This window comes from Pan troglodytes, chromosome 8 (genome assembly GCF_028858775.2).
Source record: "Pan troglodytes isolate AG18354 chromosome 8, NHGRI_mPanTro3-v2.0_pri, whole genome shotgun sequence".
Lineage (NCBI taxonomy): Eukaryota > Metazoa > Chordata > Mammalia > Primates > Hominidae > Pan > Pan troglodytes.
In genome coordinates, this window is record NC_072406.2 from 96318208 (window position 1) to 96450681 (window position 132474).

Consider the following 132474-nt stretch of genomic DNA (forward strand, 5'->3'; position numbering starts at 1 on the left):
ACGACCCAGAAAAGATTGGTACTTTGCACTGGATTCAGTGGTTATCAATCATATTTCTTCCGGTGGAAATTTTACTTTCCTTTTTTTTAAAGAAAAGGATTATTAATATGCCATGGTCCAAAAGGTATACTCTGTTGAGAAAGTTCATTTTAAGTGTGTAGAATCCTCATTCAAGCATATAATATTTGTGTATGTTTCAGATTAAGAATAAATCACCAACACATAGATGTTAATAAAAGCCTAGCTGTCCAAGAAGAATCCTTTAACTCACTGCTCACATAGGGCCTCAGGAGGGCAGTACTTTAATATATTGCCAGTTTGGTTCAGTTTGGATATCAACTTTGCAAGTTCAGAAACTAGATTGTTAATCATCCTAAAGCTATTCAAAGAATACCACTGCTCCTTAATAATCTTGCAAAATGTCTTTACAGTGGGAGACAGCCCTAATCAGTATCCTTCAGGTCATTTCTTTCTGATTTGACCCTAGAGACCAAATCATGCAAATTATGTAGTGACAGCCTAGTAATATTCTTAGTAAACGAATTAGACTAAAAGAATAAGATGCCCTTTATAAATACCTCTATTGAGTTAGAGTTGATTAGTTGCCTCTCAGTACCCTAAAACGGGAGCCTCCTCTCACTTGATTGTGCTGCATAAACACTGATTATATTTTCTTTCTCTTTTTTCTTGATTTCCATGTAAAGCATCATTTGTGTTAATACCATGCAGTATGGTATGACTGTTAACATTTCCTTCTCATTTTTTACTTTCCATGAATGTCATGTGAATATACTTCAACCTCTTAGTTAAATAATATGTATCACAGAAGTAGCTCCACGTCTACAGGTATACTGCTCCCTCAAATATTGTTGGAGGGAGGTTGAAGATTCACCAAGCCTGATCCTTTCTTTTTTGTACTGATTTTTACACCTTCGTTTCAGGAGTGTTTTTTTCTACTGGTTACCTAACATTGAGGCAATTTCTGTACCCCATATGCACTGATTATGGCTTCTATTAAATATGGTACATGATTTGATTCCCTTCATAAATATTTTAAAGGCTTTGTCCAGACGTGCCAGTACTAACCTGCATTTCCTTCTGTGTTCTGCAGTTGATCAGATGGGAAGATGGTTTGTTGCTGGAGGGGCTGCTGTTGGTCTTGGAGCATTGTGCTACTATGGCTTGGGACTGTCTAATGAGATTGGAGCTATTGAAAAGGCTGTGTAAGTAAATTGTTTTAAGTAAACTGTTCCTAAACAACTCCAGCCTTAAAACAAAAATTCCAATTTTCTTCTCATTCCTATCTTTAGTCACTTTGGAATGTTTTGTGTCTAGTCTTTGTGTATATACACAAATAGAGAATCTCTTTTTGCTTCTTTGACATTTATTTATTCAAATCTAAATAAAAATCTTTTAGCAAGGTTATATGTGTTTAAGCAAAGAGAAAATATGAAATATGTTTTTTGTTTGTTTGTTTGTTTGTTTTTTTGGAGAGAGAGTCTTGCTCTATCTCCCAGGCTGGGGTGCAGTGCCGCGATCTTGGCTCACTGCAACCTCCGCCTCCTGGGTTCAGGCAATTCTCCTGCCTCAGGCTCCTGAGTAGGTGGGATTACAGGCACATGCCACCATGCCCGGCTATTTTTTGTATTTTTAGTAGAGACGGGGTTTCACCATGTTGGCCAGACTGGTCTCGATCTCCTGACCTCAGGTGATCCACCCACCTCAGCCTCCCAAAGTGCTGGGATTACAGGCATGAGCCACCGCACCCAGCCAAAAATATGTTGTTTTTTATATGTGCTTGTATGTTTTATCTCATTTAGTCCTTACAGTAACTCCCAAGTATGCATAATTATCATAATTATTTCCATGATAAATGAAGTGAATAAGATTTAAAGTGTAAAATGATTTATCCCGAGGTCGCCCAGCTAGTGTGTGACTCAACCAGAAATCAAATCTGTAATTTCATAAATTAATCATGTCATGTTTCTTACAGAATTTGGCCTCAGTATGTCAAGGATAGAATTCATTCCACCTATATGTACTTAGCAGGGAGTATTGGTTTAACAGCTTTGTCTGCCATAGCAATCAGCAGAACGCCTGTTCTCCTGAACTTCATGATGAGAGGCTCTTGGGTGGTAAGTCAGCTGTTTTTGTTTTCCTTTTTCATCTAAAGATCAAAAGATTAGATAAAATATATTGGAGGGAAGGGTTATTAAATGGAAAGAATACTGTATTGAACAGGTTTTTGTTCAAATAATGTATGAATTATAGGTTGAGCATCCCTAATTTAAAATCCAGAAATGCTCCAAAATCCAAAACATTTGTAGTGTCAACATGATGCTCAAAGAAAATTGTAGCATTTCACATGTTGGGTTTTTGAATTAGGGATCCTGAACCCTAACAACAATGAAGTGTAATGATAAATAGTCCGAAATCTGAAGTCTGAAACACTTCTGGTCCCAGACATTTCTGATGAGGGTTACTCAACCTGTATTAGTGCAGCTGAGATAAAAGTAGGAAGTTCATTCTAGGTAGGTCAGCTATTATTCTTTATTAAACATGTATTCAAATAATACCAGAGGAGTTAGAAATCAAACTTACAGGGACAACATTTTTGTCTAGCAGCAGTTATCAGACAGCCTCTAATTTGTAGCAGTTTACTAAAAAAATAAAGCAAATGCAAAATCATCTTAGAAGTCAGAGGGAAATGCCTATGCAGTTAAGAGCAGAATAGTGCTGCTACTATTATTCCTAAGATTCTTGACCTTATAGAAGATTTTATATTTAATCGGTTTCTCTGGAGCCCTTGTTATTTTGCTAGATAAGAGAATTTGAATATGTGTGCCCTATTCTCCTGCTATTTGGTAGAAGAGATGAACTGGAATAAGTGGCACAGATACGCAATAAGAAAGTGCAAAGTCAGTTGAGAGTTTCTGTCTTGGACTGTTAGGCAAGTTCCGTGAAGGAGACATTTATTTCATCAGGGTTGTTGAAGGCTAACATGTCTCATTTATTTTAGAAGTAGACAAGAGGGCCAGGTGCAGTGGCTCACACCTGTAATCTCAGCGTTTTAGGAGGCTGAGGCAGGAAGATTGCTTGAGCCCAGGAATTTGAGACCAACCTGGGCAACATAGTGAGACACTGTCTGTAATTTTTAAAGAAATAGAAAATTTTAAAAATTAAAAAAATTTTTTTTTAAGTAGACAAGGGCAGTCCAATTTTACCAAACAGTTTAAGGGAAGAGGAGGTAGGAAAACCTAATTTCAGAGGTGACTTACAATCCCATTAGAGGGAAATTCAAGTGTTTGAGGTCTGGAGGGTAAAGAAGACGTGGTTAGAAAGGATACAGTTGTCAAGCTGAGGAGAGAACCTAAGCAGTCGGAGGCCATTGGAGATACTGGAACAACAAAAGCGTGATTTATATTTGAGTTTTTAGAACCAATGTGGAAGAGACATGGAGCAGGTGTACCAGCTGTGCCTTTGTAAGATCTGAAATGAGGGATGATAAGAACCTGAACTAGAGCAGAGTGTGATACTGGAGGGGAAGGAGAGTTCATGTAACACTGATTCCCCACATAGGCACGAAAACCATATTATTTTCACTGTGTTGTACTTTACTAAAGGATAACCATTTACAGTAGCAGCCATTTGGATATTTATATATTCTTAGGATCATGCTTTTTCACATAGACATCATGAATCTCCCAGCCCAGAGGTTCACAAAGGCACAGAATGTTTCACTGGGGATGTCAGTTTTAATCAGAAGCAAATAATTTAAAACAATACTTTTGTAATAAACATGACAATATTTACCTAAAATTTTAGGCCCTAAAATGAGGCTTCAAAGAAGTTTTGTGTTTGGGCCATATCCTCAGTCCCTTCTGGGCAAAAGATTACCCTCTTCCACTGTTAGTAATACAGAAAATAGGAAAGCCAAAGACAAGTGCTACAGAGATGAAGATGTAACCTTTTGGGTGTGACAGACATATATATACAAACACACACATAGACACACAGATAATGTCAAAGTTTGTCCCAAGTGCTTCTGAGGAGAGGTATCTGATCTTGCTCTTGGGCAGCCAGAGTACCTGCTAGAAAAAGCTTTTGAGATGAGGAGACAGTACCAGAGTAAGTCGACCAGATATGGAAGGAGATATTCTTAGGCATGATGGATTGAATTAAGGAGGCCTGAAATTTTGGGGCATGTTGGCAGCTGTGCCAGTTCGGTATAGTTGGAATGCAGAGTTTGGAGTGAGACTGGATCATAGAAGATCTTAAAAAAATTTAATTGCTGCTGTCCACAGAGGATGTGTGAAATAGTTTGTAGTAATTATTTCTCGTTAGAAAATGGTGGAGTGGAGCTCGATATGCTTTTCTTTTCTTTTTAATGTTTTTTAAAAATAGAGACTAGATCTCTATGTTTGCCTAGGCTTGGCTTGAATTCCCAGGCTCAAGTGGTCCTTTCACCTCAGCCACCCAAGTAACTGACATTACAGGTCCATACCACTGCACCCAGCTCAGTATGCTTTTTCATGTTAAGGTTTTCCCATTCTTGGCAAAACCAGCTATTTGGTTTACCTGTACTTTATATTAGAGGTTGAATATTTTGATGTTCATAGGTGAGACAGATAATACAGATGAGTGAGGAGGCCTAGTGTGTCACACAGGAGATTGTTGACATCTAGAGGTTACTGACATCTAGAGTAACCTTTTCAACTAAAACCATTCACCATGTTCTTTTTGTTTGTTTGTTTTTTTAAACATAATTTGCCAAACAAAACATCTGTGGCCTGATTCCAAGGGCTACAAGTTTGCAATCTCTGATTTAAATTTCTTGGAGATTAGCACCGTCTTATTTCCATTACACGTTAATACATTCTTCTTGTCATACACAAGCAATATTTAATTATAACACGAAATCTAAGATAGGCAAAGAAAAGGAATGAGTACCAAATTAGCCATAAACCTGGAAGGGTAGAAGTGTAGAATCTTATTTCTCATTTTTCTTTTCCATGTGCTGTGATAATCTACTTTCTATTTTTCAAGTCTTCATTTAGCAAATATGGAGTTCAAAGTGATGTGCTATATATATATTTTTTAAAAATTACTAATTTGTAAGCATCACTGATTTTAAAGAAAATGCTATTTGTGCTATACAAAAATATATTTTTTAATTAAGAGTTAATTATCTTGGGATCCCTAAAGGGTTTTTGTTTCACCTCTGTCCAACAAGAGTAAAATTGTTAAAAGATGTGTTGCCAGTTCAAGCTTAAGACATGCATTTGAAGCTGTCTGCAAAACCTCATATATGGCAGTAGGGGGCACTCATGCTAACTTAGCCAAAACTCTGAAATAAACCCAGAGCTTTTAATGTGCCAGAAAAATTAAAGTTTTTATTTTTTATTTTTTATTTTTTATTTTTTTATTTTGAGATGGAGTCTCGCTCTGTCGCCCAGGCTAGAGTGCAGTGGCACGATCTTGCCTCATTGCAACCTCCACCTCCCGGGTTCAGGTGATTTTCCCACCTCACTCAGCCTCCCAAGTAGCTGGGACTACAGGCGCGCACCACTGCGCCTGGCTAATTTTTGTATTTGTAGTAGAGACAGGGTTTCACCAGTTAGCCAGGCTGGTCTCAAACTTCTGACCTCAGGTGATCCACCTGCCCCAGCCTCCCAAAGTGCTGGGATTGCAGGCGTGAGCCACCACGCCTGGCCTTAAGCTTTGATTTATTATCTTTAATATTTTTACAACTAGTTTATTAGAAGTAACTAATTGTACTTCAAACCTGTGGGTTTCTGCTTTGTTTTCATATAAAGATCAGTTTTTCTTAATAGTACTTGTCTTTCAGACAATTGGTGTGACCTTTGCAGCCATGGTTGGAGCTGGAATGCTGGTACGATCAATACCATATGACCACAGCCCAGGCCCAAAGCATCTTGCTTGGTTGCTACATTCTGGTATGTTCTGTTTTAAATTGTTACGAGACAACCTTGACTACCACCTTTTTTGGGTGGCTCTTCACAGTTGTAAATGACCTACATGGAATTTAAACCTCATGTTTAGAAAACACCATTTTCTTCAGTCATTACTGGCTGCATTATTGCCAGACCTTTGCTTTGAAAAGTTGATTTTGCTAAGACCATGGACATCTTCAATACGAAACTTGTATCTTCTGACAGTCTAGTATATGCAGAGATTACTTTTGTGTATTTTGTTCAATACCAGGAGGGTTTTATATCTAGTACGCATCATTTGAGAGTTGTTTTTGTCTGGTATGTTTAGAAAAATTAAAAACTGAGGATAGAGAAAGTTGTGCTAAAAATGTTGCTGCGAAATAACAAAAAACTGAGAGGAGTCCTAATAGAAGTGTTCTGTGTAGAAATTTCACCCACTGTTTTGCCTACAGCAAAAAGTATTTTTAAATTGTTCATCATCATGAGATAGTATACCTTATTAACCATATAACTTGATCTAGCTAGTATTGAAAATTCAGTGTAAAGATAGCTTTGTGCCTAGTCTATGAGGTAAACGACATTTAAGAAAAAGGTAACTTATTCTGCTTAGCACTGAAATAATGCATTATCTAAGTTTTTTTTCAATTAAGGAGTTCCATTTACCTTTGTTGAATTACTGGTAAATTTTTTACTGTAATTTGTATGAAATTGTTTATAAATATCTGACAACTAAAATTACTTATTTATAAGCTGTTAGCAGTCCTTATTACATAAAGAAACAGCAGTGTCTGTCTTAGAAGTTCCCACATTTTAAGTTTATCATCATGTGCTTTCCCTTTTGACAGCAGTAGGTTTGACCTTGAGTTATTTGTTTTAAGCTTGTTTATCTCAATTATTATATGAATGTTGTAGAAACTAGTGGTAAGCTCAGATTCAAATAGCTACATGGAATTTGATGGTTACTAAATAAGTAGATTAGTGTTTGCTTGTGAGTGTGATTGATTAGGAATAGTGTTAATGTTGTGATATAGAATTTGAGTAGTCACCAGTTTGGGCTGTAGAATTTGGTGGGGGTAGTATTATCTAAAGGCAGAACTTTTTGAATCATAGTGCTTAAACAGTAAGGTATAATATAAAGTGGCATGTTAGCAGTGATATTTTCCTTTTGCTTGTTATTTAGTAAATACTTAATGAGCACTTGCTCTTTCTCCAGGTGTGATGGGTGCAGTGGTGGCTCCTCTGACAATATTAGGGGGTCCTCTTCTCATCAGAGCTGCATGGTACACAGCTGGCATTGTGGGAGGCCTCTCCACTGTGGCCATGTGTGCGCCCAGTGAAAAGTTTCTGAACATGGGTGCGCCCCTGGGAGTGGGCCTGGGTCTCGTCTTTGTGTCCTCACTGGGTAAGCTGCTGTGTTTTAACACTTAATTCTTGGTGCATAGTTTCCTGTAACCTGAAATACTCCAATATCCTAATTGATTGAGTCATTTATTTTTAAAGTTTTTTTAAAGATTTATGCTAATTTGACTGGATTTTACTACCTGACATCATATAAAAATCATGGCAACATGGTCAACCATTATTACTGGCTTTACCAAACACATCTAAAATGGGAAAGTTGGTCTGGAGAACATGAATATTGCTCTGATGCAAGAACCTTCCTGTGAAATGGGCAAGTGGCTCATTGGAGGAATGAGTATCATGGATTTTGAACTAATGTAAATAAGATTAGACAGTACATGTACCCAGATGTCGTCTTACCTACACAGTATACCAAGGAGATTTTTTCTTAAGTAATATAAATCATAAACTCAGTTATCGGAAATCCTTTTTTAAAAAAATCTTAATTGTTTTCGCATTTTGATTTCAGGATCTATGTTTCTTCCACCTACCACCGTGGCTGGTGCCACTCTTTACTCAGTGGCAATGTACGGTGGATTAGTTCTTTTCAGCATGTTCCTTCTGTATGATACCCAGAAAGTAATCAAGCGTGCAGAAGTATCACCAATGTATGGAGTTCAAAAATATGATCCCATTAACTCGTAAGTAATGCTTTTTATTTAACACTGTTACTCTGTCACGTAAGGATGCTTGTGTGTATTTGACCTGTTTTGGTTTATGGCTGTATTAGTTTTCTAGGGATACTGTTAACAAAGTATCGCAAACTGGGTGGCTTAAAACAAAACTGGATTCTCTTGTAGTTCTGGAGGCCAGAAATCTAAAATCAAGGTGTTAGCAGAGTTGTACTTCTGAGGGCCCTGAGGGAAAATCTGTTCCCTGCCTCTCAGCTTCTTGTTACTGCTGGCAGTCCTTGACATTCCTTGGCTTGTAGATGGATCATTCCAGTCTCTGTCTCCATCTTCACATGGTGCTCTTCCTGTGTACCAGGGATTAGGATTTCATCATATTTTGTTGGGGGGCAGAGGAGGGTCACAGCTTAAACCACACCAATGGCTTTGTCAGATTTCCTGTTTTACTTCTGTTGCAGTTTTGTCTGTTCTCTCTTTAGTAAACTATCCAAAAAAACCTCTTGATTTTATTGCAACTTAGTGTAATACTTAGGTATTCATTCCATTATCAGAATATTTTGTCTATTTTTGTGAGCCAGTGTCAGGGTGCAATAAATAATGTGCTCTTACTGCTCAGTTAATTTTTTTGGTAGTGTATTTTGCAGACTTTAGAACTGAATCAAGTATTATTTATTGGAAAATGTATATAATTGACATGGAATTTTTAATAGAAAAGCCTATTTTATACTTCTAGAAATTAGAAACTCTTCAGTATAAAGATTCTAGTTTCAGAGATATGCAACTTTAGTTGGTATTAATTGTTATTATGTTTTTTTCTTTTTTCTTGGAGTCGACCAAAGTGGGTTATTTAAACAATTTTCTTGAGTTTCATTGTGTTTGTCACATTTTTTTAAAGTAATTTGATTTTATCTAAAAATAAAACTTAATGTAATGGTTTAGGGGGAAGAAAAAGTTGCTGTACTGTAAAGCTTACAGATTTGTAGAAGTTTTCTTTAGAGGGGTGAAGTGGGTCTTTTATATTAAAAAATGCTAGACTTGTGTCTAACAGGTTTTCATAAAGGTGTTTCTTTGGTCTTGTTTTGATTATTTCATTGTCTGCCACCTAGTTTTCTTTGCAAGTTGATATATGCAGAGTGTCAGAGAATAAAATAATGATTTTTTTAAACTGCTCTTTAACATTTAAAAGATGAGTCTGCCAAAAGGAAGACCTTAACTATTTTCTAGTCTAGGACTTCATTAGTTGGCAGTTAAACATCTTATTTTTAATTTCCATTTTATATCACTAAGACAAATAGTATTTTTCTTCTTTTCTATATTAAGAATTCAACATCGCTATTAGAATTGCATCATATATAATGGGCATAATTTTCTTTTCTAGGATGCTGAGTATCTACATGGATACATTAAATATATTTATGCGAGTTGCAACTATGCTGGCAACTGGAGGCAACAGAAAGAAATGAAGTGACTCAGCTTCTGGCTTCTCTGCTACATCAAACATCTTACTTGTTTAATGGGGCAGATATGCATTAAATAGTTTGTACAAGCAGCTTTCGTTGAAGTTTAGAAGATAAGAAACATGTCATCATGTTTAAATGTTCCGGTAATGTGATGCCTCAGGTCTGCCTTTTTTTCTGGAGAATAAATGCAGTAATCCTCTCCCAAATAAGCACACACATTTTCAATTCTCATGTTTGAGTGATTTTAAAATGTTTTGGTGAATGTGAAAACTAAAGTTTGTGTCATGAGAATGTAAGTGTTTTTTCTACTTTAAAATTTAGTAGGTTCACTGAGTAAGTAAAATTTAGCAAACCTGTGTTTGCATATTTTTTTGGAGGGCAGAATATTGTAATTAATGTCATAAGTGATTTGGAGCTTTGGTAAAGGGACCAGAGAGAAGGAGTCACCTGCAGTCTTTTGTTTTTTTAAATACTTAGAACTTAGCACTTGTGTTATTGATTAGTGAGGAGCCAGTAAGAAACATCTGGGTATTTGGAAACAAGTGGTCATTGTTACATTCATCTGCTGAACTTAACAAAACTGTTCATCCTGAAACAGGCACAGGTGATGCATTCTCCTGCTGTTGCTTCTCAGTGCTCTCTTTCCAATATAGATGTGGTCATGTTTGACTTGTACAGAATGTTAATCATACAGAGAATCCGTGATGGAATTATATATGTGTGTTTTACTTTTGAATGTTACAAAAGGAAATAACTTTAAAACTATTCTCAAGAGAAAATATTCAAAGCATGAAATATGTTGCTTTTTCCAGAATACAAACAGTATACTCATGATTGCTAAGTGTTTTTTTATTTTTGCATATTTATTGAACTGTCTAATTGAATACAGCTTGCTCTTGTCACCTCTTCAAGCTTTCAATCCTTTATAGAAAAGCTTCTTTGTGGCTTACACTGGAAATTATGAAAGCAGTTTTTCTCCTAAGACTTTTGGTTTCTCGCACTGCCTCTCAGACTAAGCACTAAAAAGCAAAGCAAAACAGAACTAGTTCTGTCTTAATGAAATATATCAACCCAAAAGTGTAATGAGGAAAATGCTTCATTAGTTTCCCCTAGCAGACTTTTACTTCTCTTACACTGCTACACCATTACTTTCTTGAGACATTTGTAAGTTTTTTGATAACAGAAGAGTTATATTTAGAAGTCTTTAATGAAGGGAAAGAAGTCTGTATGATGTCTGAGGTGATTGCTCTTTTTGACAAATGTTTATTACAGTAATCCAGAAATACTGTTAATCATCTCAAAGTACATAGGAGGCTTATTTCTGAAACAAAGGTTTCAGCCAGATGTTGATTCGTCTAATTTTTCCAAGTGAATCATATGCATGCCATTTGAATAGGGATTTCTTCAAGAAAGCAACTTAGTTTCTTGCCAGTATAGTATAGTGCAGTGTGATAAGTACATGATACTTGTAGCTAGACTACCTCTATTTGAATCTCAACTCTTATTTCTTATGTGACCTTGGGCAAATTACTTAACCTCTGTGTGCCCTGTTTCCTCTCCTGTAAAATGAATATATTGGAACCTGTCTTACAGGTTTATGGTTAAACCTGCAGGCACTTAGTAAGCATTACATAAGTCTTAGCTATTGATGCTTTTTTTTTTATTAGTAAAAATGTAAATGCCAATTTTCTATTTTTCTTCTCCCCATCCTGATACCCATATCAGTGTGATCTTAAAGTGCCTGTTTTCCTTAGTCACCTTTTAGAACCCAAAGTTTATGTCTTTTTTAAATTAATATCACACACAAAATGATATCATTTCAGTGATGGTATCAGGCAGTTTATCTAGAAAACCAAGGATTTTTTTAATGTTTTACTTTTTTTTTAAATAGAGGGGTTCAGTTTGGTCTTAAATTGGGTTCAAACAATCCACTCACCTTGGCCTTCCTAAGTGTCGGCATTACTAGCTTGAGCCACCGCCCCCATCCTGGGTTGTTTTGTTGTTGTTGTTGTCATTGTTGTTGTTAATTTAATGACATTATGTTATTGGACTTCTTCTGACTTTGCTAAGACAATGAAGGCTATGCAAAATAATATATAAAATGTGGCCGGGTGCGGTGGCTCACGCCTGTAATCCCAGCACTTTGGGAGGCCGAGGCAGGCAGATCATGAGGTCAAGAGATGGAGACCATCCTGGCCAACATGGTGAAACCCTGTCTCTACTAAAAATACAAAAGTTAGCTGGGCATGGTGGTGTGCACCTGTAGTCCCAGGTACTTGAGAGGCTGAGGCGGGAGAATCGCTTGAGCCAAGGAGGCAGAGGTTGCTGTGAGCCAAGATCGCGCCACTGCACTCCAGCCTGGCAACAGAGCAAGACTCCGTCTCAAAAAGATAAATAAATAAATAACATATAAAAGGTAAGCTGATATATAAAATGTGATCATTTGTAAAATATACCAGTTGTAAATGGTAATAGAAAAAAATCACTAGTTTCTTGGCTCTTAACATACCACAGAGTTTTTGTTTTTGTTTTCGTCATTCACAGCGAAGAGTAATGACCTGCAAAGTGATAGGCTTTAGGTAAAAAAGTAAATGTCCATTTTTCATTTTCTGACATCGTCTGAAATACTAAAGGATAAATGAAACGTGTTTTAAAATAATCCCGAGAAAAAAGGCCCTTTGAGTTGTTGCTTAAAATGGCATCTACTGAACAGTCAGAAAACATGAATTTTTTATGTAACAGGTGCCATGCTAGCTGGGCCCAGGGGAGACAATGATGAATAAAAGTAATTGCCTTCTAAAGCATATCAAATCCGTGTAAACACGGCCATAGGCCATTGGATGAGTGTCACAGAAAGGTAAGCAAAATGGAAATGCAGACTGAATAATAAGTTTCTAAGGTGGCCCAGGAGGAAATTTTCAAGAGCAAGCATAGTAGGTAAAGCACACAGAAAAAGGTAGTATGGGCATTTCATACAATGGATGCTTGATGGGGGAGGGTTGCAGGGAGAGATGGACAAAGTGGAAAAAGATGGTAAGAAATGGAAATTCTCTTGAAGCTGGATTTCCCACTTGCTGCGGGTGTGTGCTTTGCTTAACATGTTAAAACCTCCAGGTGTGGTGGCTCATGCCTGTAATCCCAACACTTCGGGAGGCTGAGGCAGGAGGATTGCTTGAGCCCAGGAGTTCAAGACCACTCTGCACAACAAAAAAAAAAAACCATCTCTACCAAAAATTTAAAAATCAGCAGGGTGCAGTGGCGCATACCTGTAGTCCCAGCTACTCAGGAGGATTGCTTAAGTCTAGCATTTCGAAGCTGCGATTGTGCCACTGCACTCCTGCTGGGCAAAAAAAAAAAAAAAAAAACTAGGAAGACAGGCAGGCATGTTTACCTTGAAATTGTATCTGGGTAACGTGTCCAGGTTAAAGGTACTAAAACTGAGTGATACCCAAGACATATAATTCCAGTGGGGTAGGGTGGCCCAGCTACACTAGTAATAGCTGCTGTTTGAATTGAACTCTTTGCCCAAAGTTTGATCTTTGCACAAGGTCATATGGCTGGGAAGAATAATGAGACAAACTCCCTAACCAATTATGCCGGGAGGATAGATGATAGATCTAAAATCGTGTTTGACACAGCCATATAAAAGAAAGCAAGCTTGTCCTTATAGAGTTAGCTGGAGGCCATCATCCTGTTACAAACAACAAATTAACCCAGGAACAAAAAAACAAATGCCCCATGTTCTCACAAATGGGAACTAAACATTGGCTACTCATGGACATAAAGATGGTAATAATAGATACCTGGGATTCCTAGAGGAAGGAGTGGGGCAAGGGTTGAAAACCTATTGGACACTATGCTCAGTATCTGCGTGATGGGATCATTGGTACTCCAAACCTCAGCATCATGCAATATACACAAGTAACAACCTGCACATGTATTCCATGAATCCAAAGTAAAAGTTGAAGAAGTAGAATTTTGCTTGAGAATCACAAAAGCACTATACAAATTAAATAGGTTGAGATTGTATTAAAGTGTAAGTCACTTTTAAAATCTTGGGAATCAGTATTCTGAGTAAATTAAAGGAAATAGAACAGGAACATTTTAGTTTTTTGTGAAAAAAAATTGACCTCAGTGAAGGATACTGGAAATCATCGTGCCTTCCTCACATCTATTTCTTATGGTACAAAATAGTCCTTTTTTGTATTGCCCAGTTCACTCCGAGCTACAAATCAAACCATCTTTTAAGGTCAATTTCATCAATAAGATGAAATCCTAAATGCATTCCATTTTTAACTAGCACAAAATGGAAATGACTTTTCAGGAATAGATTAGAAAGCTATGACCTTGAGGACTTTCCACCTTTAAAGTAAGATTCTTTTGTGAAGCAATTCAGGAAGATGGACAGTGAACATTCAATTCACTAACATCTGAGAACCATGAAGAGAGTATTTTTTGCCACAAGCAAAAATGAACCTAAATAAAAGACTGGTGGGGGAGGAGAATCATAACGACCATTGTGGCCCGCATCTCATGGGCTGCTGCGCAGTTAGCATGAGGGGAGGCCTTGCACAAGCTCTTCCCCTCAGCCTCAGCATCCTGTTCTGCCTCATTTGTGGCTTGCGTCAGACTGAGTCACCCAGCGCAATGTCACTGTTCCTCAGGGGACTTCTCTGAACTTTCCACCTTCCACAGAGAGCTTGATGGATGGTGAGTTTGTTGCAACCTCACTGGATACAGATAGTAGAAGTGCGAGGATCCCCGTGGCTACACTCAAGAGATAAAATTAATGTGTTCTGGCAGGACTGAATGGACGTTTTTCCTCACAACCGTATACGCAAGTTTAGTAGTTTTTAAACATTCAATGTATGCTTTCCACTGGGCAATTTGTAAAAGCAGCATGATGACCCACAGGTATGGTGTCAGTGGGCCATCATTCCTCCAAGTTAACCCTCCATATGCCTGACATGGATTTTCTCACCTGTGTCCCCAGAGTGTTTTTACACAGTCAACAGAGAAAACAGGTCCATGGCCATCTCATTGGAGGAATGTTACAGGTTTATTTTATTTGCTTAGTAGTTGAATTATCTCATTTCTAAGATACAGCATTTTTTGCATTTCATTTCTGAAGTGCATATTCTATTTCAGGATTTTTTTTTTTTTTTTTTTTTTTTCAAAACTAGCATGTCTTAAAGTCAGTGGCATTTTAAAATGGAAAAAAATTTGCCGGTGGTTTTCTTTTTCCCATGATTTTCTAATACTTCACTGTCCTGTAAGAACAGATATCTAAAGCATTGTCTTTTGATAAATGACCTCAGTAACTAATTATTACTTATTTATGATTCAGAGGGGATCTTCTGAAGTACAAACAAGCTCACCCCACCCAGTTATGTACTTTTTTGAAGATTTTTTCTTTTTCTTTTTTTTTTTTTTTTTTTGCTTAAACAACAAAAATTTATTTTCTTACAGTTCTGGAGGCTAGAAATCCAAGTCCAAGGTTCCAGCATGTTCTGTTTTTGGTGAAGGATCACTTTTATTTTTCTGAGACCGAAGTGCTGGGATTACAGGCGTGAGCCACCACACTCAGTCAAGGATCACTTTCTAGCTTGTAGATGGCAGCCTTCTTGCTGTGTCCTCACATGGTGGGGTTGCGGGAGGAAGAGAGAAGGCCCAGTTACATACTTTTAAGTATGCAGGCTGAACGGACTGAGGTCAGCAACACAGAATGACTCCCAAACAGGAATATAAATGGAAGTTAAGAGAGGGCACGTTACTGGTTTGGTATGATCTGTTAGTAGAGTTAGGGATTTAATAGGTTCATTCCATTTGGTACACCTTGAGGGAATGAACTGTTAGCACCAGCTGTGGGGAAACACAAGGATGAATGGCTGGAAACCCATCATTCTAGAAGACAGCATCCAATGAGCAGTGGGAGTGGGTAGTTGCTAGGAGGATCTAATTCTAGTGAAAGAAGGCAGTGCTGGAGGCAGAAGCCTTTACTGTGGGTGGGGAATGTTAATCATTAGAAGCCACTGTTTTAAGAGATTAAATCAACATTTATTAGACACTCTAAAGTACGAGAGTAGTTAAATGATAAGAAATAGCAACACACACTTCAATGATTCAAGGTAATTATAAAATCATTATCCAGAAATTACAAGAGGTTTATTCAGACTAATTGCCACAGGAGTTCAGAGGACGGAAGCAAATATGAGGAGTGCATATAGGGACATTTGAGTCCAAACGCGCCAGCCCAGAAGGGTTGGTACTTTGTGGAAAGGGGAATGTCTGGCCTGGCTCGCATGTGTAGCATCATGGGGAGTTCCTGATCTCCTTTGCAGAGAACCTAACCTTCTCTGCCTGCAAGACCCTGACAAAAATGTGGGTATTCTTGAAAAGCTATAAAATGTCCTTCAGGACTCTGCTGTGTGACAATCAAATGACGCCACCCTTAACCACACTGTTTCTCAGAAGATGCAAGCATGATTGCCTTCCTCATTTAAATAGAACAGTTATTTAAAAAGAAGTTGGAGATATTATGACAAGACTTTCACTGTTATTAATTCTGAGTGGCAGAAAAAAATGGGCATTTGATAAGAAAATGGGGCTTTTGGTATCTTTTTTAGTACATTATAGCTGCCCTTAAGTAATTTTGTAAAAGGCAAAGGACACATGGGGAGAAAATGAAAATTATGGAAACACTTTACAAGGAGCTTTCCAGATCTTGGAACTAGTGGAATGGCCCAGGAAAGCAGTCTCTCCGCCCTGCGGAACTGAACCCAGGGCCTTCAGGGTCCTCCTGGCCTGGCTCCTTCTATGAGGTTGAAGTTTACCCCGGAGTACATGGCCCTAGCTGCACCTCCCACGTCCCTGCCCTTTCCTGGGGGTGCTAGGTGTGGGGTTGAAAATGCGGAGGCAAGGTGACACGTGTCTGCTGGGAAGCCTGCTGTCAAATTGCAAAGTACAGAACAGACGCTGACAAACAGGATCCATCCCAGCCCTACCTGCGGTTTTCCAGCTCTAAGCACCTGCAAAAGAGGAAAGCTTTGGCACTGCTAATCCTCCTTTCTACACAACCTCCCTCCCTCCTGCCCGAGTTCCTCCTCGCACTTGCTCTGTTTGTCCTCTCACCTTTCTCTGTCAAAATCTGCGCTTGGATATGGGCCTAGGATCAGTCATTTGGACCTAAATTTCAGTGTGTGTGCTTCCTTTGCCTCAAATTGTGGCAAGAAAAATAGTCGTTCCTCATTAAAGCAGTATCAGCTATCCTTGAGCACAAGTGGGAGGTTGGGTATTTTTTGGAGACAGATTGCTGTTGAAAAAGAAAGGAATATCAGCAGTCCCACTACTGGCTATATATTCTAGGGGAATTTAATCAGTATCTCGAAGAGATATCTGTACTCCTGTTTATCACAGCACTATTCATGATGGCCAAGATGTGGAATCAAGCTAACTGTCCATTAACAGATGAATAGATAAGGAAAATGTGCTATATATACACAATGGAATGCCACTCAAAAAATGCCTTTAAAAAGAATGAAATTCTGTTACTAGCAACAACAAGGATGAACCTGGAGGACCTTATGTTAAGAGAAATAAGCCAGGTACAGAAAGACAAAAAATGCACATTTTCATTTCCATGTGGGATCTAAATCAAACTCATAGAAGCGGAGAGTAGAGTGGTGGTTACCAGGGGCTGGTGGGTGGGGGGGAATGAGGAGATGTTATAAATGATGTGTATTTATGGTGATGGATATGGTAATTAGTTTGATTCCATGATTCCACACTGTGTACATATAACATCACTGTGTCTGCCATGATAATATATTATTATAATTTATCAAAAAATTAATTTTAAAATATACTTCATTATCATATTATAAATTAAAAATGAGAATTCTGCAGAAACTGGAAATCTAAGCCAGTGGTTACGACGTTAACCAAAAAGATCCAGAAGTTTAAAAAAAAAATTCCTGGGGAATAGTATTACATTTTGGATCAGTGTTAAGTTCAATTTCACTAGAATTTCAGGGTCAGAATGGCCTTGTTAGTTGAGTGTTCTAAACTCTTTTATCTGTAGTTAGGTACGATGGCATGTGCCTATAGTTCCAGCTGCCTGGGAGGCTAAGGTGGGAAGATCACTTGAGCCCAAGAGTTTGTTGATGAAAAGAATCCAACTCTGTAAAATATTTGAAGAGATTTATTCTAAGCCAACTATGCATGACGATGGCCCATGACAGAACCCAGGAGATCACGAGAACATGTGCTCAAGGTGGTTGGGCTATAGCTTGGTGTTGTACATTTTAGGGAGACTTAAGATTTCGATGAATGCAGGTAAGATGTATATTGGTTCAGTACGGAAAGGTGGGACTACTCAGAGGGCTGGGGGACTTCCAGATCATAGGTGGATTCAAAGATTTTCTGAATAGCAATTTGTTGAAAGTTTATCTAAAGATCTAGAATCAATTGAAGGGATTGTGTGGGTTAAGATAAGAGGTTGTGGAGACCAAGGTTCTTCTTATGCAGTTGAAGCCTCCAGGTGGCAGGCTTCAGAGAGAATCCATTATAAATGCTTCTTATCAGACTGGGTACTAGACTCTTAGTTAATTCTCTCCTGGATCTGGAAAAAGACCTGGAAAAGGATGAAAATCAACTCTACAGAATGTTGATTTTCCCCTCAAGACAGCTTTGCAGGGCCATTTCAGAATATGTCAAAGAAATACATTTTGGAGGTAAAATACGTATTTTTTTCAGGGCCTGCTAGCTGTAATATTGCTACAAAGAGTCTTTTGTCAGTCTTCAGGTCTCTATTTTAACGTTAATGCTGGTCAGCTGTGCCTGAATTCCAACGGGAGGAGGGGGTAATGAGGCCTGTCTTCCCACCCATTCCCATCATGCCTGAACTAGCGTTTTAGGTTTACTTTAGAGTGCCCTTGGCCCAGAGGAGGAGTCCACTCAATTGGTTGGGGGTGGGGCTTAGAATTTACTTTTGGTTTACAAGTTTGAGGCTGCAGGGCACATAATGTTATTGCACCTGTGAATAGGCACAGTACTGCAGCATGAGCAGCATAGCCAGAGGAGACCCTGTCTCAAAAAAGTAAAAGCCTTTTATCCTTAACTATTGTAATACTCAATTATAATAAACGTGGGGGGTAAGAAAAATTGAGAAAGGAAGGGAAAGCTATGTACCCCATTTCTGAAAATTGGCCACCTAAAATAATAAAAAATTATGTTCATATTGCATGGCACTTTTAACATTACACTCTCATCCAGTGAATCTGTTCCTCTCCAGCTGCATCTACTATTTTACATCGAAAATAACAAAGGCACAGAGAAGTTGAGCAACTTGTGCAGGTCACACAGCTAAAACATAGGAGAGCGCTGGTTAGAGCATGGATCATGTGGCTGTAGAGCCTGTGCTTTTTTAACAAGTGTAGTGGAGGTAGAAAGACACCAAATACAAGGGTCCTGAGTCCCCCACTTTAGGCTGAAACTTGGGCTGGGTATGAAGGGGTGGGGGCAAAAGACAGAAACTCCAGAGAGAGAGAGAGCAAGGCCAAACATGAAGGGGGTATGCTTATCAAGAGCTCAGGGACTGGTTTCACACATGCTTCAACACCAACCTAGAGTGGCCATGGGAGAATGAAAGACATTGCCTTCTAGTCTCATCTTTGTGGCATAGTGGAGATCATGACATTTCAGCACATTCCCTGCGGAGGAGTCTGCAGGCCTGCTAGCTGCTGCCATAGTGAGGCAGGGTAGCCCTACCACCAATGCTATGGTGGACAGATCAACCCAGGGTACAGGGAGACAATAAACAATGTAAACCCCAAATAATATTATAAGCCCCTCAACTGACTGATGGACTCCTTTGCTCTTGGCCAAGGGAATTCCAAAGTAAACCTGAAAAAACTAGTTCAGGCCATGATAAGAAGAGGAGGTCGGATATGCCTCATTATACTCTCCTCCTTTGGAATTCAGGCACAACTAAACAATATTAACCTTAAAACAAATCCCAGCATTTTGGGAGGCCGAGGCGGGCGGATCACAAGGTCAGGAGATCAAGACAATCCTGGCTAACACGGTGAAACCCCGTCTCTACTAAAAATAGAAAAATTAGCCGGGCGTGGTGGCAGGCGCCTGTAATCCCAGCTACTCAGGAGACTGAGGCAGGAGAATGGCGTGAACCCGGGAGGCGGAGCTTGCAGTGAGCCGAGATCGTGCCACTGCACTCCAGCCTGGGGGACAGCGTGAAACTCCCTCTTAAAAAAAAAAAAAAAATTAAAACAGAGATCTTAAGACAAATAAAACAGACTTTTTATAGCAATAAGATACCAAATTCCAGCCTGACTCTAGTGTAGTATCACATGACAGATAGTAAGCCCTGAAGGAAATTGAAATATTTTACCCCAACATATACTTCTTCGACGTATTTTGAAATGGTTCTGCAAAGCTGTCTCTTGTGTGGAAAATCTACCTTCTGTAGAGAATCCCCACCCTTTCCAGGTCTTCTCCCTGATCCAGGAGAAAATTAACTAAGAGTCTGGTGCCTTTAAAGGTCTGACAAGAGCTCCGAAGCCAGCTACCTAGAGACTTCATCTGCATAATAAGAACCTTGGTCTCCACAACCTCGTATCTTAACCCAGACATTCCTTTCGATTAATCCCAGGTCTCCACCTATGACCTGGAACCACCACCCCTTCGAATTGTCCCACCTTTCTGTACATAACTATTACTTGAAAGCGGTCCCAGTCCAGACTCCAAGAGAGGGTTCTTGGACATCGTGCAAGAAAGAATTCCAGGTGAGTCCACAGAGTAAAGTGAAAGCAAGTTTATTAAGAAAATAAAGGAATAAAGAATGGCACCACACCCTGGGCCTGGTAGTTAAAGATCGACCCCTGACCTAATCAGTTATTTGCATAAAAAAGCACTGTGAAGATCCCTGTCCTGTTCTGTTCCATTCCAATTACCTGTGTATGCATCCCACAGTCTTGTCCCCACTGCTTGCTCAATCGATCACCACCCTCTCACATGGACCTCCTTAGAGTTGTGAGCCCTTAAAAGGGACAGGAATTGTTTACTCGGGGAGCTCGGCTCTAGAGACAGGAGTCTTGCTGATACTCTCAGCCGAATAAACCGCTTCCTTCTTTAACTCAGTGTCTGAGGGGTTTTTTTCTGCGGCTCTTCCTGCTACATCCCTAAAATGTATAAAACCAAGCTGTAGCCCAACTACCCTGGGCACATGTTCTCAGGATTTCCTAGGGCTGTGTCATGTGCTGTTGGTCACTCATATTTGGCTCAGAATAAATCTTTTCAAATATACAGAGTTTTACTCTTTTTGTTGATAAACAGTGGGAACATTCACAGCACCCACAAGAGCCAAGGGTGTCCTCAAAAGGATCGGGGGTTGAGGGAACAGATACTGGACAGACATACCAGCTTTGACCTCAGCAGCAGGATGCCCAGAGGCGGTAGGCTGGAGACTTACAAGGAAGTTCGGACTAACTAAAAATAGAGGAAACTATTGGGTTTTTGTACAGGTTGTGGCGAGTGTGTGTACACTGAACATCAATGTTGTGAGTTATTCTCAATTGTGCATGAGCTCTCACGGAACTCTGGAAAGAAACTTTGGAGTCAGACAGATCTGGTTCCAGTTGAAAAATTCCCATAACCTTTTTTATGGAGTGAAGGGAAGGTTCCCTTTCCCTGTTGAGTAAGGTAACAAGTAAATGCCTGTCTCCCTGAAGTGGGGAGATAATTAAATGAGGGGACAAGCAAAGGATGGTGCCCAGGCCTGGTGCCTCCGTTCATTATAAGCTGAGCTGCAGTTTGCTAAGTAAATAAGGTGGGAGAGTCATTTCTGATCAATGTTGGGGTCTATAAAACACTTTTGAAAGAAGAGCATGGTGACTGGGAGTGAAGTGTGGGACTCATGCCCAGAGTGGTTTGCCAGTAAAGGGTGGAGATGCTCCAGGCAATTTCCTAACTGGCCTTAGAAATTACAAATTAAATTGAAAAAAAAAAAGTCTTCCTTACAAATTCCCCAGGGTGTCAGGTGTGTCTCTGGAGAACTTTTCTTCTCAGGAAGGGAGGCAAGTTTTCAAAATCACCTTTGGAAATCATCTAAAGCCTCAAATTTGAGTATTTTTTGTACCAAAACTGCTTATGCTCAAAACTAACAGGTGTTCCTGTTAACATGCCTCTCATTTTCACCTTTCTCAGCTCAACATGAGATTTTGAATTTTCTAAAGAGCCCGAGGTGTTTCTTCCTTTTTTAAAGCAAGAATTTGACAGCTCTCTTTGAAATGTTAAAAGCAGGTGAAAATCTGTGAACAGTGATTGTCCCTGGGGAGTGGAGTTGAGGCAGAACTTACACTTTACGCCCTGTGTTATTTAAATTAATGTGGCATGGATTGCTTCAGTCATTTTTCTGTAAGTGTTTTAAAAGCAGGTAGAATTTTTTGACATCTGAATCTTTTCTTCCTTAGAAATATATGGTCCTAGGAAAACCTGCAAATCTGTGAATTGTATGTGTGAGTAGCGAAGGAAGAGAGCCCCTGAGATAGGAAATTCTTCCTGCTCTTAGCAGAGACTAGTGCCCTTAGTCTCTGTTCTTCAGTGAGAAGAAGAGCTGTGTTGAGAACCTAAAGTCTTTCTGACTCCATGGCTGAGTGGTTGAGGGATCTTGAGAAAATGACCAAAGACCTGGTTCAGTTGATCAGTGGATCCAGATGAATCTTTCTCTTCACTAACCTCAGAGTCTGCCCCTAATTCCTGCACCACTGCTAAGCGATTACAGTGAGCTTTAAGAGTTGGCCTAGTCCGTAGCTGAACTCTGTCAGCTAGCTTGTTCTTTTCCCCTCTGATAATGGTTTGCCAAAAGCAGCAAGGAACTATTTCAACAAAAAACAGGTAACAGGTGAGTGTTAGCTGAAGATGTGATGCTGCCCAGAGAACTCATGACAACACCCTCAAATGAGCCCTGAGAAAAATAAAATTGTGGTGCTGATCCTTGATATGGAACATGGATGTAATTCTAACCTTAGGAAGCACCGTTAGGGAATGTTGCTGAGTTTATTAACCCTTACAGGCATTCCAAATAAGAGCAGTGTCCCAGCTAGCAATGCAGCCTCAAGAGGAACCCCACCTCTTCCTCGCCCGCAAGCCTCTCCTGGGCTCCAGCTCTGCAATTGTCCCTGGTAGACTCCTGGGGTCTTCCTGCCCCTATCCTCTGCTGTGGCTGCTGTCCACTTCGCACAGATATCAGGACTCAGAGCATAGCCTGCAAAGAGTCTCTCTGGGGCCAGTCAGGTAACTGACATAGCATGATGTGTAGTTCAAAGAAACCAGTTTATTTATGTGGATCAATTTTAGTTTTTGCAAATGCATAAAAGCATGAGGGCAGCCCATCAAAATGTCTCCTGCCATTGATTTGCCCACTGAGCAGCCTGAGCACGTGGTTTAAATTGCTTCTCTAATCTGTGACAAAAATAGAAGACCAATGAAGTGCACCATTGGCCAGTATCTGGCAGTGGGCAATGTCTGAATTGGCTTCCAGGAACCAGGGAGATCCTGAAGTGTTGAACCAGGTACTGGCATCTTCCCATATGTCCTTCAAGCTTGGAACAAGCATCAGATTTTTTGGTTAGAAGTTCATCCTTAGGCCGGGCGCTGTGACTCACACCTGTAATCTCAGCACTTTGGGAGGCCGAGGCGGGCGGACCACCTGAGGTCGGGAGTTTGAGACCAGCTTGACCAACATGGAGAAACTGTCTCTACTAAAAATACAAAATTAGCCAGGCATGGTGGCGCATGCCTGTAATCCCAGCTACTCAGGAGGCTGAGGCAGGAGAATCTCTTGAACCCGGAGGGCGAAGGTTGTGGTGAGCTAGGATCGTGCCATTGCATTCTAGCCTGGGTAACAAGAGTGAAACTCTGTCTCAAAAAAAAAAAGACGGTCATCGTTATTAAGGCAAAGGACAGGTGGGCACCACATTGCAAGGGCAAACGCAGTTCTGTGCATGACACAAAATTCACATTTTTTCTTTTTCTTTCTTTCTTTTTTTTTTTTTTTGAGATGGAGTCTCGCTCTGTCACCCAGGCTGGAGTGCAGTGGCATGATCTTGGCTTACTGCAAACTCTGCCTCCCGAGTTCAAACAATTCTCCTGCCTCAGCTTCCTGAGTAGCTGGGATTACAGGCACGCGCCACCATGTCTGGCTAATTTTTGTATTTTTAGTGGAGATGGGGTTTCACCATGTTGGTCAGGCTGGTCTCAAATTCCTGACCTCATGATCCACCCACCTCAGCCTCCCAAAGTGCTGGTATTACAGGCGTGAGCCACTGCACCCAGCCAAAATTCACATTCTTTCTTCAGCCAGGGGCAATCCCCAACCCATGCTCAACAACTTGGAAACAACCTCCCACACATCTTAGCATTGTCATTGCTGGAAGAGAATTTGCATGCTCCTCAATTCTTATATCCTCTAGGCATTGGGCTTGCTTTCCTCCTCTTGCTCAAGTCTGACCTTCCGGATGACAGCTTGCTGGGGCCAGGTGGGCAGGTGTCACAGTGGACCTTCAGCACACCCAAGACATTGCAGAGCTCTGCACTGCTCAGAGCTGACCAGAGAGGCCCGACCATGCATAAAGGTGCAACAGGCCCACATGGCCTGCCCCTACCCACAGGGATCCTGCCCATCATTTCTCCTGGGCTCAGGTCTTGAGTCTCCAGCAGCTCACTATCCAGTGGGAAACAACAGGCTGAGGTAAAGGTCATAGCATGCATTAACACTACCTGTACCAGGGGCCAGGGAAGGCTTCAAGGCAGGGAGATTCTTGAGCTGGGGCTGGAAGCATGAGCAGAGCTGGTTTTATAGCAGGATGAGCTGCAGACAAAACCTCTCAGACACCGAGTTGTGGAAGGAAGGGCTTTATTCAGCTGGGAGCATCAGCAAGCTACTGCCTTAAAATCCAAGCTCCCCAAATACTCAATTTCTGTCCCTTTTAAGGGTTCACAACACTAAAGATTTCACATGAAAGGGTCGTGATTGATTTGAGCAAGCAGGCGGTACATGACAGGGGCTGCATGCACCACCGGTGGTCAGAGAGAAACAGAACAGGGCAGGGAGTTTCACAGTGTTCTTCTATACAATGTCTGGAATCTATGAATAACATCAGTTTCTAAGTTATGAGTTGATTTTTAACTACTGGGTTTAGGCCAGACAGGCCCAGGCCTGGTTTCAGGCCTGGCACCAGGCTGCCTGTCTTTGGTTTTACTTCCTTGTTTTTTCTTAAAAGAGGTACTGAGTATAAAACAACATAAAACAATATGAGAGGGTCTCTCTCTCTTCCCTCATTTCCCCCCTTTGAGACTCTCAGTTTTTATTAGTGGGAGTTCTGAGTCTTATTTTTGCTACTTATGTCTTTTTGTGCAATAGATTGATAGTGATTTATATAGTATGCTTCTGCTAAAGCATTTTGGTGAACTAAGGTCGTGACGAAGTTTTTTATCATTTGGAGAAATACAGGTATCAGACAAAGGAGCAGTAAGCAGGTTTCTATTACTATTATTACTCTTATTATAAGAGTTTTAAATTCTTTCATTGCTGGGAACCAATTTGCAAACATGGCTCCCGGATTGAGCCCGTGCCACACTTGCATGGGTACATGTGCCAGTTTTGTTATATCTTTAACTATATTTTTAACTACTTGCCCTTGATCATTTATGTGTAGACAACAATTAGTAAGGTTAAATTTTTTACAAACTTCTCCTTCAGCTTCTAGCAAGTAGTCAAGAGCTAGTCTATTTTGATAGCATTTCTCATCAGAGTCTCTTGCCAGGCAAGAACAGTCAAGGCTTGACCGGTTTTATTAGTAATAATTTCTAAAACCACTTGTAACCATATGATTTGGTTGAGCATGTAGCTGGGGGTTCGATATCCTCATGAGCCATCTTGTGCCTAAGTGGCGGGTCTATAGTATTGTATGATTCTTTCAGGGGGCAATTCATTATTTTCTAATCACCTATGGCTATGCTTCATTTTTCATGGGAAGCATACACTAGGAAGCCTAGAAGTTCACCTGTTTTTATTGGCAGTAAGAAGAAAGATGGCTTAATGGTGCCAATTACACAGCTACCTGTCCAATTACACAGCTACCTGTCCACTGATCAGGCAGCTTAGCATAAGCTCTGTGTCCACATATCCAGTATAACCTGGTGGGGGCCGTCCAGTCCCAGTGGAATTCTGGGTGGGCCCAAACAGTCTGCAACTTTGGAAATTTACTGAATGGATTTCTTTCTGTGTAATTGGAACTCCACCATTAACTGTTTTTGTGGTACCATTATACAGCTTTTGCCTAAGACAACTAAGCTGCCTTATGGGATGAGTTAATCCTTTTCCTTCTGTAGCTATGCAATACTGTCCAATAATTGAGACTTTTAGAACCTAGAGATGATCAGGGTGATTTTTTTGGGCTGGAAATTCATCAGGAACTGGGTCTGTAGGCACTAATTCTTGGGCTTCTTATGGCCATTGATCTCTTATTACAGTTTCTCCACAAACATAACATGAGGTGACTTGCAGAGACTGGGCTACATGTTCGGCTAATTACAAAAACCAATTTTTAGTTTTTCCGGGAATCTCAGGTACTGGCACACTTAGTTCATCATAGAAAGTCTGAAATATTTGTTCTGGAGAGCGTTTTTGAACCTCTTCTTTTATTAGGATGCTTACACTAGGATCTAGTCCTTTTCCGTCAATGCCTAATGTTACATATTTTTCTTTATTCCACTTTGGGTCTGAGGGGTTTGTGATTATCAATTTTAAAAGGTTGCAGCTCCCACTCATGCAGGAGGGGCTGACTTTTCCTTTTTGGAGCCAAACAGGTTCTTTTTTATCTTCTTTTTAAGTAGCCTAAATGACACAAGACCAGTATTGACACATCTCACATAAATATGATTTTTGACAGATGTACTTATTTTCTGCTGTGTAACTTTTTTCCCAATCTAGAGAACCATATCCTATCCCATGCTGTTTACTATTAATAGTAGCACAGGCGTCAAATTTTAAAGTTACATTTTTGGGGACCCCTCTTTCTTCTGCTCTAGCTATTACTTTACTTGTGTCACCTAGAAAAGGACCAGTCCTTAATTTTATTTTAAAAACTGTGATCACGGGAGGCTTAAAGTGGGTCATAACATGCATCAGGTCGGTTATTTCCTGGGCTGCATACCTTGGATACAATAGCATTATACAAACAACTTTCTTTTAGAGTCCTGGCACACTTATAATAACCATAAAATAATAGGACTGTAGCAATCTTTTGTCCTACCTCAGTGACTTGATGTATACTGAAAATAGTTCTCAGTCTGAGGAAGGTCAGTTGAAGTCCTTACTGTACAAGTCCAAATTTTAAGGAAAATTATTCCCGCGATGAATTTCCTCATGCTTCGGCCATGCATGAACCAGTCAGCTTCCGGGTGTGACTGGAGCAGGGCTTGTCGTCTTCTTCAGAGTCACTTTGCAGGGGTTGGTGAAGCTGCTCCCATCCACGTACAGCTCCAAGTCTACTGATGTTTAAGGGTGGTCTCGGTGGTTGGGCCTACGAGAATAAACTGAGTCCAATACTTCTACACAGTTATGTTTAACTGGGCTCTCTGATACCGGGAGCAAGGTGGCAGAGTTTAGGGTGTTGCAAACTTCAATGGTTATGCGGGAATTTTCACAGAGCAAGCTTTGGTATCTAGTTAGTCTAGCATTCATTAGCTAATGGTGTCCTTTGGTATTTATTAAAATCACCACAGCATACGAGGACTTTAGGTTTTGCCTAAGAGTTAGCTTATTTGCTTCTTGTACTAACAGGGCCATTGCTGCCAGGGCCCTTGCACATGGGGGCCAGCCTTTGGAAACCCCATCAGTTGTTTTGAGAGATAGGCCACTGGCCTTGGCCAGGGCCCTACAGTCTGGGTTAAAACTCCAACTATCATTTTTTCTCTTTCTGACACATAGAGTGTAAAGAGTTTCGTCAGGTCAGGTAGCCTCAGAGCTGGGGCCAACACAAATTTTTCTTTTTAATTCATGAAAAGCTCATTGCTGTTGGTTGTAATAGATGTAGTTTATCTAATCTACATTTTTATTGACTGTCATCTACCAAGATATTGATTTAAATCTTGTAACTATTTGATTTCAAGCTTTAAATTGATCTGGTATTCCTTGCGGGGCTTCAATTGCATCTAAATAGATGTGAGAGTTGAAAGACCCATAAGGGGCTTCTCTCACTTTATGATGTTTTATTTTATTTTATTTTATTTTTTTCTTCCTCTGGTTGATGAAATGCCAGGGTGAAAGGGATAGCCAAATGGACTAAAGCACAAGTGCCACTCTAGTTATTCAGCAGAGTGCCCAGTAAAGGTCCACCACAATACCACCACACATCCACTCGGGGATGAACAAGGGCTGACTGATTGATAAGCTCTTGAAAATTCTTGAGCTCGCTGCATCCCTTCAGGTCTCCAAGGAATGCTAAGTCTCCTCCCTGCCACGAGAGACATGAAGTGAACTTAGTGTTGGGAGACGGAAGCTGGATGGCCCTCGGGGGCTGACCCACAGGGACTTCGGGATATAGCAGAGAGAGCTTGGCATGACTTATTACTCCAGGCTGTAGAATCCTGGAAAAGAGCTACCATGCCACCCACGCCTGGTCGACTGGAGGACCACCTTAGTGGAAGGGGGACAATCAGGGCCTCTGGTCTGCCATGTGCACAAGCATAACAATTGCTTTTGTTTAATGTGCAGATGGAATATTTGATCCATTTCAACCAGGCATTTGCATCTTGGTATGCTGTCTTAATTGCCAAAGTTTGTTTTAAGTCTTTAACGTCTATGATCCTCTAGTAAAAGGAATGTTTCCTTTAGTACCTATTTTTATTAGTTTTTAGACCAAAGAAAGTTAAACACCATTTTATATTTAATAATGCTTCTTGTATGATTTTTATACCAGATAAGCTAAATTTTACCCGTATATTAGTGTGTTATTAATGTTAAACTTAATTTTAATAAAACCTTGTAGACATATTTATCCAATTTTTCATGTTTGACCATAAGGTGAGATTTTATAGACTCTTTTTAACCTTTTATAATTTTTGTTAAAGAGCAGGTTGATGCTTTAACAAAAACCTGTTGCATTTTTACTTTAATGTCCAGTTCACAGAAAAGCTGGATGATACCTTTTTAACTTTAGCTAATATGTTTATACACAGAATTTTCTTTACAATTAATGTTTTAAAACTTGCTTAAACTTTCAAAACAATAATTTTTTAACCTTTTAATGTTGGTAAAAATCCACATTCTTATGCCTCCTTATAATCTTTTTACCAAAGGTATATTTTACTATTTTTATACACCTTGCACATAAACTGTTTCTTCAATAGTACTCAGGAGGCTTTTTTGCATAAATTTTTTTATAACATTTTTTCTTTCACGACTTTCGCCAACAATTCTTCAACATGTCTCAACTTTCTGACTTATTACAAACATTTTTTTTCTTTAAACAACCAGTTAATTTATTTCAGGACAAGAATTTACCATATAACACTCTTTTTACATAAATTCTGCCTCCCCCCCCCCCTTTTTTTTTTTTGAAGATAACCATTCCTTTTTTTAAAGCGAACTTTCTTTATGTCTTTGGACTAGACTGTCTAAGGCCACAAGATTAGAAGAAGTTACCACAATATATGTTATGCTGTTAACTTTTAGCAAACTTCACTTTTGTTGAAAACCTTGTAAGTTTGGGATTTCAATTATCCTTTGCTGTTAATAAGACCTTGTTTAGTCTAAATTAACTTAGAATTGGTATAGATGGCCTCTTTTTTTTTTTCTCTGCTGGTCTTTCCTTGCCTCTCCCAGCTGCTTATGCTGCTGTTCTTTTAACTACTGTGGAGGGGAAGGGGGTCTAAAACCAGCTGTAATTGTCTATGTATGGAAACTGGTCTGGGTGCCTTGGCTTACAGGTTGCCCTGTGTCATACCGTTGAAACAAGGGACCTGTCCAGGCTTCCTTCTGATGACCAACCCACCTCTAATGCTGGCCAGTCTATTTCACACAAAGTTCTAAGTTTTCCTGGTGTCACAGTAACATCGTAATCTCCCTTAAATTCTTTCTTGAAATTTTTATTTTTTTTAACATAGTTCCTAGTGGGGTGGGCTTATTTTTGCCTGACCCATGCTTCTTCAAGACAAAACACCATGCTCACACCACACACACACCACAAAACAAAAAACAGGTAAAAAGGGCACACACACAATTTTGCAGTTTACACCAAACCAAAATCAGAGTATCCAGAAATCCAAGCCAGGTCAAAACTAAAACCAAAGTATCACACAATCTAAGTCAAATCAAAACCAGAACAAAAGAGTCAATGCAGGCATGCCGTGGGTGATCAGGCCATGCTTCCACCCAGATGGAGTAGGGCAAGTTCCAAAGACTAGTCTTACCAACTCAAGCCAAGTCAAAACCAGAACAAAATGCCAATACAGGCACACCGTGGGTGATCAGGCCACGCTTCCACTCAGATGGAGTGGGGCAAGTTCCAAAGATTAGTCTTACCAAGTTTTAGATGTCCGGACTCCAAGTGCCAGTTCCTTCCTGGTGTTCAGCCACTGTGTTAATCTTCTGCGGGGTCCTGCTACACGCTGCTCTGGTGAGGTGTTCCACTGGGGCAATTGCCTACCCGGGAGCGCTCTTTGGATCACGTCACTCAGGCTGGCCGGAGTTCCCCTCACGGATGCTCCACAGGGCAGGCCTAAGCCGCCTAAGGGGCTGCCTCGGCCGTCCGTCAGTCACCTCGTTTCCCAGTCAGGGAACCAAGAAATGTAGCAGGGTGAGCCGCAGACAAAACCTCTCAGACACTGAGTTGTAGAAGGCAGGGCTTTATTCAGCTGGGAGCATCGGCAAGCTACTGCCTTCAAATCTGAGCTCCCTGAATACACAATTTCTGTTCCTTTTAAGGGCTCACAACACTAAAGATTTCACATGAAAGGGTCGTGATTGATTTGAGCAAGCAGGCGGTACATGACAGGGGCTGCATGCACCGGTGGTCAGAGAGAAACAGAACAGGGCAGGGAGTTTCACAATGTTCTTCTATACAATGTCTGGAATCTATGAATAACACTGGTTTTTAAGTTATGAGTTGATTTTTAACTACTGGGTTTAGTCCAGGCAGGCCCAGGCCTGGTTTCAGGCCTGGCGCTGGGCTGCCTGTCTTTGGTTTTACTTCCTTGTTTTTTCTTAAAAGAGGTACTGAGTATAAAACAATATAAAACAATATGAGAGAGTCTCTCTCTTCCCTCAGTTTGGGAGTGGAGGTTTGAGAGCAGCCCAGGCAGAGGCTCATCAGGGTGCATGGGAAACATCCTAGTTTCTTCCGAAAAATATTCCTCCTACCCACCATCTCTCATAGGCCCAGGGGCTCTGAACCCTCTGACACCATCTGAGGCCAGAGCCTAGCAAGTGTTCAGGCACCCGTGCACCATTATTAAAGGGAACTCAGACCCGCTCTGATGGAAAAGGAGCCCAAAGCATTCCTGTCATCAGTCTCTACCTGGCTAAAGGAACCCCGGCCTCCCTTTTGCCAGTCTGATTCCTCTGCTGGTCCAGGAAGCCCACCATGACCTGGCCTACCATGCCAGGCCATCTCCGACCCAATCTTAGTCCATCTCTGCAGAGTTTCCCCTCCCTCCCCCACCTTCTGACTGAGCAACCTACATCCCCTTCCTTCAGTATAGACAGCACTTACAATGCTGTGAGACAGTCACTTGTCTGCACAGCTTCCTCCACCAACAGGAGCTCCTTGAAGCGAGGCACAGTATCTTCTGTGTCCCTGGAGCCAAGCGCATGGCTCAACCCAGGTCACGTGTCCAGTGAATGGGTGGCATCTGAGCCTCCTGCACCTGTGGTCAGACTTTCCCCCATGCCTGCCCTGGGCAGAGGCTCCTCTCTTCCAGGCCTTGTTCAGGGTGACCCTGTACTTGAAGTGCCTTCTCATTTCATCACTGTCTTAAACATCAAAGTCCACCTGTGGCCTCACCTCCTTTAAGAGCTGTGTGAGCACCTTGGTGCAGATGGCTTCTCATACATGCCTCAATACAGGCTTGTGAGAGAGATAGTCCTGTGCCCATTTCACAGATGGGAAGCCGATTCAAAGACATTCAAGGACAAGTTTGATGTCACACTGCTAAGTGGCAGAGCCAGGACTCAACCCAGGTCATCTGACTCCAGGGCCTGTGCTCTCTACATCTCATTGGTTACTCAAGACTCATCCTTGGATCAGAACCTGCAAGGGTTTTATGATCCTTTTCCCAGACACAGCTGAGGAATGAGCAGGAAGAGCTGCATTTGATAGGATTATTACTGACACTAAAAGTTAACCTTCAACTCTAGACAGTGGCTCTTCCTGGGCAGTTGGTTCCTGCTCTCACCACTGAAGCCAGTTCTGAAACCTCTCTGGGCTGGGCATTTACAGCTTTCTGTGTTACAGGTTACTAAATGCATCTTGAAAGGCTGGTTTTCCTCTTGGGAGGGGCTGACTTTACCCTTTAGGAGAATTGCAAGGCTACTAGGGCCCTGCCCATTGGGAAACGCCTCTCTATGACTCTATAAATGTCCAAGGTGGCCCCAAGGGAGGACTTCTGCAGCACAGCTCCCTTCTCAGGACGTGAAAATCTGCCTTCTCACCATGAGGCTTCTAGTCCTTTCCAGCCTGCTCTGTATCCTGCTTCTCTGCTTCTCCATCTTCTCCACAGAAGGTAGGGCAGCCCCCAGGGTGCAGGTCCCTGAGCAGGATTTCAGCATCTGGGAAGACTCTGATCGGGATTTGTTGGAGGGCAGGCCTTGGCGGGCAGGCCTTGGCAGGCAGTCCTGAGCCCCGGAAAGACGGGCTCTTTCTCCTGAACCTATAGGTTTGGGGCTCAGGACTGCCTGCAGGTGGCTTGGGGGTTCCATTCACAGCCCCTGCACCCCCAAATACATACCCAGCCTAAGTAAAGTGATGTGTTCGCCATGCAAACACACATACAACCTCTCAGCTAGATTACTGTGCTTAAGTCCTACCTATCTAGAATTTCTGGAGCCATTCTCTTGTACTTGTGTCATGCTTGGAACAGAGTAAATTAGTGTTGGGCAAATGAATACATTAATTAGTAGACCATCTAAGTCTGAACATCCCAAAACCTCATGACCAGAAAATATCCATGAGCAGCTGAAATGAAGGTGTGTGTGGTGGGGAGGTGGGGTATGTTTATGCATGTTTAGAAGGGGACACCATCTTTTTACCTCTATAGATATGAATATTTAGCTCTCTTGCCCTTTTTCTTCTTTTCTTTTTCTTTTTTTTTGAGATGGAGTCTTGCTCTGTCACCCAGGCTGGAGTGCAGTGGCGCTATCTCAGCTCACTGCAATCTCTGCCTCCTGGGTTCAAGCAATTCTCTGCCTCAGCCTCCCAAGTAGCTGAGATTACGGGTGCCCACCACCAAGCCCAGCTAATTTTTGTATTTTTAGTACAGACAGGGTTTCGCCATCTTGGCCAGGCTGGTCTTGAACTCCTGACCTCGTAATCCGCCCACCTTGGCCTCCCAAGGTGCTGGGATTACAGGCGTGAGCCACCATGCCTGGCTGCCTTTCTTGATTCAGATAGCTGAGTGTTTCAATCCATTTTTCTCTTGTCTAACCCTCTAGAAACTGCCTACATTTATTTTTTGTTTTAGTGGTTATGGTTACTCAAACTTTTGGGTTGGGGGAGCTGGAGCTATAGAAATATATAAAGAGAAGAAAAACACTCAATTCCATGATTCAAGAGTAGCCATGTTCAACATTTTGTTTATTTCCTTGCATGTAGAATTTTTAAAAATTAATTGATGTACCTCTATATGTTCAGGGTTATATCTTTTTTATTTATCACTATATATATTGTTATAATCACCCAAAATGCTTATGATTGAAGATATTCTGGAAGCACTTACAACCCAGTGTCAGCAGCAGCCATCTCTGAGTAGTGGGATTATAACAAGTGTTTGTTTTACAAAGTTTCTGTGATGAAAATGTGCCACATATATAATAAGGAAAACAGTGATTAGAATTCCTCATAAACACAGCCCGTGACATGCAATTTATCAGACCTCTATTTTTGGACATGTTGGAGGTTGCCAGTGATACCCTAGTGACAATTAAATGAGGATAGATATCTTCCCCCATAAAGTTTCCTATCCATTTAGGACTATCTGCAGCAAACTCTTGAAGTAGCATTAATCAACTAATATTTTCAGGTATAACTTGCTACAAGTGAACGTACTATGATGAATTTACATGCTTAGACATTTAGATAGTTCACAATTGTATGCTTTTCCTTTTTTGAAGCAAGATCTTGCTCTGTTGCCCAGGTCGGAGTGCAGTGGCATGACCACGGCTCAGTGCAGCCTTGACTTCCAGGGCTCAAGCAATACTCCCACCTCAGGTTTTCCAGTAGCTGGGAAAACAGGTGCACACCACAATGCCCTGCTAATTTTTAAAATTTTTTGCAGAGACAAGGTCTCTCTATGTTGCCCAGGCTGGTCTTGAACTTCTGGACTCAAGCCATCCTCCCACCTTGGCCTCCCAGAGTGCTAGGATCACAGGCATGAGCCACCACACCTGGCCTACTTTGCACATTTTAATTATGTGGTAAAAGGTATATGTGTACATAAAGTATGTCCTTTATTCAGGCTTTTTTTCTTTTTTTCTTTTCTTTTTTTTTTTTTGAGACGAAGTTTTTGCTCTTGTTGTCCAGGCTGGAGTGTAATGGCATGCTCTTGGCTCACCACAACCTCCGCTTCCCGGGTTCAAGCGATTCTCCTGCCTCAACCTCCTGAGTAGCTGGGATTACAGGCATGCGCCAACATGCCAGGCTGATTTTGTATTTTTAGTAGAGATGGGGTTTCTCCATGTTAGTCAGGCTGGTCTCGAACACTCGACCTCAAGTGATCCACCCACCTCAGCCTCCCAAAGAGCTGGGATTACAGGCATGAGCCACCACACCCAGCTCAGGCTTATTTTCTTAGGCTAGATTGCCAAGGGGAGAATTATTATGTCAAAGAAACTACTTATTGGAAAGGAATCTGAAAAGGAGGTGTTTTGGGGCCATGTGTCTCCCAACATTGTTATTTCTGAAAAGTAAATCACAACAAGGCCCACTCTTTCCCTGGGACCTCTCGTAGCCTGGCTCATCCTGAGTTTCTCTGGATAAATATTCCTGAGCCCTGTGCCTTGGAAGGGGAAGCTCACTCACAGACAAGCCCACTAAAGACAGTCTCTCTTCCTTTGTGTCCACCCTCAGGGAAGAGGCATCCTGCCAAGGCCTGGTCAGGCAGGAGAACCAGGCTCTGCTGCCACCGAGTCCCTAGCCCCAACTCAACAAACCTGAAAGGTAAGTACCCCCACCTCGTCCAGACTGTGGGGCAGAAGTTCTACAGTGGCCATGGGACCAGCCACACATGCTGATCAGCCCCCACCCATGGCTGGCATCAGGCTCTGGCTGGGAGGACATCTTTGTTTTGTTGATTAATTTGTTGACTCCCCCCCAAAAGTCAACAAATTAATTATTTTAAACTGAATACATTCTGCCATGCAAAAAAAGCAGGATGCAATTAGAAGATGTTATGTGGAAACACACTTACTTTAGGTGGGAGGTGTCTGAGGAGGTGACATTTATGAGACCTGGCTCATTTATGAGCCAGGAGCCTGGCTGAGGACTGTGGAGGTGGGGGATGCAGGCAGAGGAGGCAGCAAGGGTGAAGGGCAAGAGTGGGGTATGGAAGACAGATGGAAGCAGGGCTTGAGAGGTGCTCCCAGAAGCTAAGGAACAAAGCTGCCTGTGAACCCTGTGGACCTGGGGCACAGATCAGCATGCAGGTCACCAGCAGGGGAGTGGGCCTGAGGGTCCAGAGAGCCACAGCTTGGCAGGAGATAAGGCAGCCCCAGAGATGCCAGCAGGCAGCATCCAGGCTGCATGACCAGAACGAGGCCCAGAAGAGCAAGGCTGCCCTCTCCCTGAGGCCTGGGGACACTGGGAGGCCTGTGGCGGACAGGCCCAAGCTCAGGAGGGCTGCGGGCACCCAGTTCCCTGCACAGGGGCTGCAGGCCCAGAGCAGATATTCACTGGAGTTGCCCAGCCCAGGTGGAAGGGTCAGGCTGCTGGAGCTTGGGTAGGGCAGGCAGATCCCCAAGGGGAGACTGTGGACCCTGAGTCAGACAGCCTGACACCAACCTGGGGCTCCTGCCTGGACTCTGCAGCCCCAGTGCCCACTCTCAAGAGGCTGAGGAGGTCCCGGCCCCACTTGCTCCTCTGCGGCCATGGCCCATGGGGTCCATGACCAGCGCCGGAGCCTCTGTGCCTTTCCCAGCTACCAAGGGGATGCTCAGCTGTGATGCAGGAGAGGGATAGAGGGAGGAAGCAAGACAGCATGACTCCAGCCGCAGACCTTCTCCCGGAGATGCTGACAGCCCCTTCTTCCAAACTGGCATCACACCCAGCCGGCCAGGATAAAAATAACCAGCTCTCACACACCTCTTGCTGAACCAGTGTGAGGTGCCAGCCCAGGCAGGATGCAGGGTGAGCGCAGGCTGTGGCTCTGCTCCCCCAGGCCCCTGGTTTTGTGAAAGAAGGTGAAAACCTTCCAGAGAGAGGTGGAGGCGAGCCCCAAGAGCTCACACCCTCCCCCTCCACTTCCCCTCTCCTGCACCAACTGCTCAGAGGCAGGAAGTTGAGGGGGTGTGTGAGCCCCCACCACAGACACACACACAACAAACCAAAACACACAAACACAAATACCTACACACATAAGTAGATACACACCACACAACCACACACACAGACACACACAAATACATGCGCACACAGACTCACACCACACACTACAGACACACAGACACATACACACTACACAACTACACACAGACACACAGCATATACACACAACACACAGTATAGTGATACACACCTAGACACATATATACAGCACAAACACACACCACACAACTACACACACAGACACATACTACATGCACTCTACACACACACACCACGCACTATACATACAGACACACAGACACATACACACTACACAACTACACAAACAGACACACACTATACACACAAACACACTACATGCACATACACACTACACACAACCATACACACATACATGCACACAGCACACACACGTATACCACACACAGACACATACACAAGTACATCTACACACAAACACATACCACACAACTATACACACAAACACACATAAATACATACACACAAATACACAACACTACACAACTATACACACAGACACACACACAAATACATGCACACACAGACACACACCACAATACACTCACAGACACTACACATGGACAAGCAATTACACACACACTACACAACTACACACACTACACTCCTATGCTACACACAGCACACACACACTACACACACAGATGGACAGATATACACCCAAGCACACACAGTGCATAGGAGACGTGGCCATATTAACTCCCGTACAAGTACACGTGCATCCGTTTTTTCAGTTTTGTTACTTCTGGAGAATAAATCTAGGTGTGTGGCTTCTGTGCTGAGACTGGATTTCTTTTTGTGTGTATATTTTTTAAATTCCATTGTTGAAATTTATGAACAACTTAGAACAAGAAGAGCAAAACAAACATATGTATTGGGTCCTTGCCATGTGATCTCATTTAAATCCTTGAGACCACCGTGGGGAGGTCTCGTCACCATTATATAGATTGGGAAACTGAGACTGAGAAAGAAACTGAGGCAGAGTCAGAAACTAGGATCTTTCCACCTCTTTCCACTACAACAAACTGCTTCCCCTGTAGACAGAAAGTTTTCTGTAGCCTGTGTATGAAGACATGCGCGTGCAAGCCAGACGGCTGACTTCCCAGAAGGAAACAGCCATCTGGGCTGGGATCTCAGCTCCACCACCCGCTGGCTGTGTGCCTTGGATCAAGTCACCCAGCACTGCTAAGCCTCAGTCTCCCCCTCTGTGAAGAGGGAGTTATAATAGAATCTGCCTCACTGGACCATGATGAGCCGTTGATGGGTTCATGTCTATACAGGACTTGGCATCAAGCTTGCCACATGGTGCCCCGTAAACATGTCCTGCTGTTGCTATGGAGACAGACCCAGCCCTGCCAGGGCTGCTGGCACAGGAGATGAGCAACTCCAACACCAACAACCAAAGCCTGCACGTTCTTGTCCAGGCTTGGTGGTTCCACCTTCTGTCTTATGGACTGATGCTGGGATTCAGCAAGGAGGGAGATGAATCAGTGTTCCCAGGGTGTTGTGTAAGCAATGCCAGGATTGCTGAGTGTGCCAGGCTCCAGAAATCTGGCCTCGTGTGCTCCAGTTCACTGACGTACGACAAAGCCCGTGCATCTGTCTGTAGAAATACAAATTAACTCAGAGTTGCCTAGAGGGTGTTCCTGAGCCAACAACACCAGCTATGACACACACTTGCTGAATACTGACTACTCCTCGTTCTATGGTGTCTTTCTTGAGTACTGCTTTATATCTCAGCACTGTGGTAGGCCCATGGGGATGACAATATGTGGAAGGCCCAGGACTCTGGGTCAATGTGACAAAACCATCTTCAAATATCAACATGCTAAATGGCTGATTTGCTGAATTTATTACATTTACCAATTTGCTTTAAAAAGGCTTTTTTTTTTTTTTAAGTATTTATTGATCATTCTTGGGTGTTTCTCGGAGAGGGGGATTTGGCAGGGTCATAAGACAATAGTGGAGGGAAGGTCAGCAGATAAACATGTGAACAAAGGTCTCTAGTTTTCCTAGGCAGAGGGCCCTGCCACCTTCCGCAGTGTTTGTGTCCCTGGGTACTTGAGATTAGGGAGTGGTGATGGCTCTTAACGAGCATGCTGCCTTCAAGCATCTGTTTAACAAAGCACATCTTGCACCGCCCTTAATCCATTTAACCCTGAGTGGACACAGCACATGTTTCAGAGAGCACGGGGTTGGGGGTAAGGTTATAGATTAACAGCATCCCAAGGCAGAAGAATTTTTCCTAGTACAGAACAAAATGGAGTCTCCTATGTCTACTTCTTTCTACACAGACACAATAACAATCTGATCTCTCTTTCTTTTCCCCACATTTCCCCCTTTCCTATTCGACAAAACCACCATTGTCATCATGGCCTGTTCTCAATGAGCTGTTGGGTACACCTCCCAGACGGGGTGGCGGCCGGGCAGAGGTGCCCCCCACCTCCCAGAAGGGGCAGTGGCCGGGCGGGGGCTGCCCCCCAACTCCCGGACGGGGCAGCTGCCAGGCGGAGATGCTCCTCACTTCTCAGATGGGGCGGCTGCCAGGCGGAGGGGCACCTCACTTCTCAGACGGGGCGGCCGGTCAGAGACGCTCCTCACCTCCCAGACGGGGTGGCGGCAGGGCAGAGACACTCCTCAGTTCCCAGATGGGGTCGTGGCCGGGCAGAAGCGCTCTTCACATCTCAGACGGGGCAGGGGGCAGAGGCGCTCCCCACATCCCAGACGATGGGCGGCCGGGCAGAGATGCTCCTCACTTCCTAGACGGGATGACGGCCGGGAAGAGGCACTCCTCACTTCCCAGACTGGGCGGCCGGGCAGAGGGGCTCCTCACATCCCAGACAATGGGCGGCCAGGCAGAGACGCTCCTCACTTCCTAGACGGGGTGGCGGCCAGGCAGAGGCTGCAATCTCAGCACTTTGGGAGGCCAAGGCAGGCGGCTGGGAGGTGGAGGTTGTAGTGAGCCGAGATCATGCCACCGCACTCCAGCCTGGGCAACATTGAGCACTGAGTGAGCGAGACTCCATCTGCAATCCCGGCACCTCGGGAGGCCGAGGCTGGCAGATCACTCGCGGTCAGGAGTTGGAGACCAGCCCGACCAACACAGTGAAACCCCATCTCCACCAAAAAATACGAAAACCAGTCAGGTGTGGCGGCACGCGCCTGCAATCCCAGGCACTCGGCAGGCTGAGGCAGGAGAATCAGGCAGGGAGGTTGCAGTGAGCCAAGACGGTGGCAGTACAGTCCAGCCTTGGCTCGGCATCAGAGGGAGACCGTGCAAAGAGGAGGGAGAGGGAGAGGCCTTGGCTGGGCATCAGAGGGAGACCATGCAAAGAGGAGGGAGCGGGAGCAGGAGCGGGAGAGGGAGAGGGAGAAAGGCTTTTTTTAAAAATTAATTTTTTTTTTTTTTTAGTAGAGGCAGGGTTTCACCATGTTGACCAGATTGGTCTCTATCTCTTGACCTCGTGATCCACCCACCTCAGCCTCCCAAAGTGCTGGGATTACAGGCGTCAGCCACCACGCCCAGCCTAAAAGAGTATTTAGAAAATTTATAGCAATCTGTATAGCAGCAAGTCTTTTTGTTGTTGTTTTTTAAGAAACAGGATCTTGCTCAGTCACCCAGGCTGGAGTGCAGTGGCACAATCATAGCTCACTGCAGCCTCAAACTCCTGGGCTCAAGTGATCCGCTTCAGCCTCCCCAGTAACTGGGACTACAGATGCATGCCATCACACTCAGCTAACTTTTCTATTTTTGTAAAGACAGCGTCTTACTATGATGCCCAGACTGGTCTTGAACTCCTGGCCTCAAGCAACCCTCCTGCCTTGGCCTCCCAAAGTGCTAAAGTGCTGGGATTACAGGCGTGAGCCACTGCATCTGGCCCAGTTCTTTTAAAGGAAGTTTCAATGTGCTGACTCTATTGGCTCTTTACGGGCGTCAAGCACTATCCCCAAGCCCAGGGGCTGCCCAGGCTTAAGCTGGGGTCAGACTGATGGCTGTGAAGGCCCCACCAGCCAGGAAGTACTGTGGTCCTGAAGCTTCATTCAGGCCACCTTCCTTCTACGCATCCTGGGGCCACGGTGAAGCTATCTGGGAAGACTGGGGAGGTCCTGTGGGAAGTCTGGAGCCTGAGAGGCTGCCCAGGTCCTGAGAGCTCCTTGCCCCCTCACTGTTTTTGAAACCCGGCAAAATGGCTGAGCCCATAGTGGGAGACTCAGGCTGGAAGGGGCACAGAGAGATTCCTCCCTCGCCATAGGGTTGTCTCTGCCTTCAGGAAGGAGCTCGGACTGCATGAACAAATGTTACCCATTGAGGATATGAGGTTTTCAGCAACGATGATACCAGGATGGACATGAGGGCCCAGAAAATAGACCCTGGAAAGGAGGAGGTGAAGAGGGCTGGCAGCCCATCCTTCCCAGTGGCTCAGTGAAAGGGGCCTCAGACCCACGGTCTTGCTCCTTGTGATTATATCTGTTAGCCATAGCTGCAGAACAACCCACTCCCAATTTTAGTGACCCAAAGCAGTGTTTATTCTTTTCAATGAGTCTACAGGTCAGCTGGATATTTCTTCTAGTCTTGGCTGGACTCATTCTTCTAAGATTTGGATACGCAGCTCTGCTGATCTTGGCTGGGGTCTCTCATATTTTTGATGTCTGTGAGTCTAGAATGGTCTTGGTTGGAACAACTAGCCTCTCCTCCATGTGGTCTTTCATGCTCTCCGCAGGAGAGCCCAGACTGTTCACGTGGTGTCTGCAGAGTTCCACTTATGTAAATGGAAACACGTAAGGCCTCTTGAGGTACAGGCTCTGAGCTTCCCTCCTTCATCTCTACCACATTCATTCTGGCCAAAACAAGTTGCAAGTCCAGTCCAGATTTTAGGAGCAGGCAAATAGACTCCATATCATGATGGGAGAAACTGTAAAGGAGAGAGGGAGAATTGCAACCATATTTGCAACCAGTCAACCACAAAATTTATTGTAGGAGCCAGAGAAGATAGTCTTGGGATCTGAGGTGAGGAAAGGAGGTGGAGGAGGATCAGGGGTCAGGAAATCATGTGTCTCCACCAGAAATGCTGGTGGAAAATGCTCATGAAATGGTAAGTTATGGAATGGAAAAGAGTAAGTTACGCTATATATTACTAGGATTATCACTATGGGAAGATCAAAGCACTTACCAATAGAAAAAAAAACAGAAAAACACACCAATATTATCACTTATTTGTGGTTAAGACATGAGTGGATGGATGAATTATAATTAAATTTATTTCTTTGTATAGCTAGTGCTTATATAGCAATTACTAGGTGTGGGTGGCACTTACATCTGCTAACTCATTTGATCCTTACAATAATCCTAAAAGTTAGATACTATTACTATTCTCACTTCTACAAATGAGGCACCAAGCACAGAAAGGTTAAGTAACTTGTTGAAGGTCCCACAGCTACTAAGTAAGTGATAGATTCAGGCTTTGAATTTAAATAATCTGGCTCGCTCCAGATTTCATGATCTTAATTACCACACCACATTTCATATAGTAATAATCTGAAAACAGAAGGAGAAAGAATAATCTCATGACCATAACTTAGTAACCCTTCTCATTCATTTGTGTGTCCTTTGTTTTTCGTACAAACGTGTTTACCTGGTTTTATTTTTAATTAATTATATCTCATTTTTTAATTTTTAAACTTAAGTCAGAATCATTTTTCTTCTTGTTGCTGTGCAGTGTTCATAACCACAGGGTTTTGTCCCCATGAAACATTTCCATCATCATGAATTATCATTAATTTTTTATTTTATTATTTATTATTTTTTTTTTTGAGACAAGGTTTCACTTTGTCACCCAGGCTGGAGTGCGGTGGCTCAATCATGGCTCACCACAGCCTCACCTCCCAGGCTCAGGTGATCCTCCCACCTCAGCCTCCTGAGTAACTAGGACCACAGGCGTGCACCACCATGCCCGGCAAATTTTTGTATTTTTGGTAAAGACGGCATTTCATCATGTTGCGCAGGCTGTTCTTGAACCCCTGGGCTTAAGTGATCCGCCCATTTTAGCCTCCCAAACCGCTAGGATTACAGGTGTGAGCCACTACACCCGGCCAAATTATCATTACTAATTAACAATTTCTCTATTATAGGATATTCAGATTGTTTCCAGACACTTTTTTTTCTGCAATTAAAAACAAAACTATGGGCCAGGCATGGTGGCTCATGCCTGTAATCCCAGTACTTTGGGAGGCTGAGGCAGGAGGATAGCTTGAGGCCAGGAGTTCGTGACTAGCCTAGGCGACATAAGGAGACTCCCATCTTTCTTGAAAAAAAAAAAAACTATAAAAATAGTTTAATGCATGCAGCTTTTTCTTTCTTGTGGATGATTCCTCCCATAAATGGGACTGGTTTGTCAAAAGATGCAAATGTAGTTTTGGGACACATTGCCTGGCATGTGCCATCTGGAAGGAGACAGCCAGAGGGCCCAAGGGCACACATCCACGTGCAGACCCTCCTACCAGAGTCATTAGAAACAGGCCTCCCAGACTTAAGGCAGCTTAGGTGGGCTCCACTTAGGATCAGCCACCTTCTCTTCCTCTTCTACCAATCAATTAGGTTCCCTCTGATGGGACTGAAATAATCTGGGCTGGTCTTGTTTGCCATGAAAAGCCCCTTCTGGGCCTCCAGGGAAAAGGATAAGATCTAATTCTTGCTTTGAATTTTTTTTTTTAAATGTGTTTGAAAATGCAACTTAATTGTGTTTTCCTCTCTCTCCCCACAACCTGGCTCTGACCTCGCCATCTTCCTGTCCTTGTCCCTCTTGTCTACTCATTGCTCCTCCCAGGACATCATGTGAGGCTCTGTAAACCATGCAAGCTTGAGCCAGAGCCCCGCCTTTGGGTGGTGCCTGGGGCACTCCCACAGGTGTAGCACTCCCAAAGCAAGACTCCAGACAGCGGAGAACCTCAATGCCTGGCACCTGAGGTACCCAGCAGCCTCCTGTCTCCCCTTTCAGCCTTCACAGCAGTGAGCTGCAATGTTGGAGGGCTTCATCTCGGGCTGCAAGGACCCTGGGAAAGTTCCAGAACTCCACGTCCTTGTCTCAATTGTGCCATCAACTTTCAGAGCTATCATGAGCCAACCTCACCCCACAGGGCCTCAGTCGCCACCATGTGGGCCTCTCCAGTGCAAACCACCGAGCATTCCACCATGACCGGTCACAGCTACAAATCCAGAGACCATCAATCCTGCTAGGGTGCAGGGTGGCAAGCACCCAAGGGTGGCTGACCAAGACTGCAGAGTCTCCTCCATCTTCAGATCCATTCAGCCTCCTGGCATTTAACTACCAGCATCCAGTGGTCCCCAAGGAATCCCTTCCTAGCCTCCTGACATGAGTCTGCTGAAAGAGCATCCAAACAAACAAGTAATAAATAAACAAATAAACTCAATGCAGACACATCCTTGTTTGACAAGGTCAGTGATAGAGCCTGAGGCACAACTTTCTGCTAGAAGAAACCTGTCCCTAAAGCCTTCCCTGCAGGCCACTCTTTGTCACAACACTATGTAACTGTGTGAGGAGCAGGGACGGAGTTCCTGGGTCCGGCACAACAGGGCTCGAAGCCCTGCCCTGCTAAGGGTGTTCTATGTGAGCTGGGCATGTTGGGTCTCTTCTGGAAAACTGAGATTACAGGACCTACTCAGAGGGCAAATAGCCAGGTGTGAAGTGCCCACAAAGGGCCTGGCACACAGAGGGACTTGGTTCGGGGAAATCCTTGCCTCTCCTTCCTCATCCTGGGGGAGGGTGTTTATGCCCACGGTGAACACAATGCTGCAGGGCTGAGGCTCAGAGGGCACAGATGGCTCAGGTCTGAGCAGCTTATCTCTCAACAAAGCTCCCTTCTAATCCGATTCTCACAGCAAGGTGAGAAGCCCCACCGCTGCAGCCTCCACAGCTGCGTAGGAGAACGCCAGGCCCCCTCTGGGCTGATGGGCATAGGAGAACGCCAGGCCCCCTCTGGGCTGATGGACGTAGGAGAACGCCAGGCCCCCTCTGAGCTGACAGGCAGAGATTCCCTGGCCCAGGGCTCTGGGGACAGTGGTACCCAGGGCAAGTCAGAGTCTTTTTCTTGTCACAGGCCAGACTTTTCACATCTCTTCCATATGTTCCACTCCCAGGCTCACTCACTCGTTCCCAGGCTCTGCAGTGTTCTGTTCACCACGGGCATAAATACCCCTTCCGAGTGGGGCAGGGGAGGCGGGGACTTCCCTGAACCCAGCCCCTCTGTGCACCAGGCCCTTTGCTGCACTTCACACCTGACTATTTGCCCTCTGAGCAGGTCCTTTAATCTCCATGTTCATCTATCCCGGGGTAGTAGTTGTCAGGCCCTGAGCTGTGTTCTGAGGCTCAGAGATGAACAAATATGGTCCCCTGATGTCTGAGAGGCAATCATTTCTCCACAAAGCTGTGGGCACCCAGGTAAGAACAGAGGGCTGGGACTGCAGGAGAAAGAGTGGAAGACGAGGAAGGAATGAAAAGACTGCTCAAACTCAGCAGAAGACGCCAGCCAGAGAAGGGGCGCAGGATGTGTGTGTGTGTGTGGTGTGCAGAGGGGTGTGGAGGACATGGGAGGTGGGGGGGGGGGTTGTGTGGTGTATGTGGTGAATGGTGTGTGTGTACGGTGTGTAATGTGTGTGTGTGATGTGTATGTGAGGGTACAGGATTTGTGCATGTGTATATGTGGAGTGTGTGTGATGTGTGGTGTGTGTGTGAGGGTATGGACTTTGTCTGCGGTGTGTGTGCCATATGTATGTCTGTAGCATGTGTGTAGTTTATACAGTGTGTGTGATGTGTGTTGTCGATGTGTGGTGGATGGCGGATGTGTGGTTTGTGGTATGTATGGTGTGTGTGTGGCATGTGTGATGTGTGGTGTGTGTGGTGTATGTGTGTAATGTATGTGTTGTGTGTGGTGTGTGTGATATGTGGTGTGTGGTTGTATGTGTGGTGTGTGTGATGTGTATGGCATGTGGTGTGACTGATGCACTTGTATGGTACGTGGTTTGTGTGTGTGGTATGTGTGTGTATGCATAGGGTGTGTGGTGTGTGATGTATGTGTGTGTTGGGGCATGTGGTTTGTGTGTGTGTGGTGTGTGTGTGGTGTATGTGTGGTGTATGGTGGATGTGTGGTTTGTGGATATTGTTTGTGGTATGTATGATGTGTGTGTGGCATGTGTGATGTGTGGTGTGTGTGGTGTATGTGTGTAATGTGGTGTGTGGTGTGTTATGTGCAGTGTGTGATGTGTTGTGTGGTATGATGTGTGATGTGGTATGTGGTTGTGTGTGTGATGCATTTGTGTGGTGTGTGGTTTGTGTGTGTGGTGTCTGTGTGATTGTGTGTGTGTGTTGGAGTGTGTGGTGAGGGATGTGTGTGTGGTGTGTGTGTGTGTGTGTGTGTGTGTGTGTGTGTGTGTGTGTGTTGGGGTGAAGTAAGGATGCAGCAAGGGCCAGGCAGGAAGCTTGAGTGTTGAAGGAGAAGTCAGCAACTGGACAGCAGCATCAGGACAAAAGGGAAGCAGAGGGTTCAGCCGGGGCCTATGGAAGGGCCTGGAAAGTCCTCAGTGTTTGGGGTTTATCTTGAGAGCAATGAAGAACCAGAGATTCAGTAAGCAGGAGAGAATGCCATGAGAGAGGGCCATTAAGAGACAGAAGGAAGGGAGCTGAAGCAGGGGTGGCAAGTGCAGCACCAAGGGCCAGGGTTGGGGCATTCAGAACAGCAGTGGAGAGGCTTTGGAGATGTGTTAGCTGCGGGGCTAACACGTCCACAGTGGCGGCTCCGTGCTGTGTCAGACCCTCACCAGGAACTCCTTTGGCAAAGTGAATCACCTAGCAGCAATGCAAGAGCTGGCCATTTCTGTGTCCTTCTCCTCTCCCTTGTCTCTTCTCCACCCCAAGCCCCAAAAAAGGTAAAGAAAAAAGCCACACACACAAAAATTAAACATGCGTGCTGAAGAGTCAACCAAAAGGAAGACTCAAAGGCCGTGTGCCCCACTGATAAGCTGACTTGCTTCTGGGAACCATGGAAAGGAAGGGGAGCAAGAGTTCTGGAAGCCTCAGCCTCTGTGAGGGCTGTGAGGAAGACCAGATATTTAATACACACAAATAAGAGGAAGACACAGCCTGGCCTGTGGGAAAGAAGGAGCACCTTCTCTGAGGGCCAGGATTGCAGGGTCACAGCTGTGAGCCACAGCTATGAGGACACGAGGCCCTCAAGGGACACCAGCCCCTCAAAACAGCCTAGGTCAAAGATGAGAACATAAAAGGAGCAGAGGACCCTGCACTTGCTCCGCCCTAGCCTGTCCTATCTGTCCTTCTGAGGAGGGAGGGAAAGCCTGTGGCGGGTTCCCAGGCCAACAGAGACGCTCACACAAAGCTAGAGGTCCGTGGCTCCTTGGGAGCAGGTGCTGCTTCCCTCAGAGATACCAAAAACTTTCCTTCCCACTCTCACTGACCACCTTCAAAACTTGCAACATGCACTTTTAAACTTTCTCAGCAATCGCTTGAACCGGGGAGGCAGAGGTTGCAGTGAGCTGAGATCACACCATTGCACCCCAGCCTGGGCAACAGAGCAAGACTCCGTCTCAAAATAAATAAATAACTTTTTCAGCAGTGGAAGAATTTCGCTCTCAAAGGGAGGTTGAGACTAAAGGGAAACTCTTGTGAATAACACTTTTCCAGTTTGGGGAGAAAACCCAAACATCTGGAAGTGACTTTAAAATAATAAAACTGGAATTCTTATGTTGCCCTAATTGAGTCTTGAAGAATCTAGACCAGTTTGCAGGTTACAGTAGCATCAATAGAGGAAGTGTACAGTCTCCATGGCAACTAAAGGGGTCGATACTCCCTGAAAGGGTGGGACCCCACTGTAATTGATAGCTTCAAAATCAGATTTGGGCTCACATGATGGCTTTGTCATACACCCACTTTGTGACATTGGGGAGGTCAGATAACCTCTCAGAACTTCTCCCCGTCCGTAAAATGAGGCTGAAACTGCCTATCACACCTCCCAGCTCATCTCTGGGCAAATAGCCCATGGTAAACCACCTTCTGGAGCCCTGCGGGGGCCATACCCTGGCCGGTTAATGCTCACACAGTGACTCCCGTTACAGACTCTGCAGCATTTTTCCTGCTTTGGGAGCATAGGTGTGTCCAGGGCTCAAGTCTGATCTCCCCAGTGGTGGCTGGAACTTGCCCATTTACTAGGAGCCTGGCAACATGTAGGTAGCTCTAGAAGCAATAAGCAGACTCAGGTTATCAACAGCTCCATCTCAGGAAGAGGTCTTTGGCACCCATCTGCTTTTTAACCTCAGTTAAACTACACTGCCCCTCAGGACATGCAAAGTATCAACCAGAATGGGGGGGAGGGTGTCAAATTATAAGATGTCCACTCTGAGAAGTCCCTTTCCACATTAAATGCAAGAATTTCAACTCAATGTTTAAATATGCTGTGCATGTAAACATTTATATATGTGCCATAGTCTCCACCACTCCCTATTGCCTTTCACCCAGCCATTTCACACATTTCCATTTCCTGCCTGGTTCAGCATGGATTTTCAGTGTATACCCCTGGCTTCTCCACTCTGCCAATTTATGGATGGATGGATAAGGAGCATGACAAAGGCCATGACCAGGAATCAAGGCTTATGACCTTGTCAGATGCCTCTTCATTCATTCATTCAATATTCCTCTATTTGGCCGGGCGCAGTGGCTCACCCGTTTAATCCCAGCACTTTGGGAGGCTGAGGCAGGCGGATCACCTGAGGTCAGGAGTTCAAGACCAGCCTGGCCAACATGGCAAAACCCCATCTCTACTAAAAATACAAAAAAATTAGCCAGGCATGGTGGCACACAGTTACTCAGGAGGCAGAGGCAGGAGAATCACTTGAACTTGGGAGGCGGAGGTTGCAGTGAGCAGAGATCATGCCACTGCACTCCTGCCTGGGTGCAGAGCCAGACTTCGTCTCAAAACAAACAAACAAACAAACAAACAAAAAAATATATATATTCCTCTATTCCTTCAGCCAGTCAATAATTACCCATTGAGGACCTATTTTGTGCCAGACCCTATGCTAATGCTGAAGCAAACTATGAATGAAACTCAGCCTCTTCCCTGATGCACAGCCTTCTAGGGGAGACACAAAAGCAGACTGCACAAAAGACTTTTTTTTTTAGACAAGGTCTCACTGCGCTCACTCTGGAGTGCAGTGGTGCAATCATGGCTCACTGCAGCTTCAACCTCTCAGATTCAAGCAATCCTCTCACCTCAGCCTCCCAAGTAGCTGGGACTACAGGTGTATGCCATCACACCCAGCTAATTTTTTTTTTTTTTTGGTAGAGACAGGTTTTCACGGTGTTTCCCAGGCTGGTCTTAAACTCCTGGGCTCAAGTGATCTGCCCACCTCGGCCTCCTAAAGTGTTTGGATTTTAGGCATGAGCCACCGAGTCTGGCCTACTAAAGTCTTTTAAAGGCTCTGTTGAGGTTCCAAATAGGGAGCAGTTCTGCTTGGAGGCAGAGGTATGCTGGGAAAAAGAATCTTCTGGGAAGAGAGAGATCCTTTGATGTGTTCTTCTACTCAGTCTCAGCCATGTGGCAGGCTGAGAAAGCAAAGGAGACTACTGTAGGCAAAGTCAGGGTTAGAGGAGGCTCTGCCCACCCGTATGAATGCCCATACAAGCCAGAAGTCAGAATGAGTGGGCAAAATGGTTACTGGAGCCACTAACCTATTAGATGGGTACAAGGAAACAGGTGGCACCACAGAGTCCCTCAGTTAAAGAGATAGGCAAGGTCTCAGATAGGAAAGGGACCCCATCCTCATGTCAGAGGAAACTGAGATAGCCACTCTACACCTGGCCTGGGCACAGCAAGGGGACAGGGGAAGCCACATGTCACAGTAGATGGGTATCCAGGCTCCCCAGGCACACTGAGCCCACAGCTGAACTACTAACCTCAGAGCTCACTGCGTGGGACGGGACTCCCAGTTTCCAGCCAGGGGAGGACATCCTGGCCCAGACCTGCAGAGGAGAGTCTTCAGGACCTTACCTGGACTGGGACAGTACCTGACGGAATTGTATCCAGAGACGGTATGTCCAGTACACAGTTGATACATCCAGGCCTATTCAGATCCCCTGACCCTATTCCATCAGACTCAGTACCAAACTCTGCCTTGGGCCAGGACTTTCCTATCATGAGCAATCATTTTGTTGAAACTTTGGACAGAGCAGCTCAGGATGCCAACACACCAGGACAGAGGTCAGTCTGTCAAATGGTCTCACCCTCACTGTCTCAGACTGCTGGGGCAGAAGCAGGGCACTAGAAACCTATTGCGACTGTCTACCCGACCTGGCTCCCCCCTCATATTGTCAGGAAATGAGCCTGAATCGCAGGCACCTGCTGCTCACCACATCCTCACTACCAGATGGAGCCTGGAAGGCACCTGGCCCAACTGCTGTCAGTGCAGGTATGCACGTGTGTCTATGCGTGGAGATAAGATGTGAGTGGATTCACACATTGTTGGATATGTGTGTATGTGTGTACAAATGGGACTATGACTCTTGTGTATGTTTGTGGGCAGCTGTGTGAATTTGTGTCTATGCACATGGGCAAGGGACTGTGGGTTGGCACACTCAGGTAGATCAGATAAAGGCAAAGACATGGATGTGCACGTGAGCCTGAGTTGGCATATTGGCAGACTTACAACACATGCATGCCCAGGCTAACAGCTGACATGCCAATTCTCACTTATCAATAGCTGGAGCAGCTGCCATAAATCCACCAGAAGAAGAGCTGTCAGAAGCTGACTTTAAGATGAACTATGTGGTACTGCACTGCAGGTACCATGGCAAGGAGGCCCCAGGAGACACGGAGCTCACCACCCTTCAGGGGTGACGGGCATTTGGAAGACAGTGTGACTGGTGTGCCTGAGGCTGCCCAGGCTCTGTAAGTGAGGGCCAGGTCCCATGTCTCATGGCAGATGAGTCCTACTGAGCCTTGACAAGCCAAGACCTTCCATACTGCAAGGTCAAGATCAGGGTCCATGGTGAGAACCACCATGAAGAGCTGCTGTTTTCCCAGGTCCTTAGGTGATTTGAGGACAGGATTGTATCTAGGGTGACCACCAAATACCAGGTTACCCTAGGCTTTGCTGGTTTTAGCATTGAAAGTCCTGCATCCCTGGAAACCCCTCAGTCCCAGGCAAACTTGGGCAGCTGGTTACACTAGCAGATCTGAACCTAAAACAGCTGAAGAAAGCAGCAGGAGTTGGAGTGGGGGGTGTGGAGGGTCTTTCTCAGACCCTTCTACATCAGAATAGAAGTCAGATGTAATGGTGCTGCCTGTATTCTCAGCTGCTCAGGAGGCTGAGGCAGGAGAGTCTTTTGATCCCTAGAGTTCAGGGCTAGCCTGGGCAACATAATAACACCCTATCTCTAAAAAGAAAGAAGAAGAAAATACAAAGTAAAATACAAAACTGGGGCTCTGGAAGGAATGTGTGATGTGTGAGTGAGAGGCCCAGAAGCTGAAGCTTCAGTAGATTCAAGATCATCTACTTCTGCCATGAAAAGGGTTTGAACCAGGCGGGCACAGTGGCTCATGCCTGTAATCCCAGCACTTTGGGAGGCCAAGGTGGGTGGATCACCTGAGGTCAGGAGTTCAAGACCAGCCTGGCCAACGTGGTGAAACCCCGTCTCTACCAAAAAAAAAACAGAAAAAAAATTTGCTGGGCATGGTGGCATGCACCTGTAATGCCAATATTTGAGAGGCTGAGGCAGGAGAATCACTTGAACCTAGGAGATGGAGGTTGCAGTGAGCTGAGATCCGCCATTGCACTCCAGCCTGGGTGACCGAGTGAGACTCCAGCTCAAAACAAAAAAGAGTTTGAACCTTCTTTGGAGCCAACCAAAACTGTATGTGAATCCAAACTCTGCACCTCAGAGAGAATAAGTCACTTGCTTGGTCGTACACAGCCAATGAGGAAATCTCCTTCCTCTGCAAAGCAGAGAAAATCACATTGGGAGAGCAGTGCAGGTCAAATAAGATAATATGGGCAAATATACATAAGCACACATACAGCACATGGCATGTAGGCTACTCCTTCCCCTTCCCTCTCCAGTGCATGGCTGTTGACTGAGGGAACTGAGGAGAGAGAAATTAACGGCCCTAGATTGGTGAGGAGCAGGGCTAACAGGACCCAGGGAGAGCTGGCTTTTCTCAGCACACCAAGACATCTGCTCCAGGAAACCTTGGCTCTGCCTCTGGCTCCTGGGAAATCCACGGCAAGCCTCAGTCTCCACATCCCTATATGGGACTTGCAGAATATTTGCCTTAGCTTTGTCCCAGCACTTTGGGAAGCAGATTCAGAAACGTCTGTGCAATTTAAAGTGTGTCTTTTCAGCAAAAGAGCCAAGCCTAAGGAGACTCAACAAGGGTTTCAACCAATTAGGCCTGAAAACTGCTGCACATTCTGAGACCATTGATTCATCTTCCTTCTTCTCTGCAAATCCCTGACCCTTGCTCACAGTAGATCATGTAGGGCTAGACCAAGGGATGGGGGGTGCTCTGTTCCCTCAAAGGCCCCTGGCAGGGGGAGGGGGGGAATGCTGAGTCCTCAGCTGTGGAGACCTCTCCCAGGAGCACACAGAGGAGGGATCTCCTCTATCTGAGAACACATCCACCCAAGGGCATCCTGGGAAGTGGCCTGGCTTGGGCTTGAAGTGACCACCCTGTACCCCCATAAATGGCCCAACCAGGAGAAGGAAAACAGTTTGCATTTCCAAGCACCCTCCAGTGTCAGATCAGGAGAACGAGGAAGCCCAAGGAGCTTTACCAGCAGCCAAAAAGGTTCCTGGGCTTACCTGTGTCTTCAAGTTATCAGCATCCAGGACCCCAATAGCAGTGCCTTGCTTTGTGTAAATACCCTCTAGGAATGAGATCTCGTGCCTCTCGGGCAGTTCAGATCTATCTTGGCCAGCTCCGTGCAAGTCTGTCCTAAGATGGGGCTTAACTCTGCCTTCAGGCCCTTCACTCTTCCTTGGAAGGTTTGAAGAGTGGGTCAGCTGCCCCTTCATGGTCCCAGACTGGGCACTGACTGGGGATGGGGAGCAGAACTGCCTCTCACCCTGGTGGACACCTGAGGGTCCTCCCTGCTGCCCACCACGCAGATCAGACCCTTTGGGAGAGGTGGTCCAGCCTGGGGAACAGGGCAGGAATGGGTTGAGATCACAGAGAGGGGGTCCTGATAACCCCTTACCATCTGCTGCCCATCCATCACCCTTTCTCTTTGCCTTTGGTCTCACGCAGCTTATAGAACCTGCTTAGACTGCTAAGGCAAGGCCCTCTCGGCCGCTCCACTAATTTTTCTTCTGGAATGCTTAGCTCAGAGAAGACGGCTAAGCCCCTGAAAGTCACAGAGGAAGTTGATGAGAAGAGAAAACTCCTGCGAAGCCCAAGCCCCACCAGGACTTAGGTGCCCTGGCAAAGCCTCAGGACAACTTGGGGGAAAGACACTCCTGTCCCCCATGGTGTCCTCCTGTCCAGGACCCGGGGCCGCCGGCAAAGGGGGCGTGGTGGGCGGGGAGTCCTCTTGTCACGCCCTCCTGCCCCCGCCCGCGGCTGGGAGCCTGTCGCTCCGCTCTGCGCCGCTAATTGGTCTCGTCAGGCGGCCGGCAGGAGCAGATCCGAGCCGTGTCATCCTCTTAGCGCCCTCACGCCACCCGCCGCTCCCGCCCCGTGCCCCCTCCCGCCGCGGCTGCAGTCGCCGCTACCCCCATTGTGGTCTCTGCCCTCCCCGCGGGCCCAGGGCATGCTCCGTGCCCCTGCGCCCGGTCTCGGCGGCAGCAGGCGACACTCCGCGCCGGCAGAGACATGAGGCGCTGCCGGTGGGCCGCCCTGGCCCTGGGGCTGCTGCGCCTCTGCTTGGGTGAGTGGCCGCTGGGCCGCGCTGGCCGCGTGGATGGCGAGGGAGGTGGGCGCTGGCGTCACCCAGGTGGCCAGAGGAACATGGTCCTGGACCACTTCCAGAGTGGGACTCGGGCGGGTGGACGGGAGCGGAGAAGTCCTTCCATCTTCCTGGCCCATTCGGTAGTGGGGAGTGGGGTAGCGGAGTAGTGGGGAGCTCCGGGGCGCTTCTCCAGAGCTGGCATCCTAGAGCCCTAGGGTTTGGCGTCCGGACCCCCGCTGCTCTCCGCTTGCTGGGAACCAGAGCTGTAGGCTTGGTGGCAGCTCCGATGCTGCGTGGGGCAGGAGATAGTGCCCCGACTCGCGGCGTGACCTTGGCTGGGGCACTGCCCCTCTCTGAGCGCGGGTGCAATCTGCCCATTGATGAAGGAGGGGTTGGATTGCTACCTGGGTTCTAAGCGCCCACATGCTACATGTCCCTGACAAGCCCGAGCCCACCAGGGGCGGAGTGGGGGTCAGGGGCATCCTCTGGGCGGCGCCCCAGTGGGGTCCCTCGGTGCACTTGGGTTGGGGAGGCGGAGCGCCCTCCTGCCCAGTAGCTGGGCCTGACGCGAGACCGCGCTGGTGCGAAGCTCCCTCCTGGTGTCTGGGTGTCCTTTGCCTGGGTGTCCGTCTGTTCTGTGTCCTTTTTCCAGCTCAGGCCAACTTCGCCCCGCACTTCTTCGACAACGGGGTCGGCAGCACCAACGGAAACATGGCTCTGTTCAGCCTCCCAGAGGACACCCCTGTAGGTGAGTAGCCCTGGCACTTGCTCCCGATAGGTCTCCCTGAGGGGTGCAGGCAGACTTAGAATACAAAGTGCCCCAGGCATCACCCAAGTTGCTGCGCGCGCCCGGGGCTCCTTGTTTGCTCTCCGAATTCCCCTGGGCAATGGCAGGAAAGAAGGTCATTGCTGCCATGGCGACTTAAGTCTGGCCAGTCCTGGAGAGCAGGGCTCCCCCCCACAGACAGGGTCGCCCCGCGAGGCAGGCAGCTACAGCGGCCCCTTATGGCTGTGTGACCTTGAACAAATGTATTTACCTCCCTGAGCCCCAGGTCTCTAGGCTTTAAAACGGCCTAAGAACATCCAACTTGCTGAGATATGCAGAGAGAGGGGAGGAGAAAGGGGAGATTTCACACTCCCTCTCCCTCACTTTGTGGGCAGTGGGAACCTGGGGAAAAGGGAGAGCAGAGCAAAGCAGGCACCTGGCTCAGAAATCCCTGCAGAACCAGGTCCAGGCATCGGGGACAGTGTGCACTGTGGGTCACCCCTCCTGCCTTAATGGCTGCTCCCATTTCCCCTTCCCTGTACCCAGGAGCCCCTCAATCTTGGATCCTGAGAGAGGAGTTATTACCAGGCTAAGCAAAACATAGGCACTACAGTTAGGCACGGCAGACCTGCACCTGCTCTGTAACCCGTGTTATAGATTACAATCTGGAAAGTGGCTGATCATCACATCCACCCGCTGTGAAGAATAAACATACAAAGAGGGAAGCAGCCAGCAGGGGTGAGGCCAGCAATGAGCACCAAGTTCAGGGCGGTACCTTTGGCACTGAGTTGAATAGTCACTTTATAAACAGCTGAATCGTTGGTCCTGAGCATCTGCCACTTTTAGGAAAAGTTGGGTCTCAGATTCTATGTCTCTCCACTGTGTTTCCTTCCAGGCTCTCACGTATACACCCTGAATGGGACAGACCCTGAGGGAGATCCCATCTCCTACCACATCAGCTTTGACCCCAGCGCTAGAAGCGTCTTTTCTGTTGACCCCACTTTTGGAAACATCACCCTGGTTGAAGAGCTGGACAGAGAGGTATGGGGAGGTGTGGGGAGTGCTGCAGGGCCGCTGCCTGTAGACAGACCTCGGTGGGCTGAAGTTCCCCTGGAGCACATTGGTTAGAACCTCTCCGCAGAGTAGGGGATGAGGGGGCACACCCCAGGCACATCCACTCTGTGAGATCTCTGGGCCACTTCCCATCAGCAGAGTGGGCTTTACTTTCATGCTCCTCCTTCACACAGAGCGAAGAGTGGGCTCCTTTAATGAGCACCTGCCAGCCCTGCTAATCTTTTAAGCATGTTCCATTAAAAATAAATCCATTTGCACTTTGAGGTTTCTGAAAGAAACCTCACAAAGTGATTTTTCAAGCCTGTCCTGGGAGAGGCACAGGAACTCAGAGCAGGTCAAGGCTGGAAAGGGTGGTTGGGAGTGAGTCTGAGTTTGGCAGACCTCCTCCGCTCTACACACTTGAGAACTTGCAGGCAACAGGGCATGGGCTTTTTCAGACCGCATAGCAGCCTGGTGTGTGGCTAACTGGACCTCAGCTGTGGGGATGCTGCCAGCTCGTGACAGCCTCCACTAGCTGCAGGACAGGGTAGAGAAAGGAAAGGGAGGTCTCAGGGACTGCTGCGGGGACACAGCAGTGGAGCCTGACTGTGCTGCCAGTAACCCACTCCCTGGCACCTGCGGGATCTGGCAACATCCGATACCCTTCCCCATTGAGGTCTCACCATATCCTGGGAGCACTGAGACACCATGAATGTGAGCCTCTGCAGAGCCCTGGAATGTGGAGAGGTGTGGAGAGAGAAGGGGAGAAAAGGGAAAACAAAGAGGGAAAGTCTTTATGGGACCTTGAGCACACTAAGGTTGACATCTCGCCTCACTGTGGCAGGAGAGTATTTTCTGTTGGAGCCCCAACTGACCCTCTGGGTCTCTGAGTTTATAAGAACACCGGACACAAAAGTCCCAAAATAAGGTCTCAAGCATGGGGGGAGGCAGCTTTCTACTCTGCCAGGCATGCTGTCACCACCACTCACCCTGCTCCAGGGATCTATTGGCACGCCCAGACCTCCTCTGATGGGTGCGTGGGGCAGGGAGAGCTCCATCCAGCCACGGGGGTCCTATGGTGTGTCAGACTCCTGGACACTCACTCAGTCCCTGTGCTTCACAGAGGGAAGATGAGATTGAAGCCATCATCAGCATTTCTGATGGCCTGAATCTGGTGAGTGCACGTCCAAGGCAGTCCCTGGCAGCCTGCAGTATTTGGGCCTGAGAAGGGTGAGGCTGGCACGATTCCTCCCCAAGCCTTCATGGGGGCTTTTCTGCAAGTTTAAGCTAGGGCCCAGCAAGACCTGCCCAAAGTGCCCACAGGAGAGGGCTGCAGCAAGGCCAGGGGGAAGGAAGGAAAAGAAGGAATGGAGAGATCAGGCTCTCTGAGCTGAGCTTCTAATGGGTCTAACCCACATTCCACAGCATCTCCTCAAACTTGCCCTCCCCATCTGCCTCCCCCACCCAGGTCTTGCCCTCCTGCTCAGTCACCTGAGCTGAACACCCCACAGCAACCACTTTCTCTCAGCGATCATCAGTGCTCCCTGGATAACTCAACAAACCCCAGGGGCTCACTGGCCTCCAGACTCCCCGACCCCAACTGCCTCTGAAGTTGTCACTATGGAACAGAGTCAGATCTGCCCACTCTGAGGCTCGGAAAGCACTAACAGCTGGCCTCCACCACTGGCGGGATGAAAATTAAGCTTCTGTCTGGTGTTCCAGGACTCCTCGTTGGGCACCATCTGCCTCGCTGCCTTTTCTCTCACATCCACCCCACCCAGGCCATAATCTAGCCATAAATCTACTTCCATCCTCAGCTCACCATGCATTTCACTCCTCTTTGCCTTTGCACATACAACCCCTTCTTCTTGGCACACCTTTCTACCTCTTTCCTTCTGGCAAACTGCCTCATGGATTAATTCTCACTCCTCTAAGAAGCCCACCTGCTCTCCACCACCACAGCCCAGAACTCTCAACCCCATCGGATGCATTTACACAGGCCATGTGTGTGCACTGGTGCAGTGCAGGGGCCCCGCCCTCAGTGCCTGGCATACTGCTGCTATCACCTTGAGGAGATCATAAAGTGTTTTTTAATATGCTGATCTTTGCCCTGATATCCCAGCCACCCTGACTACTGCAAAATAACACATCATCAGACAGTCTTCTGCCTCCAGGATGAAACACAGTGTTTGGCACTAAGAGGCTGCTTAATGTTTATTGCATTAATGAATAAAAGAAGGAAGAGAGGGAGAGAGAGAGAGGAGGGATGGGCAGAGACATGTACATTGGAGTGATAGAGGTCACTATCCATTCATCCTTCAGAAGGTCTCATTGCACTGGCTCTTGACCCCTCTGCCCCTTCTCAGGTGGCCGAAAAAGTCGTGATCCTGGTGACCGATGCCAATGATGAGGCGCCCAGGTTCATCCAGGAGCCTTATGTTGCCCTGGTTCCCGAGGTAAGTGAGGAGCCGCTAGAGGGGCTGATTTTCCCACCCAGGCCCATAGCCTACCCCTGGGGCTGCCCTGTGGCCTGGCCATGGCTCACTGCCCTGTGGAGAACCTCTCTGTCACCACCTGCTCCCTCCAACATTCGCTTTTATTCCAAAGGAATGTTCATTTGCTTTTTTCCATTATACATGTTCAGTGTAGAATTGTGAAATGTGTAGAAAAGTAAGAGAAATTAGAGTCTTCAAAATCACCCTCGCTGTCTCCAACTTGAGACATTGTTAAATTTTGGTGTATTTCCTTCTAGTCCTTTTTGTCATTATAGAGTTTTGTTTTGTTTTTTCTGTTTGTTTGGCATAGTTGTGATTATACTAAATATATGCTTTCTATATCCTATTTGCACTTAAGTTATAACATAAGCATTTTCCTCATTAATTGTAAAGTTTGGGTAACTATCGTTTTAATAGCTTCCATAAGTGAACAGTCTATCATTTACAGAATCATTGCCTGATGTTTGGATATTTAAGGTGCTCTAAATTTTGCTATCATGAGACACATCAACTTCTGAGCATCAATTTGTTTTTCGTTAATTAGGATTCTTTCCTTAAGATACAGTTCAGGATTTGAAATTACTGCATCAAAAGCACACATGCCCACAGGGTGTTGCCAGATTGCTTTTCCAGAAGGCACCTGTTTGCTCCCTCCCTGCAACAGGAGGATTTTTCTCCTCTGCCCCTTGACAATACTGAATTCTCAAAGTTTAAAATGTTTGCTAATTCAGGCTGGGCACGGTGGCTCACACCTGTAATCCCAGCACTTTGGGAGGCCGAGACGGACAGATCACCTGAGGTCAGGAGTTCGAGACCAGCCTGACCAACATGGTGAAACAGTCTCTACTAAAAATACAAAATTAGCCTGGCATGGTGGTGGGCACCTGTAATCCAAGCTACTCGAGAGGCTGAGGCAGGAGAATCGCTTGAACCCAGGAGGCAGAGGTTGCAGTGAGCCAAGATCACGCCATTGCACTCCAACCTGGATAACAAGGGCAAAGCTCCATCTCAAAAAAAAAAAAAAAGTTTGCTAAGTCACTAGGAAAAAGATGTCTCATTCTTGCTCTAAAATGTAGGTATATGGTCCCTGGTGATCCTAAATATGTCTGTGGTTATGAACCATCTCCTCCTTTTTGAATTGCTGTTTCATAGGTAGACCTTTTATCTGTTTGGGGTCTTGGTTTTTTCTTCTCCCTCTCTCCTTGAGCGCATCCCCCAGCCCCTCACCACGTCTTTTTGCTCCAATTTCCCTTTCCCTCTTTCCTGCACCCTCTCTGAGCCCAGCCCCCACTGGGTGCTCACACATTTTATCCTCAGTTGTTCACCTCTTTTTGACACTTCACTCCCCGACCCCACTGCTGCATGCCCCTATGCCTCTGTCCCCCTGAGAATGCTGTCACTGTCTCTGACCCTCCCCTGTGGCTGTGACCTCCTCAGGACATACCTGCTGGGAGCATCATCTTTAAGGTCCATGCGGTGGACAGGGACACGGGCTCTGGAGGGAGTGTCACCTACTTCCTGCAGGTAAGGCGGGACACGCAGGACCTAACCTGGGGCTGGGCCGGAGGGGACACCTAGATGGCCCCTACCTCCATCGCCCAGGCCCTTAGGTCGGTGCCTCTTTGATTCCCGAGAAGTACATGAAGGGTTGGGATGGGCAGGAGGGGATGTGAGAGGGACAGAAGCCTTCTTCCCCTGATGGGCCCATCCTGGCATCCTCTAAGTCAGCCTGTCCCCTCCCTCTTCCGACGTCCCCAGGACCCTCAGCCCTCCACATCCCCAGCCCTTTCCCCAGGGGCTGCCACATGGATGGAGAACCCCGTGTAGGCCCAGAATGGTCAATAGAAAAAAGAGCAGAAGAGACAACACTCAAAAGAAGCAGAGCTCTGATTCCCCTAACAACACAGGCCCAGAAGTCCCCTGGACTGCACGGGTGCTGGAGAAACCCCACCCCTCACCACTCCCGTGACCTTCAGCGCGTTATCTAACTTTCCCAGCTCAGTTTCCTCATGTATCACATGGGAGTGACAAAAACACATCCTTGTTGCATTGTTGTGAAAACTACATATGTGTAAAGTCCCCAATAACAGCACCTGGCACAAGCGCCTGACACTACCCAGCCAGAAGGGCCCTCAAGGACCCTACCAGAGGCCGGTGCTCCCTGCCTGCCTCCTTCAGGCTGCACACCCTCTCCCCCGATGCCAGGCTGCCTGGGACTGGCCCGCAGTCACTTGCTTGGTGTAGGGTTTGAAGGTCCCAACGTTTCTCTCCTTCACTGTGACTTTTAACCCCTGGCTCCCTCCGGGTTAGATTACTCCACAGACATTGCCATCTGCTGGACCCTCCAGGCCAGAACTAAGCCCAAAGCTGAGCCCAAGAAAATTTGCTTTCCAGCTGAGCAGGAGGAAAAACAAAGGCCCAAAAGGGAACCTTGTGTTTTTCACTGAGGGTGTGGGAGGGAAAGCCCCAAGTCATATGAAGGAGAACCTGGGACCAGAAAAGCTGAGTGCTCTGAAGGAGGAATCTCAGCCCTGAGGCCCTGTGTTGAGGGGCAGTGAGGACCCCCTTCAGAAAGCAGAGCGGGCATTCCTGGGGCTGGCCTGCATTCTTGCTGAGGTCCAGCTGCCCCCTAATTCTTATAGAACCTGCACTCCCCATTTGCCGTGGACCGCCACAGCGGTGTGCTGCGCCTCCAGGCTGGGGCCACTCTGGACTACGAGAGGTCCCGGACCCACTACATCACCGTGGTCGCCAAGGTAACACATCAGGACAGGGGAGCATCCAGTGTCTCCTCAGCCCTTGGGTTGGAACCAAGTTAGGTTCTACAGGGGAGTGGGGGCAGTTTGGAGAGCAGGAGATACGATGGGCGTGGGGAAATAGGGAGCAGCTGCTCGGAACTTTTCCTGCCTGGACATATTCTCCAGGGAGGCTGGGGTCTGTGGGCTGCGGGAGGGCATATGCCTCCTCGAAACTAATGGGCCAGGATCCCCTGGGTAAGACCAGGTGGGATCGCCAAGAGAATGGCGTCCCCCTCAGATCCTCAACAGCATGGCCTCCAGGCACCTCCCTCTCGCTGGCCAGGCTTGCTCACCCACCTCCTCCTCTCTGTGTGCCCAATCACCCCTTCTGAGCCTCAGTTTCCTCATCTGCCCACCCCTGAAGCTCAACTAAGTTCCTCATATTTCAGAAGTGTGTGGTGTGGGAAACATTGGAAACCAGCAGGTGCCCACCAAAGCTTCTTCCCCCACAAAGAGCGCAAAACCCTAGCAGTCCCTCTAGGCCCAGCACTTTCTTTTGCAGGCAAGCCCCTGCTGGTCACAGCCTGGCTTACAGGCCATCCCACTGCAGCCTGTACCAGGAGGCCCGAGTCAGCCTCGCCTGCCCATAGCTGCACGGGCTGGGCTGGTTGCACATCTCCATTATGATGCTCAGTGCGGGGCCCAAGTCCTGCTGTTGTGGGTCCCTGACACTCAGCACAGGCCAAGCACAGAGTAGATCCTCAGGAGGTGCTTGAGGCTTGGTTTCTGGCTGGGAGGGGGAATTTAGCTCTGAATGCCCCCTCTCCTGCCACTCATCTGATATGATTTCTCTGAAGAGAGAACTAACCCCACTTGCAAAGGAATGGTGGCACTTTAACATTCCCAACACTCCTGTGAGAGAAGAATTATCTCCGGGTGACACAGAAGCAAACAGAAACTTGGAGAGGACAGCTGGCCTCACAGCCATAGGGGGCAGAAGCCAGGTTCTCACGGATTCTGTCCAATTCCACATCTCAACTTGTCTTCACTCTCCCGTGGCCCCCGATTCTTCTGCAGGATGGCGGTGGGAGGCTTCATGGGGCTGATGTGGTGTTCTCAGCCACCACCACGGTCACGGTCAATGTGGAGGATGTTCAGGACATGGCCCCTGTCTTCGTGGGCACACCCTACTATGGCTATGTGTACGAGGACACCCTTCCGGTGGGTGGCTGTCCCCCTCAGCCAGCGTCCCCTCCAAATGCCTCCTGCCCTGACCCTTGTGATTTTAGGGACCCCCTGCTGGAGATGGCTGGGCTGGCCCCGGTTGCCCTCCTCACACAGAGGCCAGCTCTGGACTCACCCAGCCTCAGGCCATGAACTGGCCCTTTTGCCCCCAACTAGACCATGAGCTCCCCGTGGGCAGAGACCAGGCTGGAGCCAGGCCTCGCTAGGCTACAGCTTAAGAACTCTGTGCAATTGAATTGCTTTCTCAATTTGCGTTTGTCTGATTATTCTTGACTTTTTTTTTGGAAACGGAGTCTCGCTCTGTCGCCAGGCTGGAGTGCAATGGTGCGATCTGGGCTCACTGCAACCTCTACCTCCTGGGTTCAAGCAATTCTCCTGCCTCAGCTTCCTGAGTAGTTGGGACTACAGGTGCACACCACCATGCCCAGCTAATTTTTTGTATTTTTAGTGGAGAAGGGGTTTCACCATGTTGGCCAGGCTGTTTTGGAACTCCTGACCTCAGGTGATCCACCCGCCTTGGCCTCCGAAAGTGCTGAGATTACAGGTGTGAGCCACCGTGCCCGGCCTATTATTGACTTTACAAAGCAAAATGAAACACTTTTTGAGGACCCAGTGGTGGAGACGGGCTCAGAGTGAGGGAGAGAGATGCCGGACTGCTCTGGATGGGGGCTGCAGGGTGGGCCAGGGTAGGCCCAGGCCATCCCACTGAGGAGCTAAGGGGAGGAGGTGGTGCTGAGGGACAGGGCTCAGGGTAGGCTCCAAGGGAGGAGGCAGCACCTGGGCTGGGTTAAGAAGTAGCCTGGAGTTGACCAGAGAGAAAGGCTTGTGTAGGGGGGCTTAAGAGGGGACAACAGGCAGAAGTCAAGCAAGACTTATATAGTTGGGGCAGCCCTACGCCCTAACCCTTCCAGCAGCACCAAAGGCCCACAGGATAAAATCTTAATTCTGGGACCTCGCATTTGAGGCCTGGCCTCTCTCCCACCTCTCCCTTCATGCACCTCTGGGGTGGGATGAAAGCAAAAGATGGAGAGGGCAGTGAAAGTAAGGCTAGAGGTTAGGGAGCAGTAGAGGCAAGGGCTGAGTGTGGTGTGTGGGCCAGAAGTTGGTGCAAGAGGCCTGAGAATCCCTGGGAAGCTCAGGTACTGACCCCTACCAGCGAGGAAGAAGCAGGGGCTCAGGCTATCCCTCCAGCCCTGGAGGCCAGTGGGTGCTTCGAGCCCCCTGCAGAGGAGAGCAGGGCTATGCTCCATGGCCACATAGAGGCCTGACACTTTCCTAGGTGGGGGTAGCACCTCCTTTTCATCATGGGGACATTGTTTGGGGAGGGGAGGGCCCCCATATTGTCCACCAGGCAGCGGCTGTTCCTGTTTCCCCGAGGGCTCGGAGGTACTGAAGGTGGTTGCCATGGATGGAGACCGGGGCAAACCCAATCGAATTCTCTACAGCCTTGTAAATGGTGAGTCTGAGCAGCTTTGGGGGCTGCAGCTTTGACTCTCTAGGTGACCAGAGCAAGGTTCCTCAACCTCTCTAGATTCCAGCTCCCTCACCTGTAGGACCAGGATTACAAGATGTATGGAGAGGAAGGGCTGTGCCCAACACAAGCAAGTCTCTGGGTTGTGTGCTTCGGTCCCTGCCTGTCATGATATCCAACAGCCAAGAGAGCATGGGGCAGGGGTGCTGAGAGCAACACGGAGGTGCTAACCCATGCTCCTCTCCCCCTGGGTATTTGCTCCTTGATGGGAATGCGTGGCAACATTTCTCACACTTTTTAAGTGGCTATGTATTTTCCTCATTCTTTTTAATTGTTATCCCACAGCATATAGATGAATTAAATGAATCAAATGCAGTGGTGATATGGCATCTCCCTAGTGCTAGCCCTATATATGGACAAGAAAACTGAAGTTCAGAGAAGCTAAGTAGGCATCCCAAGTTTCCATCATTGTATTTGAACCTGAGCCTGCTAGCTCCACAGTCTGTGCTCTTCCCACAGCTGGGCAGCAACTGAGCCAGATGAGCTGTCCCTGGGCCAGGCCAGGGCATCGCATCTGGTGCCTGGTACCAGAAGTGTGCAGGTCTATATGCCCCGGCCTTTCTCTAGGACATGCCTGTGCATACTCACTTTCCAGCAGCTCACATGTGGGCTGCCAGCCTCCTTTCCCCAGCCTCACAGGACCTCAGCTGCCTTCCCTCCCATCACCACTGCAAACCTTTACCCAGTCCTTGAGCACCCACCCCATCTCCTGCCTGTCCCACTCCACACCCTCCCTCTCCTGTCTTTATTCCCTCCCTCCTGTCCCTTCTTTCCCCCCTCCCCTTCCATGTCCGTCTCTCTCTGTATGTCCTCCTGCTTCCTTTCTCTTTTCTTCACACACACACACACACACACACACACACACACACACACACGAGCACACATGCACATATAGTATTATGCATAAGAAAAGGGACACAGTATGGAACGTGGGAGCTGGACAGAAGTGAGTTCAAGTCCCAGATCTGCACTAGCTGTGTAGCCTTAGACAAGTTACTTAGCCCCTCTGAGACTGTTTCCATGTTGACAAGACACAGATGACAGGATTCCATTCTATGAAGACTTCCCTAGGCAATGCAGGAGTATCCTGTGGCACGACTCCCCTGCGCCTCCCTGTGGTCCTGTGCAGAACTTCAGGGTGCATCTCTCTTGACAGGGAGCGATGGAGCCTTTGAAATTAATGAGACATCTGGAGCCATCTCCATCACTCAGAGCCCGGCCCAGCTCCAGAGAGAGGTGTATGAGCTGCATGTACAGGTACCCTCCCTCTAGCTTTGTCTTCCCTGCCCACCTTTGGCCCTGGAAGGCTATAAAGACACCCAGGCCCTTTTTCCTGGGGCCCATAGTCTGGGGAGGGGGCTAGATGTTGTTCTAAAGAGCACCTGCGCCAGACGTGAATCCACAAACAGGGAGTCACAGAAAGGCAAGAGGAGATGCAACTGAAGCAGCAATGCCTGAGCATGGGTGGGATCCTGCAGGTGCATGCTGCCAGAGGCGGGCATTGGGTGGGTGGGGATGGAGTGAAAGCATTCCAAGACAGGAAAGTGCAGCAAGCCCAGGCTGGAGGGGAGAGAACTGATATATTGGGGGAACAACAAGGAGTCAGGTGAGGCCAGAGCAGAGAAAGATGGGCAGCCTGGAGAAGGAGGAAAGGTGGACTCCCAGGCTGGGGCCAGAGGAGCAAAGGTCCTGAATGGGAGGTATGGATCTGTCGCTAGAGCCGGGCATGTGACCTGTGAAGTCACACAAGGACTATACTTAGGAGGATCCCACACTAAGCTTAATGCTTGCTGTTTGCTGTCTTGGAATTCTTAATAATTTCACCAAGGGATCCCATATTTTTATTTTTCACTGGGCCTGCAAATTATGTAGCTGGTCCTACCCAAGAGCAGTAAGGAGCCATTGGAAGGTTTTCAGCAGGATTACAGCCACTTGAAAAGTTCACCTGGCTGCTCACCAGACCAGTGGAGTTCCCAAATTTGGAGAGTTGGGCCAACCAAGATTTTCAGGATCCACTCCCAGGCATAGGAATTCAGTGTGTTTGGGGCAAACCCAGGAATCTGCGTATTATAAGCACCCAGGTAATTCTGGTACCAGTCCCAGCCAGAATTTGAGAACTCTGGTCTCAACTTGGGTTCAGAGGGAACTAGATGAGAGGTAGAGCCATCGGCCAAAGTAACAGAGGAAGACAGCCTGTGGGGCTGAGGGTAGGTGGGATGGAAGAAAGGGACAAATTGAAAAGTATGCATGAGGCAGATTGCACAGAATGAGGAAATTGGCTGATCTTGAGGGAAAGGGATGGGAGAGGGATAGATGAAGCCCAGGTGGTCCCGTGCCGTCAGGAGTACAGGACAGCAGGCAAGTGAAGTAAGTGAGGAAGGATGCATTTGAAGGCTTGAGGGACATGCAAGTTCAAACATCAAAACTTGGGCATACAGGTTTGGAATTGTGGGAGAGAATGTCAACCTACAGGTAGCTGTGGAAGGCATGAGAGGGAATAAAGGCACCCAGAGGAAGAAGAAAAGAGAGGACAATTGGCCAAGCACAGCTGTGGGAGCTGTGTGAAGAGGCTGAGAGTGAGGAGGAGGAGAGGGGCAGGTAAAGGAAACCCAGGAGGGATCAGAGAGGTTGAGGAGAAGACGTAGAGAGCAGAGTCACATTGCCGTGGGAATAGAGCACTTGGGAAGGAGAAAGAGTAGCAGTGCCACATACAGTGTGGAAGTCAGGGTGAAGAATCTGAATGAGGGGTGGGATGAGAATCAAGAGGGATAGCAGTGAAAGTGTCAAGGAGTGGAGTCCAGGTAGGGTTATTTTAGGATACATAAGACCAGAGCATGCTTACAGAACAAGGGAAAGGTGGTCTTGAAGAGGTTCATAGGATATCTGCCACATGGTTCACAAGGTACCTATGGGCTCTTTGCCCTGGCTTTGTCAGCTGTATTAGTTATCAGCTGCAAAACTAATTACCCCAAACTTAGTGGCTTAAAACAATACACATTCATATCTCATAGTTTCTGTGGTTCAGGACTCCAGGCTCAGCTTGGCTGGGTCTTTGGTCTCCAGGTCCCTCACATGGTTGCAATCAGATTGTCAGCCAGGACTGGGGTCTCATCTGCAGGCTTGACTGGGAAAGGGTTGGTTTCCATGCCCACCCAATTACTGGCAAGACTCAGTTCTCTGTGAGCTGTTGGACTAAGAGGTTCAGCTCCTTGCTGGCTGTTGGCCAGAGGTCACCATTAGTCTCTGTTAACTGTAGCTTCCTGCTTCATCAAAATCGGCAAGAGAGAGAGTTCACAAGACAGACGTTACAATCTCTTGTCATGTAATCATGAAGTGATAGCTTGCCATCTTTGCCATATATTATCAGTTAGAACCAAGTTGCTAAGCCAGGACACACTCAAACGGAGGGGATTATACATTCTGCAGGGGAGGTAGGAGCTGGACCATATGAAGGGTCCACCTGCCACACAGCCATAGCCACTTGTCCCCATCCCAGGTGACCGAAATGAGCCCTACGGGGAGCCCAGCTGCCCAGGCCACCGTCCCAGTCACCATCAGGATTGTGGACCTCAACAACCACCCGCCAACATTCTATGGAGAGAGCGGACCCCAAAACAGGTTTGAGCTGTCCATGAATGAGCACCCACCCCAGGGAGAGATCCTGCGGGGCCTCAAGATCACCGTCAATGACTCCGACCAGGTGTGTGGTCCTGCCCTCCGCTCTGCCTTCTCACAAACGGTATGAAGCCAAGGTCCCAAAGCTAAGTGGGTCTGCATCAACCTGCTCTGCGTATGTAGCCGGGGCCAGGTGGGCCACAAAATGAATGAAACAAGAAGTTGTAACCAAGGGGGAGAGGAGGGAGAGTAACCAATCAAAGACTATCTGCTTAGCCTAAAGGCACTCACAGTCCATTCACAAGGAAAAGTCAGATGCAGAAACTCTCTTAATAATATCTCCCAGGGTTAAGGGCACGTGAAGACTTCTATATAGTATGATTATGAATTTCTATCATCATTCATCTTCCTTGTTTCCACTCTCCAAATTCTCTAGGGAGCCAATGCCAAATTCAACTTGCAGCTGGTGGGACCCAGGGGCATCTTCCGAGTGGTTCCACAGACAGTCCTGAATGAAGCCCAAGTCACGATCATTGTGGAGAACTCAGCTGCCATTGACTTTGAAAAGTCCAAAGTATTAACCTTCAAGGTAGGTGGTGCCCTGAATTCACTGCCCTGAATGGGAGGGTCCCAGGAATTCATACCAGCATCTTGGTTCATTCCTGAGGGGTCTCTTGTCACTCTCTGCCCTTCCTGGCCCTACTCTTTTCTTCTCCAGCCCTCTGCCCCTCCTGCAGATTGCTCACAGATCCAGCCTCACTGAGCTTCCTGGCTTCCACACCACAACCAGCCCCAGGAATGCAGGTGGTGGTGTGGGATCAAAGGAAAACTACCAATATAATTTGCCATGTTAATAGATTGAATAAACTATTTTATTATCAAGATAGATGTTTTATCATATGCCTTGACATTTGTCATCTCTTCTGATAACAATCTTAGCTGAAGAGGAAAAAAATACTTCTGTGATATCATTTGTAATTATGTAAAATCATAAATGTATTATAAAATGCATATCATATATGAACATATATAATATGTTAATAGGAAAAGTAAATACTTCATTGACACTATTAAAATTATCTTATTTATAATTATACACATATACACATACTCTCCTATAGCCTGCATCATGCTTAAAAGTGAAATACTATTATAAAAGCAATCCATGAAATTAGGAACAAAGCATGGATGCCTGCTATCACCACTACTATTTAACACAATTCCTGAAATAACATTGTTCCTGGATAAGGAAAGGAAGTAAGAAGTTCAAACTTTAGAAAGGAGGAAAAAAGACAGTCATTATTTGCAGGTGATGATTGTTTGCTTAGAGAATCTGAGAGAAAAGACAAAAAAAAAAAGAAACTCTTAGAAACTCAGCAAAATTGCCAACATGGCTGATTACAAAGTTAATGCACAAAATCCAGTAGTTTTCCTACATACAAAAAATAATAAGAAAATATGGGATAGAAATTATCTTTTACAATAACAACCAACACATAAAATTTGTAGGAATTACCATAAGAAATATGGATCATGCAAATGATGAAAAATGCTAAATTTCACAAAGAGACATAAAGAAAGAGATGTAAAGGCATACCTTGTTTAAAAAGTTCAAACTCTCCTTAAGTTAATAAAGAATTTGGTTGGGCGTGGTGGCTCACGCCTGTAATTCCAGCACTTTGGGAGGCCGAGGGGGACAGATCGCTTGAGCCCAAGAGTTTGAGATCAGCCTGGGCAACACGGCAAAAGCCCATCTTTACAAAAACTACAAAAATTAGCCAGGCGTTGTGGTGCACGCCTGTAGTCTCAGCTACTTGGAAGGCTGAGATGGGAGGATGGCTTGAGCCTGGGAGGCAGAGGTTGCAGTGAGCTGAGATAGTACCACTGCACTCCTGCCTGGACAATAGAGCCAAGACTCGTTTTTTTTGTTTTTTTTTGTTTTTGTTTTTGTTTTGTTTTTGTTTTTTGGTTTTGTTCATTTGTTTGTTTTGAGACAAGAGTCTCACTCTTTCCCCCAGGTTGGAGTGCAGTGGCGCAATATTGGCTCACTGCAAACTCCGCCTCCCAGGTTCAAGTGATTCTCGTGCCTCAGCCTCCCAAGTAGCTGGGATTACAGACACACACCATCACACCCGGCTAATTTTTGTATTTTTAGTAGAAATGGGGTTTCACCATGTTGGCCAGGCTGGTCTCGAACTCCCGACCTCAGGTGATCCACCCGCCTTGGCCTCCCAGAGTGTTAGGATTACAGGTGTGAGCCACTGCGCCTGATCTATTTTTTTGTTTGTTTGTTTGTTTTTTTAAAAAGAATTTAATGCCCCCAATTAACTCTTCCCTAGAATGTCCTTTGGACAGGTGGCAACAAGGCTTGACAAAATTAAACTGGTTTTTATATGGGCTAATAAACTTATAAGAATAGCTAAGACAATTGGAACTGGAAAGGATATGCAGCTCAGTGGAACGAAATAAACTGACCCCAATACAGATGGGAATGATAAGAAAGCTGGCATTACAAGCCAATTGATGGGTTAGGGGAAGATGCCAGGCCTTAGAGGTGACCCTTACAGGAATAGCTGGTTGGCAGCTGCAAGGAAGATCGGGAGACATGGCAGATGAATGCCACATCAGTCCTGGGGAGATGAGGTGGGAAGGCTCTCCGCAGCGTGAGTGCCTACCCAGACAAGTCCCCATTTCCCCCCCTTCCCAGCTCCTGGCTGTTGAAGTGAACACCCCAGAGAAGTTCAGTTCCACAGCGGATGTTGTGATCCAGCTCCTGGACACCAATGACAATGTCCCCAAGTTCGACTCCCTCTACTACGTTGCCAGGATTCCTGAGAACGCCCCAGGGGGCTCCAGCGTGGTGGCTGTCACAGTGGGTTGGGCACTGGCCCAGGGACTGGGTGGGATAGGAGGCCTTGTGAAGCCAGACAAATCTGGAAGATCATTGCAGTTTGAGTGGCAGAACCCACACTCATTAGCTGTCCTTGGACAAGCTACTTGCCCTCTCTTAGCCTCAGTTTCTTCATCCATATGATGGGTATTACAACACCTCACAGGACTGTAATGAGGATATATGTGTAAACAACAATCACAGGGCATGGGACCCATCCCCTCTTCCTCATTTATAAAGGAGGGATGAGTGTTTTCCAGATCTAAATCTCTTGGCTGTTTCAATACTTAAAACTTCTTGGAGGAAAACTAGGGATCCCGGGCAGGTCTCTCCACCAATTTCTCCCCAGTTGGGCAAACCCCAAATCCCCTTGCTTTGTGGTTGAAAGCAACCCTCAGGGCATGGGAGCTGCCAACATACCCTGACAAAGAGGCACGTGCCACCCAGGGCTCTTTCTCTTCCAGGCTGTGGATCCAGATACAGGACCCTGGGGTGAAGTGAAATATTCCATCTATGGGACTGGGGCAGACCTGTAAGTAGATCCAGAATCCAGGACAGGGCCTTGGGCAAGGGGATTGGAAGGCTGAGGGTGGAGGAGGTCTGTGGCAGAGGCAGGAGGGGCCTGGGAGGGACAGGAGCCTGGGTGAAGAGAAGTGGAGAGAGGCAGTGGAAAGCTGAAGCAGAGGGTGAGGAAGTTCAGGGCCCAGGACCTCAGGAGCCAGGCAAGCAGGGCTGGCTGGGGAGGGGGCAGGCCATAGGAAGAGAGAAAGACTATAACTGGAGTTGCTAAGCTGGATAGTGATAGATGGGTGAGTCCACATGTGGATCTACCTCACTTAGATTGCAAGGATAGGAGGGAGCAGGTAGGACACTTTGGAGGAGCTGCATGACACCTCACTGCTGCTTCAGGAGGCAGCTCATTATTGCAGGCATGTGTATGTATGCACATATGTGTGTATGCGTGCACACCCATGCCTATGTGCTCTGCCTGGCAGCTTCCTGATCCACCCATCCACTGGGCTTATCTACACCCAGCCCTGGGCTAGCCTGGACGCTGAGGCCACTGCCAGGTACAACTTCTATGTGAAGGCAGAGGACATGGAGGGCAAGTACAGCGTAGCTGAGGTGTTTATCACACTGCTGGATGTCAATGACCACCCCCCTCAGTTTGGAAAGAGCGTTCAGAAGAAGACGATGGTGCTAGGGACCCCAGTGAAAATTGAGGTGAGTTTTGGAGGCAGCTGAGCTCCCCTAAAAGCCTGGGTCCAGCAGCTGCAAGAGATACTGGGGCATAAGAATTTCATTGAAGATAAAATTTTTTGGCTTCCCACCATGGACAAAGGACTTTAAGACATTTTGTGTATCCCCATCCCCACCTCAACAGAGAATTAAACTCTGAGAAAGAAGACATTGCTATTCAACAAATGAAAAAAACAGGCCAGGTGGGTTAAGTGTTTGGCTTGCCTTCACATAGCTGGTCTGCCTGCTTTCAAAAGAGTGGTTTTCTCACTGCACTTTGTCATTTTGCCAATGTGGCAAAAAGGATGAACTCTGAAACCCAGCAGACTTGACTTTGAATCCTGACTCCTTTTCTTATACCTCTGCATCCATGGGAAAGCCACTTTGCATCTAAGCTTTCGTTTCTGCATCTGTAATATGGATTCACCAATACTTGCTTCCTAGACTTGTTCTGAGAATGGAACCGGCTAACCAATGTGTAAGACCTACATAGACCCTGGCTTATAGGAGGGCATGCATTCTGTTCCTTTCCCAACTCAATCCTCTCAAAATAGGATCAGGACCATTTCCCATCAACCCAGCAAGCCCCATATGACGTGCTGATTTAGCCAGTGTACACAAGGATTGTCCCCAAAGCCCAGCTCTGTCTGTCTCTCCCTGTGCACAGGCCATAGACGAGGATGCAGAGGAACCCAACAACCTGGTGGACTATTCCATCACCCATGCAGAGCCCGCCAACGTGTTCGACATCAATTCCCACACGGGGGAGATCTGGCTCAAGAATTCCATCCGCTCCCTGGATGCCCTACACAACATCACACCTGGAAGGGACTGCCTATGGTCCCTAGAGGTGCAGGCCAAGGACCGGGGCTCCCCATCCTTCAGCACCACAGCCTTACTCAAGATTGACATCACAGATGCTGAGGTGAGTACAAAGCCATGGTCAGGAAAAAGGGGTCAGCAGGCCGGCTCAGACCTCTCTGCAACGTGGGCAGAGCGAGAAGGACCATCTCCAGGCTTCCTCCAAAAGACACTCAACGTTATCAAAGGCAGCCTGTGCCATCAAACACACAGTCTTTGGAAGCAGGTTGAGTTTCTAGTTCAATACTTATTAATGGTGTGACTTTGGGCTTTGCTAAGCCTCTGTTACCTTTCCTGTAAGATGGGATAAGGATGCCTCCTTCACACGGGTGTTGAAAAGCAGAGTGAAGTCATTATGTGTAGCTCTTAGCTCAGTGTCTGGCAGAAAACTAGTCACTTAAGAGATTCCTGATACATCTGGGCAGATGGACCCCCTCCCCCACTTGCCACAATCAAAGGCAAGTGATCTCCTCCATCTCAAGGACAGACTCCAGCTAAAGCAGGAGTTCTGAATCCAAAAGAGGTTGCTCGCATTGCGTTCTGTCTGAGCATATTGTACCAGAGAGTGGTCTGCACCATGCTGGGTCTGCGTGCATTTTTCTGGAGAGCTGCATGCATCATGCTCTCTCTGTGTGCATTTTCCTGGACAAAAGCCCATAGTGCCTATCAGATTCTCAAAGGGACTCCTGACTCCAGAAAGTTTAAAAACTATTAGCCTTAAGGAAGCACATGCCTACTCTGTACTCCAGGGACCAGGTGGGAACAGCTGAGTGCAGGGAGTGGCTTTCTCTTTCAGACCCTCTCCCGGAGCCCCATGGCTGCCTTCCTGATACAGACCAAGGACAACCCCATGAAGGCCGTGGGTGTGCTGGCCGGCACCATGGCCACCGTCGTGGCCATCACTGTCCTAATCTCCACCGCCACCTTCTGGCGCAACAAGAAGTCTAACAAGGTCCTGCCAGTGCGGCGGGTGCTCCGCAAGCGGCCCAGCCCTGCGCCCCGCACCATCCGCATTGAGTGGCTCAAGTCCAAGAGCACCAAAGCCGCTACCAAGTTCATGCTCAAAGAGAAACCTCCCAATGAGAACTGTAACAACAACAGCCCAGAAAGCTCTCTGCTCCCGAGAGCTCCGGCTCTCCCTCCACCACCCAGCGTGGCGCCCAGCACTGGCGCAGCCCAGTGGACCGTGCCTACAGTCTCTGGCTCTCTCACTCCGCAGCCGACCCAACCCCCACCAAAACCCAAAACTATGGGAAGCCCCGTCCAGTCAACTCTGATCTCTGAGCTCAAGCAAAAGTTTGAGAAGAAGAGTGTGCACAACAAGGCTTACTTCTAGTGTGTGCCCTATGACCCCCCATCTTTCCTCCGCCCCTGACCCCCACCACCCTGCTGCTCGGACTATGCTCCCCTTCCTCTGCTCCTTAAGGTCACTGACCCCTGTTTTGCACAATGGTATAATCCCCACTGTCCTCATCTCTACCGCCACCTTCTGGCGCAACAAGAAGTTGCGCTCTGACAGGGCTCTAGTCAGGGCCTTGGGCAAGACATTGGGCTATAGGATGCAATTGGCAAATACGTCCCCGTTACTCAAATCCTTGGCACTACTACAATGCCCTCCATTCTTCAGGGCTGAGAATTGACGAGAAGCCAGCTCTATGTGTCTTCTACTCACCCATCCCAGACCTCACAGTCCCTCAGGTTCTACTGGGATCTCATCATCATCCTTAGTCAAGCAGCAGGGCCCTGGCCACGTGGAGCAACACTGACTAGAATCTGGATCCTGACGCCTGCAGCTGAGAGCAGGAGCAGGAAAAGGAGGCTCAGCACTGTCTCAGGCTGGAGGTCAGCGAACCTCGTGGGCTGTAGGAAAGCAAATGTAGGTAAGGGGAGAGCAAGGATGCACAGAAAACACACTGACTGTGGGACTGTGCCAGGATGCATTTGGAAAGATAGAGCATTCTGTCTGGGCAGAGACTGTGGACCCTGGTATGCCCACGTGGGACAAGGGACACAGAGGTGGAAGATGAGCCTTGCCAAGAGTGAGGGCAGATGTCTCCAGCCAGGACTGCCCTGAGCCCCAAAATGTCAAAGCTGGAGCTATAGAGGTAGCCCTAAAGGCAACTAGAAGAGCATCAGGGCTGCTCTCTGAGGAGCTGCCCCACCAGCCATCCTTGAAGAGACAATTCAGGGCAGTTGATGAATATCAGGGCTGAGATGTGGGGAGACTTCCGTTTTTATCCAGCTCTTCTGCTCACATCGCCTAACCTTGGGAAAGCTGTTTAAAGTCGCTGATCATCCTCTTCCTCATTTGTAAATGAAGAAAGTAGGCCCTGTCTACCTCACATGCAGGTCTAGGGTGAGGATTGAAGAAAATAGTGGTGATGAGGGCTTTAACCAAGTGCAAGGTGGCATGAATGCAAAGTATTTTTCTGCAGCCCAGTTCTGTGGGTGCAGCTCTTCCAGAAAGTATTAGGAGCCTCACAGCTACTCTGCCAAGCGCCCCAGCAGGCACTGTGCTGGGCTTAGGGGCTACCACTGGATGATGGCATTGCCGTGACTCACACACCTCTCCTTCTGTTCTTCCCTCACTCCATTCCCGCTACCGTCCTGGCCAGCTACCATCAGAGAGAACCAGAGCTCCAAGTCTTTAATTTGCCAAGATGAAGAAAATGAGTTCCCAAGGAGGGAATGCTTTGCCTGAGGCCACACAGCAGGTTGGTGGCAAGGATCTTGTCTAGCCAGGGCAGCCCTCATCAGCTTGTGACAACCTTCCCCAGGACAGAAGTCATACAAGGCCTCTGGGGTTAATACAAATAGGTTGTGCCCTGCTTTAAGGAACCTGCTATCAGGAAATCTACATGTGTGCACAGAGAGAGAAAAGTAGAACAGTTCTTTGCATTTGGCTCTACTTACTAACAACCCCTCTAGAATACATTGGTGATTTCATTTAAAGAGATTGTATGCACTTGTGGCTTTCCTGATTTCTGAGTCTGTGTTTGGAGGTGTTACTGAGATGTGCCAGTGTGCAGAATCCTTGCTGGGGTTTCTACAGTCCCCAACGTGAACAGTATTAAGCAAGAGGTGGACTCGAGCAATCCAGGAGCCCAGACTGAGCAAATAAGTACTTTCCAGCCTGTGTTTCAGGAGAGGACTGCTGGATCATGCTTGCCCTCCATAGGGAATACAGCATCCTTACAGCTTGCATGCAATCAACCTCTTTTGTAAATGGAAAATAAAGTCTGTTACCCAAAGGCCATGCGGATCCCCTGCTCCCTGCTTTCATTTATGTTTGCTGACCTGTGGAGACCAGTCTTTCTGACACACAGTGAAGCTCAACTTGCCTCCTGGCTGCTTCAGCAGGTGGATCCATTCTTCGACCCCCAGATCTGACTCTAAAGAAGGCTGAAAATTTTTGTCCAAATTGCTATGCAGATATCTTGAACAGCAGAACATTTGCAGGCCTTGTCTACTGGACTTTTCTCCCAGACAGGACAAGCCCAGGCAGGGCTGCATGGAGAGGAATGGAACCTGGAGCTAGAATTAATTGCCCACTCTCCCACCCTACCAGTGCAGCCCGGCAAGGGCAGGAATTGGGAGGCCTAGGGTGGGCATGAAAGCTTGGGAAGCACTGTCGTCTCTCAGACAGGCGTCCTAAGACCTCTAGGCTGGAAGCTCAGGCTTGCAAATGGATCCGGGACCGAGGGTGGTCTCTTGGACAACCCCAGGAACTTGGACCAAGGGAGAGCCAATCTTGCAAACTGGCCATGGATGGGGAAGTGCCCAGTAGCCAGCATGAGCCACACTAGGAAAGAGGAGGAGGGTGCAGCCAAACTTAAGGCACCGGCAAGTGTTGTCAGCACTGGAGGAGACCCCGCCAGTGGGGTGAGGCCAGCCAAGTCCCTGTGTTACGAATGGTGGGCCAAGGGGCTGTCTGCTCGGTCCCAGTAGGACAGGCAGAGCTCCAGGCTAGTACCATGGTAGGCCTCCAGGGAAAGAGCTGGGAGACAAGAATGGCACACTGGGCAGGCTTGCCCATTCCTGGCCCTGAGAATGGAGCTGTAGCCTCATGGACAATAAATGGATGTGACACCAAATACTCTGCAGAGTCATTTTCCTCCTGCGGCTGAGCTCAGATCTTCCAATCACATGAAATAACAAAGTCCTTTACAGTTTGACAGCCCTAGGTCTGAATTCTGGTTCTGCCATTAATTGTGACTTTGGGCAAGAGGTCAAGTCTCTCTGGGCCTCACTTTCCTCATTAACACAGGGTGCAAAGTATGGTTGCAGAGAGGATGAAAAGAGCTAATATATGTAAAGTGCCTAGCACCGGCTTTGTATCTACTTACACAAGCTCAGTAGACACTTGCCGTGACTGTGGCCCACATACTAGAACACCATGTCCTGAAAGAGAGGACCCCCTCCATGCATCCTCACCCCCCAGGATGTTTCCACCCACCTGTAGGTCCAGAAGCTTTTACTTCATGCTAGAAAAAGAGAAGAGAGTGGATCCAGAGGGGAGTGGAGGACAGGGCAGATGCCACAGCATCTGTGGCCGGTGCAGCCAGCAGCCTGCGTTTGGGCGTTGACATTCCAGGGGAGTTAGGAACAATGAGAGGTCCCTAAGAACTTGTGGAACTCTGTCCTCAAGCAGCTGTCCCTCAGAATCCTGCTGGAAAAGTGTGATCAGAGCTGGGAAGGAGCCACCATGCTCTGCTTCTCTAAGGATTTCGGTGATTCTATTTTTAGGGACTGAAGGCGTTGAGGGAATCCAAGGCCAGTCCACCTGCCAGGGGTGTTGGCATCTGTCGACAGGCAGTGGCACATCCTGACAGTCTTCAAGGGCCTTGGCCACCAAGGGATGGAGAGGGAGAATGGAGAAGATGCCACATGAGGAATGAGGCAGGAGACTGGCATGTGCCACATGGAGGACCCCTTAGGAAACTCACAAACAACCTAGGGAGGGGTTCTCTGAAGGGCCTAGTTTCCAGAATGAGGCGGTCATGGCTTAAGCGACCATCATTTGATCAATAAAGCAGAGTAGCAACAGGCTGATGTTGGGGACATCGGTTTGATGTTATAAAATCGTGCACATGTACCCCTTTTGAGGCCTGAATGAGGTTTGGTTATTTATTCATTTCTCGATAATTTACTCAGCCATTCCTAGGGTGACAAGTTTGGAGTATATCTTCTGTGCCAAGCTCTCTTCTAGGTGTTAGGTGTATGTCTCTAACAAGATAGAAGGAAAGAAGAAAAGAAAAAGAACAACATTCCTCTCTTTAATTGCTAATCGCCCGGGCCTAGGGAGTCTTCATTTTAAAAGCAAGTAGCCCTGCTTACAAACGTCTCCTCAATCAAAGGCATTTGCCTTAAACTTGTATGGTCTAAACTCTAAATAAATAAGCTTCTCAAGGGCATGACAACTATATCAGAAACTGTAGCATCTTTTCAACATGAATTAAACAGAACATGTGAAGGATATTAGCCTAGATATCATGTTATTACATATATATATTTATAAGTATACACACATATGTAGTCTTAATAAGATCTGATATTCCATATGGCCCTATGTGCTGAGTCACATTCAAAGAAAGCACAAACTGATGTAGATGCCTGAAATGATGGTAACATTTATTATTGTGACATTTACTGAGGGTTTACTATGTGCCAGGTATTGTTCTGAGAACTTTATATGTTAAAAAAAAAAAAGCCTCGTATAATTACCAGAATAACCCTATGAGGTAAGGACTGTTATTATCCCCATTTTACAGGTGAGAACACTAAGGTACTATTATTATTCTATTTTATAAGTGAGAAGACTAAGGTACATGAAAAAATAGTAACTTCCCTGGTACAACAAAGTCAGTAAGAAGACCAAAATTTAAGCCCAAGAAACCACATTCCAGCCAGGGTCTATTCTTGCATCCCCACTGCGAAATTGCCTTATTCAATCTGAGTAATGTGAATCTTTACTCTAGGGTTTTTCAAGGGGCAGCCCAAGCATCTTAAAAAGTATCAGATTCTCAGAAATCCTCCCTAGACCATTTTCCCTCTCCCTAAATTTCTATGTTTACAGAAGCGACTGAATACTTCCCTACCCACCAACATGCTCCTGGCTTTCCCCTGCACTGCTTGCCGCTCTTCCACAGCCCTTCTCTCGTCCTGACCCCTCTGTCTCATGTGCACCACCAAGCTTCTTTTGCTTGGCGTGAAGGTCTGAACATCCACTCTCACCTTCATGGTAGCCCAGGCTATTTCATGATGGTGGCACCCTCAAGATCCGTAGACCACTGTATTAGTTCGTTCTCATGCTGCTAATAAAGACATACCCGAGACTGGGTAATTTATAGAGGAAACAGGTTTAATTGACTCATAGTTCTGCATGACTGGGGAGGACTCAGGGTGGAAGGGGAAGCAAACATGTCCTTCTTCATATGGCGACAGGAGAGAGAAGAATGAGAGCTGAGTGAAGGGGGAAGCCCCTTATAAAATCATCAAATCTTTTGAGAACTTACTCACTATCATGAGAATGGCATGGGAGAAACTACCCCCATGATTCAATTACCTCCTATTGGGTCCCTCCCATGACATGTGGGGATTATGGAAACTATGATTGAAGATGAGATTTGGGCGGGGACATAGCCAAACCATATCAATCCCCCTTGATGCTATGGAAGGAAGTACAGAGAGGCCACGAGAAGTACAAGTTCTTTTCTTGCTCCAATCACTTTTCTTCAAAAATTTATCATAGGAAATTACACATTAATAAATTATCTACTACATTACATGTATGTGTGTGTTTTACACATGTGCATATCTAAATATATATATATGTCCATCTAATTTTAAAATATATGCTCTTAGGAGTGGCAATAACATTGTGTTTATGTTTTTTAAAACTTCATCTGTTACACCTCAAACTAAAACATTTACAGTTAAATTGGTGTGAAGCTTTGTATTTGTTTTAAAACGCTCCAGTTAAAAAAAAATGTTGAGGGCAAGGACAAGATGAAATAAGCTTGGGAAATGTTAAAACTTGCTGAAGGTGACAGAAGAGGAGGAATGAGATTCTCTCTACTTTTGTCGTGACTAAAAATTTTCATTTAAAAGTTATTTTTGCCAGGTGTAATCCCAGTACTTGGGAGACTTTGAGATGGGAGGATAGCTTGAGGCCAGGAGTTTGGGACCAGCCCAGGCAACATAGTGATCCGTGTCCCAATTTTTTTTTTAATTTAGAGTTTTTTTTCTAATGCCCAGAAGAAAACAAATGAGTAGAACCTGAAGAAATGAGTGGGCAATTAGTCTGAAAACGAGAGCCATCTTCAATTTTTTAAAATTTATTGTTAACTAACATTGATTATGAACACAATCCAGGTATTAGACAAGTGCAGTGGCCATCGTGAGGAAGGTCAGTCTTTGCCTGCAAATGTCTCACAACCAATGGACACAATGTGCATACTGTCCTTTTCCCCAGAGGTGTGAAGTCAAGGAAAGCTCTGTGGAAGACGTAATGTACACTCTTGAGAGAGGCCTAAAAGGATGATTAGGAATGGGTAAAAAAGGTGGGAAGGAGGAAATGTGTGGAGATGTCACAATGAGGCTAGTTCATGTTTACACTCTTAGAAAGGTTTGCATGTGGCCAGTGAGGGAAACGGCAGGGAGACAGATGTGAATTAAATCCTGGGAATGGTCTCCCCTAGAAGGGCTGTTCAGTGGGACGATGAGCTGATGTTGGGATTCTTGGGGCCCCTCCATTCCACATGGGTCCGGCTAAGAGGAAATGACCACCTCTCATGGATTTCATAGGAGGGCTTTAGACATTGACTAGGGGAAAGCAGCGGACGTATGGGTGCTCTTCCTTCTGGGTATGGCCCTGCAGAGTCTGCTCTCTGCCAGACCCAGGGCTGCAGCCAATCCCCTGCTCTTCCTTGGTGCTGATGGCTCCAGCCTGCCCAGCAGCACCAAGGGCTGTGCTCACAGGGGAACAGACACCTACAAAAAGAGACTCACATTACCCAACAGCTCTCATCACCCTGATGGGCAGCTCTTTGGAACATCACATTTATGTGATCTCATTAGGAGTTTGTCATGAAGAGAGAGGGTCACACTTTATAAACAATGAAAGACACAAGAATACTGCAAAACAGGCATTCAAGGAAACGATGGAACTGGAACCTCTTTTGAATGGGGCTTCTGCCTCCTGCCAGATGTGGACTCTGGGTGTATCATTGAACTGTCCAGGCTGCAGTTTTTCACCTATAAAAAGTGGGTAGAAGTCTACCTTCGTTTACAGGATAATATATGTAAAATATTATACGTAGACATTACGTATAAGCATGTAAATGTTATAAGGCTAAGTATATGCAAAGAGTAATATTTAGTGATTTCTAATCACCATGTATATTAAAATGATTAATTTGATGGACAAATCTTCATTGACTTTAACTTTACGAAGATAATGACTATGTCCCCTTCATCATGAAGATAAAGACTCTGTTTCCCTTTTTACTCTTGAACCCCCTGTGTCAAGTTCAGTGCTTGGAACACAGTGGGTGCTCAATACATACTTGCTGGATAAATGGATGGAGCTGCTGCAGAGGGTTGGCTTCAGAGGCTTGAAGCCCAAGCCGTTTCCACCCCATGGCCTGGGTTGTTCAGCTGTTGTCTTCCGTTCCTCCTTTCTCCTTGTCCCCCTCAGTGTCTATGTGCCCTTCACCATCATCACAGACAGCTGGATGTTCTCTAAAGGAGCCATCCTTGGACTGCGGGGCTGCAGGGGGGCAGCTGGGGGCTTTCCTGCGATGAAGACAGCAGCGCAGGACCCACTTGCTGCAGCTGCAGGGGCCCTGGGCTGCCCAGGCATAGGCACCCACAGGCACTGCAAGCAGCACCACACACAGGACCACTGTGACATGCAGGAGGCGCTCACGTGCCTCTAGCCCACCAGCATCTCTGCCTGTTACAAAAGCTACACACTGGCCCTGGTGTGGAGGCTGGCCCTCTAGGCTGAGGCAGGCCTCATATTTTGTGCCAGGAAGGAGGTCATCCACAGCATAAGTATTGATTCCAGGGCCAATGTGAACCACCTCCTTCCTGAAGGCTTCATCCGATGCAATGTAGAGGGTGAACCACTCCTCCTTAGAGGTGTCGGCCACTGCAAGCCACTCCAGCAAAATCCCATGCACTGTCTGCTTGACAACCCGCAGGTCAATGTAGGCATTGCTCTCCGAGGAGATGGAAAGAGAATCAGGTGCATGTAGGGCCTGGGCAGGCTGGACATGGAGAGAGATTACAAGGCTGCTCTTGCCAATGGAGTTGGAGGCCATGCAGGTGTAATTACCACTGTCTACCAGGTGGGCAGCAGGTATGGCCAGCTCCGACAGAGCAGTGTCTTCTCCAGTAGAAGATGTCAACACTGAGTGGAAAGAAAAACAAAACAGCTGTGCATTTATCTGATAGACTGCTGGAAAGTGTCTAGCAATGCCAGTTTTGTTTTGTTTTGCTTTGTTTTTTGTTATTGTTGTTGTTAGAAGATGGTGGTAACCTCTTATGAACCTCGTACCTGGTGTCAGGTGTTTGCCTCCCAGCAATCCTGTAAGATAAATAACTGATCTTTACACATAGGATATTGAGGATTGGAGCAATCCATCAACTTTCCCGTAGTGAGAGTTGTTCAGAAGCAACAATTGATATGGGACCTGGCTCTTCAATCTATGAAGACCATACTCTTTCAGCTTCACTAACTGCACCCACCAAACCACATTCGCCTTGCTGAGCCATGGCTTTCAGGAGAGTTCTTGCAACTATGTGATTGTACGATATTATGAGCTTCAGGAAGTGCCTTCTTACCTTCCAGATGCACAGTTCCTCAGAGCCTGGAGCCACATGCCTGGGCTGCTATCCCTAATGGAGCTCCTATCCAGTGTGGTACTGGGCAAGTTGCTTAAATTCTCTTGACAATTTTCTTGTCAATAAAATCGGATGATAAGCAATCACCTACCTCATTAGTTTGAAAGTAAGTGTTCAGTGCTTATATTTTTACTGAGAGATTATATAACACGTTGCCAAACAGTGATTATAGAACACCACGAAAGACAACACCTGTATGCATTTCTTGGTTTTCAAAGAGGCTACAACAATAAATCCTATATTTTTCTTTCATTGATATTGAATGCCAAACCAATAAGGTATTATCAAAACAATACAGAATGTGAAAATTCAGTTAATTGGGTATTTTTAAACCATCCAGAGTTTTGTCATAATGTATAACAAATACCTGGGCAAATGACTATATTTCCCAAGTTTTACCCAGCTATTCCTAGTTGTCTTCTAGACAGAGAACAGAAGACAGGACACGAGGAATGTACGAAGATTTTTCTTTTCAGCTTTGGGATACCCCCAGGGAGGCCATCCCCGGCTTTGTGATATGCCCAACCCTACAGAGTAGCATTAAAGGTAATCCCAGTTGAGGTATGAAAACAGAGCAGAGGGTTCCAGGAAGGAAGAGGCAGGTTTGAATTCCAGCCCCAGGACCCACGGAGGTCACTTCCTTTCCCTGGGTCCCAGTATTACAAATTCAAGCCAATAAGGTCTGAACAATTTTATGTCAGTGTTATTTCAAACAAGCAGCCCAGGTGATTCTGCTCAGACAAGTTAAGGAAATAACTAATAGATCATCTCTAAAATCAATCCTAGTCAAAAATTCTAGAATTCTAAAATACATAGTCCAGTGTTTTGCATCTAGAAGATTCCCAAAGACTATATCTGCTCATATAAAATTTTATAATATTTGCGTAAGATATTAAATTAGCCCTGAAATATGTGTTTATATATGTGTATATGTTCTGTATGCAAAGAGATCTGTATGCAAACATTTAAAATAATGCCAATAGTGGAACACTACCTTGAAATCTTTTCTGTTCTAGTGAGCATAATTCAGGGCTATCCCAATCTTACTTGCACCCACCCTTCATGATTGACCCAGCTTTGAACCTCTCTAATGAGGATGGGTTTGCTACAGACCTCTCCATTCCCTCCAGATACACTGAGAGGGTGCATGTGGCTTACCATCAAATTCTCTCCACATACTCAGGGGATAAGTCCATGCAATGGATGGTGAGGGGCTGGCCTGTGCCAAGCATCGCAGGGTCACATTCTGTCCCACCCGGATGGTGATATTGGCACTGGGGGTTGAGATCTGTGGCTTCATGCAAGCACTAAGCTCAGTTTCATGAAAAAGCTGCCCTGCCTTGGACAGAGGGCCCTGGCATATCAGGTAGGAATTCACCAGGATGACTGGGAGGGTAATGGACTTGACAAACTGGACAAGCCCCCTTAGGCGACAGTCACATACCCAGGGGTTGTCATGCAGGGCCACCACCAGGCTGGAGAGAATCTCAGCCCCACAGTCAGGCTGCCGGCCTTTCTGGTAGGCTGGCCAGTTCAGGAAGACACTCTTGGATACAACTGTAAGCCTATTGGAGGATAGGTCAAGGTAGGTCAGGCTGACCAAGAATTGAAGAGCCAGCTCAGGGAGTGCATCAATCTTGTTGCGTTTGAGATCCAAGACCCTCAGGAGAGGGGTGGCACGGAACGCTGTCCATGGTACTGAGCAGAGCTTGTTCCCCTCCAGTCTCAGCTCCCTCAGTTCTGGCAAGTGTTCCAGGGCTCCTAGGTGGATCACACTGATATTGTTAAAATTGAGCCAGAGGTATTCCAAGGTGCTCATGTTGATGAAAGACCCTTGGGGCATCTCAAATAAGGGTGAGTTTTCAATTCTCACTTGCTTGAACTCTTCAGAAAGGTTCCCAGGGATCTTTCCCAAGGAGACAGATGTGCACTGCAGAGTCCTGTACAAGAAACCAGAACAGCTTTAAGATAAACAACAGGGGACTGGAAAGTGGGGTCAGGCTGATCCTGGCATTAGACATTGAATCAGAACAAAAATATTATTATTCATTGAAATAAAAGAGTTAGACTCATTTTGGTAAAAATGCACAGTTCAGCAAAGTTCAGTCCCAACTAGAATGAGTCTCATAGAGTTTTGTTGATTTCCTGCCAATTCTAAGCCTGCTTCCACTCCACATCATCCCCAAAGAAAACCCATTCCCCATAACCCTCTAACATCTGGCCAGCAGAGCGCACCTGCCAAAACTCTCCTCTGAGCAAGTGCATCCTGGCAGACAGAAAGGCTGAGCTGCGTGTGTATCCAGAAAGACCAGAACTAACAGGAAGTAATGAAAAACTGAAGCCATATTTCTCTGTAAGAAAATACGTTGTGAGTTTTGAATAAGTATCGCCCCAGCTTCCGAGTGGCAAATCCTATTATTGGTAATCCATGATGATGTAAGTCACACAGCAGCAGGAAAGCCCATGGGAGCTCTGAGGTCTGTTACAGCCCAGACCACAAGTTCAGTCAGAACACACGAAGGGGGATCAATGTCTCTTAACTAGGGTCAGGAAATTCAACATTTGTGTAATTCTTGAGTCTGAAAAGCAAACTCCAAGTCAGATGTCCAATTCCATACAGATTCTACATTTCTTAGAGTCTTAAATAGAAGTCTGAGAAACAAGCAGGCAGTGCTATTCCGAGCACCACTGTTCAGGGGATGTGGCCAGAATCCATCTAATGCTTCATCATTTGCAGTTGATTCCTGAAACCTAGAATTTCCAATCATTTTCTCAAAGTGAAAATAGGTGATGAGTAACAAAGTAATTCTGTGTTCATTCCTATCATTTGTTCTCTTCCCAACACCACGGGTGGTGTAGTCATGCTCCTACTGCATCAAGACAGCTGCTTCTGCAGCTTGGGTCACCAGTTTCAAATACAAGATGGTATTTTCTGATTAAACCAAAAGATTGTTTTCTTGGACTTCACAACCTTTCCTTAATACTGTGTATTTCACTTCATCAAAATGGGCAACCTACATTTTAAAAAGAGATGTATACAATTTTATATGCTTGCTCTTTCACTCTTCATTTATTCCACAAATATTTACTGGTCATTTGCTTTAAGCTATACTCTTGCCCAATAAAAGGAACAGGGTCAAGGGCAAACCTATTATAGACCCTGTCCCAAGGAGTCTTCTCTCTTGTTTGTGCTTCTGAATCTTGAGATCTTTGGAATGTAATTTAATCTCTGTGAGTCTTTTCTGTATCGTGAGAATATTAACAAATACCTCATAGTATTTCCAGGAATTTATTTCTCATTATTTTTTAATTTTTGTATTTTTTCAGAGACAGGGTCTCACTCTGTTGCCCAGGCTGGTCTGAAACTTCTCAGCCTCCCAAGTAACTGGGATTACAGGTGCAAGCCATTGCATCCAGCCATATTTTTAGAAAAGTTTGAGATTATGTTAAATACAACACCTAGCACACAGTTGGTGCCCATTAATCCTCCTCCCACTGACAAACTCTTTAAGATCCGAAAAGTCTACATCCCTATTAACTAGGGCACTTCCAGTTGAATATTGAAATTCCATGAGTTCCTTTAAGACTCATGATATACATTGTACCCTACAAAAGGCCTCAGCAAAGAAAATCCGCTTAGCTAACCAGTGAGGGGGGAAATGGGTCACCAGCTAAGCTGATTACACTCCAGGCTTTCCATCCAAGCCAGAAATATTTGCAGGAGTTTCCAAACAGTCTAACTCTAAAACCTGGGGGGACCACTGGGTTTGTCTAAAGGTAAAAATCCAAAACAAAGAGAGAGCTATCGGCACAAAGTTTGTCATACATATGGCTATGTGCTTCCTAGATCCCCCTTCAAGGTATAAGTGGATGTTCAGCTGCAAGGAGTGCTTGCATGAGGTCATGTCCTTCCCAAAGCAGCCACATCCCACATTCAGTGACTGAGGGTGGTGAGGGCCTGGCCAGTTTGCCCTGATGGGGGAAAACTCTGATGAGCAATTATCACTCCAGAGTCCCCTACCAGCTTTGCTAAGGGTTTGTCAGGCTTGTTTCATGGAAATATGTGATTTAATTCATGACTATTCCAAACCACTAGTGGATTCCTTTCTCTCCCCTTACCCCAAAGGATAAAGATCTTAAGAGTCCTCCATTCCCCCACAATTTCCTCTCTGTCCATCTCATGCCAGCCTTTTCAAATGAATCCAGCTCCATCCAACTTTCAAGAAGTTTGCAGGAAGCTTGTGAAGCACACCCACTGGCATGCTATCTCTAGAATCATCTAGGCCACTTCTCTACTGCCCCCCACTCCTTTCCTGACCCCCTCATTCTCTGGTTTCCTTATTTGGCATATGAACAGAGGGAGTGGCTCTCTTGGAAATTGAGGCAGGAGACCAGGATAATTGAAGTTAGCATGGGTCAAGTTATTTATGTTAAACAACCTGTGGTTCAGTGTAGTCCCTAAACTCAAGAGACCCTAACAACAATGGCAAGAGGGTCTGGAAATATTACAACCCATCTTCCCTCTTGCAGGATGCTTTTCAGAACTAGGGTCTTAAAATTCTCCATAGAGACAGAGTCATGGGGGAGGAATTACTCTGTGCTTGTGAAATGCTTAGATATAAATGGCTGCAGGGAGGCAGCTCCCTGGCTTGTCTTAATAGAATCTTAATAGGAGAGTGTCCTATCTATTCAATTGGAAAATGCCACTCACCTTCCCAATATTAGTAAAACACTGGGATACCTCAGACAGAGAACAGGGCATCCTATCAGGGAGCAGACACGCTGTACTCCGTTTCTCTGAAGCTAGGACTCTTTCCCACCCCCATCGTCTGCTGCCAGCATGTCTGAGATGCTGCCTCAGCTACCCACGCTCTGAGGTATGCCTGTGGCAGACACACAAAAGACCTTTTCAAGCCTCCTTGAAATAGGTGGGCTACAAGACTCTTGATCTAGCTAACGAAATGTTACAAGAAATGAGGTTTGAAAAGCCCTAACATGATCTTCCAATTTATCTTTTTCCTTGTTGTGGCAACCACTGACATTCCAAATGGTGGAGTCTTCCCAGCCATGTCCTTGAGTAAATTAGTGAAGCAGAGCCCTCCCTCCTTCTGTATTTCCCAAACTTAAGTAGAGTCTGTGGAACAGGAATACATTTTTCTGTGTTAAGCCATGGAAATTTGGGAATGGTTGCCTAAGCATAAATCTAACCTATCCTAACTACAATGCCCTTGTGAATAAATATGCTCAGATACTTGTATGTTGATTTTTGCCTTTGTTAGATTATATGATAATTAAGACAAAAATTTCCAGCTCTTGTCCTCTAGACAAACTGCTCACTGAATCCCTCGATTGATAGCCTAGGTTTGATAGCCCACATCCACTTTCCAGAGCACAATTTCTGTATTTGCCTTTTTGTACCCAGCAACTTCAATGGGCAAGTGACCTTGGACATATTCTCTGCTTAATCATGAGGAATAAAACCATGTTGCAGTCATCAAAAGACATCATGAAGATGCTATGATTCCAACCAACCTACAAACCAGGCTTCCAAGGCCAGCTATGCTGCAGCCTCGCCATGGCCCAAATTGGTCTTCAGCATTGGAAGGCCAGAAATTCTTTTGCCAGGATACTCAGAGGGCATTCAATTTTCAGGGACTAACTCATACTCATCAGACTCACATACTAAAAGACTAAGGTAAGCCAGACATCATTTTATTTTTTACAATAAGAATGTGTTTCTTCCCATGACTTGAATATTCATGAGCGTAATCCAGGATGATTCTTCTCTACAAGGGCAAACCAGGGAAGACAGGATACACAAAGGAAGGTTGACAGATGAGTTTTGGGAGGCTTATCATCTTGGAGGCTGTATTAGTCCATTTTCACACTGCTGGTAAACACATACCCAAGACTGGGTAATTTATAAAGAAAAAGAGGTTTAGTGGACTCACAGTTCCACATGGCTGGGCAGACCTCACAATCATGGCAGAAGGCAAGGAGGAGCGAAGGCATGTCTTACATGACATCAGGCAAAAGGATTTGTGCAGGGGTACTTCCATTTATAAAACCATCAAATCTCATGCGACTTATTCATTACCACGAGAACAGTATGGGGGAAACTGCCCCCGTGATTCAATGATCTCCACCTGGCCCCACCCTTGATTCATGGGGATTATTACAATTCAAGGTGAGATTTGGGTGGGGACACAGTCAAACCATATCAGAGGCCTTTCCATCCAGACCATGAAAATAGGTCCCAATAAACCATTGGATCATTGGCAAGATTGAATTCTCTCTCTCTTTCTGTCTCTGTTAACATCAGATAAATACTACAGATTTCTTGCTTTTAAGTTCCTGATTTTTCTTCAAACAAGACTCAATAAAACTGGCTAAATGTTACTTGTCTTTAGGTCAATAACTGTCCCATCATGATTGGTTCAGACAATCATTTAAAGGCAACATCCTGATCACTTCAACAGATGACTGCTTTCATCTACTGCATTTACATTTGTCCTAATTTTGGGGGTGTCTATCACTCTCATTTATCAAAGAGTCAGAATTGAGTCTTGGGTCTCCAAAACTCACCAGAAATATCTTTCTAAATTTTCATAAGGGGTAAACAAACTACAATCTCAGGGTCAAACCCAGCCTGTCACCTGTTTTTGTAAAAAGTGTCTTATTGGAAGACATCCATACCCACTAATTTACATATTGTCTATGGCTGCTTTTGCATCCCATCGGCAGAGTTAAGTAGTAGCAACAGAGCCTAAAATATTTACTATTTGCCTTTCTTTACAGGAAAAAAGTTTGCTGGCTCCCAATGTACACAGTGTCTTTGTCATCTTACAACAAAACAGCCTCTCTTACCAATGTCTATGGTCCACAAGTTATAGTCAGGTGCACCCTCCAGGTGGTGGCAGAAGATATCCAAGAATGGAAATTCCACACTCATGTGCATGGGTGCTCTCATGGTTCTGATCCCAGGTTTCAGTGATTTTTAAAAAGTTAATTTCTATAGTGAACCTGCTGTAGACCACATTGCAGGGATGGATACTGAATAAAGACCCTCAGCCTGATGAGAAAGTTGTGAAAGAACTAGATTCTGAAAGAGAATTCATCACTTCCTTGTATAAATCATTCACCTCTTTGGTCCTCTTCTGTAAAATCAAACAGCCCAGCCTCCATAGTGGGTTGTCATGAATATCAAATGTGAGAAAACTGAGTGAAATATGTTGTAAGGTCTTTTGTAAATGTGAGGGGAGTACAGTAACTTTAGGAAGCACTGCATCACACTGGCTTATGTCTAATAAATCACATGACATAATACAAATACTTGGAGTCTCTTGCATAATACTAGCAAAACAATTTTCTTGGATCACTTGCTGTCCCAAAATTTCTTCAGTTGTTACCCAAAGGACTTGGCACAGGTACCCTGGATGCTCCTCATGCCAGAGATCGGCTCTATAAATAAGGAACAAATTGAGCCTTCTGCTGGGAACATTCACTTTCCCCAGTGCACAGAGACAACATCTCAGTGGTTTCCTAGCTCCAAGAAAAAGCAAACAGCAATTTTCCTTTGAAGTAACTTGATGAGCAACCAGGAAGGCTCCGAGACACCCTCAAGAACCCAGGTAGGTTTTGGTAAGAATCACAAAGGCTGCTGCATGGGGCAGAGGTGAATGTGCCAGACAGCATAGAGTGTAATGAGGTCTCTTGGATCCCTCCAGCCTGACATTCTGAAAGCAAATGAGCAATGTTCTCTTGGGCATTGTCTCAAACTCTAGCATTTATCGAAAAATCAAATGATTGTCTCTAGGCAGAATAGCACCCAGAGAATAAATATTAGAATTCACTGAGGGCACAGTGGGTTATGAGTGTAGTGTGTGTGTTAGTGAGGATGGGTAACTACCAATATGGCTAATGCATAGAGAGATGGTGTGTGTGAGTGCCTATGAATTAGCATAAATGTAATCAAGGTGCAGTATAGGAGGATGGTAAGGACTTTTAACCGTGGATCCCAACTATGTGGTCCAAATCTCAGAGCCACCTAAATTTGCCTAGCTGTGTAATCCTGGGCAATGCAGATTAAATCACTGTTCAGCACATATTCCTTGCTCTACCATCACCTCCAGGGGAGAAGTGTCCTTACTTGCCCCATCAAACTTGGGTTTGGCCATGAGACTTGCTTTGGCAGATAGAATATGGACAGAAGTGGCAGTATACCAATTCTGAACTAAGAACTTAACAGGCATTGCATGAACAATCATTCCTCTATTATCATTCAACCTCACCACGAGAGAAATCTGCCCCAGGTACCCACTGCTACTCTCCAGCCCAGGCTCCAAATGAAACACACAGAGCAGAGCCACCCTAATCAACCCACAGGCCTGTGAGTGTGAAAATAAGTGTTCACTGCTATACATCACCAAGATTTTGCTTTCATTTGTTATACAGCAAAAGCTGACTGATACAGGCAAGTTTCTTAACCCCCCACCCCAGGGAAATGGAGAGAATAGTGATGCCTGCTGCAAATGATTGTTACAAGAATTTAGCACTTAGAACACTTTCTAGCCTGTAGTAAGTGCTTAACAAGTGTTAGCGGTTGTTGCAGTAGCAGCTGCTGCTGCTGTTGTGTGTAAGTATCTGAGTAAGCAGGTACCCGAGCAGGTAAGAGTGGGTGATCATGTACTCAGGTGTCAGAGCTAAAGAAGGAGCGTGGGCGGGCAGGTGTGTGAGTTGCGCAGGCATATCCCTCAGCAGAAGTACTCATTGATTCTCCTGCCCCCTTTGACTCCAAAGGCCTGAAAGTCCACACTGGAACGAGCTGAGAGAAGCCTGTCAGCCTCGCTGACACTGTGCCGGGACAGCTCCTCCAAGCCGTCCTCGCTGTGGCCCAGTCTCTCTAGGTTGACGTAGGTAACTGTGGCCTCAGTGGAGTCCCTGTTGAAGCACTTTCGGCAGCGCTTCTGAAGAGCACCGCAGCAGACAAGCAGCGTGAGAGGCAGGGCAATGACGATGGCCACACTGATCACCACCACATTGATGAGCTGCTGAGTGTTCTCAGCATCCACCACTTCATTGGTGGAGAAGATAACACACTGCTCCTTCCGGGGCACCAGGCCCTGCACGCAGACACACGCCACATACTTGGTCTTGGGCAACAGCCCAGTGATGGTCACTCTGGTCTTCCCAGGCTGCACAATCACCCGCCGCATGCTGTGCTGCCCAAAGACCGCATAGAGGACACTGAAGGCAGTTGTGTTCTTAGCCTGGGGTGCCTTCCACACCAAGGACACGCTGTGGTAAGTGTCCCCCACCACCTTCACAGACCTCACCATTCGTGCCTCTGAGGGTCCTGCCCGCCCATCAGAGAGCTCTCCCAGGGCATCCATCTGGAAGTGCTCGAGGGTCAGCTCCTCCTTTGTGCTGGGCACAGAGGGTCCAGTGGCCAGGACAGCGGGTTTGGGAATCTGGGGGACATGCCTGGCCACCAGCTTGTTGTTGTAAACTGCGGCTTCCCCTCCGCCGCCTGTCCTTGCCCATAGTGCCCCTGGGCTCCCACTGTGTTCTGTGGAAGTCGGCGGCTCAGTGACAATCAGGGAGATAACAGTTTCAGAGGCTCCCAGGAAGTTCTTGGCTTGGCAGATGTAGTCTCCGGAGTCAAGGTGGGACACTGCAGGCAGCCCCAGCAGAGTCCAGCTCGTGCCGTCACTGGAGACTTCCTGGTGCACTAGGAGGAAAACAGGCATGCGTGGGAGAACGAATGGGCCCATCTGCCCCAAGCTGCCTTTCAGGGCCAAGTTCACAGCCCCAGGTGGTACACACTCAGGTGTCATCGTAAGAAAACACTGGCAGTCACTCAACGTTTCTTAGACCAGCCAAGGGGATCAACATTACCTTGGACTCAAATGTGGTGAGCCTCTGGAGCCCCAGGCTGAGGCAGAGCCTAAGAATGATGCCTTCCAAATCTGACAAGTTCACACTATGGGTTTTTTTGTTATTGTTTGCTTTTTTCAGACAGTGTCTTGCTCTGTCACCCAGGCTGGAGTGCAGCGGTGTGACCATGGCTTACTCCAGCCTGGAACTCCCAGGCTCAAGTGATCCTCCCACCTCAGCTCCTGAGTAGCTGGGACCACAGGCACATGCCACCATGCCCAGGAATATATATATATATATTTTTTGCGACAAGGTCTCACTATGGTGCCCATGCTGGTAACTCCTAGACTCCAGCAATCCTCCTGCCTCAGCCTCCCAAAGTGCTAGGATTGGGTGTGAGCCCCCAGCCAACCCACTATGTTCTTAAGGAATTTTGCAAAGGTGATCAGCTAGATTGTGCTGGAACCCCAGCTCCTCCATGTATGAGCTGTGTAATGTAGCATTTAGCCTCTCAGAGCCTCAGTTTACTTATATGCAAAATAAGAAGGAAAATCGGGTTGCTCTTTGAAGTTCAATGTCATTATGTGCATAATACACTTAGCACTGTGCTAGACCCACATGAAGAGCTCGATAGATGGTAGCTCACATCATTAATTACTCCAGGTAATTCTGGTTTAATATTTACAACTGGGAAATTTATTATAAATATTAACACACTAAAAGAGGGTCTTCCACCAAAAAGTCAGCTTTTTGTTCTCTCAGGGTGGGCCCCAAGTCTCTATAGAGTGTCTGGTGGGATATGATAGGACAGGTCAAGAGCCACTGTCATTGTTGAATCTGTTGTCACAGTGATTTGCCTCACCTCTGGGAAGCCCCTGTCAAACTCAACTCAGACAGGTGGAAGCCCAGCTTTGCTTAGACAACTTCCCTCTGGCCCTGCCAAATCCCCATTTGGGGAGCTGCTTTGCCCTCCCCAGTCTAGGTTCTCAGTGCAGCATCCCTGTAGCTCACATACCTGTACCGTTAAGGGGCCTGCCATTGGCCCTCCTCCAGCTCATCTCGGGCCCAGGGACTCCAGTAGCTCCACAGCGTAGCAATGCTGTGCCACCCAAAAGGGACCTGATGCTGGCCACTCCTGGATGGAGCTCTGGGCCCTGGCACTTCCTCAGTTCAAGCTGGCTGAAGGCCACTCCGGCCAGGCTACGTGGGCTGGCACATCTCAGTTCAGTCTCAATGAAGGCCAAGTTTGGGGCCCAGCCATCCAAAAGATGAACCAGGTCATAGAGTCGGCAGTCACATGCCCAGGGGTTGTCCTGTAGCCCTGCAGGGGTAAAAAAGAAGACAAGATATTCAGATAGATATTCAACGTCCTCAGGCCCAGCACCCCTTCCCCTCTGGAAGGACAGGCAGGTCCTCATTCAGAGTCAGCAGAACTGGCCTCTGGACCCAGCTCCTTGCCTTGCTAGTAGTATGACCTGAAATTTGATTTTTTTGTGTTAAATAGTAGCATTACTTTCTTTTCAGGGTTGCTTTAAGCATAATCAAAAATAAATCATATTAAGTACCGAGTAGATATACAGCATACTGACAAAACCGGCAATTACTGTTGCCATTCTCGGACTGATCCTTTCAGGCCACTGGCCAGGCAGTATTTCCACAATAATTGCAATATGACAAAATCCATTTCTAGAAATGCATCACTGACCCCTGATCCTTGATGCCAGTTCTCCCAGTATAAATGGTATTTTCAGCATCATCCCGGCAATGAAGGTGGCTGCTCTGAGCCATGGTCCCTTTGACATAGGCTTAAATGGGCGTAAACAGCAGGGTGACAGGGCCAGAAAATCAAATCCTAGGCTATATCCCCTACTGTCTTTACTCTAAAATTGAACATTCTTACAGAGCCGAAAGCAGATCACTGTACCCACTCTGTCAAAGAACATTATAGAGATGGAGGGGTACCATGTGCATATAAATGAGGGGTACTATGTGTCCTCAACTCTAAGGCACAATTCCTTCTTATAGGGTTGCATTACTGAAATGCAAGATAAATACACTTGATATGATGTCCTTTTAGTCTCCAAAGACTTATTGAATTTAATAGTGTATCTAATAATCAATGATATCTTATACATTCACACAGATATATTTAATACATGCGTCAAAGGGTTGGGGTGGGTGCATTCAGATCTGATTGTATATTCATGTCTCTCAGGTCTCTTTGAGCACAACCCACGGGTGCCAGTTCCTTTTCCCACCTCCCCCTCACCCCATCTCACCAGTGGTTGCTGCCTTGTGTCATTGGTTAAACGCACTTAATGATACATCTGCAACCCAAGATTCATCAATGCCTGGCTCCAGTGGTGAGCTACCTGGCTTTCGTTTTATCACAATAGGGCCAGAAAGAATGAATGTAAAAGGCAAAGTTAAACAACAGTGAAACTTTCACTTGCCAGACTGACAAAAGTTAAACATTTTGGCCATTTTAATTGTTAGTTCCATGAGTGTATACGTTTTCATCTTTTTTGTTCTCTGCTGTATTCCCAGCACCTAGAATTGGAAGGCATTCAAAAGTATGGAGTCTCACTCATTGCCCAGGCTGGAGTGCAGTGGAGCAACCTTGGCTCACTGCAACCTCCGCCTTCTGGGTTCAAGTGATTCTCCTGCCTCAGCCGCCCAAGTAAGTGGGATTACAGGTGCCCACCACCACATCCAGCTAATTTTTGTATTTTTGGTAGAGACAGAGTTTCACCATATTGGCCAGACTGGTCTCAAACTCCTGACTGCAAGTTATCCACCCGTCTCGGCCTCCCAAAGTGCTGGGATTACAGGTGTGAGCCCCCGTACCCGGCCCAGATGGGTTTTTAAATGTCTAATATGCACACTCTGTGACCTGATAACTCCACTTCTCAGTTCCTATCCTAGAGAAACATTGATGTGCACAAGAACGTATTGCCGGCCCTGTGCGGTGGCTCACGCCTGTAATCCCAGCACTTTGGGAGGCCGAGGTGGGCAGATCACGAGGTCAGGAGATCGAGAACATCCTGGCTAACATGGTGAAACCCCGTCTCTACTAAATAAACAAAAAATTAGCCAGGCGTGGTGGCGGGCGCCTGTAGTCCCAGCTACTCGGGAGGCTGAGGCAGGAGAATGGTGTGAACCCGGGAGGCAGAGCTTGCAGTGAGCCGAGATCGCGCCACTGGACTCCATCCTGGGCGACAGAGCGAGACTCCGTCTCAAAAAAAAAAAAGGAATGTATTGCCAAGAATGTTCTCTGTTGCATCATAGGTGTTACCAAATAATGGAAACAATGTAAAAGTCCATTAAAGGGGGAATGGCTAAATAAACTATAGTATAAATATGTTTATAACATAGTGCAGATATAGTATACTATAGAATATTTTGCAGTAGTTTTAAAAATAAACTTGATCCATTTGTAGTAATTTAGAAAGATCTACAAGATATAGTGTTGGGTCAAAAAGTTAGCGTTGGTTAGTATGTATGACAAAATTTTATGTAAAACATACACATAACTTTTCTGAATCCATGTATGTATGTGTATATATGTATATACATATGCATATGAAATGTATCGGAACAGATAGGGAGCTTGCATATAAATATGATAATAGTAACTACTTTTGGGAAGGGGTTGGAATAGGGAGAGAGGACAGAAGGGTCTTTAACCTCTTCTGCAATATTTTAAACATTTGTATTTATTCATGTATGAGTTGTATAATTCAAATCAATTTTCCAGAATGAATTATGCCCCTTCTGTCATTCTCAGGACCAGGCAGGTGCCTTGGGCAGGAAAGATCTGGTTCACATGGTAAGCTGTTGGTTTGTTAAGAACAGGAAGGAACCGAAGAAATAGCAGGTCCAGCTGGTGTAGTGTACTAACCCATTCAGCTCTGAGTTGGGAAATTGAGTCTCGGGGGCCTTCTCCTGGTTGTGTGACCTGGAAAGACCTCTCTTATGACTGCGATATGAACTGCCACAGTCTGGCTTGTGGATTGAGCTCCTAAACCCGCCGCTCTTGTGGATCTCACTGTCTTTGCTCAAACCTGGAAGGAAGGTATGATTTCAATTTTCCAAATAAAGAATCGAAACTCAGGGAAGCGTGGTAACTTGCCTAAGACCCCAGGTGAAGGTTGCCGCCTCTTACCTAGGACCAGCCTGGGGTGGTGGCCGGGAGGAAAGATACCGGTCTTCAGGTGAGCCCAGGAGACCATCAGCTCCTGCGGGAGCCTCATCAGCTGGTTGCTGGAGAGGTCGAGGAAGGTGAGGTTCTCCAGGAAGCGCGCGGCCTCAGCGGGCACAGCTGAGAGGCGGTTGGCCTGCAGGTCCAGCAGCCGCAGCTTGGGGGCGTCCCTGAGCGCCGCCCAGGGGAAGGCGGCCAGGCGGTTCCCGGGCAGCCGCAGCTCCCGCAGGCGTGGCAGGCCCCGCAGCATGAGGGCGTTGAGCTCGCTGAGGGCGTTGTAAGGCAGCCACAGCTGCTCCAGGCGGCCCAGGGGCCTGAAGGCCTCGCCAGGAACCCTGCGTATGGCCGTCCGCTCCAGGCGCAGTCTGGAGGTGTCCGGGGGGATGGACGCCGGGGGCAGGGTCATGTCGGGGTCGTTGCACACTACTGTCCTGCTGGCAGAAATGAGGGATAGTTGAGCAAGGATCCTGCCGGGTCTGGGATCTCCCACCGCTACCTCCCTTCGCGAGGCCTCCAGTTCTGCCTGTTATCACCGGACACCCACACCAGAGTCCAAGGCATGACGGGGACCTGGAGAGGGGCCCGGAGCAAGCAGACCTACTTTTCCCTTTGCAGAGGTCTTGCTCTCAGAGCCTTTCACAATGGTCCCAGGAAGGTGATTTGGTCTTCACGGTCCTGCAAGACCCCACCCTTACACTGTTACGACCCATAACAGCCCGCAGCACCCACAGTGCACTAAGAATGAACAGCATTAATAAACCCCATGATCGCGTTGTGCACTGTTGCTTTGCAAATATGTGTTAGAAGTGTTCGTTTGGTCGGGCACAGTGGCTCACGCCTGTAATCCCAGCACTTTGGGAGGTGGAGGCGGGTGGATCACCTGAGGTCAAGAGTTCAAGATTAGCCTGGCCAACATGGTGAAACCTTGTCTCTACTAAAAAATACAAAAATTAGCCAGGCATTGTGGTGCACCCCTGTAGTCCCAGCTACTCGGGAGGCTGAGGCGGGACAATCGCTTGAACCTGGGAGGCAGAGGTTGCAGTGAGCCGAGATCACCCCACTGCACTCCAGCCTGGGTGACACAGCAAGACTGTCTCAAAAAAAAAAAAAAAAAAAAGTGTTCGTTTGTTAAATTATACCTCAATTTCTGTAACTGTTTTGGTTTATCATTTAACAAAAAACATACCAAGGACATCAAAAATGAAACCACCTCAAGTCTCTCCCACCTCTGCGGAGCCATGCGATGATCAAAGTGTTTAAGAGCCAGGACTTGGCAGCCCCACAGCTGGATTCACACCTGGGCTCTTTGCTTGCTGGCTGTGTGTCCTTGAGTACATTAGGTAACCTCTCTTTTCCTCAGTTTTGCCATCAAATAGACTCCACAAGGTGGTTATGGGGTTTAAATGAGGTAATGCATGTGGAAGCCCAGCACATTGCCTGCCACCCTTCATGAGCCCAAGGGTATGGATCACTGTCATCAATGTTTGCATCTCAGCACTGCAAGTAGATCGGGTCAGTCTTATCAGCTCTTCTACCCAAACCACGACTTCTTAAACCTTATTCCATTAAGTTTGAGACTAAAGCAGAGGATAGAGAGATAATAGGAGGCAGTCCCTGCCCTCAAGGAGCCTACATTTCAGGGCTATGTTTTATACTACGTAAACTGAAAATAAAATCCTAAGCCCCCCAGCCACTGAACAGGCCTGTCTAAGGGAGGTTGTTCTCTTGTAATAGCATAACCTACTGGTCATATCAGGCTTTCCTGGAGGTGCACACACATATCACCAGCATCCCTCAGCATAACTCTATGCTCCACTTAAAGGCAGCTGGGCTGGGCTTGTTTTTTCTTGTAAACAGTGTCCACAAACAGCACGGATATTCTTACTCCTTTTGAGCAAATATACATGGAACTCCTACTAAGTGATGGGCAATTCAGAAGAGAATCAGCCTCATAGCCCCTGTCTCCATACAGTGTGTAATCTAGCTCAGGAAGAAAGAGCATTTACAGCAATGATATTTCCAGATACTAAAATAGGTTTGGGCAGGTGTGATAGCTCATGCTTGTAGTCCCAGCTACTCAGAAGGCTGAGGTGGGAAGGTGGCTTGAGCCTAGGAGTTGGAAGCTACAGTGAGCTATGATTGTGCCACTGCACTCCAGCCTGGGTGACAGAGCAAGACCCTGTCTCAAAAAAAGTAATACAGGTTTGGGTATTGCAAGGAGGAAGGTCTGGATGTAGGTGAGAGAAAGACAGGTGATTGGAAAACTTATCTTGAACGGGAGAGAAAACGGTAAAAGGGGCATTTAAAGGAAACCATAAGAACCCAATGCAAGCCTACACCACAGCTCAAACCTCCAGCACAACTCCGGGTGGGGTAAAACCAGAGGCAAACTGGGACAAACATCATGGGCACAAATCCATTCAGGTGCACAGCCCAGCTCCTCCCAGGCAACCCCAGTGCCCACAGGCACACACTTCACGATACAACAGCTCAGACATAAAGGCTGGGCTCTCTGAGAGGCCCAGGTTAGAGAGGGATCTGAGGAAGGCTTCTGACATGCAGAACGAGCTTTGGTCTAACTGCACAGTCTGTGCCCATAGCCACAGGGGACCTCAGGGCCCGCTACCACCTTTCATGGCCTCATAGGACCCTCCATGCAGATGGGCTGGTGCATGTTAGCCATGGGATAGTCAGGCGGGTAGAACCAAGAGCTCTGGCTTCAGAGAAGGGAATGCCCACTGACTTACATTAGCGGCCCTAGAAACTCATTTTCCATCTTAAGATTAACTCTGCTGCCTGGAACTTACCACTGGTCCCTGCCCATGGCAGCATCACCAGATAAGTGTTCTGAAAACTGAATCGGAATGCCTGGGTTCCAGGACCGGTTTTGTCAATGATGCTGTGTGGCTTTCAGCCCTATGCCTTCTACAGGTGGTGTGAGGCTTTTTGTCACTCCAGTGACACTGCCCAGGCTGGAAACAGCAGGCTGTTCAGGGCTCAGCCTGGCTTCTCTTGGGGACAGGACCCTTACACTCCATATGAGTTGATGCATTGGACACTTGGGCTACAGTGGAGCTCATTCAGGTTCTCAGATCATTTGAGGTGTCTTTTCTTAGTGGTTCTTCTCCATTCTCTGTCTCCTCTCATCCCCCAATCAACTCGACATTCGTTGCCAAGATTATTAAAAGGGTAGCTCCAATAACATTGTTCCCAGGATCAGAAACCATCAGTGGCTCAGAAACCATGCAGAGGTCATTAATGGATAAGCTAAAGAAGTTGGAGAAAAGATGATTTAAACATTGCTAAAGAAAAGAAGAAAATGAGCAGTAGTGGAAGAGCAAGGGTCCACAAGCCACAGTGGCATGGGAATGTCCCATGAAAGGAGAGGAGGAGAGAATGGAGGTGCTCTGAGGGATCAGACAGAGGGTGGGGAAAGTCAAGGAAAAGGCTGGGGATGGAAGGAAGCATGCTTGTCATGGGATGGGCACTCCTGGCTTTTGGAGCACTCATAAAAAGGGATTGAGGCTGAGGCTCCTGGGATCTGGCCAGCGAAGATGGAGAGGAGGAAGAGAATGAGAGGCAAGTGGTCCCATCATGGGTGGGGTTGTAGGAAATGCCTGGGATATGATTGAACATTGTAGAGAGGTCAGGCAAGACAGTGCAAGTGGCCTGGGAAAGAAGGGGCTGGGGAAATATAGAAAAGAAGAGGGAATAGAAAAAATAAAGGAGAAGAAAAAGCAGTAAGGGAGGAGATTTCCTGGACCTTTAAGGAGGGCTCTTCACCAGGAGCCTGGAAGAGGACTTAGGAAGGACTTCCTAGAACTGACATACTTGTGCCTCACCCTCGGGCCCATGTGTATAGATACCTGGTACCTCTCGGACAGAGTCACCCCCTTGCCTGCTGGAAAACAATGCAGCACAGACCACCCCATAGGATCCCTGGTCCTCAAGGGCCGAGGGAGATGAAGATCTCACCCAAGGCCCCAGCTCCAACTCCTCCCAACCCAGCCTAGCTGGCAAAGCAATGGAGGCTGGGCTGCCCATCCCACGCACCCGGTACCATACCTGGCCTTGCTGCCATCACCCATGATATGGAGGCTGCAGCTGCATTGAGAGGGGCAGAAGCCCCGGGTCTGGGGGGGCCACCCAAGGGCCAAGAGCCAGAGCATGCCTAATGCCACCCTCATGGCTCCTGGCTCCTCTCTGGCCTGGGCAGAGGCCTGTCCCTGGACCGCTCCGTCCCACCGGCCCAGCCAGCCCAGCAAGCCCAGCAGCTGCCCACTTGCTCGCCAGCCCCTTACAACCCCTCCTGAGGCCATCGGATAAACACGGACAGGCTGGGGATTAGGGAGGGGAGTCCCAGCCGCAGCACTCAGCGGCTTATTGCTTTCTGAATCACTCAGTCCTGAGGGTAGGGGCGGGGGACCCCCTTCCATAGCAATAGCCACGGGCCCAGAGAGGCCAGGGCAGGGCACAGCAAAGCAAGACAAGTAGGCAGCTTTCCAGAGGCGAGCAGCCATGGGACTGTCATCTGCAAAGCATCCCATCCCAACAAGGCCACGGACAACACAGACCCCACTGGAGTGCCAGGGAAGATGGAGAAAGAACCCCTGCCTCAGTAAGGGCCTTTGGAAATTCTTTCCTGTGACACTGTCTCATAGCAAAAAAGCAGTGAAATGAAGCAGCTCTTCCTGATGGTGCTAAAGGCATTGGAAGGAGGCTAAGCTCTGGACCCAGGCTTCCTGGGGTCAAATCCCAGCTGCTCCATTAATGGGCTGTGACCTTGGGTGAGTCACATTATCTCTTGGCCTCTGCGTCCTTATCTGACAAAGAGAAATAAAGTTACTCCATGCAGGGTGTTTGTGAAAATTAAACTCAAATTCCAAGGCCTTGACAGCCTGTGGGAACAGAAGCTCTCTCACAAGTTGTAAGTGCCCAATTTCACTGGTACTTATAAGACCCTGCTTACAGAAGAACTGGACAGATTCAGATATTTTGGGGAGACATCAGAGGTGTCTCTCATAGCCCACAAACTGTCCCAGGCTGCCAGGCAAACAGCTGCCTGCCTTGAGTGCCCCATGGATATGGACTCAACACACTGCTATTTCAGCTGAGCCCTTCTGGGCATTACTACGAATGCCAAAGGTGGAGATGTCTCCACATAAGGGACAAGGGCACCCCTCTCCTCAACGGACTGTACTCCAAGGAGGGCCCCAGAGAGGTCTTAGAGAAGGCACTTTCAGGTTTTTTTGGAGACAGAACCCCAACCTCTAATAAGGGCCTTTGGAAATTCTCCATCCATAAAGCTTTGTTTTGCTTTATAGTGACAGGGTTGCTCTGTCACTCAGAGTGGAGTGCAATGGTGTAATCATAGCTCACTGTAGCCCCGAACTCCTGAGCTCAAGCCATCCTCCTGCCTCAGCCTCGCAAGTAGCTGGAACTGCAGGCAACCACCACCATGTTTGGCTATTTTTAAAAAATTATTTTTTGCAGTCAGGGTCTTGCCATGTTGCCCAGGATGGTCTCAAACTCCTGGCCTCAAGCGATCCTCCTGCCTCAGTCTCCCAAAGTGCTGGGATTACGGGCCTGAGCCACTGCACCCAGACTAATTTCAATTTTTACTTATTCTCTCCTAACCCTATCTCACCCCACCATATCTACTCAAGATGCCAGTGGGGACTGACCAGGGATGAGTCCCAGCAGTAGACACTCAGTCCACTCATTCATTCATTCTTCACATTTGACCCTGAGGTGTTGTTCTCTGGTCCAGCATGCCCTACCTATGTTGTTTGGCTTTTCTAGAAGGTTCCCCAGTCCTTCATGCCTGTGGCTCCAGGAAGGCCTAGACCAGTGAGGTATGACCTGCAAAGATATCTGGGGCCCCAGTGCACATATAAAATGCCTAGCTCGGTGCCAGGTCTGTTTCAACAATACTGGCTTCTCATTCTTTCCTTCCTTCCAATGCAGCCAGTAGGATTTTCTCAGTGCTTCCCAGCTATACCTCCTCCTCCCCAAACCCAGCCGCCAGCTTGCCTGTTCCCACAACTCTGCTTCTTCCTCCTTGTGTCTTTTGCCCAAATGAACTTTACCCTTTTATCTTGGCCTTGCCCTGCTTTATCTTCTCTCATGAAGGCTTTTGTGATCTTGAAGGCATGAAAAAAGGACTGACATATGTATTAACCAACACCATAAGGTAGAAATTGAGAAAGAAGGCCAGGCATGGTGGCTCATGACTTTGGGAGGCCGAGGCCGGCAGATCACCTGAGGTCGGGAGTTCAAGACCAGCCTGACCAACATGGAGAAACCCTGTCTCTAATAAAAATACAAAATTAGCCGAGCATGGTGGCACATGCCTGTAATCCCAGCTACTCGGGAGGCTGAGGCCTAGGAGAATGGCGTGAACTGGGGAGGTGGAGGTTGCGGTGAGCCGAGATTGCACCATTGCACTCCAGCCTGGGCGACAGAGCGAGACTCCATCTCAAAAACAAACAAACAAACAAAAAAAGAAATTGAGAAAGAACAGGGAACGCTCTGGAGGGCGCAGCCATAAGCTCAGCCCTGCAGAGGGATTAGGCTTGGATGTAAGTGAGGACTCATGAGAGGAAAGGCCTGGGAAGTAGGCATTCCTGGAACAGAGCAGGTTGCTCTATCAGGTGAGTCAGAAGATGCCATTGAAAAGTGCCTGAGCCTGAGGAATAGGAGATCGGCTTTTGTTCTAGCTCCATCCATAAATTACTGCATGGCCTCAGGCAGATTCTTAACTGTTTTTAGCCACAGTTTCCTCATCTAAAATGGAAAGGATAATGGTATCTAACTCATGGAGTTGTTGTAGGACTCATCAGAAGATCCCCTAGCACAAGGCCTGACCTCACTCGATATTAGCTATGTTGCTGATAGTGCTCTGGAGCTTGGTTTCTTTATCTGAAAATGAACTAAGTTGTCCTAGATCAGTATTTCCTGGTGTAAATTTTATCATGAGCCAGAGCATAACAGTGCATAAAGAGCCAGTGTACCAAGAAGTCATTTGTAGCAGCCAAAGCTCTTAGTGGGGCCGGCAAGGCTGGGCGGGTTCGGGGTCGGAGACTGACAAGACGGCAGGCAGCCCCTCTGTTCTAAGACAGTGTCCTAGGACATTTTTTATGCTCAGGTGCTCTATGGGAGACAGGAAATGCAGCCCTGAGGTTTATATTCATGATATCTAACCAGGACTTATACAAAGGCCACAGACAAAAGACATTGACATTGCAGAAAAGTAAACGGAAGAGTCCAGTGGTCCCACTCCAAGGCGCATAACTAGTTAGTGGCAGATTCAGAACCAGAACCCCAACCCCATTTTCTGGTCCCAGATGGGGTTCTTCCTCTGACAGCAGGCGACTTCCCAAGCCTCATCCTTTCCCCAGCGCTTTGGAGTATACTCATGTGAGCCTGAGGACACACACACACAGGCACCAGGCTTGTCGGGAACAGCTGCGGCTCAAATCCCTCCTCCTGCTCCCCTCCCTTGGTTATGCAACTCTTTTCCAATTAGGCTCTCAGCCACACACCATTTGGATTCCCCGACCTTAATCCTGTGCAATGGGGCTGAAATGAATGAGACAGGGCTCCATTCTGGCTTCACAAAGGCTGCATTGTCCAACTCGTGAATGGGTTCCTTCTACTTGGGCCAAGAGGACCATTTGCAGCGGGGAGGCATCCAGAAACAGCCCAAGGTCCAGCATAATAACCTGCATGTGCCTCCACGCACATGGGATGGCCCTTTAAAAGGGAGGGCCTGGCTGTGGGAAGCCAGAGACAGCTGGGCCACTGGCAGTGAGGGAGAGTGAGGATGGCAGAGACCAGTGCCCTGCCCACCGGCTTCGGGGAGCTCGAGGTGCTGGCTGTGGGGATGGTGCTGCTGGTGGAAGGTGAGCCAGGCAGAACCTGGGGTGCAGCGGGGGCCCAGTGGGTTCTGAGGACCCAGGCCACCAGTGTGGAGCTGGCAAGGAGAGGAGAGGTCCCCAAACCCAGCTGGGTGTCCGGTCCCATTGGCTGCCTTCCCCTCTGTGCCTGGACTCGGGGGGTGTTCTGACAATTGAACCTGTGAGGTGCAGCACACTGCCCGCTGGGAGCAGAGAGGGAGCCAGGCAAGGGTCAGGGAGGGAGGGACTTTGAAAGGGGACATCTGCCCAGGAGATGATCAAGAGCCAGGCTTTAGGACTTTTCATGTCCCTCCAGCCGGGAGAAAATTTAATCCACTCCTTGGAAATCCTGCTGAGAATCCCACGTAAGATCAGTCCCCCAAAAGGCTCTGGGGACAGACAGCTCTGCCACCTGCTCTTGTGTGGCTGGAACCAAGTCCCTTCAGCTCTCTGCCCTCAATGCCTTGACATTCCGAATGGGTGGTTGTAAAGATTAAATGGGATAATGGGTATAAAGTGCTAGCCTAAATAGACTCTAGGGTATTTAAGTTCATTCACTCCCATCCTCTCCAGCCCCACCACTATTTTCACTGTGTCTACTCCTATGAGCCCAAGCACTTCACCTCTGGAGGCAACCTGGGTCTGCGAGGTACCTACCTCAACCTAGAATCCCTAAGATGCTCGCTGAGGCCAGAGCTAGAGACAGTGTCAATCCTGAATCTGGGCCAGCCCAAGCTAAGTTGATGGAGAACGCAGCTTTGGTTCAAAGCAGACCCAGAGAAATCATCAGCACGTTTTCTCACCTAATGAGAACTGACAATGGAGAGGAAGTGACAGTCATTAGATTGGTCCTGAAGGCTCTGGACACGACTGTCTGGTGGCCCCAGCCCGTGTCTCCCTTTCCTGAGAACCCTACAATCTAGCATCCTTCCAGGTCCTCAAACATGCCATAAAATTTTACCACTTTATTTTTTGGAAGGGGTTTAAATTTACATTTTTATTTCATGTTTAATGACTAGAAATGTCATTATATATACAATGCTTTGGTTTTTATTTTATTTAAAATATGTTTTAAATTTCAATAGCTTTGGGGGTACAAGTGATTTTTGTTTACATAGATGAATTACATCGTGGCAAATGCTAGGATTTTAGTGCACTCATCACCCAAGTAGCGTACATTGTGTCTCATATGTAGGTTTTTTTAATCCCACCCCCTCTCCCACCCTTCCCCTTCTGAGTCTCCAGAGTCCATTGTGTCCTCTGAATGCCTTTGCATACTCACGGTTTAGCTCCCACTTGTAACTGAGAACAAACAGCATTTGGTTTTCCATTCCTGAGTTACTTCACTTAGAATAATGGCCTCCAGCTCCATCCAAGTTGCTGTAATAAGACATTATTTCATTCCTTTTTACAGCTATTATGCCATGATGTATATATACTACATTTTCTTTATCCATTCTTTGGTCAGTGGGCACTTACATTGATTTCGTATCTTTGCAATTGTGAATTGTGCCTCAGTAAGCATAGATGTGCATGTGTGTTTTTGGCTGGATTAAATGGCAGATCTACTTTTAGTTATTTAAGGAATCTCTATACTGTTTTCCATAGAGGCTGTATTAATTTACATATTCCCACCAGCAGTGTATAAGCATTCCTTTTTTACCACATCCATGGCATCGATCTATTGTTTTTTGACTTTTTAATGATGGTCATTCTTATAGGAGTAAGGTGGTATCTCATTGTACCATAGCATGTCTTTGCACATGCTATTCCCTCCTGGAATGCTCTTCCATGCACTGTCCTGCAGGTAAGTGCTTCTCATAGTTTTGAAGGCAGGATTTTTTTTCCTGTTCCTCACTTTAGATAGGGGAAGCTGAGGTTCAGAGAGCTTAAGGAGCAGCAAGCGAGGCAACCAAGCCAAAATTCAAGGTCGGGTCTCTCTGTTGCCAGAGTACACCCCCTTCATGTTCACTTCCATGCCTGGCGTCCTGGGCAGCTCCCAGCTCTAACATCGACTCTTCTCCTTGGAGCCTCTCTGACTTTGCTCTACAGTCCTTGGAGAAGGCATTTTGAAATCCAAAAGGCCTGAATTCAAGTTCCAGCTCCACCGCTTACTAGCTGTGTACTTAGGGCAAGTTAGCTAGTGTCTCTGAGCCTCAGTTTCCCAGCTATAAATGGAGAAGAGAATATCCAAGTAAAGATTGAATAGATGACTCATATAAAGTGCTTATCCTGGTGCCTGGTGTGTGCTAAGTGCCTGGCAGGTGTCAGTGATTATGACTGTTATAGCATGAAGCATGCTACCCTATATTGATTGTCTTCCTTGTCTGTCCAGGAGGTTGCTGATGCTCCATCCACCCCACACACACTGTTCTGACCCCAGCTGGGCCTCAGCAGCCCCAATGCCAGCCCCCACCCTTCCTTTCAGCTCTCTCCGGTCTCAGCCTCAATACCCTGACCATCTTCTCTTTCTGCAAGACCCCGGAGCTGCGGACTCCCTGCCACCTACTGGTGCTGAGCTTGGCTCTTGCGGACAGTGGGATCAGCCTGAATGCCCTCGTTGCAGCCACATCCAGCCTTCTCCGGTACCAGCCCCCTCCCTAGTCCACAGGCTCTGGGGTCCTGCCTGGGGCCTGACCCCTGGGCCCTGGGCAGCCAGGCCAAGGGCATTTTTACTACTTACAGAAAATTGGCCAAGGGCAGAGGGTGGGCAGGCTAAAATGGGCTGAATTCCAGATTGATTCTGAAGAACGACAGCTGATTTCTGGAAGACAGGGGTTGCTGAAACCTGATGAAAGAGATGGTAGGCTGTAGAGATCAATGGTGTGGGTTCTGTAACCAAGCAACCTAGGTTTGCATTCTGGCTTCAGCATTTCTAGTTCTGGGCTTCTTCCATAAATCGGATATTATTTCCTAACTCATATAGGTGGTTGGAAGTATTTACTTCTATTATGTGTAAATAACTTAAAATAATGCTTGATACCTAGGACTCTACGTAAGTGTTTGTGAACACAAATAGGGTTTTGGCTAGTGTCTAATACCTCCTTATACAAAAACCAGGGTCTTCCATCACAGCTTCAGAAGGTGTTTATAAAATTGTTTTCTGAAGCAGACTGGACATTCTCATTCTGGTTTTGGACACTACAGACGGAGGCTGGAGCCCCCCTGGATGTGCATGCTCAGTGCTGACCAGCCTGGGGGGTCTGCATCAGTGAGAACTCTTCCTCCCACAGAGAATTGAAGTTTCCACCTTTGCTTGCCCTTTTAGGCTGGGGAGGCCTGGGATCTCCCCTCTGACTTTGCCTTCATCTTCTGTGTGACCTTGGCTTCAGTATCTTTGCCTCTTTGAATGTCAGTTTCCCCACCTATCAAATACAGGCATGAGCTCTCCTGTGACAGAGGGATCTGATCATGCAGAGAGAGCCTATGGCCCAACCGTGGTGCAGTCAAAGTCACCCAGCCTGGAGAGTGTGCATTGGGCTCCACCCCTTCAGCCCAGTTACTTGAGCTCCAACACCTTATAGGAAAGACACCAATATTAAGGCCCTCTTCGGAGAAGAAGGGCAGCATTCAGGAACACACACTCCAAGCTGTACTTGGCAGGTGTGGGAGGTGGAAAGGATCGGAGGAGAGAGGTCACTGGTGCCCAGTGTCTCCCACAGGCGCTGGCCCTACGGCTCGGACGGCTGCCAGGCTCACGGCTTCCAGGGCTTTGTGACAGCGTTGGCCAGCATCTGCAGCAGTGCAGCCATCGCATGGGGGCGCTATCACCACTACTGCACCCGTATGTATCTGGGCTCCTGGAGTGGGGGGACACCGATGCAGTGTGGAGAGGATAAGAGGCAGGGAGGGGCAGTCAGAACTAGCTACTGCTCCGTGTTTCCCAGTACAGGGAAGTGTGGGTAGGTGTGAGTGTGCATGCATAGGCACTCATTTCAGGAAAGGAGGGAGGGTGGGAGAGTGTGCAGGAGAGCTGTTGGGCCTCTCTTGCCATTACTGCAACCTTGGGCAAGTCAGGGATCCTCTCTGAACCTTAGTCTCCTCCTCTGCGAAATGATTTTTTTTCTTTTTGAGACGGAATCGCTCTATTGCCCAGGCTAGAGTGCAGTGGTGCGATCTTGGCTCACTGCAACCTCGGCCTTCTGGTTTCAAGCGATTCTTTTGCCTCAGCCTCCTGAGTAGCTGGGACTACAGGCATGTGCCACCACGCCTGGCTAATTTTTGTATTTTTAGTAGAGATGGGGTTTCACCATATTGGCCAGGCTGGTCTCGAACTCCTGACCTCGTGATCTACCCACCTCAGCCTCCCAAAGTGCTGGGATTACAGGTGTGAGCCACTGCACCCGGCTGAGATGATTTTAATAACCAATCTCAGTTTTATTTTGAAAATGAAATGAGATCAGGGATACAGAAAATGCCCTTGCAGACAGGCACTACTCTGCAGACAGGCGCAGAGAGGCTGTGTGTATGTGTGTGTAGCTGGGCATGTGCCCTGGCACCCTACACTTCCATGAGGCTTCATGAAAACTGTCCAGCTCTAGATTTCCCAAGCTGCACTGTCAAATACCATCTTAATAATTGGCCATATCAGTGTACAAACTGCTCCATTTTTCCTTGATTTTTTTTTCTTAAAAGTGACTCATTTTTTAAAATGTAAACACCTGCTACAAGCTCATTCTAAACAACATCTGGGAAATCACAGGTTTAATGTTCTTATAATTTTAATACAATTAAAATAAAAACCTGTTCACCAGAGACCATCAAGAACCCTGTTTACCACCAGGGGTACATAAACATGTTTTGGGGAGCTGTGGCTCAGCTAACCCTCCTAGCAAACCTTCAGCTCACAGCCTCGGAAGCGGAGGCACAGAGAAGTTAAGCAGCTTGCCTCGCTACTAAGGGCAGAGCCAGCACTGGGCATGACCTGGTACCTCCAAGTCCTGAGCTATGAATTTGCCCAGCACAGAGGCTGCTGTGAGGTCTATAGCCAGCACAGCCTCAAACCATGGCATGACCTCTTTGGAATCCACAGAACTTCCCTTGCCATAGTCACATGTACAGCCCCCTTCCCTGAAAAGTCACTGCCCCTCATGGGTCTCTCCTGTCATATGCCTCTCTCCAGGCCAAAATGCTGCCATCAGTCTCATCATTTTGAGTGGCGATAGGTTAGCCCTCCTGTCCACTTGGCCTCGGAGCGCTTCTCCCACTCCTTACATCCCAGCCTCTGCCCCTAATGCTCCCTTGGACCATCTTATACACACACACACACACACACACACACACACACACACCACCTTCTCAGATAGCAACAGGCTTCTCTGCCTCAATATAGAACAGTTAATCCCTGTGCCAGAGGCCTTAGATCAAAGCCCTTTCTATACTGAGAGCATGGCAGAGCAGTGTGAAGGCAGGCAAAGGGGAATGAGGAGGTCTGAATTCATCTACTCCATCCCTGGGTAGTTGTAGGCATGTCACCTTGGCCATCTGTTTCTAAAGCTGAAAGTCTGAGGCAGCACAAGGGTCCAGGTAGATATTAATTATTGTGCTCACAGAGAATTGCTTGAACCTGGAAGGCAGAGGTTGCAGTGAGCCGAGATGGCACCACTGCACTCCAGCCTGGGCAACAGAATGAGACTCCGCCTCAATAAAAAAAAAAAAAAAAAGAAGAAGAAGAAGAAAAGAAAAGGCCAGGCATGGTGGCTTATGCCTGTAATCCCAACACTTTGGGAGGCTGGGGTGGGCAGATCACTTGAGGTCAGGAGTTCGAGACCAGCCTGGCCAACATGGTGAAACTCCATCTCTACTAAAAATACAAGAATTAGCTGGGCATGGTGGCATGAGCCTGTAATCCCAGCTACTTGAGAGGCTGAGGAAGGAGAATTGCTTGAACCTGGGAGGTGGAAGTTGCAGTGAGCCGAGATCACGCCACTGCACTCCAGCCTGGGTGACACAGCAAGACTCTGTCTCAAAAATTTTTTTTTAAAAAGACAGGAAGAACTGACATCTTAACTATATTGAGTCTTCCTGTCCTTGCACATAATTATCGTGCCCACAGTTGGGATGGGAGGTGTCTTAGTCTGCCCAGGCTCCTATAATAGAATGCCATCGACTGGGTGGCTTGAACAATAGAAATTTATTTCTCAGTTTTTCAAGCTGGGAAGTCCAAATGCAAGGTGTCAGCATGGTCAGGTTCGGTGAGGGCTTGATTCTTGGTTTATAGATGTTCACCTTCTTGCCATGTCCTCACATTAAAAGAGAGAGATTGTCACTCTTGTGTTCCTTCTTTCATTTTTTTGAAACAGAGTCTCACTCTATTGCCCAGGCTAGAATGTAGTGGCACCATCTCAGTACACTGCAACCTCCGCCTTCTGGGTTCAAGCAATTCTCTACCTCAGTCTCCTGACTAGCTGGGACTACTGGCGCATGCAGCATGTCCAGCTAATTGTGTCCCTTCTTATAAGGGCACTAATCACATCATGGGGGCTCCACCCTTATGGCCTAGTTATCTCCCAAAGGCCCCACCTCCAAATGCCATCACATTGGGGATTAGGGCTTCAACATATAAATTTGAGGGGACACAAACATTCAGTTCATATCAGAAGGTCACATCCAAGCAAACTCCATCTGGAGCCGTATCAGTAGAAGCAAACTGTCAGATGAGGGAGGTTGTAGACATGCTCTTCTCTCCCGATCAAAACCCATCTGGAGAACTGTCCTCTGCCCTGGTATCTTATATACAAAGGAGTATGACAAAAAAACAGTAGACAGAGGAGGGCACCTGGGAAGTGCATCCTGAAGCCAGATCCAGGAGGAACCACTGGATGGGAAGGACCCAATGACACTGCAGCAGAGAGGGGGGCTTCAGGGAAGGGACTAGAGGAGGTCAAATCAGCATGGCTGGTTCACATCAAAAGATGCTGCTGGGACCCAGCCTCTGCCATTGGCACTGAGATTGAGCCCCAACCCCCGAGTCAAGCATTCTCAGAGGGTGTCCTGGAAGCAGGGGCAGTGGCCTGATTCTGAGCAAGTGCTGAGGATGGTGGTAAGTCCAGACTTCTGCCTCCATCCCCCATGACCCTCACCTGAACCCCTGCCTATGCTTCTTCCTGAACTTTGTCTCTGAAAACGTATCTGTCTCTTTGCCACTCCCTCGTCTCTGTCCTCTGAAGAAGATGGTATAGTGTGTCTATTTGGAGACCTTCACCATCCATTATCTATTTCATTCTTCATAACAATCCTCTGAGGCAAGGATTATCATTCCCATTGTGGGCGAGAATACTGGGGCTCAAAGAAGCTCTTCACTTGCCTGAGGCTCTGAGTTATTAAGCATCAGAGCTGGGGTTCTCATTTTGGTGAGTTGCTTATTTAACCCCTCTCTCGGCCTCAATTTTTTAGACCGTAACACAAGGATAAGAAAACCTCCTTCTGGCAGGATGTAGTGGCTCAGTCCTGTAATCCCAGCACTTTGGGAGACTGAGGCTGGTGGATCACTCAAAGGGACACTCTTCGAGATCAGGAAGTCCATTCTTTCTCACTCTATCAGGCCATCTCCTCCTCACAACCTCCTCTTCTTCCTCTGTCCTGTGCAGGTAGCCAGCTGGCCTGGAACTCAGCCATCTCTCTGGTGCTCTTCGTGTGGCTGTCTTCTGCCTTCTGGGCAGCTCTGCCCCTTCTGGGTTGGGGTCACTATGACTATGAGCCACTGGGGACATGCTGCACCCTGGACTACTCCAAGGGGGACAGGTGAGGTGGGAGGAGCAGCTTCGAGGCTCCTATCCATGGGAATCTTGGCTTTGAACTCCTATGACAAGGGTGCCCCAGCTGAAAATCCAAATGGGGAAATGTCAACGTTTGCCAGACAATCTCAACTTCTTAATCATGATACCCACCTGCAGGTGGACAGTGGGACTGGAAAAAGCCTGTTCTGAAAACTGGCCAGGTGATGGGAATGCTGTGAAAATTGGGACCCAGAGTTGAACCCAAAAAGAGACATCATACAGGGAGCCATTGGCTTATGTCAGTGATAACAGTCACCAAGCCGCACCACCTCTTTGCCATCTTCAGCACAGTCGACCATCATGGCTCTGACCTCATCAATTTCTAGAGGGAGCCATGCCCTTGGTACAATAGATTCAAAGAACATTAAGGTCCTTGCATTGGGAGGGAATGCCCTGAGCATACGCTATGAGGCAATCCCTGGAGAAATAGGACAGAATGCATGAGGGTCCCCACCCTCATGGGGCTCATGTTCTGGTACTGCCCCATCAGGAGGCTCTAGGGAGACAAGGGCTTAGGGGGATCCTTTAGGAACTGCCTTGAGGAATGGTCACATGGGCTCCAGCCCCTCTTGCTTCCACCAGAGCCAAGTTGCATTCATCTGCTTTACCCATGGTGTTTAATCATGAGGCATCTGCACTTGATGACAGGCTTTCCAGGTGATGCATTCTTGAGAATGCTGGGCCTGGTCCAAGTGTCCCTCCATGGCACTCCCCAGCCAGGGTCCAGTCCTTCCAGCTGCCCCTCCCTGGTGGACAGCTCCAAGGTGACATAGTCTTCCCTTCAGAAAATGGGAATCTGTCTCCCTGGGACTCCCACTATTCCCTTCACCTCCCCATGACCACTACCTGGGAACCCAGGCTCTTCTGTGGTGCCTTCAACCATTTCTTCAGTGACACAGTATCCAGTCTTCTTGTTATCCCGTCTCCTTTTAAAACCTTTGGGCCTAGAATGCTCCTTGAATGTTCCTTTCTCTTGGTCCACTGACATCCCCACCATTGGGTGAACATGTTTCCCAAACTAAAATTTCCCATTCTTCATGCTTGGGGGACAAACAGGAAAGCAGGGCTGAGCACTTGAACAAGAAAGAGGCCTCTTCCTCCTTGTAGCTCCCTGGCTCCTAAAGGGAGTTCACCTGGGACCCGGGAGCAACCACACTGCGAGCTTGTCTGAATGGGGCATTTCCCCACAACCGATCATCTAGGGCAGAGCTGGTGGGTCCTTGAGGGCAGCTGGCCATCCCTGAGAGCTAACCCCAATCCTCCACCCGCTCTCCCTGTAGAAACTTCACCAGCTTCCTCTTCACCATGTCCTTCTTCAACTTTGCCATACCCCTCTTCATCACGATCACGTCCTACAGTCTCATGGAGCAGAAACTGGGGAAGAGTGGCCATCTCCAGGTAAGGACCCCCTTCCGGAGTGTTATCTGATGGTGCAGCACAGCTCCAGGCTCTTGGTTACCCGAACAAAGAATTGGATGTGACACACACAAACAGCAAAACAAATATTCATTGCTTTTGCAGCAAAAGCTTATTCAGCACAGTATTACACTCTCAGAGAGGGGAGGGTGGACCAATCTCTGTGAGGTGAGATCAGCACCAGTTTGGTGTATTTTGGGTTCTTTTATATGTTTATTTTTCTTCTCTTCCCAAGGCTGCCTAATCTCTAGCCAGCATCTGCCTTTTGATTGATAGGTGGGTTGCTTATGTTACTTTGGCCCTTGTGTGCTTGCCTGTCACCTCCATCCCATAATCTTAAGTACATGCATGATATGCAGTCCATATGCATCAGCTTTAATAAGTTTATTATCATACGGGGTCATTTTAAGGATACTTTTTCTCTCTAATGCACATGCGCATCTCTGAGGAGCTGCCCCTGACAGGTTTGGTCCAGACCTAGCTGGCCACAGGAGCTTCTTACTCATTTTTTAATCTTATTTGTGTTTTGGTTGCTCAACTTCTGTTTCTTGTCTTGCTTCTTGCTCACCGCCTCTTCACCTTGCTTCTGCTTCTACTCATTCCGCCCTTTAACCTCCAATTCCCTCTGCTATTCTCCTGCCTCAAGAGCAGCAGTAATTTCTCGGTTCCTCTCAGGGACACCAGGGAATATGAACAATGTGACAGACAGCAACCAGGGGTTTTCTGCGTTTTCAGTGATCAAGAGAAAATCCAGCTTGTGCACAGCATAGGATGTTAGAACTGGAAACCACCCTCCCTTTGCTCAGATCGCCAAGGCCTGGGGAGCAAGGATCAGGACTGCTCAGATTCACCCAGACCCCGTAACTCTGGGGACCAGGGCTCCCTACTGGACACATCCGTGCTGTTCCACTTAACTCTTGCCAAGGATGTGAGGTTTGGCACAAAGTTACAGGCTTTTTAAATGCTACTTTTAAACCGCTTTGAGATGTTTAATTTAATCACAGTCACAGGGTGGTGCCCAAAAGATAAAAATCAACCTATAAGCACATTTGTCCAAGAAATACAATACTTCAAAATAAGCCCTCCTGGCCATTTTTTAGTTTCTGAATTACTATTCCCTTGCCACGGTTTTATTTTAACTTGGTCACCTGGATGACCTCTAGCAAAGGAGTCGTAACAAGCAACAAAGATTAGAACAAATTCAGATCTTAATATTATTTCTTTGCAACCACTCTATGAGGAAAGAGGTTTTCTTTCTTTTTTTTTTTTTTTTTTTAGGCCGAGTTTCACTCTTGTTGCCCAGGCTGGAGCGCAATGGCGTGATCTCGGCTCACCGCAACCTCCGCCTCCCGGGTTCAAGCGATTCTCCTGCCTCAGCTTCCCGAGTACCTGGGATTATAGGCATGTGCCACCACACCCACCTAATTTTGTATTTTTGGTAGAAACGGGGTTTCTCCATGTTGGCCAGGCTGGTTTCGAACTCCTGATCTCAGGTGATCCGCCCGCCTCCGCCTCCTAAATTGTTGGGATATAGGCGTGAGCTGCCGTGTCCAGCCTTTTTTTTTTCTTTCTTTCTTTTTTTTTTTCCTTTCTTTTTTTTTTTTTTTTTTTTTTTTGAGACAAGGTCTTACTCTGTGCCCAGGCTGGAGTGCAGTGGCAATCTCGGCTCACTGCAACCTCCGCCTCTCGGGTTCAAGCGATTCTCCCGCCTCAGCGTCCCTAGTAGCTGGGATTATAGGCACCTGCCACCACGCCTGGCTAATTTTTGTATCTTTTGTATCTGTTGGCCAGGCTGGTCTTGAACTCCTGACCTCAGGTGATCCACCCACTTCAGCCTCCCAAAGTGCTGGGATTACAGGTTTGAGCTATCGCGCCGGCCAGAAGGAGGTTTTCTTATCCCTGTGTCGCGGACTAAAAAATTGAGGCTGAGATGGGGGTTAACTAAGCAACTCACCAAAAACCACACACCTGTATTCAAACCTAGGTCTGGGACTCCACCACCCATGTGGTCAATCACAGTGCATGAAAGAAACTCTTTTTTTTAAGTCACTTCATCTGCCACTTTATTTATTTATTGTAAATTGGAAAAGGACTGTGCAAATCTATTTTAGCTGGAGCCCCGATGCTCCCCCGAGGTCAGAAGGAGAGAAAGGGCTTTCCTGGGACCAGAATCCAGTCCCCTGGCTCCCAGCTGGCTGCTGGCATAGGCGCCGCTTCTAGGCTGTCCTCCGCGATGCCGGTCCCAAGCCCTGTCTGGAGGTGCAAAGTTCACATTTACTGGAGGCTCAGGCAGCCGGGAGACAAGGCTGCCACCATGATCTCCTCATTTTTCTGCGTTGACTTTAAACCATTGTCTCTGGTGGGCATCGCCAAGGTCACACGCAGGGGTCCAGGGACCTCATCCCAAGCTGAGCGGCTTCCCGAGACCGCGTAGCCTCCCCAGGGGATTCCACGTCTTAGGGCCTCGGCTCCCGGGAGGGCCCCGAGGTGCTGAGCTCCGTTGTTCGTGGGTTTTTTTTCCCCAGATAAGGGACAGTTAAGAGAAAAAAAAGTCTCTTGGTCAACATATTTTAATAATCCAAGATGGAAGAAAATATGCCCTCTTCCAGCTTAATCACCCTCTTTGTTAAAGAAAGTCAGGTCAGGGAGAAAACAGGCAAGAACTTGAGCGTCAGAATTGCACGTCCGCGTGTTTGTGCGGGGCTGGAACTTGGCAGCTCCCGCTGAAATTAAAGCGCGAGTCTTGCGCCCCCTCATGGCCCCAGGCGGCACCCCAGCATCTCCCGCTCTCTGGACAAGCCCCTCCCCCGCTGATTGTATTTCACATTGGGAGCCCAGAAAGGGTGGTGTCGCCGGGTGGCTGTAGCTGTGGATGACGAGTTGGTTCTAGGACTGAGGCCTGAGGGCAGCTCAGCCTGGGGCCCCTTGAGCACGCAGTCACAGAGCCCAGGATTCCTCTTAAAGAGCATAGACCCAGGCCAGGCACAGTGGCTCATGCCTGTAATCCCAGCACGTTGGGAGGCCGAGGCAGGAGAATCCCTTGAGCCCAGGAGTTCGAGACCAGCCTAGGAAACATAGTGAGACCCCTTCTGTATTTGACAAACAAAGAGTACAGACCCAGGAGGAAGCGCTCATTATCCACCCAGTCTCGGCCTCCAGCCACGTTGGGTATTGTCAGGCCATTTTACAGACACAGCAGCTGAGGTCAGGCAAGTTTAAATAAAAGGCTTAAGGTCACACAGTCTTAAACAACAGAGAGGCCCATCTGGTCCCAAGTTCCCCTGCAGACTCAGCCCCCTCCTGAAGCCTGGTCCATGCTGCCCCGCCCTGCTGAGTGCTGACCTGGTCTTCTTGGCCAGATAGGGCTGTGGGCCACCTGGAGCAAGCTGACATCTCCTGTGACAATTTCTCCCCAGGTAAACACCACTCTGCCAGCAAGGACACTGCTGCTCGGCTGGGGCCCCTATGCCATCCTGTATCTATACGCAGTCATCGCAGACGTGACTTCCATCTCCCCCAAACTGCAGATGGTACAGATACTTCTAGTACCTAAAACTAGACCCCTCTCCATCTTTGTTCTCTGTCTCATCTCATCTCACTTTCTGGATTTATGACCTCTGTGTCAGTCTCTTCCTTTCTGTGTTTCTTCCTTTGGATACTCACAATGCATAGAGCATTAGTTTGCCCCCCAATCCCCCACCTCGTCTCTGAGTCATACCAGGCTGCTGCTTGACATTGCCTAAACCTCATGTGAGATGACAGGGACAGCCAGCCAGATGGTGTAGATAAAGACTCTGTGACTAGGGGTTGAGATTAGTCCCCAGGCTGGGAGCAGGTGGGTCTGGACAAGAGTATGGCTCCATGGACTCCGTGAGCCATGCATCTCCACCAACTAGTCAGGGAAGCCTCCAAGGCTGCAGAACTAAATGATTGGCAGTTGTAGGTGGAGGGTGACTGGGGTCACCAGGTGGGACCAGAGAGAGGATCAGTGGCTTTGAAGCTTCTTTTCTGGACTTTTCTGCCCAACAGGTGCCCGCCCTCATTGCCAAAATGGTGCCCACGATCAATGCCATCAACTATGCCCTGGGCAATGAGATGGTCTGCAGGGGAATCTGGCAGTGCCTCTCACCGCAGAAGAGCGAGAAGGACCGAACCAAGTGAGCCTGCCACCCTGGAGTGAGCCCCAGGCCAGGAGGCTGTTCCAAGAGTCCTGTCCAGCAGCCTCAGTGGCCAAGCCCAGACACTCACCCACCTTCCCCAGTGGCCCTGTGGATCCTGGTCCTAGGCTGGACACAAGGATTCAGAAAGACACCAGGCTGCACAGAAAGAGCCAGATGGACCTGAGTGTCGGTAACAGCCCCCTACACTCAAGGCTGAGAGGCCTCAGGAAAGTCACTCCTTTTTAAAAATAATAATAAATGTAAGGGGGTACAGTGCAGTTTTGTTACATGGATAGATTGCCTAGTGGTGAAGTCTGGGCTTTTAGTGTAACCATCACCCTAATAATATACATTGTACCCATTAAGTTATTTCTCATCCCTCACCCCCTCCCACCTTGTCACCCTTCTGAGTCTCCAATGTCTATTATTCCACACTCCATGTCCACGTGTACACATTATTTAGCTCCCACTTACAAGTGAGAACATGTGGTATTTGACTTTCTGTTTTTGAGTTATTTCACTTAAAATAATGACCTCCAGTTTCATCCATGTTGCTGCAAAAGACATGATCTCATTCTTTTTTATGGCAGTGTAGTATTCCATTCCATATACACATATAAACGTTATATATATGTAACATTTTCTTTATCCAATCATCTGTTGATGGATAGATTCCATATCTTTGCTACTGTAAACAGAGCTGTGATAAGCATACAAGTGCAGGTTTCTTTTTGATATACTGATTTCTTTTCCTTTGGGTAGATACCAGTAGTAGGACTGCTGGATCAAATGGTAGCTCTATTTTTAAGACAGTATGGAGAAATCACCATACTGTCTTCCATAGGGGTTGTACTAATTTACAGTCCCACCAACAGTGTATAGGTGTTCCCTTTTCTCTGCATCCTTACCAATATCTGTTATTTTTTGACTTTTTAATAATATCCATTCTCACTTGTGTGAGATAAGGTCTCATTGTGGTTTTAATTTCCATTTCTCTGATGACTTTTGATGTTAAGCATTTTTTCATACGCTTCTTAGCCACCTGTATGTATTCTTTTTGAAAAAATGTTTATTCATGTCTTTTGCCCACTTTTTAATGGCATTATTTGGATTTCTTTTGTTGAGTTATTTGAGTTTCTTATATATTCTGGATAATAGTCCCCTATTGGATACATGGTTTGCAAATATTTTCTCTGGTTCTGCAGGTTGTTCATTCTGTTGATGGTTTATTTTGCTGTGCAGAAACTTTTTTAGTTTAATTAAGTCCCATTTGTCTATTTTTGCTTTTGTTGCTTGTGCTTTTGAGGTTTCTGTCATGAATTCTTTGCCTAGACCAATGCCCAGAAGAGTTTTTCCTAGATTTTCTTCCAAGATTTTTATAGTGTCCGTTCTTACACTTAAGTCTTTAATCCATCTTGAGCTGATTTTTTTTTTTTTTTAAGATGGAGTCCTGCTCTGTCGCCCAGGCTGAAGTACAGTAGCACCATCATAGCTTACTGCAACCTTCGCCTCCCAGGTTCAAGGAGTTCTCATGCCTCAGCCTCCTAAGTAGCTGGGATTACAGGCATGCGCTACTATGTCTGGCTAATTTTTTGGGGTTTAGTAGAGACAGGGTTTCACCATGTTGAACAGGCTGTCCTCAAATTCCTGACCTCTGGTGATCCACCCACCTTGGCCCCCAACGTGCTGGGATTACAGGCATGAGCCACCGTGTCTATCCTTGAGTTGATTTTTATATATGGTAAGAGATATGGATGCAGTTTCATTCTTCTGCATATGGCAATTTAATTTTCCCAGCACCATTTATTGAAAAGGTGTCCTAACATCACTCCTTCTAAATCCTCTAACCCTTAACATAAGGATGTTAACATGGACATCACAGGGTTGTTGTGAGGCTTGAAGATAACATGTACTCACTAAGCACACAGAAAATACTCATTAAAACAGAGCTGTTCGTTAAGTCTTGGCCATGCCTTGCAGGGACTCAGTCTTACATAGAAAGGGGTAAAAGCCCCAGGGTTTGCTTATGGGACCTCAAGCCAGGCTGCCAGCATTCAAACACCATGTATTAAATCGTGATCTGCTGCCCGTCACTTCCTCTGCCTGTGCATCATTTCCCAAGTTGGGAGGTGAGATGATGGAAGTGGCAACTTGACTACACAGAAAGGACCAGAACATTCCCTGTCATGGTAAGTGCTCACGGAGTATCAGCCACCAGTACATGCCAGTCAAAGACAGCCTCTGGTAATACAGGGCTTGGCCTACACATTGCTTTAAGATGTTTTGAGGTTTGTTGCCAACATTTAAAAATCAGGACAGTTTATTTAAATCCAGATGTCAGAAGATGAGGCTTTACCAGGCTGCCTTCCTACATGGTTACAGTTTGTAGAGCTCAGGGCAGCTCGGCCCTTTGCCCAGGACACATGCTCTTCTGTCAACCTCAGTGCCTGTGTCCCCTGTGGATCCTGTGGGCCTCTGGGTTTGTGACAAGAGCCATCCCGAGTCCCCAAGAGAAGGAGACGAGGCCGAACACATCAGCGTCCTCATCTGTGCTCAGAGGAGAGGCAGGGAGGAAGGTGGTTTGGTCAGGCTGCTTTCAGGGATGGCTTAAGCTCAAGCCTTGCATCCCCAAGGCTTCCCGCAGGAGGGAAAGGAGGGCTTGGGAATGGCCACCCTGGCCTGGGTTGGCAGGAGATGGGAAGGGCTGAAGCAGCACCTGGTGAGGTATGACCACAGTCCCGCCTGAAGCTACTCACTTCAGAAGCCCCATGTCGGCCCACACCCCCCAATTCCCACTCATGGAGTGGGCTTGGGGAGACTCATCACCTTCAGGCTCTTCTGCCCATGTTCCCAAGCACTTTTAGGATCTTTGTCCCCTGTGACACTGCGTGCAGGGCTTCTTCTCTGCCCTCCTTCCCACTCACCCCACAACCTCCTCTGCACCCCTGCCTTCTTTTAAGCAGCTCAGCTGCCTCTGGGGGAAGAGGACAAAGGAAGTGGCTGAATCCTGTCTGAAGTCCACCTCCCTGTGGGCCCTTGGCACAGTCCCTGAGCTGGGATAGGAATCAGAGTCCGCCCATCCCTGGCACTTGGCCTGGCAGAAGTTAAACCACAGCCCTCAAAGGCCTAAATCCTTCTCAGGCTCGCATTGCTCTGCGCAACCCCTAAGGTGATGGATTCACAGTCCTCAAGCTCTCTGCTGATTTTCTGCAATGAATATGTACCACTTTTGCAATCACAAAAACATGTAAAGAGAAATGTTACTTCTACCTCCTTCAAGTGTTTTATCCCTGGCTGTAGTTGTATGTTCCCTGCAGAGCCTGTGGGCCTCTGGGTTTGTGACACTAATGCAGGAGTCCCCATCCCTGAATGTATATCTGTATATCTGGTGAGACCCGGGGCCCTGCAGGGAAATGGAGATGGTGGGCAAGGTGACTGAGGAAGTCTGATGATGAAGGCACAGCTGACCCAGGACCGTGGAGGCAGGAGAAAGCAAGCTCCGTCCCACAGAGCGGAGGGGAGGAATAGATAAGCCCCATCAGTCTGAGTTTGCTGAGTGTCATTCCCCACCAGCCTTCCTCTCCTGCCTCCCTCCTAGGCTCCTCTGGAGCAACTGCTCACCCTTTCCTGGGCACCCCTTGGTCTTTTTTCTCCATTCACTTGTGACCCCTTAATGCCACCCCCTGCAGACACAATGAATTTTAGGGGGGCACACCAACAAGGTCCCCCCGCCCATGTTAGTCATCACTCGCACCACAGTGCTCTCTCCAAGTTCCGTGCAGCCTTGGAGAACTGGGGCCACATTGTGGAAAGGGGAACAAGAGCAAGGTGAGAAGACTGAGTCTGGAGAAGTCAGGAAGGAAGAAAGAAGGGTGAAAATAGCAGAGACTGTGCTAGAGCCTCATCTGCAGAGCTCGAGGGCTCAGGGCATCTTCACTGGAGGCCCGGGGAACCAGCCTAACTTCTCCTGCCCTGGCCTCTAGCCACACTCTACACTAAAGACCACACTGATACGCAGACACACAGACTGGACTTGGAAGAGGCCACCAGGAGGTGGACGTCCAGAACCAGCAAGCAGCAAGCACCAGAAAATGTCACCTCCAGCAATCACTTCCTCATTTGTAAGCCAGCATCCATTTGACCCCCTGAATCCCTGTCTGTGTCACTTAGTTCTGACATATTCACCAATCCATCCAATACATATCTACTGAACAGCTGCTGTGTGTCAGACACGTGCTCGATGTGACGACGCAGTACCAAGATCCTTTCCAGATACTGCCAGAAAATGTCCACTGCCTCTTTGTCTCTTCGTTACATTTGTGAGTAAAATACAGGTGTTAACAATAACTAGGAAATCAAAGATAGAAATTACAGTACAGCCATGTCCAAGTAAGTGAAATCAGGTATAATAATAGGGTTATCAAGATAGCCCAGAAATTTCCTTCAGAATCTCTGCAAGTCCTTATCACAAAACTAAACAGTTATCCCTGGCTCTAGATAAATTAAGCGTGCACTCTATGCTTCATTGTGTACTTGATTTAATTGTATTTCAAGAGAATTATCCCCCACTGAATTTCAATGTGTAGCCAATTTTAGCCCCATTCTGGATTTTTAAAATTTTCTGTTTGACTTGGAAATCACCAATTTTTTTCTTTTCTTTCTTTCTCTATTTTTTTAAAACCACATAGTCCTATGTAAGAAAACCACCATGATTTCTAAGAACAGTTTTCCCTAAATTGGCATCCACAGAGGAAGGCCCCATAACATGCACTCCTGTAGCGTGACCAGGCCTTGCCATCCCCTCGCTGGGTAACCTTGGGAGTCAAGACCCCCTCTGGCCCATCCCCTCTATCATCTCAGTCCCCCAGGGCTCTGACACAGGCAGAAGATTCTCAAACACTATCGAATTTTTTTTCTCCAAACTAGATGTTTGTGGTGGACTGAATGTTTGTGTCCCCTGAAATACCTATGTTGAAACCCAGTACAGTTAAATGAGGTCATAAGAGCGGAGCCCTGATCCCATAGGATTGTGTCCTTATGAGAAGAGACACCGGAGAGCCTGAGCTCCCTCTTCTCCCACCCCAAGCATATGTCCAGGAAAGACCATGTGAGCTCACTGTGAAAAGTTGGCCCAGCCCAAGGAGAGAGCCCTTACCAGACACCAACACTGCCGGCAACTTGATCTCCGACTTCCAGCCTCCAGAAATGTGCAAAATAAATTTCTGTTGCTTAAGCCACCCAGTCTATGTATTTTGTTACAGCCGCTTTAACAAACTAATACAGTGTTACATCAAAGCTCATCATTGAAACAGATGATAATGGAGGGGACCAACAGCCCAACTGGTGCCCCCAGCCCTGGAACACCCAGTGCCACTTCTGCAGAACCCGGGGATTGTAAAAATCCCATTTAAAAGTTATAAAATTTGGCTTCTAAGATCCCCTCCCACTCTAAGATCCATTGATTCTAGAATGTATTTGAGTTCTTTCACAAAGAAATATAAGTACTGTAGAATATTATCACCCACCTCATCCTCTTGCTGGGAAAGATGGCTCTGCCTATTGCCAAATGGACTTGACATCACAAATAAAGTAGAAAGTTGTAACCAAGGTAAAGGATTGGCCCCTTCCGGAGACCTTCACTGGCACAATTTTCCTGGGGAGGGAAAGGGCTGGGCATTTGATTGTCTAGCAAGAAAGTAGATACCAACTAGATACTGCCTGAACTATACAGTATCTATATTCCCTGTTAAAGGGAAAAGGGATCCTGCAAATTTTCTATATAGATAAATAAATTCATTGGCAAAGAAGTTGGCCTAATTTATTCATATCTTTCTTTTTGCCTCATAATTAATAGAATTTCTGCTGTTCTCCCTGTGAGAGATACTCCTGGTCCAATTCTCTCAAATACAAGCTCACTCTCCTTCCCACCACAACTGTCTCCCTTCTTGTGTTCCCTGTGTATGTAAATATCACTATTATCTGTCCTGTCATCTAAGGTAAATGAAGAAAGAAGGGAAAAGCAGAGATCCAACATGCATAAATACTCGCACTGGGCAGAATGTGAGGGTGACGCAGTGCTCAGCAGGTACCACAAGGTGGCAGTGCCCTCTCAATGATCAGTACATCCTGAGCGGCCAGCCCTGATGGTAGTGCCTCTCCGCAGAGCCTGGGGGTCTCCTGGTGAGGCCGCGTGGGTGGGTTATTGATTCCTGCAGGATTTCCGACACGTTTTCCTTTGCCTGCTCGTGATACAGACGAAACCTGACACTTAACTGTTTCTACCTCGAATGATGACATGATTCCACATCTCTCTCTTTCTTAAAGGAAACACAGTGTCATGCACGTTGGCCAGAGGAGTCTTTGATGGCCCCATGGAGTCAGTCCCTTTTCTCTGCCTATAGAACAGCCATTGAATGTCTAGCCAAATGGAGGCCTCCAAAGCCCCGCACACCACAGCATTTTGATAAGAGGTCTGGGCCTGGGTTTTGTCTTTGTCTGACTGATAAGTCAGGGCAGTCCCTGGATTTCTCCAACCTGGGATTGTTCATCTGAAAAGTGGTGGTGATTAGATCCTCATGCTGTGATCATAGGTGGAAGAACACTGCAAACTATGGGGTGTGGGGCAGGAGGGTTCGGAGAAGCACCCCACACCTCAGGCAGAGGCACAATAAATGACATTTGGCAATTGTGGGCAACGTTTCTAAGGTAACGAGGGCTGGGAAAGCGCTGGGTGAAGGCCAGAGATATAATCCTTAAGTCTGCCCTCTGTTCTCAGTTGAGGTAACTTGCTGCTCCCCTCTTAAGCTGCTCCTTGGCCCCAACATCACACACCTGCTCTTCCCTCCATCCACCTGGCAGCTCTCACAATGGCCTCCATTGTCCCCTGCACAGCATCCTCAGCTCAGCTGCCCTGCCCTCTGCAGCTGTCCAACACATGCACCGCCTTCGCCTTCTAGATCACAGCCAGCTTGGCAGATTGGAAAGGGCTCAGCTTTGGGTGTTGGAAATCCCTGGGCATGAATCCAGGATTTACCATTTATTCAATGTGACAAAGATTCTCTGCTTGACCAAACTCGAGTCAGGCTCTTGAACCTTCTTCTAGGCCCATCTCTGAACTTCCTTGTAACAGTCAGTTGTAGCAAAGAACCCTATTAAGTTAGTTTAGCAAGAACCATCAGCCCTGGATATCTGATCAGGTTCCTCAGCCTGCACCATCCCCCAGGTGATTTCTGATCACCCTGACCTGTCTTCAGCAAGAATCTTGTTCGATAGGTTTAGCCAGAATCCCTTTTATTCTTGATGTTTCATCTTAGTAATTTTCCATCCAGCAAACCACACCCTGCTCCTGGGCTATCGTTTCCCACTTGTCCATCTCTCTCACCCATTTCAACATTCCACTGCAGCTGTCCCTACACCTATAGTGATGGTCCTGAATAAAGTCTTTACCATGCTTTCACAAGTGTCATCGAATAGTATTTTTTAACAAATGTCTAAACAAGTTCGAGCAAATTTTTTATCTCTGAGTTTGTTCCACATCCACAAGAATGGACTCATTTGGGTGGCATACTTTAAAGCACATGGTACACGGTAGGTGCTCAATAGATATTAGATATGTTCCATCAGGGACTTCATCATCTACTCTTTGCTGTCACTCAAGAAAAGGGTGTGTAGGAGAATTATGATAATTGACTGGCGATTACACACCACAAGTGTCCCAACTACTCCCTCATTTAATCCCCACAACATCCTCACAAGCACAGTTCTCAACTTTGTTTGCAAATTTGAATCACCTGGGGCCTGGTGACTCAATGTGTTATCCCTGCCCTGGAAGCCCCAACCTCATTTGGGAGCTTGTTCGAAATGTCTCAGGGTTGGGCGTGGTGGCTCATGCCTGTAATCCCAGCACTTTGGGAGGCTGAGATGGAAGGATCACTTGAGTCCAAGAGCTGGACACCAGCCGGGGCAACATAGTGGGCCCTTGTCTCTGTAAATACATACATACACACATACATACATACATACATACATACATACATACATACATAAAATAAAAATTTTTTAAAAAGAAATGTCTCAGGCCCTCAAGTCTCAGGGCCCAGCTCAGAACTCCTTAATCCAAATCTTCATTTTAACAACCCCCAGAGTTGGTTTGTGTGCACCTTAAAACTTGAGAAGCCCCAGAGAGCCTTACAGATTATAGCTGTCTAGGTCCCTGGCACAGAGATTCTGATGTGGTAGGTTTAAAGGGCTGGCTGGCTTGGGCTTTTTAAGCTCCCAGGTGATTCTGATATGCAGCCATGAGTGAGAACCACCACTTTTGGGGAGTGATATGAACAGTTCTGTTTCATGAAGAGTGATTTAACTGAGATTTACTCTGAGTTATCTCTGAGGCCACTGTTTGCTGTTTTATATTAATATATATTTCTCTCTAGGTGTTCATTCTTCTTCACTTGCTCTTGTTCTATGGCTTGCTCTCATCTTTCTTTTACTAATTCCCCCAAATTCCAAAGACCATAGGCCAGCAGGAGAGCCTCAGCCCAAGGCTCTTTATTTTATTATCATGATATCATCCACAAGATAATAGGGCCAGGGCTTTTAGCAGACGCACTAAAGAATAAGAGGTTAATAATACTGCTTAAGGTCATACAGTAAATGAGAAAGCTTGGTTTATGCCTCCTGGCACAGGGATTTTTGGATATCAGTGCAGGCAATGCACATCCAAGATGCTGCAGAGCAGCACTTCTCAAACTGTTCGGTGCACACAAATCACCTGGGATCTTATTAAATGCAGACTCTGGTTCAGTAGGCCTGGGTAGGGACCAAGGATGCATTTCTAACAAACTCCCAAGTAAACCGATGTTACTGAAGTTGCAGTGTGTTCAGCCAAAGCAACCGATTATGATCCTAGCTGCCCCTCCATCACTTCCCAGCCTCTGACTGGGTGTTCATTGTCTCTCACCTGCCAGATGATTCAGATCAATGTTTCAAGTTGTGTCATTGGACTGAGCTCTGAAAACCTCCATGCCAGGCCTAAGATGCCACTGGGTGGCGCTCTGGTGCACCTCCCTATGGCATTTCCTGTTGCCGCACAGCTGTTGGGTGTTCACCATTCAACAACAATTCAACAAATATTTATTGAGCCTAACTGTAAGTCAAGTTTAAACAAGACAGACAAGGTCCTCATGAGGGGCTTACATTGTACTGACAATAAACAAGTAAATGTATAAAAGAAATCGTTACAAATTTTGATAAGCACTTTGGAGGACATAAACTAGGGAACAGATAGGGAAGCTGGGAGAGGTGGTTGGGAAAGACCTCTCTGAAGAGGTGATATTCAAGCTGTGACTTAAACGATAATAATAAGGCTGTCAGGTGAGGGCAAAAGGAAAATATTTCAGGCAGAGGGAACAGCAAGTGGGAAAGGGAGTGGCTGTTCGAGGAGAGGCATGAGGCTGGGGCAGAAAGCCCAAAGAGAAGCAACGGGAGACGCAGGGGACATGTCCATCCAGTAGGGCTGGCTGGGATGGGGAAGGGGAACAGTGAATTTTATTTTAAGAGCAAATGAAAATCTTTGAAAGGTTTTCATCAAGAAAGTAACTAGATCTGGTTTCCATTTTCAACTGATGTCTCTGGCTGCTGTTTGGGGGCTATATTGAACAGTAGAGGCTGAAAATTGAAGTAGGGATTGTTACAATAGTCCAGACCAAAGATACTGCTGCCTTGAACTAGGTGGTGGTGATGATAACAGTGAGATATGAACAGATTTGTTACACAGTTTTAGAAACAGATGTTACATGACTTGCTAGTGGTTTAAGTAAGTTTATCAGTTTGGGTGCTTTTGATTTCAGGTAACAGAAAATGTAAATATTAACAGTGTGAAAAATAAGTGCAACTTACAGATTCCCACAAATGAAAAGTGGAAGAGTGGAAGCTTCAGGCAAGGTTTGATCAGGTCTCCAGGTTTATTTTTCTGTGATTCTCAGGTCTGCCCTTTCTCTCTCCCACTCTCTATGTGTCCATTTATTCTTAAGCTAACTTTATTAATAACTCCAAGATGGCTCCTAGAACAATATACGTACATGATTGTGAGTTAGTTCTGTTCACATATAGGAGGAAGCAAGCATCATTCCCAATAACCATAAAACAAAAATCTTGAGTTGGAGCTTGATTGGACCACTTCTAAACAAATCCCTGTTTCCAGGAGAATTAAAATGATAGTTGGCTTAATACTCCCATTAATCCCCAGCTGCCAATGGACTGATTAGCTTAGCTTAGATGGGATTTATTGGAAACCATCACCATAGGTAAGAGGGTGAAATTATTTTAATTTGCTTGTACCAATAAAGGTACGGGTGTAGTCAGACCTACACAAATGACATAGTTGCTGAGTAGTGGGAGAGGGCAGAATGGATGCTGAAGAGAAAATTTCCATTTCCATTTGTAAATGAGGTGAGAATCGAGGACATGGGAGTACATAAGGATGGTACCTAGGGTTTTGGAGGTGCCATATACCAAGATGAGGAAGACAAACCAGGCTTGGGGGAGAATAAATACAGATGCCTCTTAGATACTCAGGTATTTGGATCTAGTGAGCATTTAGGTCTAGTGAGCATCTGGAAATATGAGCAAGAGCTGAAGGGAGTTGTCCTGGGTGTAGTCACATGGCATCATGTAGTCACATGGCAGGTGTGGGACAGAGTGACAAACTTTCAACCACTTAGCACAGCCTCTCCCTGACAGCTCGGGAATCAGAAGAAAAACCCTGTGATGAGAAGGTTAGAACTAGTGATTCTCTAAACCAAATAAAGCCATGAGCATCAATATTCTGCTACTAAAGGAATAAATGAAGATCTAAATGAATATATTACAATTACACATCTTTTTCATGTCTTTTGTTTGAGCGATCCTCAGAACAATGAAAGAAAGGTAGCAGGAAGAGAATTTAGAATCCCATTTTTCAGATGAAAAAGCTGAGATGTGCACAGGTTAAGTGGCACCCCAAATCCACCAGAACCTGAGTTTGGAATCCATCCTCTTGATCCTAAATCTAGTCCCCACGCCCTGCAGATCCAAACATCTATGATGAGATAAATCTATTCATGGGGACAATATATCTACAACCAAAGATATTCTAAGACTCAAGTCAGCACATGCTAAGAATTTTTCAGATGCTGTGGAAGGTGACTTAACAGGGAGGCAGCAGGTGACATAGAATCTTGGTCTCCTGGTCAGAATAGACAACCACTTTGGAGTTCCAGCTTTGCTGTTCCCTTCCTGTGTGACTTTGGGTGAATCACTGAATTTTTGTGGGCAGCATTTTCATTTATGATGGGTTGGATTACATCAGTTGTTTTCAAACTTTTTAAAAAAAACTGAAGCAATCCTTAGGTCACTGGTTAAATTCCTGCTGGAAGTAGGTGACTTACGCTTCAGCTGGGCATGGTGGCTCACACCTGTAATCCCAGCACGTTGGGAAGCCGAGCCAGGCAGATCACTTGAGGTCAGGAGTTCAAGACCAGCCTAGCCAACATGATAAAAACCATATCCATTAAAAATACAAAAATCAGCCAGGAATGGTGGCATGTGCCTGTAATCCCAGCTACTTGGGAGGCTGAGGCAGGAGAATCGCTTGAACCTGGGAGGTGGAGGTTGCAGTGAGCTGAGATTGTGCCACTGCACTACAGCCTGGATGACAGAGCAAGACTTCATCTCCCCCCACCACCGCCCCCACAAAAAAAATTAAAAACCTGAAGCATTTTCTTTGAGGAAAAAAAAAACACACACACGAGGAAATATAAATAAATTACAGAAATCCCAGCATAACTTCTCCTATCAAATGTTTAAGAAGGTGAATGGGGATAAGCCTCCTCCCCCATGACTACCACCTTAGAAATCTGCAATCCACTCTGCTTTGCTTTCTAGGAGTCTGTGGGTTGCATCTCTTTTTAGGTAAGTTCTGAGATTGCCTGCCTTCCCCCAGTTCTAATGCCCCAACCACTCCAGGAAAATGGCCTCATAGTCCCTCTCTTCACCCCTGGCCAGTGCCACAGACAGCAGGTGTTGTTCTCTGTTCACAGTGATGTTAGTGCATGAGCCCAATGGATAGAGTACCTTGTTGTTCAGCCTACCTGGGTTTAAAGAAGGCCTTTGTGGAAGCTCAAGCATTAGAAAGCTACAGATAACATTGTTTATCAGTTGCTGTTAGCAGGTGTATTTACCAACTCTTCTCAAGTTAAACAGGAAGTGATTAAAGGACTCCTTGAAGTTAGGAAGGTAAGAAGAATAAACACTCGTAATTATGAAACAGCAGAGTCTAACCCTTTATTATGGGCTTTCCATGTGTCAACATATCAAAGCCTCTGAACAATACTAAGATTACAATATTATGATCTTAAGTTTTATTATCTGCATTGCCTATGTGAGAAAACTGAGGCTAAATTTATGAAACTCTAGAAGAAAACACAGGCATAAATATTAACAGCCTTGGATTAGTCAGTGGTTGCTTACATACAGTAGCAAAAGCACAAGCCAAACAATAATAAAAATGGCTAAACTGGACTTTTCCAAAATTAAGAACATTTGTGCTTCAAAAAATGCACAAGAACATGAAAATACAGCCCACAGACTGGGGGAAACATTTGCAAATTATATATCTTATAAGTCACTAATATTCAGAATATATTTTAAAACTCTTATAGTTCAACAGTAAAAGGACAAATAACCAATTTTTTAAAGGCCAAAGCATTTGTATAGATATTTCTCCAAAGAGTTACGCAAGTGGCCAATAAGCCCATGAAAAATGCTCAACTTCGTTAGTTATTAGAGAAATGCAAATCAAAACCATAATGAGATGTCATTTCATATCTATTAGAATGGTTGAAATCAAAAAGATCAATAATAACAAGTGTTGGCAAGGATGTAAAGGCACTGGAAACTTTATACATTGCTAGTACGAATGTTAAATGGTACAGCATTTTGGAAAACAATTTGGAAGTTCCTCAAAAAGTTAAAAATACAGTTATCATGTCCTCAGCAATTCTACTTCTAGGTACATGCCCAAGATAATTGAAAACATACTTCTACACAAAATCTTATATACTAGTATTCATAGCAACATTATTTACAATAGACAAAATGTGGAAACAACCCAAATGTCAGTCAACTGATGAATGGATAAGTAAAATGTAATTTATCCATAAGAGGAAATATTATTCAGCCATAAAAATGAAGTATTGATGCATGCTGCAATATGAACAAACATTGAAACAAGCCAGACCCAAAAGACCACATGTTGAATTATTTCATTTATACAAACTGTCCAGAATAGGAAAATGTATAGAGACAGAAAGTAAGTTAGTGGTTGCCAGGGGCTGGGAGAACAGGAGTTTGAGAGGTGATTGCTACTAGGTATGAGGCTTATTTTGGGGATATTGAAAACATTCTGAAATTAAATAGTGGTGATGATTTTATAACTCTTTGAATATACTGAAAACCACTAAATTGTACATTTTAAAAGAATGAATTCTATACTGTATAAATTATATCTTAATAAACATTAATAATTAATTAATTTAGTGAATTAATGGAAAGTGCAATGGGAACTCAGAAAAGATGAAACTCAAAAGTAGCAGGAGGGATCCAGAAAGGCTTCCCTGAGGAAGTGACACAAGTTCTCCCCTTCTTAACTCTCAAGGCCCTGAAGCATAGTACATGCACAATTATTTTCAAAACTAATGTCTCGGCAGAGCAGAAAGGTCCTACTTCACATCCTGATACTCCTTCCCAGTGCCTTCCTCTCCTCTATACAGGCTTTACGTAATAATCACAAAATCCCCCAGCCCCATCTTTTCACCTGTTTTTCAGTAGAAGCTTCTTCTACATCTAAATACATTTTTAATTGTCATTTTTAAATCAATTTCTAACAGACTTCTTGCAAAAAAATCTCATATTTTCCCCATGTTCAAGTTTGGAGCTGGGTGGGAAAGGTTGCTTATGGGGATGTAAAGGAAGGGGGCTACTAGAGGCTGAATGTCAGGGTGTAAAGGGCATTATTCCGTGACTTGTAGCATGGAAGCATGGTGACGAAGCACTATGCTTCAGCATAACACAGCCACAGAAGCAATGCTGGTAAGGATGTCATGTCCCAATGCCAGGATCCATTAGGAGTGTATTGATCTGAATAGGAGACAGAAGACAGAAACAATCCACAGGCAGTGGTGGAAGCCTCCAGGCGGATGGATGAAGGACAGATTTGGAAATGGGCAGTGCTGGGAGGAACGGAATCGTAACTCAAGGTCCTGAAGCAGAGAATGTTCACATTTAGAACAGGAGGTGGCTTCCCCTCTGGCTTTCTGGACCTTCATATTGCTGAGGTTTGAGAAAATCATACCCTTTTAGTTGGGGTGTTTTTGAGATGAAGGTAAAGGCACTGATTGGAGGCCATTGGAGCTTAAGTGATAAATGAAAGGGAAGGAATGATATGACATGAGACTAGACAAGAGACAGGGTCCAGAACACAGAAACCCTTACAGGCCAGGTTGAGGATTTGGGGCTGACTGGGTGCAGTGACTTGAGCCTGTAATCCCAGCACTTTGGGAGGGCAAGGCAGGAAGATCCCTTGAGCCCAGGAGTTCAAGACTAGCTTGGGAAACATAGCAAGACTCTGTATCTACAAATAAAAAATTTAAAAAATTAGCTGGGCATGGTGGTGCACACCTGTAACCTCAGCACTTTAAGAGGCCAAGGCAGATGGATTGCTTAAGCCCAGGAGTTCGAGGCCGTAGTAAGCTATTGTGCCACTGTGCTCCAGCCTGAGTGATAGAGGGAAAGCTTGTCTCAGAAAAAAAAAAAAGGATTTGGGGCTTGATAAAAAGGATTTGGGGCTTGATGCTCAGTGTAATTGGAGGTATTAAAAGGGTTTAAGCAGAAGCTGATATAATCCAATTTATATTTTGGCATTGTGGTACAAAGAACCATCCATCCATCCAGGTGGAGGGGATGCAGGGAGTCCAGTTGAGGCTATTTATGGACATCCAGGTGAAAGATGGTGATGGTTTGGACAGTAGTGGTGGCAGTGGAAATGGAGAAAAGAGTAACAGAAGGTGACTGGGCTTATGGGGGAAGGGCATGAGTTCTGTCTGGCATTGTTATGGTTGATGTGTCTTTGTGACAGCCAAGTGGAGATTTAGAGAAGGTGATTGAATATGAGAGTTCGCAGCTCAGAGAAGTCTGGGTGGGGATATAGATGTGCAAGTCTTTGCTATGGAGTTGGTAACTGAAGCGAGGTTTCCCAGGGAGAGGTTTTAAATGGAAGAGAGAAAAGAGCCTGACTGAGCCTTGAGGAATCCACTATACTGAATAGCCTGGTGGGGAGGAAGAGTCTGCAAGAGGGACCAGAATGAGTATCCAGAGCACCAGGAAGAAAGCCTGGAGTGAGAGTTTCCCAAAGTATAAGGAAGAGGTTATTTCAAGAAAAAAAGAATGGTCAAGTAAAGTAAGGGTGGATGAATGCCCA

General features: G+C 46.6%; 6 protein-coding genes and 1 long non-coding RNA gene across 12 annotated transcripts in view; 4 read left to right on the forward strand and 3 right to left on the reverse strand.

Annotated features, from left to right (window-relative positions):
• Positions 1-10278, forward strand: part of GHITM (growth hormone inducible transmembrane protein) — a 13607-nt gene extending 3329 nt beyond the window's left edge. For both annotated transcript variants that reach the window (NM_001279784.1, XM_016962383.4), the window contains 6 exon segments: positions 1112-1223; positions 1994-2135; positions 5849-5957; positions 7168-7356; positions 7825-7996; positions 9363-10278. In NM_001279784.1, the coding sequence (NP_001266713.1) occupies positions 1112-1223; positions 1994-2135; positions 5849-5957; positions 7168-7356; positions 7825-7996; positions 9363-9447 (809 nt within the window). In that variant the 3' untranslated portion in view covers positions 9448-10278.
• Positions 10279-24359: 14081 nt separating this feature from the next.
• On the reverse strand, positions 24360-30542 carry LOC134807191 (uncharacterized). The gene is made up of 2 exons (XR_010146981.1): positions 30050-30542; positions 24360-27047 (listed from the first exon to the last, which is right to left on the reverse strand). It is a non-coding gene; the product is annotated as an uncharacterized LOC134807191 (long non-coding RNA).
• A 1578-nt stretch (positions 30543-32120) lies between these two features.
• Positions 32121-43748, forward strand: GPR15LG (G protein-coupled receptor 15 ligand). The gene is made up of 3 exons (XM_001154133.7): positions 32121-32247; positions 34809-34898; positions 43145-43748. Exons 1-3 carry the CDS (start codon positions 32178-32180, stop codon positions 43228-43230), a joined length of 246 nt encoding a protein of 81 aa, XP_001154133.2. The 5' UTR covers positions 32121-32177; the 3' UTR covers positions 43231-43748.
• Positions 43749-52988: 9240 nt separating this feature from the next.
• Positions 52989-76809, forward strand: CDHR1 (cadherin related family member 1). 3 transcript variants are annotated; one of them, XM_001154192.8, is made up of 17 exons: positions 52989-53268; positions 53942-54037; positions 54951-55096; positions 56232-56282; positions 57475-57564; positions 59041-59127; positions 60246-60359; positions 61419-61562; positions 62964-63042; positions 64274-64374; positions 66614-66817; positions 67169-67321; positions 69440-69604; positions 70087-70154; positions 70618-70846; positions 71529-71786; positions 72519-76809. In XM_001154192.8, exons 1-17 carry the CDS (start codon positions 53214-53216, stop codon positions 73056-73058), a joined length of 2580 nt encoding a protein of 859 aa, XP_001154192.2. In that variant the 5' UTR covers positions 52989-53213; the 3' UTR covers positions 73059-76809. The 3 variants fall into 3 exon arrangements, with proteins under 3 accessions (XP_001154192.2, XP_009457104.1, XP_009457103.1); XM_009458829.5 differs by lacking the exon at positions 69440-69604 and having other exon boundaries at positions 52991-53268; XM_009458828.5 differs by lacking the exon at positions 56232-56282 and having other exon boundaries at positions 52991-53268.
• A 2127-nt stretch (positions 76810-78936) lies between these two features.
• Positions 78937-84028, reverse strand: LRIT2 (leucine rich repeat, Ig-like and transmembrane domains 2). The gene is made up of 3 exons (XM_001154419.5): positions 83867-84028; positions 82790-83571; positions 78937-81137 (listed from the first exon to the last, which is right to left on the reverse strand). Exons 1-3 carry the CDS (start codon positions 83974-83976, stop codon positions 80377-80379), a joined length of 1653 nt encoding a protein of 550 aa, XP_001154419.2. The 5' UTR covers positions 83977-84028; the 3' UTR covers positions 78937-80376.
• A 6021-nt stretch (positions 84029-90049) lies between these two features.
• On the reverse strand, positions 90050-99942 carry LRIT1 (leucine rich repeat, Ig-like and transmembrane domains 1). Of its 2 annotated transcripts, none has more exons than XM_521533.9 (4): positions 99774-99942; positions 95673-96139; positions 92523-92828; positions 90050-91361 (listed from the first exon to the last, which is right to left on the reverse strand). In XM_521533.9, exons 1-4 carry the CDS (start codon positions 99893-99895, stop codon positions 90385-90387), a joined length of 1872 nt encoding a protein of 623 aa, XP_521533.5. In that variant the 5' UTR covers positions 99896-99942; the 3' UTR covers positions 90050-90384. The 2 variants fall into 2 exon arrangements, with proteins under 2 accessions (XP_521533.5, XP_054515730.1); XM_054659755.2 differs by lacking the exon at positions 99774-99942 and adding an exon at positions 96310-96377.
• A 3466-nt stretch (positions 99943-103408) lies between these two features.
• Positions 103409-118062, forward strand: RGR (retinal G protein coupled receptor). 2 transcript variants are annotated; one of them, XM_001154882.5, is made up of 7 exons: positions 103409-103612; positions 106035-106191; positions 107269-107390; positions 111196-111349; positions 112665-112782; positions 116217-116330; positions 116830-118062. In XM_001154882.5, the coding sequence occupies exons 1-7, from the start codon at positions 103534-103536 to the stop codon at positions 116959-116961; spliced, it is 876 nt and encodes a 291-aa protein (XP_001154882.1). In that variant the 5' UTR covers positions 103409-103533; the 3' UTR covers positions 116962-118062. The 2 variants fall into 2 exon arrangements, with proteins under 2 accessions (XP_001154882.1, XP_001154823.1); XM_001154823.5 differs by lacking the exon at positions 116217-116330.
• The last annotated feature ends 14412 nt before the right edge of the window (positions 118063-132474 follow it).

Bases quoted from the DNA above. Each gene is read 5' to 3' on its own strand.
- LRIT1 (XM_521533.9), bottom strand. From the start codon at position 99,895: ATGAGGGTGGCATTAGGCATGCTCTGGCTCTTGGCCCTTGGGTGGCCC. The intron at 92,829-95,672 runs GTAAGAGGCGGC...TTACCCCTGCAG, and splicing joins CCACCCCAGGCTGGTCCTAG to GGCTACAGGACAACCCCTGG. The intron at 91,362-92,522 runs GTATGTGAGCTA...TTTTCCTCCTAG, and splicing joins CAGGCCCCTTAACGGTACAG to TGCACCAGGAAGTCTCCAGT.
- LRIT2 (XM_001154419.5), bottom strand. From the start codon at position 83,976: ATGGCTTCAGTTTTTCATTACTTCCTGTTAGTTCTGGTCTTTCTGGAT. The intron at 83,572-83,866 runs GTGCGCTCTGCT...TTTCTTGTACAG, and splicing joins TCAGAGGAGAGTTTTGGCAG to GACTCTGCAGTGCACATCTG. The intron at 81,138-82,789 runs GTAAGCCACATG...CTTTCCACTCAG, and splicing joins TATGTGGAGAGAATTTGATG to TGTTGACATCTTCTACTGGA.
- RGR (XM_001154882.5), top strand. From the start codon at position 103,534: ATGGCAGAGACCAGTGCCCTGCCCACCGGCTTCGGGGAGCTCGAGGTG. The intron at 103,613-106,034 runs GTGAGCCAGGCA...CCTTCCTTTCAG, and splicing joins GATGGTGCTGCTGGTGGAAG to CTCTCTCCGGTCTCAGCCTC. The intron at 111,350-112,664 runs GTGAGGTGGGAG...CTCTCCCTGTAG, and splicing joins GACTACTCCAAGGGGGACAG to AAACTTCACCAGCTTCCTCT.
- CDHR1 (XM_001154192.8), top strand. From the start codon at position 53,214: ATGAGGCGCTGCCGGTGGGCCGCCCTGGCCCTGGGGCTGCTGCGCCTC. The intron at 60,360-61,418 runs GTAACACATCAG...ATTCTTCTGCAG, and splicing joins ACATCACCGTGGTCGCCAAG to GATGGCGGTGGGAGGCTTCA. The intron at 64,375-66,613 runs GTACCCTCCCTC...TCCCCATCCCAG, and splicing joins TGTATGAGCTGCATGTACAG to GTGACCGAAATGAGCCCTAC.
- GPR15LG (XM_001154133.7), top strand. From the start codon at position 32,178: ATGAGGCTTCTAGTCCTTTCCAGCCTGCTCTGTATCCTGCTTCTCTGC. The intron at 32,248-34,808 runs GTAGGGCAGCCC...GTCCACCCTCAG, and splicing joins CTCCATCTTCTCCACAGAAG to GGAAGAGGCATCCTGCCAAG. The intron at 34,899-43,144 runs GTAAGTACCCCC...TGCTCCTCCCAG, and splicing joins CAACTCAACAAACCTGAAAG to GACATCATGTGAGGCTCTGT.